At 35.8% G+C, this 131,358-nt stretch overlaps 13 protein-coding genes across 50 annotated transcripts; 9 read left to right on the top strand and 4 right to left on the bottom strand.

The window, feature by feature from the left end:
- The first annotated feature begins 19,446 nt into the window (after positions 1 to 19,446).
- On the top strand, positions 19,447 to 23,830 carry MSL6 (mechanosensitive channel of small conductance-like 6). Its single transcript, XM_088218477.1, has 5 exons — positions 19,447 to 21,481; positions 21,764 to 21,887; positions 22,337 to 22,630; positions 22,735 to 22,937; positions 23,379 to 23,830. The coding sequence occupies exons 1-5, from the start codon at positions 19,755 to 19,757 to the stop codon at positions 23,665 to 23,667; spliced, it is 2,637 nt and encodes an 878-aa protein (XP_088074603.1). The 5' UTR covers positions 19,447 to 19,754; the 3' UTR covers positions 23,668 to 23,830.
- Positions 23,831 to 24,691: 861 nt separating this feature from the next.
- Positions 24,692 to 30,360, bottom strand: LZF1 (light-regulated zinc finger protein 1). The gene is made up of 3 exons (XM_022039341.2): positions 29,788 to 30,360; positions 27,285 to 27,713; positions 24,692 to 25,290 (listed from the first exon to the last, which is right to left on the bottom strand). The coding sequence occupies exons 1-3, from the start codon at positions 29,968 to 29,970 to the stop codon at positions 25,003 to 25,005; spliced, it is 900 nt and encodes a 299-aa protein (XP_021895033.2). The 5' UTR covers positions 29,971 to 30,360; the 3' UTR covers positions 24,692 to 25,002.
- Positions 30,361 to 32,028: 1,668 nt separating this feature from the next.
- On the top strand, positions 32,029 to 35,788 carry HEI10 (RING/U-box superfamily protein). Of its 10 annotated transcripts, none has more exons than XM_088218475.1 (10): positions 32,065 to 32,186; positions 32,302 to 32,372; positions 33,349 to 33,445; positions 33,536 to 33,594; positions 34,004 to 34,049; positions 34,201 to 34,231; positions 34,479 to 34,734; positions 34,825 to 34,988; positions 35,132 to 35,402; positions 35,480 to 35,788. In XM_088218475.1, exons 3-10 carry the CDS (start codon positions 33,386 to 33,388, stop codon positions 35,484 to 35,486), a joined length of 894 nt encoding a protein of 297 aa, XP_088074601.1. In that variant the 5' UTR covers positions 32,065 to 32,186; positions 32,302 to 32,372; positions 33,349 to 33,385; the 3' UTR covers positions 35,487 to 35,788. The 10 variants fall into 10 exon arrangements, with proteins under 10 accessions (XP_088074593.1, XP_088074595.1, XP_088074602.1 ...); XM_088218473.1 differs by having other exon boundaries at positions 33,536 to 33,608; XM_088218474.1 differs by having other exon boundaries at positions 32,302 to 32,473.
- On the bottom strand, positions 35,696 to 38,155 carry NADK3 (NAD(H) kinase 3). Its single transcript, XM_022039264.2, has 5 exons — positions 37,998 to 38,155; positions 37,204 to 37,449; positions 36,988 to 37,068; positions 36,406 to 36,557; positions 35,696 to 36,324 (listed from the first exon to the last, which is right to left on the bottom strand). The coding sequence occupies exons 1-5, from the start codon at positions 38,088 to 38,090 to the stop codon at positions 35,961 to 35,963; spliced, it is 936 nt and encodes a 311-aa protein (XP_021894956.2). The 5' UTR covers positions 38,091 to 38,155; the 3' UTR covers positions 35,696 to 35,960.
- Positions 38,156 to 38,988: 833 nt separating this feature from the next.
- On the top strand, positions 38,989 to 42,655 carry LOC110812536 (zinc finger BED domain-containing protein RICESLEEPER 2-like). 3 transcript variants are annotated; one of them, XM_022039335.2, is made up of 4 exons: positions 38,989 to 39,163; positions 40,025 to 42,019; positions 42,109 to 42,174; positions 42,303 to 42,655. In XM_022039335.2, exons 2-3 carry the CDS (start codon positions 40,051 to 40,053, stop codon positions 42,162 to 42,164), a joined length of 2,025 nt encoding a protein of 674 aa, XP_021895027.2. In that variant the 5' UTR covers positions 38,989 to 39,163; positions 40,025 to 40,050; the 3' UTR covers positions 42,165 to 42,174; positions 42,303 to 42,655. The 3 variants fall into 3 exon arrangements, with proteins under 3 accessions (XP_021895027.2, XP_021895026.2, XP_021895025.2); XM_022039334.2 differs by having other exon boundaries at positions 42,283 to 42,655; XM_022039333.2 differs by having other exon boundaries at positions 42,109 to 42,655.
- Positions 42,656 to 46,689: 4,034 nt separating this feature from the next.
- Positions 46,690 to 63,572, top strand: TPS1 (trehalose-6-phosphate synthase). The gene is made up of 18 exons (XM_088218463.1): positions 46,690 to 47,070; positions 47,448 to 47,896; positions 48,104 to 48,201; positions 48,328 to 48,716; positions 57,084 to 57,198; positions 57,421 to 57,522; positions 57,887 to 58,037; positions 58,235 to 58,323; positions 58,430 to 58,478; positions 59,346 to 59,446; positions 59,658 to 59,845; positions 60,777 to 60,894; positions 61,230 to 61,406; positions 61,486 to 61,608; positions 61,692 to 61,779; positions 61,863 to 61,993; positions 62,093 to 62,191; positions 62,950 to 63,572. Exons 2-18 carry the CDS (start codon positions 47,500 to 47,502, stop codon positions 63,343 to 63,345), a joined length of 2,811 nt encoding a protein of 936 aa, XP_088074589.1. The 5' UTR covers positions 46,690 to 47,070; positions 47,448 to 47,499; the 3' UTR covers positions 63,346 to 63,572.
- A 200-nt stretch (positions 63,573 to 63,772) lies between these two features.
- RHM1 (rhamnose biosynthesis 1) lies at positions 63,773 to 67,239 on the bottom strand. Of its 3 annotated transcripts, none has more exons than XM_088218464.1 (3): positions 67,086 to 67,239; positions 64,636 to 66,211; positions 63,773 to 64,549 (listed from the first exon to the last, which is right to left on the bottom strand). In XM_088218464.1, the coding sequence occupies exons 2-3, from the start codon at positions 66,199 to 66,201 to the stop codon at positions 64,106 to 64,108; spliced, it is 2,010 nt and encodes a 669-aa protein (XP_088074590.1). In that variant the 5' UTR covers positions 66,202 to 66,211; positions 67,086 to 67,239; the 3' UTR covers positions 63,773 to 64,105. The 3 variants fall into 3 exon arrangements, with proteins under 3 accessions (XP_088074590.1, XP_088074591.1, XP_088074592.1); XM_088218465.1 differs by having other exon boundaries at positions 67,076 to 67,225; XM_088218466.1 differs by having other exon boundaries at positions 64,636 to 66,248; positions 67,086 to 67,216.
- An 11,604-nt stretch (positions 67,240 to 78,843) lies between these two features.
- On the top strand, positions 78,844 to 89,421 carry CDKE;1 (cyclin-dependent kinase E;1). Of its 18 annotated transcripts, none has more exons than XR_015818591.1 (5): positions 78,845 to 79,595; positions 79,694 to 79,771; positions 85,305 to 86,873; positions 87,323 to 87,598; positions 88,864 to 89,421. XR_015818591.1 is itself a non-coding variant. In XM_088218450.1 (4 exons), the coding sequence occupies exon 3, from the start codon at positions 85,415 to 85,417 to the stop codon at positions 86,861 to 86,863; it is 1,449 nt and encodes a 482-aa protein (XP_088074576.1). In that variant the 5' UTR covers positions 78,844 to 79,595; positions 79,694 to 79,771; positions 85,305 to 85,414; the 3' UTR covers positions 86,864 to 86,873; positions 87,415 to 89,421. The 18 variants fall into 18 exon arrangements, 16 of the variants coding, with proteins under 16 accessions (XP_088074576.1, XP_088074575.1, XP_088074574.1 ...); XR_015818592.1 differs by having other exon boundaries at positions 87,323 to 89,006; positions 89,133 to 89,421; XM_088218450.1 differs by having other exon boundaries at positions 78,844 to 79,595; positions 87,415 to 89,421.
- A 10,712-nt stretch (positions 89,422 to 100,133) lies between these two features.
- Positions 100,134 to 103,395, top strand: SWEET2 (Nodulin MtN3 family protein). Of its 4 annotated transcripts, none has more exons than XM_088218444.1 (7): positions 100,134 to 100,496; positions 101,661 to 101,799; positions 101,919 to 101,955; positions 102,076 to 102,330; positions 102,402 to 102,555; positions 102,662 to 102,781; positions 102,894 to 103,395. In XM_088218444.1, the coding sequence occupies exons 2-7, from the start codon at positions 101,712 to 101,714 to the stop codon at positions 103,005 to 103,007; spliced, it is 768 nt and encodes a 255-aa protein (XP_088074570.1). In that variant the 5' UTR covers positions 100,134 to 100,496; positions 101,661 to 101,711; the 3' UTR covers positions 103,008 to 103,395. The 4 variants fall into 4 exon arrangements, with proteins under 4 accessions (XP_088074570.1, XP_088074571.1, XP_088074572.1 ...); XM_088218446.1 differs by having other exon boundaries at positions 100,139 to 100,496; positions 102,076 to 102,292; positions 102,397 to 102,555; XM_088218445.1 differs by lacking the exon at positions 101,661 to 101,799 and having other exon boundaries at positions 100,137 to 100,496.
- A 109-nt stretch (positions 103,396 to 103,504) lies between these two features.
- Positions 103,505 to 104,367, bottom strand: LOC110818309 (uncharacterized). Its single transcript, XM_022047130.2, has 2 exons — positions 103,724 to 104,367; positions 103,505 to 103,579 (listed from the first exon to the last, which is right to left on the bottom strand). Exons 1-2 carry the CDS (start codon positions 104,234 to 104,236, stop codon positions 103,505 to 103,507), a joined length of 588 nt encoding a protein of 195 aa, XP_021902822.1. The 5' UTR covers positions 104,237 to 104,367.
- A 1,178-nt stretch (positions 104,368 to 105,545) lies between these two features.
- LOC110818316 (structural maintenance of chromosomes domain protein) lies at positions 105,546 to 117,018 on the top strand. Of its 5 annotated transcripts, none has more exons than XM_088218440.1 (10): positions 105,548 to 105,732; positions 106,588 to 107,225; positions 107,324 to 107,487; positions 110,979 to 111,061; positions 111,173 to 111,330; positions 115,690 to 115,757; positions 115,844 to 115,999; positions 116,151 to 116,284; positions 116,374 to 116,431; positions 116,585 to 117,018. In XM_088218440.1, exons 2-5 carry the CDS (start codon positions 106,624 to 106,626, stop codon positions 111,263 to 111,265), a joined length of 942 nt encoding a protein of 313 aa, XP_088074566.1. In that variant the 5' UTR covers positions 105,548 to 105,732; positions 106,588 to 106,623; the 3' UTR covers positions 111,266 to 111,330; positions 115,690 to 115,757; positions 115,844 to 115,999; positions 116,151 to 116,284; positions 116,374 to 116,431; positions 116,585 to 117,018. The 5 variants fall into 5 exon arrangements, with proteins under 5 accessions (XP_088074568.1, XP_088074567.1, XP_088074569.1 ...); XM_088218439.1 differs by having other exon boundaries at positions 111,173 to 114,249; XM_088218442.1 differs by lacking the exons at positions 110,979 to 111,061; positions 111,173 to 111,330 and having other exon boundaries at positions 105,546 to 105,732; positions 115,933 to 115,999; positions 116,234 to 116,284.
- Positions 117,019 to 117,508: 490 nt separating this feature from the next.
- Positions 117,509 to 121,164, top strand: LOC110818292 (Sodium Bile acid symporter family). The gene is made up of 7 exons (XM_022047111.2): positions 117,509 to 118,134; positions 119,500 to 119,593; positions 119,681 to 119,714; positions 119,810 to 119,864; positions 120,079 to 120,162; positions 120,250 to 120,537; positions 120,792 to 121,164. The coding sequence occupies exons 1-7, from the start codon at positions 117,595 to 117,597 to the stop codon at positions 120,942 to 120,944; spliced, it is 1,248 nt and encodes a 415-aa protein (XP_021902803.2). The 5' UTR covers positions 117,509 to 117,594; the 3' UTR covers positions 120,945 to 121,164.
- A 560-nt stretch (positions 121,165 to 121,724) lies between these two features.
- LOC110812658 (RING/FYVE/PHD zinc finger superfamily protein) lies at positions 121,725 to 123,883 on the top strand. Its single transcript, XM_022039481.2, has 2 exons — positions 121,725 to 123,020; positions 123,550 to 123,883. The coding sequence occupies exons 1-2, from the start codon at positions 121,980 to 121,982 to the stop codon at positions 123,601 to 123,603; spliced, it is 1,095 nt and encodes a 364-aa protein (XP_021895173.2). The 5' UTR covers positions 121,725 to 121,979; the 3' UTR covers positions 123,604 to 123,883.
- Positions 123,884 to 131,358: the final 7,475 nt, after the last annotated feature.

The following is a 131,358-nucleotide window of genomic DNA, read 5'->3' as shown; positions in this document are numbered from 1 at the left end:
TTTTTGGTGATCGACAGTGGCTTTGCTGCTATAGCGGCTGGGGGTTGATCTCCTTCTCCGGCATCTAGTTCTTCTTTTTCGACGAGGGCAGGTGCTGTTAGGGTTAGGTTCTATGAGACTCGATATTTAAATACCCATTTTGTGTTAATGTGGGAAGAGTCGTCCGATCATTGCCTGTTTAGGCCAATTGCGTGGTCCAATTTGGACCGTTCATCGCGATTGATCTTATTCGTCCGATTATGCCTAAAGAGGGAAGGCATCTTAGCCGTCCATGCGCACGGGACGTGATCAAGACCGTCAGATCACCAAGCACGAGGATCGCCTGTGTGGCACCGATGTCAACATGTTTTGCCACGCGGCGTGCTCTGGTTCGTCATGGCTGCTGACTGGACCATCATACGTGGCTAATTTTTTTTTTTTACAATTTAGCCTTTTTATAAAAAAAAATTCTTTCAAAAACACCTCACAGATTCAAAATTCTGCCCCTCAAAATTATTTTCAACTTTGTCCCTAATCCATTTTTTTTATAAAAAAATCAATAAAAACAAATCAAAATAAATTGAATTAATTATTTTTATAATTTCTTTATAATAAAAAAAAATTTCGGATCGATTTTCGATCTCAAGTATTACAACTCTCCATCCCTTAGGAAAAATTGGACTCTCAAATTTGTCGCACTCTCTCTCAGTCGAATAGTTGGAGGTACTGGGCTCTAAAGTCTGATTCCAGTTCCCAAGTAGCCTCTCCCTGCGTATGATTTTGCAATAGGACCTTGATGAAGGGAATTTTTTGGTTGCAAACTGCTCCACTCTTCCAGTCTATAATGCCTATCGGCACCTCCTCATAGGATAAATCCTCATAGAGTGAAAGGGGCTCATGGGACAAGATATGTGAGGGGTCCGACTTGTACTTGCGTAGCATAGACACGTGAAATATATTATGGACTCTGAAAAACTCTGGAGGTAGTGTCAGTCCGTAGGCAGATGTACCAATCATGTCTAAAAATTTAAATGACATAACGAACCGGGAATTTAATTTTCTCCTCTTGGCAAATTTACTGATTTTCTTGAAATGGGTGACCTTAAGAAACACCCAATCGCCTTTCTCAAATTCCAAATTCCTCCTCTGGGTGTCCGTATAACTTTTATCTCTGTTATAAGCTATCTGGATATTCTTCCTGATCTTAACTATCTTGGTAGTAGTATCCTCCACAAGATCCAAGCCAAACAATTTTCTATCACTCACCTATTCCCAACATATCAGCAACCTACAGGGTCGACCATATAATGCCTCATATGGGGTCATGCCAATGCTTACTTGATAGCTGTTATTGTAAGCAAACTCTATCAAAGGTAGGTGGTCATTTTAATGTCCTCCGAAATCTAGAACAGAAGCTTGGAGCATATTCTCTAGTGTGTGAATCGTCTTCTCTGATTGTCCATCAGTTTGAGGGTGGAATGCGGTGTTAAGGGATAGTTTTGTCTCTATGGTTTGCTGAAAAATAGACCAAAATCGAAAAGTGAACTTGGGATCTCTGTCAGATACTACTGTCACTGAAACTCCATATAACCTGACTATCTTCTAGATATATATTCTTGCTAGTTTGTCAAATAGGTTGGTCATCTTGATAGCCAAGAAGTGAGCGGACTTAGTGAGTCGGTCGACAATTACCTAGATAACATAATGTACTGAGTGTGTCTTAGGCAAACATGTCACGAAGTCCTTTATGATATATTTTCATTTCCACTCTGAGATTGGTAATGGCTGAAGTAGCCTACTTGGACATTGATGCTCTATCTTAACATGTTGACATACCAGACACTTGGAGACAAAGTTAGTTATCTCTTTTTTCATCTCGATCCACTAAAGCCGGGATCGCATACTTTGATATATTTTAGTACTTCTGGGATGTATAACAAACTTTGAGTTATGAGCCTCTGTCATGATAACCCTTTCCAGTTTACTATCATCTGGAACACACACTCTGTCATGAAATCTGAGCAACCTATCGACAGACACTCGAAATTCTGGATTTCCTCCTTGTTCTGCATCCTTCTTGAGAGCTGTTAGGGTGAAATTGGTTGATTGAGCTTCTTTTATTCTCTGAATCAATTCGAGTTGGACAGTTAGGTGGACCAAGTATGTAACTCTTTTCAAATCCTAAAGTCGTATCTGTTACATAGTCACTATTACCCTACTTCTAGAAACCATTAAATAAGCCAACATACCTGCATTTTTTCTGCTGAGCGCGTCGGCCACCACATTGCCCTTGCCCATGTGATACAAAATATTGTAATCGTAGCCCTTGAGGAGCTCTATCCAACACTTGTGATGTATTTTGAGATCCCTCTGAGTGAATATATACTTCAAACTCTTATGGTCAATATAAATCTCAAAAGTCTCTCCATACAAGTAGTGGTGCCAAGTCTTCAAGACTTGGATAATGGTGACAAGTTCTAAGTCGTGGGTGGGGTAATTCTTCTCATAACTCTTCAACTATCTGGATCCATAGGCTATGAATTTTTCATGTTGCATCAGAACACAACCTAACTCCAAGTATGAGGCATCACTATATACTGTATATCCACCTATCCCACTCGATAAAGCCAATACGAGTGTAGTAATCAACCACTTCTTGAGTTCTGTAAAACTCCTTTCGCAATCCTCATTCCATTCAAACTTAACATTCTTCTTTGTGAGCAAAGTCAAATGAGCAGATAGAGTAGAAAATCATTTCACAAACCTGCAGTAATAACCTGTTATTCTTATAAAGTTATGAATCTCCTTAATCAATGTTAATTTCTCCCAACCGAGTACTGTTTCAACTTTTTGGGATTCATTGATACTCACTACCTTGATATGATATGCCCTAAGAAGGTAGTATGCTCAAGTCAAAACCCACACTTGCTCAATTTTGCATCCAAATTCTTTTTTCTAAGAATCTGCAAAACCTGAGTAAGGTGATGAGTATGTTCTTTTCTGTTTTTTGAATATATTAGGATATCATCGATAAATACAATGATAAATTGATCTAGAAATTATCTGAAAATCCAGTTCATCAAGTTTATAAAAATGGCTGGTGTATTGGTTAGTTCAAATGCATGATCAGAAACTCATAATGCTCGTACCTAGTTTTGAAAGATGTCTTAGGAATGTCCTCTACCCTAATCTTTATCTGATGGTAACCTGAACACAAATCTATTTTAGAGAAGACCTAGACATCTGGCGATTGATCAAAAAAGTCATCAATTCTGGGGATGGAGTATTTATTCTTGATCGTGACTCTGTTCAATCATTTGTAGTCAATACATAATTTTAACATCTCATTTCTTTTTCTTATAAATGTGACTCCAGCACCCCTAGGAGATGCACTACGTCGGATGAATCCACTATCCTGCAATTCATTGATATGTTTTTTTAGCTCTTCCATCTCAATACGACTCATACGAGAAGGGGCAACCGAGATAGGCTGGGTGTCAGGCTGAAGATCTATGGTGAACTCAACTTCCCTATCCATTGACAGTCCGATTAGTTCATCAGAAAATACATCCAGAAAGTCTCGAACTACCGGAATCTCTTTAATGCAAACTTCTTTCTTAAATTTGCCTATGTGGAGAAGACAACCGAGTTAAAACTCTATGTAATAAGAAAATTTCTATAAGGGAATAATGTTCAAAACTTTTATTAACTTGTAAATAATTCCTCGTTAGGAGGGTTGAATACAAGTTTCTTGTGAAAATAATCTACGGTGGTGTGATACACCGCTAACGAGTTTATTCCCAAAATTATATCAAATTTTTATATCAATATCTATCAGGTCTACACTCATTTTTCTAATTGTTATGTCTATAATATAAGTTTTATATATAACCTCTCCTAGTAGTGTCCTACTTTCAAGAATAGACACAAATAACACAGAATCAAGTCTATCAGGTAATACATTCAAGTTTTGCACAAAAATATATAAAACAAATGAATGAAAAGTACCAGTATCAATCAAAACATATGCAAGGTGATCACATATAGTGTACGTATCATGTATCATGTTCGGGTTGGCTTCAGGATCTTGCTAGGTGAGGTTGTAAGATCTGTACTAGATAGAAGGTTTGGTCTGATTCTGATTTTGCGGACACTCTCTCGCGTAGTGTTGGGTACTCCCATATATGTGGTAGGTATTGTTGAGACGATAGTAGGGTCGGTTCCATAATCTTTACTACAATGATGGCAAGTCCTACAACGCCCTGCTGCTAGAGCCTAAAGAAGAGCCTGAGTCACTGGCATGGGCCTCTTGTTCTGCTGAACTAGTACAGTGGGTACTAGTCTGTAGTGTGAGACCAGGGGTTTGAAATTTTCCACAACTGGAGAGAAGGTACGAAAGTTTCTCTCTACTAGGTGTGCCTTGGCTAGGATGACTGAGTAGGGGTTGAGCTCAAATATGTAAAACTACTGTCTGATCTCAGGACGGAGGCCCCATTCGAACTTTTTTACCTTCCTGCCTTCATTCATCATACTCTCAGGGGAATACCAACCCAACTATAAGAACTTTCTGGCATACTCTGATACAGTCATATCACCCTGCATTAGGTATGCAAACTCCATTTCCTTCAAATGTCAAAAGTGCTCTGAGAGGTACTCTGCATTGAAGGCCATCAGGAACTTGTTTCAAGTGACTAAAACGAGAAGGGTGGCTTGTTTGAGCTCCCACCAATGACATGCCTCTCCTACAAGCATGTAGGTGGCAAGTACAACTTTTTGTTCAGGAACCACCATAAGAGTTGCGAATGTCTTCTTTGTCTCAACTAACTAATACTCTACCTCTTCAAAAGAGGATGTCCCTACAAAGGTAGATGGGTTTAGTCCTTTGTACCTTTCAATGTAGTCTGAGTCCATCATGGGTGGAACTAGGTCCCGAAGAGGGATTGGATTATGCGGTGGAGGGACTGGGTGGTCTTGTAGCGGTGTCGGATGATACAGTGGAGGCATCAAATTGTACTGTGCCAATACCGGATGATACTGTTGAGGTACTAGATTGTACTGTGGTAGTGCTTGATGATACAGTTGAGGAGCAGGGTTGTACCGAGGTGGCTCCGGATCTTTCTGCTGCAAGGGAGGCTCAAATTATGGTAATAAGGGAGGTTCAGGCTGCTTTCTCCTTTCCTCTCGGACCTATTGGGTAGAGATAAGTCTCTCCAGCATCTCAAAGAGTCGGTCAATATCCTCTCGAAGCGAACCATCTCGGGCTGCTCGATTTAGCAGGGGTCTTCCTCTCCTCATATCTTTGTACCTATATTTCATAAGGAAAAGTTGAGCGATAGTTTGTATTTGGTGTTTTTAAATCTTTTTGTAAGGAATGGTTTCGGAGAATGCGGCTTTGATACCAACTATAATAGTTCGATCTTTAAAGGGAATGAATTTATATTTTAAATGCATAAGCGAATAATAATGTTAGGATTTACATTCCTTACACAGTAACTTAAAATGTCCAATAGGGTTACGGAAATGTCCCTTCTATGTTGGTTCATAAAAAGACAAACGATAATTAAAATAAATAAATAAATAGATATCTTAGAGGTAACCTTCACTAGAACTTAAAGGGAGTCCAGGAGGTAAACTACTAATAAATCTCTTGCTAATCGAAATCTAGATTTTGGCATTCTTGATCTGAAATTGTTAATAAAAGGGTAAACTACACTAACTCAGTAAGAATATCACACTAATCACTGATACAAAAAATTGAAAGTTGATAAAAATTAGAAAAAAAACTAATGGAGCCCTTGCGTTAATAAATACATTTAATTTTAAAAATTATATTCGATACTTACCGTTATAGTTTTTTTCCAAAATCAACCTATGAAGACAAATATCCAAATAATATTTCATTTTCATGCATAAGATCAAAAATTCTTCTTTTTTAAGCTACTTACTAGGACCCTTGGGGGTCCATAGGGATATCCCTCTACTCTGGATCCAGTATCAAGATTTGACAATTAACCTGGTCCCATGCCCCGTTCGGTAATGGGCGTCAAAAACACCATCACCTCAATACCCCGTCCGGTATGAGGATGAATATCCTTTCGATATGAGACTTCTCAGCCCTGTCTGACTGAAGTAATGTCCACGGTAGGATTTCCCATATACTGGGTCCGTGTACCTTTTCCCAGGATACCTAACAAGCTTTCATTTATATAGATTATTATCACCCATATAACTACTAATGCATACTAACATCTTATTTCATATTCACATATTAATTCAAACGGCACTCAAGTAAGCGATATAGTTTAGCATAGTCGAATAACCAAATAACCAGAATACTGAATAAATAATGCAGGAGAAACTAAATAACTCAATAATCGAGAAGACCATAAAATTATCAATTTAAATACGTATAATATAATAATAAGCAATTTAGGCAGTAGGAAAAAATAAACAGGGAATCAGGACAAATATGAAATAACCAGTTTTGACAACACTAGTGACTATTTTTAAAACTTTTTTAATTTTTACAAAACACGAAATTATCCATAATTAAGTCTCAACTTATCGTAATAGAGAATATGATGAGAAATCTTTACCTGAATCGATGTTTCGAAATATTGTACTATGCCTCTTAATGGGTCTTAGGTTTCTTGAATTTTTCTTATGGGAATCAAAATACTCACCCATTCTTAAAAATACCCCCAAAATCCAAAATCAGTGTTGTTTTCTGGCAAATTTTAGTGTTCTGGCACGGTAGCGCCACCTGCTCCGGCGCCGGCTCTGCCGCTCACAGAAAAGGATGGTGGGGTTTCTTCTTTGGCTAACCTGCACAGAAAATGATGGTGAACACAATGATCGGAAAAAAGTGTGAAACAGAAAACGGGAAGGGGCTCATCAAAGGGGTTTTATGGTTTTGGCCGTGGCGGCTCCGTCGGGCTTTGCCCGCGATTTTTGGCTCACCCACCATTTGTTTTGCTCCGATATAGGGAGACTTAGAATCGAATTCCAAGTGAGAAGCAAATTTTTTTACCTTTTTTTTATTGTTGGCAATGGCTCCTGTGCGGTGGCGGTCAGGGGTCAGTCTCCTTCTCGGGTGTCTGGTTCTTCTTCTCCGGCGAGGACTGGTGTAACTAGGTTTAGGGTTCCCTAAGATACGATGTTTAAATTCCTATTCCGTGTTGATCTGGGTCGTCCGTTTCGCGTTGACGTAGAGCGATGAGAGTCGTCCGATCGTTGCCTATTTAAGCCGATTGCATGGTCGAATTTGAATCGTTCATCGCGATTGATTTTGTCCTTTCGATTATGCCTGAAGAGAAAATGCATCTGATTCATCCGTGTGCGTGGGATGTGATCGGGACCGTCGGATCACCAGGCACGTGGATCGCCCGCGTGTCACCAATATCAACATGTTTTGCCATACGGTGTGCTCTGGTTCGTCGTGGCTACTTATTAGACTGTCCAACATGGCTGACTTTTTTTTTGCAATTTAACCTCTTGTTTTCAATTTTTCTTTCAAACATACTTCCCTGATTCAAAATTTCGCCTATTTGTTTCAAAATTATTTTTAATTTTAGTCCCTAATCTTTTTTTCTTAAAAACTTTAATAAAAATAAATTGAATTAATTATTTATATAATTTTTTTATAATAAAAAAATTTGGGTCAATTTTCAGTCTCAAGTATTACAATGAAGCTAATAACTAGTCAGTCTATGTTCTTCTCTAGTTATTGTGTTGCCTATATGCTATTTTGCCCCATTTTTTATATGATTTTATTTGCTTATTTACATTTCACTTTAATTGGTTTTAATTGTGCTTCAGTTTCACTTCCTGCTTGTTAAAAAATCTCATCTTGAGTTTAGTGTCTCATTTTATTGTTATGATTATAGCATCGTACGTTTAACGGTCCCGGAAATTTAAATATGAAATATGTGTATTAAAAATGTCAAATGCGGAAGCGTGCGCCTACAGGATATCCCTAATTTTTCCTGAATTTTTTTGGGGAACTGAAACGCACTACTGGTACCTGCACGTGTCCCAAAAATCCCAAATTAGACCTATGGCCCCTTTTCGACCAATATCGCAATTCCGGCATGGCGCCGCCGCCGCCACTTGCGTCGGTGATTCGCCTCGGGTTGGCCGTTTTCGGCCGAATTCGGCCACGCTTGCATCGGTCCCTGTGATAGAACAACCCTAGGGCCCTCGGTGGGCCGAAAAATTACGAAAAACCAAAACTTACTGGCGGCGGTGCTCTCGGGTGCGGCGGCTCCTCCGGCATGAGTCGTGTTTTGATGTTTGGCTCCGATCAACCTGTAGAGAAAAGAACGGTGATCACAGTGCTATAAAATTTGCATCAAACAGAGGCCGGGATGGCCTCATTGGAGACAAAAACTGAGGAGGGGCGCGGCGGTGCCGCTGGGTTTCGGCTGAGTTTTCTGGCCGTTTGGCCGGTGGTTTGGCTCCGGTTTGGCCATAGGCGAACTCAGCGTCGAAAAACGAGCAAGGGGGGAAAAAATTATCTCGATCGGCGGTCGGAAACTTCCCCGGTGTGGCGGCGGGTGGCGACGGTCGGCTCCTCCGGCGTTTGGTTCTTCTTCTCCGATGAGCACTGGCGGCTAGGGTTTCTTTGGTCAGGTGTGGGTGGGGGTATTTATACCCTTTGCCTTTTAATCTCGACCGTCCATCAAGATTGAATCTGGACCGTTCGATCGCGATTTAATTGGGATTAAATTTGGGCCGTTCATCGCGATGTAATCTAGGCCGTCCGTGCCTGATTGAATCTGGGTCGTCCGTGTGCGTGAATATGGGTCGTCCGTGCGCACGTTTGATCTGGGCCGTCTGTGTGCGCGGGAACGGATTTGGGACGTCCGATCGCGCGCGCGCGGATCGCCCACGTGGCCCGTTCCCTGGTCAGCGTTGCCTTGCCACGCGGCACATTCTGGTTGGTCGGGACTGCTGACCGGGCCGCTGACGTGGCTACTGACGTGGTGCTGACGTGGCACAACTTTTTTAAATTATGTTTTGACCCCCAGTTTTCGATTTTTTTTTTTCAAAAACACCCCTAGAATCTAAATTTTCACCCCTTTTTCCTAAAATCAATTTCAATTTAATCCAAATAATATTTTTACCCAATTTTATCATTATTTTTATTTTTATTTTCATTGAATTAAATTAAATTAAATTAAATAAAAAAATCAAATAAATAAATAAAAATAAAGATAAATAAAATTTTTATTTTTTTTATTTTTTTTATTTTTTGTGTTACAACTCTCCTCCCTTAAAGAAATTTGGTCCCCCAAATTTGCCTCTTGCTCTTGGTCGAACAAATGGGGATACTAGGCTCTAAATTCTAATTCTAGCTCCCAAGTAGCCTCCCTGGGCGTGTGGTTTTGCCACGCGACCTTTACAAATGATATTTCTCGGTTGCGGAGTATTCTGCTGTTTCGGTCCGTGATACCGACCGGCACTTCTTCATAAGACAAGTCCTCTTGGAGTGGAAGCGGTTCATGAGCCAAGACATGAGAAGGGTCCGGGTTGTACTTACGTAGCATGGATACGTGGAACACGTTGTGGACTCTGGAGAGCTCTGGAGGCAGTGCTAGTCTGTAGGCAGCAGTACCAATCCTGTTTAAGATTTCGAAGGGTCCAATATACCGAGGGTTTAATTTTCCCCTCCTGTCAAACCTACTAATTCTCTTTAAATGAGTGACCTTAAGAAACACCCGGTCGCCTTTCTCAAACGCTAGGTCTCTCCTCCGGGTATCTGCATAACTCTTCTGCCTACTCTGAGCTGTCTGAATGTTGTTCTTGATTTTAACTATCTTAGACGTGGTCTTCTCTACCAACTCCGGGCCGAACAATCTTCTATCGCCCACCTCCTCCCAGCAAATCGGTGATCTGCACGGGCACCCATATAAAGCCTCATATGGAGCCATGCCGATACTTGCTTGGTAGCTATTGTTGTAGGCAAACTCTATCAGGGGCAGATGGTCATCTCAATGGCCCCCGGAGTCAATGACACAAGCTCGGAGCATATCCTCAAGCGTACGAATTGTCCTTTCTAATTGTCCATCAGTCTGGGGATGGAAAGCAGTACTAAGAGATAGCTTTGTTCCCATAGCTTGCTGGAAGCTACTCCAAAACCAAGAAGTGAACCTGGGATCCCTGTCGGACACTACTGTCACTGGAACCCCATGCAATCTGACTATCTCCCGGATATACATCCTTGCCAACTTGTCCAATGAATTGGTCATCCTGATGGCTAGGAAGTGGGAAGACTTAGTAAGTCGGTCAATGATTACCCATATGGCATCGTGTCCTGAACGCGCCTTGGGTAGCCAAGATACGAAGTCCATGGTGATATGTTCCCACTTCCACTCCGAGATTGGTAAAGGCTGAAGTAACCCACCTGGGCGCTGATGCTCTGCCTTGACCTGCTGACATACCAAATATTTAGATACAAAGTCGGCTATGTCTCTCTTCATCCCATGCCACCAAAACCGGGGTCGCATGCTTTGGTACATTTTGGTGCTTCCTGGATGCATGGCAAACTTCGAGCTATGGGACTCCGTCATGATGTCCCTTTTTAACTCACTGTCATCTGGGACACACACTCTGTCTTGGAAACGAAGTAGTCCATCGGCAGATATTCAGAATTCTGAACTCTCTCCCTCTTCTGCATCCTTCTTGCGGGCTACCAGGGCGGGGTCAACTGTTTGGGCTTCCCTTATTCTCTGAATTAACTCGGGCTGGACTGTCAGGCGGCCCAAACATGTGACTTTCATCAGATCATGAAGTCGAACCTGTTGTGTGGCCCCAATTGGTCTGCATTCTGAAACCATCAAATGGGCTAAGATACCTGCACTTTTCCTGCTGAGGGCATCTGCTACCACGTTGCCCTTACCCGGATGGTATAAGATGTCACAATCATAGTCCTTAAGGAGTTCCATCCACCTTCTCTGACGCATGTTGAGATCCTTCTGAGTGAATATGTGTTTCAAACTCTTGTGATCGGTATAGATCTGAAAGGTCTCTCCATACAAATAATGGCGCCAAGTTTTCAAGGCATGAATGATTGCGGCAAGTTCCAAGTCATGGGTGGGATAGTTCTTCTCATGATTCTTTAACTGTCTGGACCCGTATGCTATAACCTTTCCATGCTGCATCAGGACACAACTCAGGCCCAGATAGGAGGCATCACTATAAACTGTATATCCTCCCGATCCACTCGGTAAGGCTAGCACGGGTGCAGTGGTCAGCCGCTTCTTTAATTCTGAAAAACTTCTTTCGCAGTCTTCATTCCACTCAAACTTGGCATTCTTCTTTGTGAGTCGGGTTAGAGGAGCTGCTAGACTGGAGAATCCTTCAACAAACCTGCGGTAATAACCTGTCATTCCTAGGAAGCTACGGATTTCCTTAACTGATGTCAGCTTTTCCCAACCAAGTACCGCTTCAACCTTTTCAGGATTCACTGATACCCCTTCCTTCGATATGATGTGTCCTAGGAAGGCAGTCTGCTCAAGCCAGAATCCACACTTACTCAACTTCGCATATAGCCTCTTGTTTCTAAGGACCTGCAAAACTTGGGCCAAATGGTGAGCATGTTCTTCTCTGCTTTTTGAGTAGACTAAGATATCATCGATGAACACGATGATAAATTGATCCAAGAACTCTCTGAAGAACCTGTTCATCAGATCCATAAAGATTGCCGGGGCATTGGTTAGCTCGAATGGCATGACCAGGAATTCATAGTGTCCGTACCTGGTCCGTAAGGCCGTCTTGGAGATGTCTTCTACTCTTATCATTACCTGGTGGTAACCTAATCGTAGGTCTATTTTAGAGAAGACTTGTGCACCCTGCAGCTGATCGAAGAGGTCATCAATCTGGGGGAGGGGATACTTGTTTTTTATCGTGACCTTGTTCAATCCTCTGTAATCAATGCACAGTCTCAACGTTCCATCTCCCTTCCTTGCAAAAGTGACTCCGGCACCCCAAGGGGACACACTGTGTCTAATAAAACCACTGTTTTGCAATTCAGTGATCTGTTTCCTCACATCTTCCATCTCAATGCGGCTCATGCGGTAAGGAGCAACCGAAATGGGCTGGGTACCTGGCTGTAGGTCTATAGTGAACTCGACTTCTCTGTCCACTGGCAGACTGGGCAGTTCGTCCAGAAACACATCTGGGAAGTCTCGGACTACAGGAATCTCTTGAATACAAATTTCCTTCTTGGGCTTGCCTAGTCAGAGAAAACAACAAGATTAAGGCACTAGAAGTTAAGAAAACTTGCCATCAAGGAATACGTACTGAATAATTTTATTAATTTGTAAATGGCTTCTCGTTAGGAGGATTAAATACAACTTTCTTGTTAAAGCAATCTATGGTGGCGTAATACGCCGCTAGCCAATCCATTCCTAAGATTACATCAAAATCCCCCGTGTCTAACCCTATCAGGTCTACACTCAGTTTCCTATTTGCTATCTCCACGGCACAAGCCCTATAGATAGCTTCCCCTAGTAGTGTTTCACCCCCAGCAGTAGACACAAATAACAGTGATTCAAGTTTATCAGATGATACATTAATTTTAGAAGCAAAAGCATGTGAAACAAAAGAGTGCGATGCACCAGTGTCAAATAAAACATGAGCAATATGGTCACAGATAGTATACATACCCTGTACCACATCCGGGTCGGCGTCAGCATCCTGCTGGGTAAGGTTGTACGCTCTGCCCTGGATAGGAGGCCTCCTTTGATTCTGGTTCCTCGGGCATTCTCTGGCATAATGCTAGGCACTGCCACAAATGCGACAAGTGTTGTTGAGGCAGTAGCAGGGTTGGTCCCCGTGATCTTTGCCACAGTGTTGACAGATCTTCCCACGTGCTGCCCCTGGAGCCTGAGGAAGGGCCTGGATGGCTGGTCTGGGCCTCTTGTTTGGTTGGGCAGGCACCGTGGGTGCTGGCCTGCAAAACGGAGCTGAGGGTCGGGAACTCCCTCCTGGCTGAGGACGGGTGCTGAAGCTTCTTTCCACGATCTGTGCCTTTGCTAGGACTGCTGAATATGTCTTGAGCTCCAGTACTACCAAGTGTTGCCTGATCTCTGGGCGGAGACCCGACTGAAATCTCCTGGCCTTTCGGCCCTCATCTATCAATGTCTCCGGGGAGTATCAGCCCAGCTCGAGGAATTGACAAGCATACTCTGATACTGTCGTGTTTCCCTGAACCAGTTGAACAAACTCTGTTTCCTTTATGTGTCGGATGTGCTCAGGGAGATATTCCGCATGGAAGGCCGTTAGGAACTGCTCCCAAGTGACTGATGTAGGCAAGGTGGCCTGCTTAAGCTCCCACCAACGTCCTGTTTTCCCTACCAGCATGAAGGAAGCAAGGGCAGCTCTCTGCTCAGGGACTACTCCCAAGATCCTGAAAGCTCTCTCAGTCTCCGCTAGCCAGTACTGGGCTTCTTCAAAAGAGGATCCCCCTGCAAAGGTGGAGGGGTTCAGTCTCCTGTACCTCTCTATGTAGCCCGGGTCGATCAAGGAATGAGCGGAGTCCCGTGGAGGAGGGACTAGACCCGGCTGGGGATAGACTGTGGGGCCCTGTGGTGGCACCTGCTGAAATGGTGGGGGCACCGGATTGTACTGTGGCGGTGCCGGGCAGTACGGTGGCTGGGGCACCGGTTCATACTGCGGCGGTGGTGCCGGGTGGTACTGTGGTAGAGCAGGCTCGTGCCTGGGTGGCTCGGGATCCACTTGCTGTAGCGGTGGCTCAACCCGTGGTAGTGGGGGAGGTTCGGGTAACTCCCTTCTCTCCTCTCGACCTTGCTGGGCGGCCATGATCATTTCCAGTATCTCAAATATTCTGTCCACATCTTCCTGAATGGAATCATCCCGGGCTGCTCGGTTTAGTGGGGGTCTTCCTCTCCTCATTTCTCTGCACCTGTATTTCATAAGGAATGGTTGAGTAACGGTTTATCGGTAAATACTTCTCTAAGCATTATTGTGTAAGGGATGGGTCCGGGAAACGCAGCTCTGATACCAACTTTAACGGCCCCAGAAATTTAAATATGAAATATGTGTATTAAAAATGTCAAATGCGGAAGTGTAATAAAAATTTTGATTAACATCCATTATACAAAATCAAAAACGTGCTCAAAATATAAAAGAACAAACTAACTAAAAGAGATATTCGAAAATAAGAACTATAAATATAACTACGGAGTCTTTAGGCGTCCCCTTCGTCGTCTTCCTGCGGAACGGGCTCGGGAACAATGTCTTCCTGATCTGAAATGGTTAAATAAGGAATGAGCTACACCAGCCCAGTAAAGACATCACACTGTCTCACTGCCACGGAGGTAAAGGTGGGTAGAAAACACAAAAAGACCAATGGAGCATAATTTATAACAAATTCTTTTATCAGTAATAAAATCCTTTACTGTCCACTTACCTCGGTGAGATCCATAAAGCAACATATGAAAGCAATAACATTATCACCATTATGAAATCATATGAACTGTATAACATAATACTTACCACGCCTTTGCATTTCAATCATTAAACAACACATTTTCCTCATTTACCAGCCTACTAGTATCCATGGGGATCCATAGGGGTCCCGCTACCCGTGAACCCTTAACATTTATAACCTGATTCCAGAGCCGTCCCCATACCCCGTCCGGTATGGGCACCAAAACCATGAACCTCAATACCCCGTCCGGTATGAGGGTGAAACGGGCCGTCCCCATACCCCGTCCGGTATGGGCGCCAAAACACAGAAGGTCTCCATACCCCGTCCGGTATGAGAGACCACGTTCCCGGTAGGGTTCCCTACGGACCCGGTCCGTCCACCATCTCCCAGGATATCTAGTCAGGCTGTCCACATTATCCATTTATCAATTCACGTAACCTTTTATTCCTTTTTTCCTCAGTCACCATCATCAAATCACACACAAACATGCAAACTAGTAGTTTATGCCAAACAAGACAACACACAACATCGGGTTCTCAGTCATTCAACCCATAATCAATAAAACAATGATATATGCACACGAAACTATGAAATGAAAATATCAGACATCATACTGCATTTAAAACTATAAAATAGAACAAACAACAACTGATCGACAAATACACCAGACTCGGGCTCCATTAGCGATCTTAAACAATTTCACACATCTATTGATTCATGAAATACCGTTTTATCATTTATTGAACTTTAATACCATGATAGGAAATAGGGTGAGGGGTCCTTACTTGTTTCAGGATCTGAATACGGCTCTACAGTGTGCCTACAGGCTGTCCCTAATTTTTCCTGAATTTTTTCCAGGGAACTGAAACGCACTACTGGTACCTGCACGTGTCCCAAAAATCCCAAATTAGACCTAGGGCCCCTTTTCGGCCAATATCGCAATTCCACCACGGCGGCTCCGCCGTGTTCCGGCGCAAACGGCGGCGATTCACCTCGAGTTGGCCGTTTTCGGCCGAATTCGGCCACGCTTGCATCGGTCCCTGCGATAGAACAACCCTAGGGCCCTCGGTGGGCCGAAAAATTACGAAAAATCGAAACTTACCGGTGGCGGTGCTCTCGGGTGCGGCAGCTCCTCCGGCGTGAGTCGTGTTTTGATGTTTGGCTCCGATTAACCTGTAGAGAAAAGAACGGTGATCACAGTGGTATAAAATTTACATCAAACGGAGGCCGGGAAGGGCCTCATCGGAGGCAAAAATCGAGGAGGGGCGCGGCGGCGTTGCTGGGTTTCAGCTGAGTTTTTCAGCTGTTTGGCCGGTGGTTTGGCTCTGGTTTGGCCATAGGCGGACTCAGCATCGAAAAACGAGCAAGGGGGAGAAAAATTACCTTGATCGGCGGTCGGAAACTTCCCCGGTGCAGCGGCGGGAGGCGGCGGCCGGCTCCTCCGGCGTCTGGTTCTTCTTCTCCGGTGAGCACTGGCGGCTAGGGTTTCTTTGGTCAGGTGTGGGTGGGGGTATTTATACCCTTTGCCTTTTAATCTCGACCGTCCATCAAGATTGAATCTGGGTCGTTCGATCGCGATTTAATTGAGATTAAATCTGGGCCGTTCATCGCGATGTAATCTGGGCCATCCATGCGCGTGAATCTGGGCCGTCCGTGCGCACGTTTGATCTGGGCCGTCCGTGCGCACGTTTGATCTGGGCCGTCCGTGTGCGCGGGAACGGATCTGGGACGTCCGATCGCGCGCACGCGGATCACCCACGTAGCCCGTTCCCTGGTCAGCGTTGTCTTGCCACGCGGCGCGTTCTGGTTGGCCGGGTTGCTGACCGGGCCGCTAACGTGGCTGCTGACGTGGTGCTGACGTGGCACAACTTTTCTAAATTATGTTTTGACCCCCGATTTCCGATTTTCTTTTCAAAAACACCCCCATAATCTAAATTTTCACCCTTTTTTCCCAAAATCAATTTCAATTTAATCCAAATAATATTTTTACCCAATTTTATCATTATTATTATTTTTATTTTCATTGAATTAAATTAAATTAAATTAAATTAAATAAAAAATCAAATAAATAAATAAAAATAAAAATAAATAAAATTTTTATTTATTTATTTATTATTATTATTTTTTTTTTTGGTGTTACAGTATGTGTTTTATCCTCCTGTGACAGTTTAATCCACTCTCATTTAATGCTTTATTTCTTTACCGATTTCTAGCATGAATTTCGCCCTTTTAAATTGTGGGGTATGGGTTGCATAGAAGAAAATGTAGGCATAAATTAATGATGTTAAATGAAATGGCTTCTCAGATGTCATGTAAAAGAGTGTACAAACTTGGTACATAGAGTGAACCCTACTGTTGACGTTACCCTCAGCCGTACGGGACTGGGAACTTCGATACCGGGGAGTTTATAAGTGTTGTTCATACCGGACAGGATATTAATGCGATTTTTAGTTGTGACACACATTACCGGACGGGGTATGGGGACAGTCGATCTGATTATAAAGAAAGTGTATGTATTCACATGTAGTGAGAATCCTTATGGACCCTCTGCGACACCAATAGGGAAAGGTAAAATGATAGAGTAGTGATGGACATAGTAAGAAATTTGACTTGGGAAAGATATGAAAAGTCAAATATTATATGTCTATTGAAATGTATACTATTATATTGTGTAGCGCCCGGACCGAAAAAGAAAAAAAAAAGCCACGTCGGCAGCCACGTCAGCAGTCCCGGCCAACCGGGGCCTGCCACGTGGCAAGACCACGTCGCTCCTGAACGGGCCACGTTGATTTTCATCTTAATATATGACATTTGAAAAGTTACAGGTTATGAAAGAAAATACTAATATTTTTAGTGAAACGAGTAATGAATGCACTAGCATCAGGTTTTATTAAAAGTGTGCTCCATTAGTCGTTTTATATTTTCTACAACCTTTTGATTTTCTATACAAGTGGTAAGGCGTTGATATTTTTGTTGAATTAATGTAGCTCACCCCTTTTCTTATTAATAATTTTATATTATGACGATTAAGATCCAGATCCTGAATAGTAAGAGACTAGTTAAAGAATTACTTCGTCCGCTTTGTCAATTTTGAGTAGAGGTTAATCATATTTATTGTTAATATTTTTTTTCGTTTAAGGTTCAAAGTATTCCCGTAGCTCCTATTCGGGCATTTAAGTAAACGTGTAATGAATGTAATCTTTAAACTCGCTAAATAAAAATTTTCAGTATTAATTATTTTATTATTACTTAATTATACGTTCAAAATATTGAATAGTAGTTTAGACTTTTACATTTCTAAATCAATATTGCCGTAATTTTTTTTAATAAATTCAGTCCTATTTAATTTTTATTAAATTATTAATAAACATAAAAGATTACATTAATATTTTATTATGTGGAATATTTTCTTTACATAATTATTTATACTTTGGTGAAAATTTATGCGTATATTTTGGTAAATGGTAATGATATATTGAGAAAATTGGTTTAACTGAAAAAATAAATAAATAAATGGGAAAAGGGAGAAAAAGAAATAAGAAGTTAAATAATAAGTTCATTCAGGAATAAATTATTATTTACATGTTTTATATTCACCCCCATCATTCCAAGAATAATTTACTTCATTTTTAGATTAACTATTATTTTAGTGTTTAAATTTTGTTATTTATGTTTATTTTATATTTTCATGAATATATACATATATATATATTAATTAAAAAATTAATGAAGATCACAAACCATTTTATGTAAGAAATAAAGTTTTTTTTTTTTCTTGTAGATAAATTTATTTATTATTTAATATTTATACATTAACAATATATATATAACTACCCTTTTTTTTCCGATTTTAATTTTTAGTATAATATAATATTATATTAATTTTTTAAAAAAATTAATATATATTGAGGAAACAAGACATGTATGCATAGAGCACTAAATGAATACGATTCACTTGGAGAGCAAAAGATGCCTTTTTACTTCACGTAAAAGAATCCACAACTAAAATGAATGTGACGTACACCTCTCTGGATTTTCCTAAACAATCAAAATTCAACATCAAATAAATTTCCCATTAACTTTTATATTTTTCTGGGCCATTATTTAAATATTATAAAATACTGGGGGGACCCAGAAAAAAAAATTAAAAAAAAACATTCCATTCCATCTCCATTTCCTTTTCTCTCTTGTCGTTTCCATCTTATCTGCTCTGCGTTTTTGGTTTTCGACATTCTCCTCTATCACCATCATCATGTCGTTTCATGTCGTCGCCTGCATAAGCTTTTCAACTGAACCATGAACGTCAGTATCCTTACCCACCACCAATCTCACCGCCACTCTAATATTGACACGTGTGCAAGATGCCAAAATAAAGTTTGGCAGTGGATTACCTGGATCTCACCCGCAGGTCCCCCTAATTTAGGAAATATAATTAATTATCTTAAATTTTTATTTTATAATTTTTTGACAAAAAAAATGAAATAAACAAATACTAAATTATGGGTATTTTCGTTATTAGTTAGAAATCATTATTGTATATATGTATATACAAAAAAGCACAATTAACATACATATATATATATATATATACTGCTTATCACCTTCCAAAAAAAGCTACTTATTTGTCCTGAATTTAAGCAAGTCAACTGTTAACTTACGAAAGTACAATAAATTGATTAGATTTGTGTGTATATATATATATATATATATATGTACACGTTTATTTTTGTTTATTTATGGCTGATTTGAAAATTAAAAAAAAAAAGAAAGTAAAATCAATATTTTTATTTATGTTTTTTATAAAACTAATATAATTATCTTATTTAAAAATTAATATAATATTTTCAACTGCTTAGTTGATAAAAAATTACTATAATTTTAAAATAAATTGTGCCAACTGAAAGTTTTCCTTTTTTAAAATTTTTGGTCAAAAGTTTCCAATTTAAAATTTAACCATGCAATTACAGGTGAACAGCTGCACTTTCTCTTTCCTTTTCAGCAATCATCACAAAATCCTGCTGTGCGCCACCTTCTCTCTCTGTCACTGCTCTGAATTCAAAACGCTTTAAACTATTCACCCAACAAGACACGCGTCAACAATCTTTCATCTTCTACCTCGAATCTCCACTTAAAAACCCATATAAATCTTTTTTTCCTTTCAATTTTCTGGGATACCAAACGCTACCCATTTGTGGCGTGAACTTCTCTATTCCATTATACGCTTCTTAAAGTTAACAACTTCGTTGATTACTGAAGTTTTTGATACCAAAACGTAAAGACCCCTTTAAGATCAGAGTGGATAGTTTCTTTCTTGAGTATCATGGCCGTCGATTCGGCTGACCGGAGAGAGTTCGTCGTCAAGATCGATGGTGGAAACAGCCCGGCCACCACCGCCACCCCGTCCAACAGCAATGCTAATGCTTCTACGATTTGGAGAGAATCAAGCTATGAATTTTGGAACGACAAGGATAAGAAGCAAGCTACTGGGTTGGGAGGAGGAGGAGCAGAGGAGGACGGTTTTGACTTCGGGCGAGGAGGGCAGGAGATGGAGAGCCCACCCTCGAAGCTGATTGGTCAGTTCCTGCACAAACAGAAAGCTTCCGGGGAGATTGCCCTCGACATGGATCTCGATATGGACGAGCTCAAGCAGCATGGACCACGAGGGTTGCCGCCCGTGTCAGAATCGCCGGCATCTGCTGTATCGGCGGCGAAGCTTGTGTCAGATTCTCCTTCTGCGAATCGGGTATCATTCGACACGGCTAACTCTAATGTCGAGTTGGTGAGGAGGAGGCAACAGAAAGAGTCACCAGCGAAAGATGGGAACAACAGTAGTAATAACAACGAAAATGGCGAGGTTGTGAAGTGTACTTCCAATAAGTCTTTTCATAGGACCACCCAGTCAAGATTGTTGGACCCACCAGCGCCGCTGCGACCAGCGGATATGAAGTCAGGGAAAGTGTCCAAGTCGGCGCAAATTAGATCTGGGTTTTTGGGAAAAGCGGGCGCTGGGGCGGTAGAAGAGGAGGAGGAAGACCCACTTTTGGAAGAGGATTTGCCTGAGGAGTACAAGAAGGACAAGCTTAGCGTATGGGTTTTGCTTGAATGGGTAAGCTTGATTTTGATAATTGCTGCTTTGGTTTGTAGCCTTACAATTCCTTTCTTAAGAGGGAAGAAGTTGTGGAAGCTTGGATTGTGGAAATGGGAAGTGATGATTTTGGTATTGATTTGTGGAAGATTGGTTTCTAGTTGGATAGTTCGAATAGTTGTATTCTTCATAGAGAGGAATTTTCTTTTGCGGAAAAGAGTTCTCTATTTTGTATATGGGGTGAGGAAAGCTGTTATGAATTGTCTATGGTTGGGGCTTGTTTTGATTGCTTGGCATTTCTTGTTTGATAAGAAAGTTGAGAGGGAGACAAGGAGTACTACCCTTAGATATGTGACCAACGTTTTGGTTTGTTTACTTGTGGGTGTTTTGTTGTGGCTTGTGAAAACCCTTCTGGTTAAGGTGCTGGCATCTTCGTTTCATGTGAGTACATACTTCGATAGAATCCAAGAATCGTTGTTTAATCAATATGCTATTGAGACACTTTCTGGACCTCCATTGGTTGAAATTCGGAAGATAGAGGAAGAAGAGCAGAGAATTGCAAATGAAGTGAAAAATATGCAGGATGCAGGGGTTACTATTTCGCCACGTCTTAAGGCCACTGCTTGCCCATCACCACAGAACACAAAGGTGATGGGTAGTGGACTCCTTCAGGGAACTCCTCGATCTGGGAAAAGTCCTAGGCTTTCTCGTGTGCCATCTAACGCAGGAAATGATCAGGGAATAACTATTGATCACCTACACAAATTGAATCCTAAGAATGTGTCAGCATGGAACATGAAGAGATTGATGAATATAATTCGACATGGATCTCTTTCTACTTTGGATGAGCAGATACAAGATTCAGCCCATTATGATGAGTCTGCAACACAAATAAGAAGTGAATACGAGGCAAAACTTGCAGCAAGGAAAATATTCCAGAATGTTGCCAAGCCGGGTTCCAAGTATGTCCTAAATGCACTATTGCAGTATTATTTCATAGGGGAACATTTATGGTCATAACACGATAAATTATTGGTCTCCTTTTATGGTTATCCTAAGTTTCGTGTTAGTTTTTCACAATTTTAAAGTTAAGTTTTTCTTCATGTGCTGATGTCTACATGATTAGTGCATATATATATCCAAATTTATGAAGTTTATCAAATTAGTAGTTGTTGTCTCATGATTCACCTGCCATATAGTCAGATCAAATTTATTTATAACCAATTTGAGTCTTGTTTCTGCAGGTACATCTATTTGGAGGACATTATGCGATTCATGCAAGAAGATGAGGCTCAGAGAACCATGAATCTTTTTGAAGGAGCAACTGACAGTAGGAGGATTAGCAAGTCATCCCTCAAGAATTGGGTGGTAAGACTTCGGTGAAATATTCTTTTGCCCCATTGCTTTGACATTTTTATTTTCTTTATTTTCTTTTTTTTTAAAAAAAATTTCTCAATCTTAGGGAAGTGTGAATTTATGTGGTAATTTGAAACAGAGAATATGCTTGCTTGCATTTCTATTATTCTTTTGCCTTTGTAGATGTAATCAGAGAATGATTGAAATAATTCTAGGTATATTCACGTATTTAACTATACACCCAGAAGATTGGACATTGACCCAAAAGATTGGACATAATTTGCAAGAAAAATCTTGCTAAATGCTTGGTTTATCGAAAAGTTTTTTCCAACAGTAATCAATGGAAGAATGCTGGTCTAATAGATGATTCAGTCTTTATGTTGATGAAATGTTTCATAACCCACTTCAAACACTGTTTTGAGTCCCTGCTAAATGGTAATCGGTACACCTGAATATTGCAGGTTAATGCTTTTCGAGAAAGAAGGGCGCTTGCCTTGACATTGAATGATACTAAAACAGCTGTAAACAAACTTCATCGGATGGTGAATGTTTTGGTTGGCATCATTATAGTGATAATTTGGCTTCTTATACTAGGAATTGCCACCACCAAATTCTTACTTCTAGTGAGCTCCCAACTTCTTTTGGTGGTTTTCGTATTTGGAAACACCTGCAAGACAATATTTGAAGCCATTATCTTCCTGTTTGTAATACATCCATTTGATGTTGGTGATCGATGTGAAATTGATGGAGTTCAGGTACATCATATATATATATACATAGGAATTTCAATCTTATATCTTTGTAATTCACATCTATTTCTTTTTATGTATTGGTGCTAATTTCTTTTAATGGATTTCAGATGGTGGTCGAAGAGATGAACATCTTGACTACTGTTTTCCTAAGATTTGATAACCAGAAGATCATATTCCCAAACAGTGTTCTTGCTACTAAAGCAATCAATAACTACCACCGCAGCCCAGACATGGGAGATGGAATTGAGTTTTGCATTCACATATCTACACCAGCAGAAAAGATTGCTGCCATGAAACAGAGAATAGTGAGGTGAGTGATTCTAACTCTTTATTTGCTTTTGTGTTAAGTATTTGTGGAGCCCGGTTCAAGATTATTCCTTTGTCTCTATCTTGAAACAGACGAGGGTTTACTAGATGGACTGGAAAGATTCACAATATCAGATTTTTGCCACAGTTTAAAACATCTTCCTTTTTTTTCCAATAAAACATTTATCTTCACCTCATCCATTCACAATATCAGATTTTGGCCACAGTTTCAAAAATCTTTTTCCTTTTTTAGATAAAACATTTATCTTCACCTCATGCATCTTGCCTCAATAATGATCACCCTAGTCAGTTTATGATGTGTAAGAAAGTTTATCTTGATATGTTTCTGTCACCATGCACCACATATATTTAACTATTTGATATTTTCTGCTCTCAAATATGTTTTAATGAATTCTTTATTATATGTTTTTTTGTTGTAACACAGTTATGTTGAGAACAAGAAGGAGCACTGGTATCCAGCACCAATGATCATATTCAAAGAAATGGAAGAATTGAACCGAGTGAGGATGGCCCTATGGCTGACTCATAGGATGAACCACCAAGACATGGGAGAGAGGTGGGCAAGGAGAGGTTTGTTGCTAGAAGAGATGGCTAAGATTTTCAGGGAGCTTGATATTCAATATCGCTTATTCCCAATTGATATCAATGTCCGAGCCATGCCTCCGGTGATGTCTGACCGCCTTCCTCCTAATTGGACAGCACCGAGCAGTTGAAGAAACAAGTGGAGATCGGGGAGACCGGTAGTTCTACTAGTGTTAATATTTTACAGACATTTGTACGGTAACATATAAATTAGAGTGAGATAGATATCCAGATAAAGCTTCCATGTCTATAGTGGAATCAGTTTTTACCCTTAATCAATATCTTGTTAGGAGATCCTACTGTTTTATAATCTTGGACACTGAACTAACCCATGGAATATTTCTTTTTTGTTCTAGAGGGAGATGAACTCCCGCACACCCACATAGACTGGTTGTAGCCAGACCAAATGTCTTCAAATGGGATGGAAAATTTTTCAGAGGATCCTTGATGCTTGAGTTGGTGAAAACCCTTGGCCGTTTGGCCAAGACAGGATCCCATTTTTTTCTTTTTTCTGCAATGAAATAGGTTAGGTAGGATATTTACTTGTTTTTTTTTAATAAAAAAGTTTTTTTTAAATGTAAAAGATTAAATTAGATATTAATTTATTGTGATTATTATAATTAAAATAATTTAACTGTTATAAAATATTTTTTTCAGACAGATTGTCTATTTGACAAAATATTTCAGAAAATTATAAATAGATAATAAGATACGAATTAGATTTAATTTCATTTTGACTAAACTCAAGATTAAACTTCAACGAAACCAAATATGAATTTTCAAGAACGTGTTTACTCGCTGTCAAAACAAAACTTAAAATTGTTTTTGCTGTAAAGATAAGAGGGATATGTAGGTGAACACGGTGGTAAAGGCAGCTGATGAAGGTGATAAATAGCAATGGAAACTGTGACTAAAGAGGCCAAAGCAGCCAATTCTGTTGACATTTTGGTTCAATTTAGTTCTACCATAAAAATATATAGATAAATTATAAAATGAACCACAGGCTGTTAAGCTTGAGATAAACTCATTAAACTTATAATTCCAATACCTAAAAAGTCTCTAACACTCTTAACTCAGACTATCAATATCACAAAACATTTTCAAGAGTATAATGACATTACTGAACAAATCCTGAAAATTCAATCGGAGTATGGAGACAGCTCAAATTGTATTTTATAATTTTATTAGTAATAAAATCATTAATATCTATCAAGTTGATTGGATTATTTTTTTTTTTTTCAAGTAAATTTATTGAGTATCACAGAATACAAATGTGTCTTCAAAGACTAGCTTACTAGTTTAGGGTATTACTGATTCCCAGTAAACTTGTACAAATTTATTCTGCTTCCCTCTTACAAACCAAACTAATCTCTAAGAAACACCTCCAAGTCTGGAGCACTAGTTTGCCGCTCTCCAGTTAAGGCCCTGCCTATGCTTCCAATGTAAGAATGAAGTTTCCAGGAAGGCTAGAATTGCCTACTCCGTTTAGAGACTCTCTCATTGAAATGACAACTTTGAGGATTTTGCCCACTGGAGTGGCATATATCAGGTACAGAAACTGAAGCATTGGAGTAATTCCGAAAATTCTTTGGCCAATATAACCCTGATGCTGTAGGAGGGGAAGGAATCTGAGGCACTGCCCAGGAGGTCTCTGGCACTTGGCCCAAGCAGTCATCATCATCATCATCTAATTCTTCTTCAGCAGATCTCAAGATTGGGGAGCTGTCAGAGTCTCCTCGCTTGCTACTATCTGCCTGTCAACATCCACAACCAGAGAATGAAACATCTTAGGAACAGAACGTCACCAATATTTGAATACAATAACAGTGTACTAAGTTTCAAACTGATGAATGTTTTATCGATAAGAGTTGGCAGGTCAACTGATAATCTGGTTGTAACAAAATTCAAACATACATGAAATTTGCCAATAGCAGTCATACACGTCGCATGATCAGTTTTACTGAATTATGTTAGATACATCTGATAAATGCTAGTACAGTTAAACATGTGGAGCACATGTTTGGACAAGGGCTTCATGTCTATGGTAATAGATAAAACAGATATCAGTGCTTCAGCCTTGTTCATGTCCTGCTCATTATTGTTCCTGTCAGCAACATCCATACTACTTTTCAACGGAAGTAGATATTATTCATCACAGAACAAGCTTCCAAATGAAAATGCTGTTTTACTTCTAAATATATGGGCACCAAAAAACATTTCAAAGCAACTTCTGAGAAAATTAATTAATGCAGAACAGGAAAATCCTAACTAAACATATTTATATAATAGGATATATTTATCTAATTTTAATGTTTATATATTATTACGGTATTTAGTCAATTTAGGAATTAGTATCTACACAGAACAAGTTTATTATTTCCTACTTTATTAGGAATCTTATTTAGTTATTTTTTATTATAGATTATTTTAATTAATTAGCTTCTTTTCTTACTTTGTAAAATTAAAATTTTCTATTATGATTATATTTTGGTGCCTATAAATATGATGTACTTACCTTAGTTATTAAATAATCTATTCATGATTATTATACAAACGTGAGTAATTGCTTTGATTCTTGATATCCAAGATTTCCCTTTATCTTTCTTGTTCTTCATGTCTACTTAATATTCTTCTATGCTCCCTCTAAAGACTTCACCTTTATCTCCTATTTCTCTCTGTCTAGTCTTCCATTCTCCTCCATAATTTTCTCTGTTTCTCTACATTGTAGGATAATTTTGGTTTTAGCATTACTTGTATACATCAATAACTTAACGCTATTCGTTAAAAGCTGAGAAAACTTTATATCATCTAAGACAAGAATCCTTAGATCTTAAATGAAGCAGCTAATGATTTGTGTTACTTTTGGCTAAATCTACACCTCATGACAAGGATGACGACCAAAAAAAGGTCCAAGTTTCCATCTGGCTAATTATTTGGGCCAGAGGCCCCTCAGCTACTTCCTAACTGCAATCCAAGTGTAACTAAGAGAAGCTCACAATGCAGCCAGCTGGTAATACAAATGACAGATAAGTTGTTCTCACTATCCATGGAGATCTCTTTCGAGTTAAACATCAAATTTCAGGTAATGCCCTCGAAACTCACCAAAACAAATGGAGGAAACACTGAATAGTACTTACGAGCAGATTTTCAAAATTGTGCTACACAATTAGTGCCATGAACAGGATTTTCAAAGTTGTGCTACAATATTGGTGTCGTGAACAGTCACATTCACCAGTACAAAGTAACCCATGCTACCCAAATCAAGCAAATTGTTACTTACAATGTCCTCATTAGTATATACCTGCATCGGAGCAGTATAAAAGCTGTTGCCTCTAGGCTATATAACCAGGTCAAATATTTCCAAGCACCTATGAAGCTTCTTTTACCATCCTATAGAGTAATAATCATGATAATGACTCACATAATGCTTGTGTATGCAGGAAGGCTGGGGCCCGTGTTTCCTTTGTTTTATGGCAAGTCTTTTTCTTTTTTTCAGATGATAAGTTTCTCCCTATTTTCATTTAAGCACAAGGAGAAGGCAGTGGGAGAAAAGATGGACTGACTTTGACCATATAAAATCAACTACCCGAGGAACTGAACCTTTATGATAGTAGTAGTTATCATTTATGCCCAAAGAAAATGACATTCATGGAACTTTACACATGATCAAGATAAGGACAGTAACATGTAGATAACAGTACTGCTATGCTACATATCGATATCGCCAATGTAAATTTAACTATAATACCTTGGATGACCCATTGTCCAAGTAACCATAAGTCTGACTTAAGTCTGCTAATCCAAGAAATTCCTCCATTTGCCAAGGTGGAATATTTCCTGCTGCATAACCACCAGCAAATGACACTTCTGTAGTTGCGAAGTCGCTAACTCCACCAGCATTTGTGGGTAGAACCGGATTAGATTCACCAGTTAATATGGTCTGGGTGCCCCTTCTGGACAAAGAATATGAAGTTTTTTCCGATGTTCTCTCACTAGAAGGAGACTTCAAAATGGAAGAGGATGCACCGGGGTTAGTTAGCTCAGGACCTACTTTCACTCCAGTTAGCAGAAACCTTTGATGAGCAGAAACATAGGCATTTGCAGAGTGTATAGCCACATCACATTTCCTGCAGAGTAAAGCTCTATCTTGCAGACAAAAGAAAAAGCCAGCCATTTCCTGTGATAAGTGATCAATTTCTGTATCAGGGTAAATCAAGAAGGATTAAAAAAAATCACAGGAGAGGAGTTAAGACACTCCAGTATGACAAATAAAAAATATTACACATTTCATAACCAGCTTACTGAAACTATCAAACATCCTACATCAGTACGCTGTGAGTAATGTTTCAAATAAAACATGCCTTTCTATTCACATCATAAGAGGGAAAAAGAAGCAGGAACTTAACCAGATAAAGAATCCACAGGTTAGTTAATCAACACATAAAGATCCACATTCTATCGAATAAAGCATTTTAGATCCAAACAACGAATCTCCACTGTCAATGACAATAGCAAGGGCTCCATGACCACCCCTTACCTATCATTCTCATCCTAGCCCTGTAGCAACTCAAAGGCCAGAATCCCTTCTACACCACTTCCAAATTCTTTAAACCCAAACAACCTTCAGCAGGAAAAACATAAGCCCTCATTCACCAGCATATCGATCTATTTGCATTTTCTGGTTTGACGGAGTGGAAGAAAGGGAGAGAAACTATGGCAGTCACTGTTAAGTTCCTCAAGCAGTGGCCTTCACTATTTTTTATGATAACCAAGAATTTGAGAGTGATCTGCAAAAGTTCTATTATTTCTAGAGAAACCTGATTAATATTAATGCAAAGCCTCTCTTCATATGAACTTAACACAAAAATGACTAAAAACAGAATAGTCCACTTATCATAAGAAAAATCTATGTAAGACTTCTAAAAACAATAAAACTCCATACAATAAGATACCCAAATTAAATAGGAAAACCTTGAAAAGAAACCTAAACTAATTATAAACTAGAAAGACCCTAATTGCCCAAACTAAATTTCTCATTACTGATTAAGTCATACTCAGCTTAATTGTTTGCCATGATCAAACACATCACCAAATAATCCTCAACACTACTCACCGCTCCATGTAAATCCAAAAATTATCATTGCTCACAAGTAGAAGGCTATTTTATTGTCCATTGTAGAAGCCTAATGCATACCAACATAAGCATTTAACTAGCTTCGCATCCTTATGTGAACTTTTATTTTATTTCCATTTCCATGAAACCTTTTCATACTATACCAAATTTCATGTGTTTTCAGCAACAAAAACTAAATCAGCTTGTCCTGACTTCCACTAAGAATCTTGAAAGGCCTCTTCTTTATTAACTTCTTGACATTCCTCGTAGACACTATAGACTAGTAATACACTCAAATGTACATATACTTCAATTTCCTCAATACATCTTTCTGATAGGTTTGAAGAATCATGTTTGTCCTCTGAATATCTCCATTTTGGAGAGAAAAAAGACAGTAGCGTTTAGAGGCACCAAAGGGTTGCCTCCCACGCAAAAATAACTAGGATCTTAAAATAATTTGTCAACTAGATTAAGAAAAGCAGCCCCATCAAAAAGAGGGTCACCCGTAAACAGCAGAATTTCCTACTCGGCTTCGAAGCTAGAAGAACAACACCGGGCTAATAATTCATTTTTTATTGAGCCACTACCTACCCAACTGAAGTTAACGAGCTGAAAGGCACGATCTCAGACCTCCTCTCTTCAGGGCACAGAGAAGGTGGTGGTATTGGATTTGCTCGAATTACAGCAAAGAGAACATGTATTACAAAATGCACGTTGCTACAACTGAAAGTGCATGGTCCTATCTGATATAAATGCAAAAAATGAGATGAAGTTTTAGATACGACCCCTAAATTAAAATAAGATGAGTCACTCAAGTTGCGGAACAGTACTGTTAACACAAAGTAAAAATCCATGAATCACTAGTTCATAGCAACACCCCCAATGAGGAAGACGCGAAACCAAAACCATCTCTTCCTACAAAGCTTCAAAGGCAAAAGCATCCACGATACCCGCCGTGTACGGCATAATCGAATCCAGCCCCCTACAATCAAAACAGCCTGGTATGTAGTTTCTAGATTTTTTTTATCGACTCTCTCTATACGACAAACAGGGGCCTTCACCATATCTAAACGAAGGTACGAATCATAGACAGACTGCATCAGTATAATAGAAAAGAACAGCAGGTAGAATTACGTACCTGACAAATATCACATCTTGGCATCTGTGAGGAAGAACTGGTGAGAGGAACCCGCTGGTGCTTGCTAGCTAGCTTGTTGGCAGCATGTACTTTCTCATCGCACGCCCAACACAGAGCCGCTTCGTCCGCGCAGCACAGAACGCTCGCCTCCGCCGCCTCGCACACGTTGCACTGAATCTTCATCTCTCTAGATTCCACAAGCTTCTCAATCTAGAACTTTGGGACACTGTAAAATCCTGCGTTTACTTTTCTCTCTCCGTTGTGCAAATTCAAATATCCAGAGCAATCCACTCTCTAAAGTCGTGGAAAAACTAGAAAAATCTCTGCTGCTGTGTACAACCTATAATTCCCTATTCCCTCCAAATCTCGAAACCCTCCCACCTCTCTTTGTGTATGTATATATGTCCACGTGTATCTCCTCTGTTTCTCAATCCTCCATTAATAAATCAAAAAATGTTTTTGTTTTTCTCCTTTTTCGGTAGCGAAAGATCTTATGGAAAGAGGAGAAGGTGGTGGAGCCTCCACTGCCTGGTATGGAGGAGGGTTTATGGTTTGACCAAATGATCAATCTTATTGGAGTAGGGGGAGAGGATATTTGCAGAGGCTGTGAATATCTATTGGACACGTGGCAGTTTACAGTTAAATGTGTTTTAAAACCGGAGACCGCGTTTCCTGTGTCCAATCAAGCTGTGTCTGTACGGAAACGAGAAACAGCCGAGCCGAGCCGAGTCGAGCTGACATCCAATGACGATTCCTTCCCAGCATTAAGTTGTGTGCATGGAAGGCGCGTGATGACGCGCTTCACGTGAGTGGTTTCTGGAAACTCCTTCAATGCTTCAATCAGCACAGCGCGGCTTTCAATTTATTGTCGTGAAACGGTGTCGTCGCGTGTCTGGCTTGGAAAGCGATGAAAACTGTTGACCAACCACGGGTTTCTATTAAACCTTCTTCTTTTCTATGCAAGGACGATATTATCCCACCTATAATAATACTTGATCCCTAAATCTTTAATATAATAATACTTCATATTTTATAATAATTAAATTTTTTAATTAAAATAATTATAATAAATTAAAATTTTGACTTTAATCTTTTTTTATAAAAAATCATAAAATATATCACTCTAAAAAAATATATTTTTCATGTACATAAATTTATCTTTTTAAAATAGTCATTTAACCTTTAAACTTACTTATTTAAGATAGATCTTAAAGCATTTTATATCTTATGGTACATTTATTTCTAAATGTACTTACTTTTTAATACAATCTGATTTTTTAAAATATTTCACTTCTTAAAAAAAAAAATTATTTCTTAAAATAGTATTACATTCTAATATAATTCTAAAAAAATATATAACTTTCTATTTATTTAAAAATTAAAAAACTAAAAGGATCATTTTACTTTGATACAACCAACTTGCGAATAGCTTCGACTTTATTTTATGAATCTTATTACTAACAACTTGCCTACTTGTTTCAAAATATCTAGCTCAACTTGTTCTAATATTCCACATAAATGAGCATTCTAATTTTTGATTATTTATTAAAATCTCTTTTCTATATTTTTTACTTATATTTCATTATTCATTTATTGATTTTAGCTATCAAATAAGGGGGGGACGAAGAATAAGAGAAAGAAAGGTATCGAGGAATTGGTTTTAGAAATTTTAATTAGTTTTTTTTTAATTCATAAATTAAATTAAATTATTTTACATATAATATTTTTAATATTATATTATATTTAACGTGATATTCAACTCATAATCAGATCACTCAGAATACATTACGTATCAAATTTATTAATACATAAAATTTAAATTAATGATGTTGACAGTTAATAATAAGATAAATATAATTTTTAAAAAAAAAATACATAAATTAAATTAAATAATACAGAAAACATGTTTATGTTTCACATATTTTTTTTTATACATAAAAATTACGAGTTTTTAGCTATCAATTTGTAGTTATATCAAAAAAAAAAATTTGTTTTGATTTAGCACTTTAACTTATCACTATTTTTGTTTAGAAATTGAAACAAATATAAATGAATCCTAAAATTGGAAAGCATAAGAAATAATAATAATAATTAAATTTACCCTATAATATAATTACCTCAATAGAACTTTACCCTATAATATAATTAAATTAGATTTATTCGTTCAAAAAAATTAAATTAAAATAATTGATGAGACGAAATTATATGTAATTAATTCATCCTGATTACAAAACGCAGATGTTTCAAACCTCTAATGATAACGGCCGATTTTTTCATTTCTTTCCCGCCATTTCCGATTTAAATTCTTCATTCGAAGTTCAAACCTCCAACGCACATACCCGACGGTTAGCGCCAAAATTTCTGCCTTCGACTCCCGCGTTTGCTCTTGTTCTATTGAGGTAATTACGAAATTGTCGAAGATGATTTCGAGTTTCTTAACGATTTGTTTCGGGTGTTCTTGTGCATATTTTAAGAGTTTAAAGTTGATAGTTACCATTTTTCTATAATTTTAAGGGATTGATTTGAGAACCTGATCGAGGAGGGAGAAACCGACGTTTTGCAACGAATTTATATTGATTCTCGATGTAAAACCCTGCAGTGCAAGCGCACAGATCTGTTTTCGTTTTTTTCTCTTTTTTCGGTCTTTAGGTTGCGGAGATATTGTAAGGAAGGAAAATGGAAATTGGTAAACATGCATTTTGCAATCTTTAGGATCCGGTAATTGTTTTCAAAATCGAGATCCTAGTTAATTCTGACTGTTCAACGATATATACATAGTTCAGCTCTGTTGAATCTTAGGGTTTTTAGATGCCTTTTCTTGCTTACATTTTCACATTTGGTGTTGAAAACGAAATGTTACTTGGATGGCCTCAATGGATACCTATAGGTATTAATTTCCGTCAAGAACTCTGGAGATGGGAGGAATAGATCCAAACGTAGTTTTGGTTCTAGTCTCATGCATTTTATGTAGAACTCCTCCCTAATTTGAGCTTTTTTGGTGCTTTGTATCATTGCGATTTTTAAGATCTGAATCCTTTAAGCTCCGCAGGAACAACCTGTTGGAGCTCTTGGTTGAACCAAATCGAAAAGAAGTTTTAAAATTTCATTATGTCCTTTGTGTTGATATCTATTGAATGAATGGTTCTTTGGCAAGACATTCTCTGGGTAAGGTATCCTGGTTTTCATCCAAAAATTTACGGTGCATTTTTCGTTGAGAATTAATGCTCTGACTTATGAGAAATTCTTCCGAATCAAATCCTGGAGTTACGCCTCTCTTTCATCTATATTTAAGCATCCTGCTTAACAAAAAGACAAATAGAGATGATTCAAGCATGTTTTAGGTTCCATTGACCTGGTCTCCATTTGCAGCAATAAAATCATATATACATAGTGTTTCAGTGCAGACATGAAAGAATTCTATTCTCTTTGTCAGTATTCTCGTTGTACTTGGACCATTTTTATGCACCTTAATTGCCACGGAAACAAGCACGAAGCATGTACCTATTGTTAGAACCTCACTTTAGTTTTCCATTGTTATATATTGGTTCATGCGCTATGCAGATCTGGGAACTTATACCAGGAGTTGAGATGCGATGCAATGCGTGCTGGCGAGAATTGGAAGGACGAGCCATTTCTACGATCTGTGGTCACATCTTGTGTATCCTAATGGGTGCCACCCATTTCACTATTCACATTCTGTATCCCTCTGGTATATGAATGCATATGGTTCCCTTAACAATGTGAGAAGGTACCGAAGATGCGTCCAAGATCCTCAGCAATGATGCTGCATGTCCGATTTGTGATCAGGTACTTTCCAAGAGGTGAGAAATATTTCTTGGTCATACATTGTCCTTGAATGCGTTTTAGGTTGCTCTTCGAGTGCCCAAGGTGCTTAATAATGTACGTGAACAGTCAGTCATCATAGTTGTGCAAAAATTAAAAAAAAAAATCAGAATTTTGATAACTATAGTTTTTATATAAACATAACTAGGTCTTATGACGAGGATTTACAATGTGATGCCCCTGAATGCATTTTCTCTTTAGACTCTGAAGGTTTACAAATACAATCAAATGCTGCTGCATGGAAGTTCTTATTTTTTATTCTAAGTACTAGACTATGGGATACTGTCTTCAGCAGTTTTTTGATATCTCGTTCGGATTTCATGGCATGTTCGAAAGTTCCACTTCTAATTATTATCTTGGTTTCTCTTCTCAGTCTAATGAAACCCATTGATATCAACCCAAATGATGAATGGATAAATGTAAGCAAGTACTTATCTTGGAATAGTATATCTTGCATTCTATACTAGATTGTCTTTGCTCCCGTACGTTTTTTGTGTTCAGAATGTTTTACGTATTTTTTGGTCATAAAAAATTTCTGAGTCACTTACTCTCACTTCTACATCCTTGCAGATGGCCATGGCTGGAATATCTCCGCAAATTTGTATCCTGTTATGTCTTTTTAAGTGTTTTAGCTGATTATTTTTCTACTTGTTACCAGTTATTTGGTTGGACAAAAAATTAAGATTTGGGAACGCATTTTTTGGTGAAATTAATTTGTCATTGCTGTTAATTTGACACAACTTTTTTAGTAGTCATCTGTGATAGTTACTAAATAAGTGGGATGAAGGACTCTCATAACTTCAAAAAGATACTTGTGAAGGACTTGAATGTTCCTTGATCAATCTCAGTAATGAAGAGTGCCTATCGAAGTGTAATGTTTTACATTGGGCAAAAGGAATTAGAAATGCAGTATAAGATGAACAGAATTGTATCTCAATGCCGACAGAAATGTGAGACAATGCAACAGAAGTTCACAGAAAAGCTGGAGCAAGTGCATACTGCATATCAGAAAATGGCCAAGAGGTGTCAGATGATGGAGCAGGAGATGGAAAGTGTGTCCAAGGATAAACAAGAGCTCCAGGAAAAGTTTTCTGAGAAGTCAAGGCTAGTCTATATATGTTCTCTAAAACGTTTTGTTTTCTTTTGGTATTCATTTTTGGATTTATAGCAACTACTGTTAATTACGAATATCAGGCAGAAAAGGAAGCTTGATGAAATGTATGACCAATTGAGGAACGAGTACGAGTCATTGAAAAGATCGGCTATTCAACCTGCAAACAGTTTTTTCCGAAATGAACCAGATATTTTTTCAAACCCAACAACTAACATGATGGAAAACAGAGATCCCATTAGAAAAGGTAGTCCTGCTCTTTTCTTAATCAGAAGTTTCCTTGAGTTACCTTACTGATAACGTTAGCTTCCAAGGTTGTGAAGGAAAGTTTTGCCTAGCCACCTATTTTTGCTTAAGTATCTCCAAATCAAGTTGACTTATTTGTTGCAGATTGGACCATTTTGTCTCCTGCAACTCCAGGACCTAGAGAAGATGTGTGGCCAGCAAGACAAAATAGTAACAACTCTGGTCCTTTTGACTTCTCGACTGGCTCACCAGCACAACAAGCAGCTATTCCTGTTGATGCTGGGAATAGAAGGTCCGGTGGTGGTCATTCAGTTTTTGGAGGCGGTGCTGGCAACCCATCAATGACCCTAAGAAATCTGATCATCTCTCCCATAAAACGACCCCAGCTCTCTCGTAGCCGCCCTCCATTGTTCACGTAATGACAAACTAAACTCCATTCATTCACATAGTTGACTCTTTTTTGGAAATGTTAACAAAATTATGGTTTTCCAGGTTGTAGACTGATGGAAGACTTGCTCTTTTCTGGACTAACCAATTGCAATGTTGGACATTTTATTATGATGATAAGAATCCTTCATTTACTTTTCCGACTGCTCTTAGAGATAAGAGGAGAAGAAAAGAAAACAGATGTGATTTCCGTTCCTATAGTTTTCGTAACTTTAGTTTTGTTTGCCGACTTGGTATATGTTGCTTTAGTGTACTAGCAGCTGACAACAACTGTGACTCACCTCTTGTAATCACCATTTGCCTTTCATATTGAAAATATATACAAGGCTATCAAATCTATTCCTCCTCAGATAATGATAACTGTACATAGCCTGTTATTTGCTATTATTCTAGATTCTCCTGCTTCTGGGATTGATTTTCCTCATCAACAAAGGTGGACTAATCGATGAGGGAAATCCTTATAACAAAAAATTGAACAATACCTAAAATCGGTTCCCCACTGGACTTTTAACGGTCTTCCAGAGTTTCATGATGACAAATGAGCGGGCATGTAAACCTTCAAAACTGGGGCTTTAGAAGAGAGCTCAATTGCATCCCCCTTTTGAACAGAATAGAAGACATGAGAACCATCAACATATATCAAACCCTCTTTTGAACACCATCCAATGTCCATTGACTCATCTGATTTCACTAATCCGTGCATCCGGGCAGAAAAGGCTCCAGGAGAGATAGGCTCTCTCACCATGTACTGGAGATCCTGAGACAATATAGGCATCACAAACCCACCGGCCGAGAGCATTGCAGCTGTAGATCCAGCTGCAGTTGAAACTCTGAGACCACTGGATCGACAGTTAACCAGTGGTGAACACGGCTGACCATTCCTTTGAATTCTGCAATATAATGGTTATGATTAAGAAGTTGAACATAAATTATAGTTGCTTTCTGATTCAAGTACAAGAGAAATGGCATGCCTGAATGAGAATCTAGAAACTGTTGCAGGACATGGATGTGCAACCAAAATGTCATTGAGAGCATACACGGGCAGCTGCTTTGAATTCAAACATATTGACAACCTCGATAGTTTAGAAGGAGTTGTTTGGCCTTCTAAGATGTCATCTAATACCTGTCCCATGACCAAGAATTAAAGCAGGAAATTCCTCACCTAGAGAAGAACTGCTCTTTGCTTTGTCCTAATTAGCATAAATTGAATAGCATTACAGAAACAATAATAAGAATAAGATTTCAAATATTAAAGTACAACGAATATAAAGGTGAGAATGTCGTGATGAATGCAAATAAAAGAAACTTGTGTAATCTAACAACATGCTTGTTCAGAGGATGTTGGGTGGGGAAGGTAAGATACCAAGTTTACGCATATAATAAAAATACCCCGATATAGCCATCATCAAAGGTGGACTAATCGATGAGAGATTATTTCTAGACTCCAAAAAAAGTAAAATTTACTAATTGAGATATTAAGATCATACTTTCACAAACTACGCATTCTTACTGTTCAATGTTTCATTGCTTTTTGGTATCTTATATAGTCTTACTTGTTCGAAGTTTTGAACACTTCCTGCACACAGATAGCCAGTGCTTCTGGTCGCATCAAATTGATCCCGGAATTCCTCCACCTACCCAAACACAAACAAAGAAATAATGAGCTGTTGTCCATGCCCAATACATAACAACAAAATGAGATGATTTGGAGAAGACAGACATTTTGTGAGTCTACAAGAGCACCGAAAGATGGAAAAGTATTAACTAACCTCATCATCTTGGGTGGGGTCAGAATTTACTCCTAGAACTGGAGTTGAGTCATCTACAAAATGGCTGGCCTGCAGAAGTGTGCCATCACCACCAAGAGTAACAACCAAATCCACGTTACAAATTGGTTGTGACAAATTGTTGCGGAGAATTGGTTCCCAATCAACAGACTTTTTCCGCAATACTTCCTGGCAGATGTTTATAGCATCCTTGTGAACCCTGCGCCTGTTTTCTAGATACTGAAAAACCTGTGATATCTCCAATAGAATATTCTTAATTAAGATTAAAACAATTAGTATTATGCGAAGAAAAAATTCATTATAGCACATTTTAACTTATACGTGTTTTTACTCTACTTTCATGATCTAACCACATTGATACCATCAGAATAAACAACAAAAGAGAGCAGGAAGAATTAACGTTCAGAGAAGATACAAAACCAATTCCCGACCTACACTTACACCATTTCTTATTTCCTCAGTTCCCAAGCGTACATTGACGATTAGAGCAGATACCAAGTTAATTGAACATTTTATCAAACACCTTCAATACTTTTTATACGCATATGCGAAAATGTACAAACATAACCAGTTTAAACCACGAAGCATTAAAAAAAACACAAGAGAGGTTAAGAAAACAACATCATTAGGGAAAAACTGTAACGAAGCATAGGGTGAAAACTATGAGGTAATGAATGTACGAGGCCTGTGCATAAAAGGAACAGCGTCGAGGTAGAGAATCAGAAAATGTCGTGGTCTTGCGGTAGAGATATGAAATGAAGAAAAGAAATGAATACCTGTCGGTTGTTGATGCGAGAAAAGCCGTTTGATTGAATGATCGGGTAGACATCGAAGGGTTTTAGCAGTAACAGCAGCTTCTTCCTCGCCATTCTCTCGACTTGGAGTGAAGCAGAGCACTGTAGGCTTCCCTGATTCTGTTTTTGTTTTCCGTTTTCTTTGCGTTTTTCCGGCCCAAAATCCGACCCGACTCGACTCGATGGTGGTTGACGGGCCCACTTATTCGGATCTTAGCAGACAATTTTAGGGGAATAAAAAATATAATAATTTTTTAAATTAAAAAAAAAGAAAATATTTTTCAGAAAATCTAAATACTTATTATTTATTTTTTAAATTTTGTATTATTTTATACTATATTGATTAATTTAATTTATAATACTAATAAAAACTATTTTTTAAAAAATTTAAAATTCATGCCTTAAATATAGGCTACAATTCAATAACTCTTAAAAAAATAAATAGTTGTAGGTTTATATAAAGAATTTATTACAAAATATTTATTATATAAAATAAAAATATATATTCGTTATAAATATTTTATTACTTATATTATTTTTATACAAATTGTAAATTTTAAGAGAATGTAAATAAGTTAATTAAATAAATTAGTTAGATAAAAAAAAAATTGAATGGTTAAAAGATAGAATCCCTAGTTATAGGTATACCATTGTATTATAAGGAGCATTTAGTAGAATTTATTGATTTATAAATAATTTTGTATATAAATTGGTACATCTTTGATGTTTATATTTAGTGATACAATTTATATTTATTATTTAAAAAATAGTTAGATGAAAAATGATGATATATTATTTTTATTATTTTTATTTAAACATCATGTTTTTAATTACTAAATGCAATTAATAAAATGAATTAATAAAATAATCACCTGCCCACGAACAACTACCTAAATAATAAAACTAAAATAAAATTCAAATTGACCGTTGACCGGACCCATCACCCATTAATTCCCAATAAACAGATATGGGTATAGTTTTATTCGGATCTTAACCCAAATTCTCTCTCGATTCCGTTATCGGGTCGTCCCTTTTTGGCTCTCGACGAAACTATCCGAAACCCTAAAGGAGCCGGATCCTCCGATCGGACTCTGAAGATTTGGAGCAGGAAAGGATAACTAAAAAGCTAATCTCGCTCAACAATCTAGGTAAGACCCAAATCAATTATCAGAATCAATTCTATTATGACCTTTTTTTCCCCTTCTTTTGGATTTTTTGTTGGATAGTTCGGTGCGGCATTCTTAGTTGTTCAATTGTGTTTTTGAGATAATCCAGCTGATTAATTTTGCTGTATCATCATGTTTAATCTGGTCTCTTTGATTATTACATGAGTGGCGGATTTGATATTGCTTTTTCAGCGTGTCATACTTTGGCTTTGAGAATTGTTCATGGAATTGTGTTTGATTACTTGATTTTGACAGAACCCTTATGGTGAAGTATAATGTATTGGAGTATTAAGCTTGTAAAATTTTGAATTTTTGTTTTTGACATTTGTTTATTCTAGGCCTTTCCTTTGAGAGTTTGCTACGACCCATTTGTTTTGTTTTTGATGTATGTCAAACTAATAATGATCTTGCATGATTAAGCTTTAATTAGGCCGTCCTGTTGTATATTTGTCATTACTGTGTATTCAGCCCTTATCAAGTGCCTAACACATTTTGTGTGGGTAATGGGTTGGACCCATAGACTAACTTATTACTGTATGGAAGTTGGAGTCACTCCTGGAGCATGAGAGTTCTAGGTGTGTTGACTGGGATCTGATTCTAGTAATTTTACTACTTTGCTTTTAGTGCTGGGCTTGGGTTGGGCATAATTTACATTAGTAAAAAGATGTTGGGTATTTTAGTAGGTTTTAGGTAAATTCTGCAAGAAAAGAATGGTCAAGTTTTTTGTAAATTCTGTTTATTCTGTATTGTTGGTTTATGCTGGTATTTTTGTTTGTCTCTTGTTACCATTTCTCATAAAAGTTGGTAGATCAATGTTATCATCCAATTTTCCATGATATGCAGATTGTGATTCACCACTACTATATGCAATGGAAGTGTCAAATGAGTCAACTATAAAGAAACCTAAGAGGTTGACATCTGTTGTATGGAATCACTTTGAAAGAGTTAGAAAGGCTGACATATGTTATGCTGTTTGTGTTCATTGTAATAAGAAACTCAGTGGATCAAGTAATAGTGGAACAACCCACCTGAGAAATCATTTAATGCGCTGTCTGAAAAGATCTAATTATGATGTATCTCAACTGCTGGCAGCAAAGAGAAGGAAAAAGGAAAGCTCCATTTCCATTTCAAATATCAGTTTTGATGAAAGTCAAAGAAAAGATGAGTATATCAAGCCAACAATTGTTAAATTTGATCAAGATCAGAGAAGAGATGAAGTTATTAGCCATGGAAGTAGTAAGTTCGATCAAGAAAGGAGTAGGCTTGATCTTGCACGGATGATTATATTACACGGTTACCCATTAACCATGGTTGATCATGTTGGATTCAAAGTTTTTGTCAAGAATCTTCAACCACAATTTGAAGTTGTGCCAAATAACGATATCGAGATTTCTTGTGTTGAAATTTATAGTAGAGAGAAACAGAAAGTATTTGAGATGATAAGCAAATTGCATGGGAGAATTAACCTTTCTGTTGAAATGTGGTCTTCGCCAGACAATGCTGATTATTTGTGTTTGACAGCTCATTACATTGATGATGATTGGAAATTACATAGGAAAATTCTGAATTTTGTCACACTTGATTCTTCTCATACTCGAGACATGCTCTCAGAAGTAATTATTAAGTGCTTAATGAGCTGGGAGATTGAATTTAAGTTGTTTGCCATGACATTTGATGATTGTTCTACCGATGATGATATTGTTGTCAGAATTAAAGACCGGATCTCCCAAAGCAGACCTCACTTGAGTAACAGCCAATTGTTTGATGTACGCTCTGCTGCACATGTTCTAAATTTGATTGTTCAAGATGCCATTGAAGCATTTAGAGGGGTAATTCAAAAGATTCGAGGTAGCATTAGATATGTAAAGACTTCACAAGCAAATCAAGGAAAATTCAACGAGATTTGTCAGCATGTTGGAGTCAACAGCCAGAAGAACTTAGTTCTTGATTCTCCAGTTCAATGGAACTCTACATACTTCATGCTTGAAACTGCCTTGGAATACAGGGCTGTATTTTGTCACTTGCGAGACCATGATCATGAGTATGAATCAGCTATAACAGATGAAGAGTGGGATTGGACAAGTTCTATTACCAGCTATCTGAAACTTTTTGTTGAAATCACAAGCATCTTTCCCGGAAATAAATGTCCGACAGCAAATATTTACTTTCCTGATATCTGTGATATTCACATCCAATTGATTGAATGGTGCAAGAGCCCTGATAGTTTTCTTAGTTCCTTGGCATCTAAGATGAAAGCTAAATTTGATAAATATTGGAGTAAGTGCAGCCTGGCTTTGGCAGTAGCCGCTATCTTAGATCCCCGGTTTAAGATGAAGCTGGTGGAGTATTACTATTCCCAAATATATGGTAGTACTGCTCTCGATCGAATCAAAGAAGTTTCTGATAGTATTAAAGAACTTTTCAGTGCATATTCTATCTGCTCAACTTTGGTTGATGAAGGCTCAGCAGCGCCCGGAAGTAGCTTACCTACTACTAGCAATGATAGTAGAGACAGATTGAAGGGATTTGACAAATTTCTGCATGAGACTTCACAAAATCAAAATTCAGTGTCAGACTTGGACAAATATTTGGAGGAACCAGTCTTTCCGCGTAATTGTGATTTCAGTGTATTGAACTGGTGGAAAGTTCACACACCAAGATACCCAATCTTGTCCATGATGGCACGGGATGTTCTGGGAACTCCCATGTCAACTGTTGCACCTGAGTCAGCATTCAGTTGTGGAGGACGAGTGCTTGAGAGTTGTCAAAGTTTGCTTAGTGCAGAAACCCGACAGGCCTTGATCTGTACACGGGATTGGTTGCAAATGGAATCAGATGGTACGAACATTATTTCTTTTCACTTGATACCTATTATTATAATTCATGAGCCAGCACTAACTATAAGTTGCTTTAATCTTGTCTTATAGATATCCAGCCCTCCTCAAGTTATTATGCTCTACCCCTTTGCGTTGAAGCTAGCTGATTTCTCCGAGGTAAACTTGGCGTGCCTTTGTTTTTCTTAATCATTACTGGAACATCTTTCTCATTTTGCTAGTATGCTTTGTAATCTACCTACGATGGATTCGACCCTGTCATGCAAGGTTGATGGATCTCTCATCAGGTCTGACATGGAAGTGTCTGGTTTCTCAAACTTCGACAGTTGGCCTCATTCTCCAATCGGGTGTTCTTTTATTCAAAAAATTCCGATATTACTCTGCAATCTGCATGTCCATATTCCGCAATGTGACAGTTTCTAAATTCACGGAGTTGCACTTCATAGAGAAGCTTAAATGTACATTGTAGGACAGGGACACTTGTGCAAATAGGTTGGAAGGATAACTTTGGTTTTGTTTCAATATCTCATGGAGCCCTCTTTTCGTTCTTCCAACGTCTAAGTCTCTGTTTAGCGTAGCTGTTCTTGTAATTTATTTGGAGGAATAAAAGATTATGCAGGTGTTTCTCGAGTTTTTTAAAGTTGACACCTTTTGCAAATAAGGACTGAAGTATACATCTTGGGGCTGTTAATTTTTCACTCCAACTTCTATACAACGCTTGTTTAATGGAAAATAATTAAGAATTTAATTTAGTATTAGTTGATGAGATTATAAATTGAGGGTTGGAATTTGAATTTTTATTAAAATTAAAATTTGTTGGAATTAGAAACAGAAAGCAAATTAGTTGAAGGGAAAAACAAAAGATTGACGTTGTGATTTGGCGGGTGGGGTAAGGAGTTTTGTTTTTCAACATCACATATATATATATATATATGTATGTATGTATGTATGTATGTATGTATTACATGATGTGATATGATTCTTTGGAATCTCCAAAACATATGAGATGATTCCTTTAATGTTTGTATTGGATAATGCCTACATACTTATCCAAACTCATGTCGTCCGTACGAGGGTTGTGTCAAATGGCAATTCTGATCGACAGTCCATTATGTAGAAAGAATAAGAATTCTTCTTCCACATTTTCAGTCATCAGACATGATGGATATTTAATGGCCTTGGTGGGGACAGTATATCGTAGAACATAGTATGATACTACCCCACATATATGTATATATATATATATTTATATAACATATTAAATATACGTTATAAAACTATAATAACTAAATTAAGTTTAATTTTAACAATTTTATTATATTTATAAATAGAATTTTTTCTTTTTTTTTTTTTATGTTAGATAAATTTTTTTAATTGTAATATCCATGATAAATTGAAACTGACAATCTCTTGAATGAATAAGAGAATTTTTCACTTTATGACAAAAACATTAGACAGTTAAAGAAAATTACAAGAGTATATATAACACTAAAATAACTTGTGAATGTAAATATATAAAATAGTTAGAAAGATTTACAACTAAGCATATGTATATATGTACATGCATGGATGGAAATAATAGCAGGGAGAGTAGTGGTTGTGTTATATATAATTTAAGAAAAAAGAAAAAGTGGATCCCAAGGAGAGTCGGGCAAAAGAAAAAGATGAGTAGTTGTAAGCAAAGTGCATGCGTCTCATCAAATTTTGTCTGGGTCTAAAGAATTTCTTGTCTCCTTTCTTGTCAGTCAACTTGCTGTGCATCGTCTATGTATATATCATTTATAGTGTAATAGAAATAATGGACAAATATTATCTTTTTTTATTATTTATTTATAACATTAAAAACAGTAAATTAATGATTTAATTAGAAAATTATTTGATTTAATGATAATATTTTGAACACACATTACAATTTAATGAAAAAAAAAAAAGAAGCCATTTCCTTTCGTTTTAAGTAAGAAAGTAATGTTGTTGAAGAAAAAGGTGATAGCATTCGAGTAGTGGAGTGAAATAGAAAGAGATTTCCTTTTTCAAAAGTAGAAAGCAACTTTAATTTATAATATACATATATATATATATATATTATATTATATGATATGGGCAAATATGTGGTCACGAAGCATTACCCAAAAAAAGTAAAAGAAAAGATGAGGTAGCCATGCAAATAAAATAAAAGAATCTTTTAGTAGTGGCAGCCAGGGAATCATGCAAAAAGCTGATGCCATCCTACGTGCATGAATTTTGTCTCCCTTTTATTTATTCACTAAACTTAAATGCTCGCATTATGTTGTGAGAATTTATTCACTCTCTCTCTCTCTCTCTCTCTCTCTATATATATATATATATTATAAACAATGTTTTTGACTATATATTCTCAATCTAGTAGTTGTCACAGCTTTTTCTACATATTTAATGTAGAATTTTCAACCTTCATTAAGAAATAATCTTTCTATAATAAACATTAATTATGTATAATTATTTTTTATGGTATAGTCGACGTACGAGGGCACAACCAATAATTGAATGTGAAAAGGATGCATGCGTTGTATTCGTAAGACGTGTGTGTGTGTGTGTGTGTATATATATATATATATGACACAAAATGTGTCTTTCAATATATATAGATATATATTATATGTAAGATGTATTATATACCGACCACCCCATTAACAATATTACAAGAATTATTTAGGAGGTGAGCTTCTGAGGATAAATTAAAAACATATATATATATATATAACACAAAGCTAGTAATAAAATAAAAATTATATACCGTAAGGCTAAAAAAACTAATAAAGTAAAATAATTATTTTAGGGATATAATATCATTTAAATATTTATTATTTGATTTTATTAAACCATATAATTTTTTTTAAAATATTTTATGTTACTGTTTATCTTTATTATAAAATTATATTATTACTAACCGTGCACATATTAAATAAATAATAAAATATATAAATTTTTATTAAATAAATATCATAAAATTGACTATTCCTAATATAAAGTATGCAAATGGTTGATGCTTAAAACTTTATGGATTAGCGAAGTATTTTGTTCCTTAATTAAATTAAGATTATAAATAATCCTAAATACACTTTTGGCTAAACAAAGACAATATTTTTGGTGTACTATACGCATCTTCTATCTATTATCTTGTCTTTTAATATGTTTCCATCAAAATTTAACTTTTTTAGTAACCCATAAATCGGAATATTAATTGTCAAATTCTTTTATGCAAAAATTAAACCCATGAAAAACAAATCATATATATATATATATATATATATAAAGTATGCATATAAATGAAACATGGGTAATTAAACAAGAGATAAATTAAAGGGAACAAAAAAAAAGAAAAGATAAAACAAAAACAGCCCCCACCACATGAACATTGTTGATGTCACATGAGAACCCAACAAAGAGGGATGGGATATAAAAGGCATAAAGGTACATATTCATCACCTTGTTGTGCACTAGCTACCTAGCACCACCATATCTATATATATATATATATATATGTATGAATTATGGTATGTATGTATAGTGCATGAAATTGAACATAATTCTTTACTTTGTTAGTTTCATTAATTTACCCAGGTAAATTTATTATAATCTTTTTCATCATTTTTAACCCAATCAATCATGAATTTCATGGTAAATGTTTAACATAGATAATTATTAGGTTTTTAATAACAGTTATTCATCTTTTTTATAATTATTTGGTCAAAAAAACCCGTTAATTAAAATATTTTTTATATTAATTACGCAATAATTATTTTTATATTACCTAAATTTCCCCTAATTTAGACTAGTTGGTGGACTTCAACTTTAACCAAGTTAGTGAAACGCTTTAATTTCATCTAAATTGTTTTTAAATTAGTATTTATTAATTTTAATTTGATTCTATAAAATATTGGATTTAAAAAATAATAATAATAAATATATATTATTTTATTTTACCTGATCTGGATGCAAGAGAAAAATAAACAAAAATTAATTTAAAATAATTTGGTAAGCAAATTAGATTATTAATTTTACTTCAAAATTAAACTAGTGAAAAAATAAAAAAAACTAAAAGTTTATGGTAAATAGTTAATTAACTCATTGTACTCCGTGGTGCGCAATGAGTACAATATTTTCAAAAGAAGCTTTGTTGGATTTTTTACTGTTTAAGACTATAATAGTGACTTTTTAAAAGGTAAATAATAATAATAACAGTAATAATACAAAATCATTTCCAAAATTTAGATTCAGATTTTCTTTTTACTTTTATTATTAATTACATTATAATTACTATAAAGTTTGAAATTAAACTACAAAATTAATGCTTATATTAATCTAATTCTCATAATTAACTTTAAAAAAAAAACATGTTTAATTACAGTTTAAAAGTAAAATTAATTAATTAATTAATTACTCCTGTGTGTGTCTAATTTTAGCTTCAACGGGAAGAAGCCAAGCAGCCTTTGGGGGGTGGGGGGTGGGACGCACAGACAAAGTTGTGGTACACTACAAAATCTTCTTTCAGGGATTGCGTCAGCAAATTTCAGTAATCTCTATCATTGAATTATTTTAATTAAAAAATATAAATTATTTTACTGAGATTTGAATTTTTTTTTTTGAATTTTTTTTACGGTCTAATATTTTTCTCTGCTTTTTCAACTGGCGATGTCAGCTGCTGCATGGTTGAGACTTGTGAGGCTCTAATTTGTCATCACAAGCTTTCCACGAGGTTCTTGTTGCTCGCCTTTTCTTCTCACTTTCACTCCTCTCTTTCCCGCTGTCTCCTTCTTCCCTCTCGCTCTGGTTTTTCTTCTTCTCAGACTCACAGGGAAAACATAAGAACCTATCTCGACGAATTCAGCTTTTGGATCAAGCGTACAGATACAGAATCCTCGTTTTGGTTTTTGTTTCTTGCGTGCATGTGGAAGTGGGGCCTTGTTGCTTCATTGAGCTATCTCGACCAATTTTGCTTGTTTTTATTGTCACTGTTTGTTGGTGAGCATGTAAAATTGAGCTAGGGTTAATCAAGTTTTCACTGTTTGAATTCAGGTAATGTGTTTGTTTTTTTTTGTGTGTATAATTTGGAAAAGAAAACGGAGACTCCTGCTTCTTTTCATCTCATTGTTAGCTCCGCCAATCCTCACTCTGTTTTTCTTCGACAGAGGAGGGGGAAGATGGAAATGTGGGCTTTTTGATTTCTTGGGCTCTTAACAAACACGTCATATATGTAGTAGACCCCATTTTTTCCTTCCTCAAAAATTCTGTGGATCCCATTCTTTTTGTTGTTGATTATTGACTTATTTCTCTCTGCCTTTCTGTCGTTTTGTTTGTGTATTGTTTCATGGAGTATGACTGTGATTTTTTAATTTTTTTTTAAATTTTTTTATAGCTCTGGGTTGGCTTAATTTACTTCGAACAAAATGTAGGACGCAGCTTTTCTTGGTATTGTGATTGGAGTTTGCCTTGTGGAGGGAGCGTATGCCTGGAAACAAGTATAACACGAATTCAACCCACATACCTCAGACTCGGACAGGAAGGTTATTGAGAGAAAAAGAGCTTAGAGATCGAAGAAAGAGTAGTTGGGCTGCTTCACACTCTAATGAAGTGACTGGTAATAATCGGGGAACTGAATTCTCTGATCATGACTTACGTTTAGGTGAAGGTGAAAACTCCAGGTCCTACATTGAACGATTCTTGGAGGAGGCTGCGGCTGCAAGGGCACAAGCTGAGGGATGTGATAGACAAGATGTAAGGCCTTACAACAGGCAACGACTGCTGGTGGTGGCTAATAGGTTGCCGGTTTCTGCTGTTAGAAGAGGTGAAGACTCTTGGTCCCTTGAGATTAGTGCTGGGGGTCTGGTTAGTGCCCTTCTGGGTAAGTTGCCTCTACATCCTCGTTCTTTTGTAGCAATCTATTTTTTTTTAATTATTTTTTATAATGAAATGTTCTTTCTTTGTTTTATTATGGTCCAGTTAATGATTCAGGTTTTGTTTTCTTGTTGGTTTTTGCGCTTTAGCTTATTTGCTTCTGTTGTTTTACATGTACTAGGAACCTAATGCATTTGCATTAATTTTTTCAAAGGTGTGAAGGAGTTTGAGGCAAGATGGATAGGATGGGCTGGAGTGAATGTGCCAGATGAGGTTGGACAGAAGGCACTCACCAAAGCTTTAGCTGAAAAGGTCTTTTTAAAATTTGAATATTTTTCAACTGTCATGTATGATTCCAGATTTTAATTATTGATACCTTCAATTTGAGATTTCCTTATGATTTATTTTTGAACTGCTATGGGTTGAACAAAATTGCAGAGGTGTATTCCAGTGTTCCTTGATGAAGAGATTGTTCATCAGTACTATAATGGCTATTGCAATAACATTCTTTGGCCTCTTTTTCATTACTTGGGACTTCCACAAGAAGATCGCCTTGCCACCACCAGAAGTTTCCAGTCTCAGTTTGCTGCATATAAGAAGGCAAATCAAATGTTTGCTGATGTTGTCAATAAACATTATGAAGAGGGTGATGTTGTCTGGTGTCATGACTATCATCTTATGTTTCTTCCAAAGTGCCTTAAAGAATATAACAGTAGTATGAAAGTTGGCTGGTTTCTCCACACACCATTCCCTTCATCGGAAATCCATAGAACATTGCCATCACGGACAGAGCTGCTACGTTCAGTTCTTGCTGCCGATTTAGTTGGGTAATATTTCTGCCTTTTCTTATTGATGGTACCACCATATTATGATGTGTTAGCTTTCTTAACTTCTTGGAAAAATAAGCTATTGAAAATGGAATAATCTCTGATGGATATAGCATATTCCAATAAAAGATATAGTTGATGTCGAGGTAGTTTTTTTAACAGAATCTTGATATGGGTTAAAGATATTCCTGTTTATACTGTCAAAATCTGCCAGTTCTCCTGATTCTGTGTTTGTGGAAGTTCTGTTTTGTACTGACTCAATTTGGAGAAAAATGTGCAAGTTATTGTAATGTACTTGAATAGAGTCACATTTATTTTGTTGAGTAGCTTTCATGGCGGTTTTATCCATAAGGTTAGAGTTATATTTATTTGGTTCATATCTGGTGTGATAAGTTAGGAGGGGTTTGGGATTCAGATTAGAGCTAGAAAGTTAATGAGCTGGAGAATCATTATGAGATGGATCAGAGGAGGGAGTTAAATGGCAAGCTGTTAGTGGTAATTTAAATTGAGGGATAATATTTCTGTCTAGTAAATATGAAGGTCCATTCAACAAGGGATTTCAAAAAGCAGATGAAGAAAGCAAGGATAGAGAAACATGTAGCATAAATTTGGATAAGGGAAAATATGTTCTTGAAATAACCAGGTGATAGACTACGATATTCTTTTCTTCCAAATTGAAGTACCATTAACCTTTGTAATCAGAATATCAAACAAAAGAACATGAAGCAAAGAAGGATGATGATTTATTAGTTCTAGTGGCCAATAGATTCGAAAAACACTAGCAGTCGAATTAGTTTTTGTTGATAAAGATTTCATGCTAAGTAGAATATTATATTAGTTAGAGTTGTAATGATATAATTATATCTTATAATTAGAGTTAAATTAAAATAAGGATAACCACTCTATATATATCTTTTAAATGTAAATATAAGAAATAAGTAATAAAATTAGAAGTTTATTTTCTCCAAAAACTTCATAGTATCAGAGTCAAAGGAAGATTATTTTACGGTCAAAATATGTCAAAGTTGGTACTCAACTACCAAAGAAACCAAACCCAACATCAGCTAAACGGAGTCGCCGCTCAACCCCAACCAGAATAGCTACAGTTTCTGAGCACGTTCGCCACATGCGCCGTCGGTAGTAGAGGCGCGTGACCACACGCGCCACCGGCTTCATCCCATTCGGCCCAAAAATGGTGGAATATTGCCAAGTTCCAGTTTTTTTGTCCTTTTTTTGGTTTTTTTATATTCTTTTTTGGCTCATTGGTGCAGATAGGAGGTTCGTTTTTCATTACTAAATATTTTTCCTTCTTTTTTTTAGAATTCTAAAATGATAAAAGAAAAAAATGTGAGTGCTACTAGTTTTAATAACCCTTCACTACAAATCAGTCCCCTAAAACTTGATAGAACTAATTATCTTATTTGGTCGAGATCTTATTTATTGTTCATCAAATATAGATAATTGTAGGGTTACATTACTGGTGAGGTGAAGAAATTAAATGTTGGTAGTTTAGAATATAATAAATGAAACTTTGAGAGCTCATTGGTAATGTCATGACTCATAAATTCCATGCAACCCCATATTGGCAGAACATATTTGTTGCTTAACACTGCCAAAAAAATATGGAATGTAACATCTCTTACATATTCACAGATAGATAATAACGCTTAGATTTATGAACTCCGTAATAAAGTTCATGACACAAAGTAAGAAGAGATGACTATTTCTCAATATTTTTCTGAACTGAATGGATTATGACAGGAGTTAGATTACTATCAAGATTTTCAAGTAGAGTGTTATGCAGATGCAGTTAAATTTCAGAAATTATTAGAAAAAGAGCTAATTTATAATTTTTTAACTGGTATGAACATCGAATATGATCAAATACGGGTCCAAGTGTTTGGTAAGGATTCATTTCCTTTATTAAAACAAATTTATGCTTATGTTCAATAAGAAGAGAGCAGAATAAATGTTATGATTCACATTGCACTAGTTGATAAAACTGGATTAGTGGTTCAGTCTGATCAATTCAGAGATATATGGAAGTGTGACTATTGTGTCAAGTCAAGACACACTAGAGAAACTTGTTGGAAGTTGCATGGAAGACCAATTAGTGGTCGGGGAGGAAGAAGAGGTGGAATCACAAGAGCTTAAACAAATTTTGTTGAAATTAGAGAAACACCTAGTTCACCATCCGTTGAAGACTTTTCCACAGAATAAATTCAAAATCTGAAGCGATTTCTGAGTCAACTTAACTCTCCATCAATTGTTGGCAGATCAAATATAATAAAATCAGGTATTATTCATCCTATTTCCATTCCTGATAATTGAATTATAGATTATGGAGCTAACAAACACATGATAAGTTCTTTTAAAGAATTTTTAACATATTTTTCTTGTACTGAAGGGAATAATGTCCGTATAGCAGATGGGTCATACACCCCCGTATTGGGAACATGTTCTATTAATTATAATTCTACTATTACACTGTCTTCAGATTTATATGTGCTTAGATTTTCTGACAATCTTTTAACTATTAGTGTCATAACTAGAGATTTCAACCTTAAAATTGAATTTTTTCTTAATCATTGCATCTTTCAAGATTTTCAAATCGGAAAGAGAATTGACACTGGTAAATTGTAAAATGACTTACATGTCTTGAATAGACATTTAAATTTAATTGGAAATCAAGTAACCATTGAAAATAAAGAAGTCAATATGGAGATACTATAATGACACCGACGATTAGGACATTTTTTTTTTTAATTTTAGAAAAATTATATTCTAAGTTATTTAAAAGAACTTTCATGAAGTGTTTGTTTTGTAATGCATGCGAACTTGCTAAACATAAGATGAGCTTTTATCATTTAAGTAATAATAGAAGTATTGATCCTTTTATGACTATTCACTTTGATGTGTGGAGACCTACTCAGAATACCTCTTTTTCTGGTCATAGATGGTTTGTTACTTTTATTGACTGTTGTAGTAGATTAACATGGATTTATCTGTTAAAAGCAAAAAGGTAATATATTTTCATGTTTTCAATCTTTTTACAAAATGATATGTATACAGTTTGGTGCTAAAGTTAAGATTTTGTGAACTGATAATGGTACAGAATATATGGATAGTGGGTTCCGTGCCTACCTGGAGTCAAATAGGATTATTTATTAGATAAGTTGTGCCTATACTAGTGAATAAAATGAGGGTTTTGAAAGAAGAAATAGACACATATTGGAGGTAGCTCGATCAATAATGTTCATCATGAATCTACCAAATAGTTACTGGGAAGATGCAATTCTCTCAGTTGTCTATTTTATTAATAGAATGCTTTTGTGGGTCCTGAGTTTTAAAAGTTCTATAAAGGTTTTGTAAGGAAAAAATTCCTACATTGTTCTCCCAAATGTGTTTGGATGTGTGTGCTTTATTCATACTAAAAATGTGGGTGAGTTAGAACCTATAGCTCTTAAATGTGTATTTGTTGGATATTTTTCTAACCAAAAAAGTTATAAGTGTTATCACCCATCATGTAGAAAATACTTTATAACTATAGATGTTACCTTTAGGGAGAATGAATGTTACTTCAACTCAAACCCAACACCTCTTTAGGGGGAGAGAGAGAAGGAAAAAGTGATATTTAATTGGGTAACAACTGAGAGTCATATCCAGGGGGAGAATTCTATTGCAGAAAGTCTTAATCAAGAAGATAATGTTGAACGTTTAGATAAACCAGACTTGAAAATATATTCAATGAGAGAGAAATCTGAAAAAGCCATCGTGCAGTCTGTCGCGGGTCAAGAATCTTCTTTGGTTTCAGAAGATACTGGTGAGTTATTTTTCTTTTGTGATTTATCAGACAAAACTATTACTGTTAGTAAGGGAACGAGAACTTACACTAAGCACCCTATATCTAAGTTTGTTTCCTATGACTCTCTATCTCCCTCCTATAGAGATTTTGTTTTATCTGTTTCCTCTGTGTCTATTCCACAGGATTTGAGAGAAGTTCTAGGAGATCCCAAGTGGAAGAAAGATATGATTGAAGAAATGAGAGTATTGACAAACATGAGAACTTGTTTCACTTCCACAGGGAAAGAAGATAGTTGGTTGCAAATGGATATTCACTGTAAAATACAAAGCAGACGGATCGATCGAAAGGTACAAAGTTAGATTGGTGGCTAAAGGATTTACTCAGATCTATGAGATTGACTATCAGGAAACATTTGCACATATTGCAAAGATGAATACAATCAGAATACTTTTGTCCAACACAGCTAACCTTGATTGGGATCTACAGCAGTTTGATGTAAAAAATGCATTCTTTCATGGACATTTAGAGGAAGAGGTGTACATGAAAATTTAACCTAGATTTGAAGATGAGATGACGCAAGAAAAAGTTTGTCAATTAAAAAATATTTTATACGAATTGAATTAGTCTCCAAAAGCATGATTTGAACAGTGTAGAAGAGTTATGATCTCTTTTGAATATCAACAAAAGATGCGGATCGTACCTTATTTAGCAAACATCATGAGGGTAAGGTCATTCTTCTCATTGTTTATGTAGATGATATTGTTGTGACTGGAGATGACACAAAAGAGATGGCTCGGTTGAAAGAACTTCTTACTCAAGTGTTTGAAATAAAAAATTTAGGAAAATTGTAATACTTCTTGGGAATTGAACTTGACAGATCCAATAAAGGGATATTCATTTTTTAAATGAAGTATATCCTACACTTACTAGAAGAGAGTAGTGTGATGGGTTGCAAGCCAATAGAATCGCCTATTGAGAGCAACCACAAATTGCAAATAGGTAGTGATACATCAGTTAATTTGGGGAGATACTAGAAACTAGTTGAAAGACTCATTTATCTCTCACATACCAGATCTGATATAACATATGCAGTTAGTCTTGTGAGACAGTACATGCATGATTATCGTGAAACTCATTTACATGCTATCTTCCGCATATTACGATATTTGAAGTCTGCACAAGGAAAATGTCTGCTTTTTTTTTTTTAAGAATGGTTACCTTAAAATAGAAGTATTTACAAGTGCCGATTGGGTTAGGTATCTAGATGATAGAAGATCAACTACAGGTTACTACATACTTGTAGGAGGCAACTTACATTGAAAAGTAAGAAACAAAGTGTAGTTGCCCGCTCCAGTGCTGAGGCAGAATATAGAGCAATGGCCCAAGGAATATGTGAATTATTATGGTTGCAAAAGCTAATGAGAGAGTTAAAACTATTTAAACACGAGAAACTATCCTTGTTTTGTGACAATAAAGTAACAATTAACATTACTCATAATCCAGTTCAATATGGTAGAATAAAACACGTTGACATTAATCGACACCTCATAAAAGAGAAGGTGGTTGGTGGCTCTCTATGTTTATATCATGTATCTTCTAACGACCAGGTTGCTGACATTTTTACTGAAGGATTATGCAACAAATCTTTTTAGAACCTGATTTGCAAGTTGGGCATGTATGATATCTTTGCGCCAACTTGAGGGAGAGTGTTAATAAGAATTTCATACTAAGTAGAATACTATATTAGTTAGAGTTCTAATAGTATAATTATATCTTATAATTAGAGTTTAACTAAAATAAGGATAACCACTTTATGTATGTCTTCTAAATGTAAACACAAGAAATAAGAAATAAAATTAGAAATTTATTTTTTTCAAAAACTTAAGTTTTCTATGAGTTGGATGAGAACATTTTGCTTAATTTAAGATGTGTTTATCGTGTTTTCAAGCGGGCCTTAAGATTAATCTTGCCAAATTCGAGTTGGTGAGATTGGGTTACGGGGAAACAACAAGGAGATTGGCTAAAGTTTCGGATTGCAAGGTGGAGAAGCTTATGATCAAGTAGCTGGGCATACCTTGGAGTGAAGTACAAGGATGTGAGGACGTAGGACTCTATTGTGGCCTGGTTTGAGAGGAGTTTGGTAGAATGGAAGAGAAATTTGTTATCCAAAGATGGGTGCCTCGCCCATTAAAAATATGTTGTCAAACTTACCAGTGTATTATACGTCTCTTATAACACTTTCGTCAAGTGTTGCAAAGAAATTAAAAACAATTCAAAGTAGATTTTTATGAGGTGACTTAGGAAAGAAAAGGAGATATTCACTTGGTAGCATGGGATGTTCTAAAAAGACCTTTGCATCAAAGAGGTCTGGGGGCTGAGATCTATAGTTGAAATGAATTAGGCATTCCAGGGTAAATGGATTTGGAGATTTATGAACAAGAAGGGGATTTTGTGGCTTAGGGTTAGAAGCAAATTTTGGGACAATGGAGTGGGGATGATTTTTCAGGGGAGTGCTAGACCGCATGGGACGAAGTGTGGAAAAAAAAATATGTATGAGGAGAGAAAAATTTCAGCATTGTATAAAATGGAGAGTGGGTAATGGGAAGAGAATTAGCTTTTGATTGGACCCATGGCTCGGAGAGGAGACCCCCAATGATAGATTCCCACAGATTTTTGTGATTGCAATGTGCGAGAATATTAAACAAAATGAAGCATTTAAAGAATTTGGGGGTGGGAGGGAATGGCATGTGGAAGTTTTAAGGAATCTTAATGATTGGAAAGTTTGTGATTATGCATCACTGTTGGGATCACTGTCTTATGTTTCTTTGGATGAGAGAGCCGGTCAAACAATTTGGACCCACAACCCAAATAGGTCTTTTTCGATTGAATCATTCTATAAGTATTTGGTGAAGAATGATGCTGTAAAGGACAAGTTCCCATTCAAGCATATATGGGAAGTGAACGCTCCCCTAGAATTGCTTTCTTTGCTTGGGAAGCAATGCGTGAAAGTTTTCTGGCCATTAATAAGTTGATAAGAAGGGGAAAATTTTTGGACAATGGGTGCTACCTTTGTAAGAGGCAGAGGAGACTCACGGCCATATTTTACCTGTGTCCTTTAACGTTTAAGTTATGTAGTATGGCGTATGGGATTTTGGGTGTCAGCTGGGCAAGGGCAGGAAGTGTAAGGGATGAGATATAGGCATGGAAGGGGCTGAGTAGTAGGAAAAAACATTTGGAGCTTATTCATTTCACGATTTTTTGTGGTGTGGAAAGAAAGGAACAAAAGAACTTTTGAGGAGGTGGAAGAGGAGTTGGTAGGGTCAGGGATAGATGGCACCAAATCTTGGGTTGTTTGGTTACTGGTAACTTTTTGTGTTCTATGGAAGATTTTAGTAACCTCATTGAAGTTCCAATGAATGTGTAAATATTTTTTGTACACGAGTTGATACCCACTTGGTGCCTGTAATTAATGAATACACATTATATTTTTTATTTAAAAAAAAACACTAGCAATCAAAAACATGAAGGTGTATCTAAGATGGGTTCTTCTGGCACAACTTGGTCTAAAGACTTTATTAGATATTAGCCAAAGATGCAACTTGTTAACGATGTGAACTACAAGACACTGTCAAATATGTGATTTTGAGCTCCATATAAAAGCTCAAATCACATACTATCAATAACTTTAAGTTTGAGTTTCTAGAAGCAGGTATTTTGAGTCTAAAAAAGTTACTGGACAATAGGGCTTGAGCCTAGGACATCATAAACTGTATCAGAGCACATGTCAGCTTTGTGACTCTAAACTGATACAATCTTAATTTTTGTGGGTCTTTGCATTGTGATGTGTGGTAAAAATTATGATATTCCAATTTCACATCGAAAAATATTTGATTCACATACTACTATTAACTTGACTTGAACTTTTGAAAGATAGTAGTTTGGGTCCAAAAAATTAGATTACTAGTACTTAGGTTCAAGGTGTTACAGCTTCTAACCAAAAAATGGCAAATATAGATGGTTGAATAAACATCTTATAGGCCACGATTATCTTCTAATGGGTTTTTAGTTTCCAAGGGATTGGACTACAGAAGTTTGTTTGATCCCTTGCTTTTGTTTTTGATGCTGTAGGAAGATTTTTTTTTACTACCTTCATAAAGAAGATTTTTTTTAGCTGCTTGAAATTGCTAAAAGAAATGTGTTCGAAGTAAATATTTTAAATTACTTAAAGCACCTAAGTACTGATTTAAAAAGATTAGAAATGAAAGACAGTAAATAACTGGAAGTATTAAGAAAATATAGATCAATACCAAAAAGCAAATGTTAAGAGGAAGGTGCTTGATTATTGCTCAAAGCTGCTTATTAGCATAAAGCACTCTACTTATTACATCACTAAACACATAGATTCAAATTGACTGCTTAAAACTACTTATCAACACCCAATGTAGTGAATCTAACATCCTCTTACTATGTTTATCTTTGTATCATGGTTGTTATGGTGATTGTTTCACTTTATTTATAACAGTGTTCAAAATTATAATTTATTTATTTATTTTAATTTACAGTTTTCACACCTATGACTATGCAAGGCATTTTGTGAGTGCTTGTACTCGTATTCTTGGACTTGAGGGAACACCCGAGGGAGTAGAGGATCAAGGGAGGCTGACTCGTGTGGCTGCAGTATGTTTGGATTGAATTATATATATATGTATATATATATATAAAGAAGTGTTATTTGAGAGAGAAAAAAGGAAAATACATCAGCAGTTGGACTGAGAACTTTTTTCAGTTTCCCCTGCCTTCATAAACTCTAGATAACTTCTTACTCCTGGACTGCATCGGGCGTGTTAAGTATCATGATCTAACCGCATATTTTTGTTATTTTTTTTATTTGAATTTCAGTTTCCCATTGGCATAGACTCAGATCGGTTCATACGAGCACTTGAAGTTCGTGAGGTCCAGGAACACATCAAAGATTTAAAAGAAAGATTTTCTGGCCGAAAGGTATGAAGTATATTTTGTTTATGGATTTTATTATGTTTGTTACAATAAATCACCTTTCCTCAAGCAAAAGAGATAAATAAATAAAAGAGCTTCTTGCTTGCAAGAAGGATACCCTTAACCTGAAACCTAAGATAATGGTTATTACTTTTATTTTGCTCTCTCTTATGTGCTTACTAGAGTTGTTTGGTCTTAGGTCATGACATTAATGGGGTTGATGATTTTGGAAATGTCATCGACCATTTGATTGACATGTAAATTATTTTTGTATACGGGTGGTACTTTCTTGGTACCGATGTTAATATTAATACTACACCACTTTTATTTATAAAAAAAAAGAGGTTTATTAGAGTTGTTTGCTTGACAGGTAATGTTAGGTGTTGATCGCCTTGATATGATTAAAGGGATTCCCCAAAAGCTTCTGGCATTTGAAAAATTTCTTGAAGAAAATCCACAATGGCGCGACAAAGTTGTTTTGTTGCAAATTGCAGTTCCTACAAGAACAGATGTCCCTGAATGTATGCTTTTCCCACAGCTGTCTTTCCTGAGTTATCTTTTGGCTTAACATATTTGTCAGGTGTAGTCTATGATGATTTGTGGAGCTTGTTTTCTTTGCATGAGATGGAAGATCCTAATTATCTAAGTTGCTATTTCTCTTTGATAATAAAAATTTTGGATTCTGTATGTTCACATATTTTTTTATACCTACGCACAGATCAAAAACTTACAAGCCAGGTTCATGAAATTGTTGGACGCATTAATGGCCGATTTGGAACATTGACTGCTGTTCCAATACATCATCTGGTCTGTCTTTAACCTAAGGCATTAATCATTAATCCTTCTAATTCTTGATTGTCTTAAATTTCAAGCTCTATTAATAATGCTGCAATTTCTCTTTCATTATCTGCAGGATCGTTCATTGGACTTTCATGCATTGTGTGCATTATATGCTGTTACTGGTATGTATTTGAAGGGTCTAAGTTTTGCTGTTATGATTTTTTTTTTCTTCAGTTACTAATGATTTCCTTTATGCCGCATTGATTAATTTGTCCATGCAAACTATGATATTTATCTTACTAATTGATTTGTCGGTATAGTTGGGAACTTGGGATATCCAATTTTCTACTACCTAGGGTGTGCAGACACCTAATTCCTAGTCCTAGGCAGTAGTCTAAGACCAATACACATGGCACTTGTGCACAAGAAAATGTCTGTAATCTTACTTAATGCTACCATTTAGCATGGCTATTCAAGATTTTGGTTCCCAGTGCTATTAATTTTCTATATTATGGGTCTTTTTGAAAAAAAAAAATCTCTGTTATGGGAAATTTTCAAAATAAACTCCCAAATACTAAAGAAATGTTACAAATTTGGCAAGGAAACAAATTATCAATGAGATTCCTTAAATCTTCATCATGCAAAAGTATTATGGTACTTTCCAGATCATTAACCACAAAGATCTGTCTAGATCATTCATTGGAGTTCCAATCCATTGTGTGGGAAGTTAAATTCTATAGTTCTATTAAGACTTGTCCTATCAACAATTTCTAGTGTGGATGTTTGAGCATTTGAACTACTTTTATTTGTCATTGAAGATGCTAAAGTTCAGATTCCTGACTTTAGTTTATCCTTTTAGGAGCTGCAATTGATTGTTGAGAATCTCAGCAGCTTTCATACTATTTATTAGCCCATGTTACAACATGATCACATGCATAGATCTAGTATTCTCTTAAAATCTAAACTTCATTTGTGAAACATTACTGTTTATATTTATTCTCGTATTAGAAAATGGATCTGATGCAATTCCTTTTCCTTTATCTTTTCAGATATAGCACTTGTGACATCTTTGAGGGATGGGATGAATCTTGTCAGTTATGAGTTTGTTGCATGCCAAGGTGCAAAAAAAGGAGTTCTGATTCTCAGTGAAGTAATTACTGAACACCAAAAGCTCTGGTTGTGCGTGATTTTGTTTTCCTCCATGGCAATAGAAGGGGGTTTTATCTTTTGTCTTTGTCGATTAAATTGATGGATTGATGGTTATCTTATTGGAATACGTTTGTTCTTCCAAGTCAATTTAGTAGGATTGTTCATATTCCTAAGTTTCCACTTGTCGCATCATAAATCGATATATTCTATAGTTTGCAGGTGCAGCACAGTCACTGGGTGCTGGGGCCATCCTGGTAAATCCTTGGAACATCACAGAAGTGGCTGCTTCAATTGGTCAGGCACTGACCATGTCGGCTCAAGAAAGAGAGAAGCGGCATGAGCATAATTTTTTACATGTCACAACTCACACTGCTCAAGAATGGGCAGAAACTTTTGTAAGGTAGACATTAAATTTTGTCCTGATCCACCTTTATGGTGGAAACAAGAGATCTTTTACAGTTCCATGCATTTTTATTATGTATTCTACAGTATGTTCATTTTGATATTTACTTGAAAAATATGCTCCAGAACTCCCTAGAGCACTTAGATATTTAATGTAACCATGAAACACATTGTTATGCGAGCATATTCAATCAATACTTATAGTTTTTAGTTGATAGAAAGCTTAATAGTTCCCAAGCAGAGAATTTGACTATCCTTATTAAAATTTCAAGAAAAATGAGGGACCACGGGGTTTAAATTTCTTTTGTTTGTCAAATCCTTGAAGAAGCAGGTATAAATGATTCAAGTTTTAAAACATTTTATAGTTATTTTCTTTTGACTTAAACTTTGGGAATAGTTAGGTAATCAAATTATTTGACACAGTATTAGAGCTTTAGGTCCGATACTCAAACTTCGGAGTCTCTCTTATCATTCTCCTTTTTGTTGCCGATAATTGGTTCCTGTGCAGTGTGTCTGTTGATCTATGACTTGATGTGTTCATAGCTTAATGTCGACTTAAATGTTTGTAATTAATTGATCATCCAACCAAATTATTTAGCAAAATTAAAAATCTGATATTTTTAACAAACTGATGATTAAAAAGATTGATAGTCTGATGAAAATAAAGGACCAACAGCATCTGTTTAACTCGTTGCATTGGCCTTTTCAAAGTTTATTTTGGTTCCATAATGGATAGTTTGTTGCTAATGATCAGTTGTGTGTCCTTACGGATTCAAATATTGTTTTCAATGAAACAAGAACAACTGTGATGTGAAATATGATTAGTTCTTCGATTCTAAATTTGCTTCTCCAGTGCTGGTTAAAACTTTATTATTTAAGAAAAGTTACTACTTATCTTTGAAATTTGTCCTTCCTTTATCTTTTTGTAGTGAATTAAATGATACTGTGGTCGAGGCACAGCAAAGGTCGAGCAAAGTCCCACCTGAGCTTCCACAACTGGATGCAATTGAACGATATTTGCAGTCTAACAATCGCCTGCTGATATTGGTATTGCCCATGGGACCTAAAATCATGTTTTTCTGGTTGAATTCAATAAACATATAATTATCCCTTGTTTATAAAGCAATAATTGTTTTCTCTATCTTTTTGCTGGAGTTGTATGGTTACACCATTGACATTGTTTAGCTCAAATTTTTTCTCCTATTTTGGTTGAGGGCCTTTCAAAATTTGAGCTTGAAATGCAATAAACATTATGATTATGCTGAATTAATAGGTTTCAATATGTACAACTTCGGTTGCCTTCTAAGTTTCATGTTTGTTCAGCTTATTTTGTGGGTCCTCCAAAACTCATCAGCTTATTTTTTGGCTCCTCCAAAACTCAGGGGTTCAATGCAACATTAACTGAACCAGTAGATACACCTGGGAGAAGAGGTGATCAAATTAAAGAGATGGACCTCAAATTGCATCCGGAGTTAAAAGGACCCTTAACAGCACTCTGCAGTGATCCAAAGACAACCATAGTTGTCCTCAGTGGCAGCCACAGACATGTCTTAGATGATGTATTCCCCGGCTCTCTTTCTCCCTTTTTTCCCTTTTCTTGCATTGGTATAACCAAATTCAAACTAATTATTTCTGCAGAATTTTTGGGAGTATGACATGTGGCTGGCAGCTGAAAATGGGATGTTTTTACGACTTACAAAGGGAGACTGGATGACAACAATGCCGGAGCACTTGAACATGGAGTGGGTTGACAGTGTAAAGGTGCAAATTGGAATTGAACTTTATTCCTTCTGTGTTTCAGTCTCTAGGACAATTATTTTGATGGTTTGATTTTATGTTTGAAGCATGTTTTTGAGTACTTCAAAGAGAGGACACCTCGATCCCACTTTGATGTACGCGAAACATCACTTGTATGGAACTACAAATATGCAGGTGAACTTTTTTTGTGCTTGCTTCTCCAATCCTTTTTTGTCTGCCCTTTCTGCATATTCATGCTCATCTTTTTATGGTCATAGATGTTGAATTTGGACGGCTTCAAGCACGAGATATGTTGCAGCATCTCTGGACTGGACCAATCTCTAATGCATCGGTTGATGTTGTTCAAGGAAGCAGATCTGTTGAGGTGCGAGCAGTGGGTGTTACAAAGGTAATGACTTTCTCTTCAATTTTCTATTGTTTGAATATTATTAGTTTAGTGATATTGGAGATGCTTGCTTGCCAATTAGACGATTTTATATTTATTCAGGGTGCAGCAATTGATCGAATATTAGGAGAGATAGTTCACAGCAAATCAATGACAACACCAATTGATTATGTCCTCTGTATTGGGCATTTTCTGGGGAAGGTAACCTTTCAATCAGTCTTAAGCATATTCTTTCAATCTTATGAGATGATGTGCTCCAGAGAATTATATCAGTATATTGTTAAGCAGCATGTTTAGTGTAGAGGCATCAAAAAAGTTTAGAATATCATATGAATTAATTTCACCAGAATTTGATGGGAGATTTACTTGTTTAACTATGACATTAGATTTTGCAAGTCTGGTATGAATCCCTGGACCAATCGAAGGGCAAAATGAGGGAATGGGAAAAATGGTTGGAGAGAAGGAAGATGATGCACTGAGGATTCTGCACTTAGATACTTTTAGGGCTATTGTTAAATATTACCTCTTCTAAATGTACCTGGGGATCCTACGCATTAGGATTGAGTCCACAGTAGGGATCTCTTCTGCCCACATGTGGCCGGGGAGAAGTGATCATTGAGGCAAAACTTCATTATTCTTAATTTTGTGATCATTCATGTGTCATAATTTATTTCGCATAGGCCAAAGAAGTTAACATAGTATCATCTTTCCATGTATACCCTATGAATTGATTAGCTTCTTTCTTCGTCTTCTAAATCATTAGAAGGAGATGTCTTTGTCAGCGAAGACCTGTTACACCAAATAAGTTGTCAAATGTTTTTCAAACTGTTTTAGAAGTGCATATTATTTATCGAGATTCTTTGTCACAAATAGGATCGCTAAGTACTAGAAAAGATAGCATTTGGAATCAGCATTCTTGTGCTTTTAATTAATGGAAGGGTTAATTTTCATTGCATCAGGATGAAGATGTGTACACTTTTTTCGAGCCAGAGCTCCCTAGCGATACAGCAGGTGTTCCGAGAATCAAGCCTATTGAAGGAAATAAGTTACCAACAGAGAGAAGAGCATCTTTGAAGCTACCAGCAAGTAGAGGTGGATCAAAGTCATCATCTCAAAGCAAGACACAGCGACCTGAGAAAAAACCTGCCCATCACAACAATTGTGGTAATGCACGGAGACCATCACCCGAAAAGATTTCATGGAACGTACTTGATCTGAAGGGAGAGAATTATTTCTCATGTGCTGTTGGACGGACCCGGACAAGTGCCCGTTATCTACTTGGATCATCAGATGATGTTATCTCATTTCTGAAGAAACTGGCAGATGCATTCTTGTTGACAGAGCCCAAAGTTTAAGATTGTTAGAGTTCTTGTTTTGTTTTAACTGACCTGAAGCCATCTTAAACTAGAGCAATGTTTGTAGGTAACTCTAGAAAGAAAACAGCTATAGCTCCATGGGTTGTATTTTTATTTATTTATTTTTCTCTAAAGTCTGTATGGCTAGAGTTATTTTGTTACTAATTAAACCAAGAATGATGCTTCCGGTCTTTTCCTTTGGAGGCAGATTAGTACTTTTCTCTAAATGGCTTGCTCTGTCTATGCTATATGCTCTGTCAACCAACGGACTGCATTAATTCTGATCGGTATCGACAGCCCACCCTTTATCTCGATGGATTTAGAATGCTCGAAAAATTTGGCAGGTGATATCATGTCAACTTCAGGCATTGAAAATGAGAGTAGAAGATTAAAAACATCATTGGATATATAAAAAGACCGGCTCATATATACAAAAAAAAATCTTGGTAGTATTGAGATAATAATATAATCATCTGATCAGGAGCTAAAGTTTCTCCAGCAAGACATCATGTTCCTCTGAATCAAGGTGAAAAAAATACAATGAACCAATTAGAAGTTCTTGTGGATCGCTAATTAAGCTAGAATACAATCTCTCAAAAATAAAAATAAAATAACAAAAGAAGCACGTCTAGTACTTCCTAATAAAATGCAAATGCCACGATGAAGTCAAAAGCTATCAGTGAACTTGATGAGAACATTATGACAGTAATAATTGGCGCCATGTATAAAAATGAAGTGCACAAAACTGCTCTCAATGTGCTTACGTTCTCTTGTTGGGTTCAAACACGTACTTGATCAGCGACTCCTTGATGGATAGCAACTCAGGAAACTCTTTCTTCAATTTGGATGCATCCAACTCATTGTTGCTTCGTGGTGCAACAATGACCTTGGCCTGCTCTTCCAGTGTGAAATTCACCCATTTGAAGTCGGGATCAATGTAACTCTTGTACATCTCCAGGATCTCGTTATGGCTTACAACTCCAGGATTAGTGAAGTTCCAAATACCCCTCAAGTTCCTCTTTGCCATCTCAATTGAAATAGGTAGAAGTTCATCCAACACGGTCATGCTGTTTGGAATATTGACCACTTTGTTATAGCGAGATATCTTGGTTATGAAGTTTCGTGGGTTTTTCAGATCAGATGATATCGGCATCCGTACTCTGAGAGTACACACATTATCATACTCTTTCAAGAGCTCCTCAACCTGGTTACAGGAAAAAAAAAATCATCAACACTTTTTTTCTTAAAAAAAAGGAGAAGAAAACAGAGCTGAAGTAAGGCCAAGCTTACCATAGCTTTGGTTTTTGAATAGAAAGAACCAGTAAAGTTTGGCTTGTCTTCCTCTTTGAAACCAATGCCTGAACCCTCAGGATGTGCAGCATCATACTCAAATATACAGCCGGTAGCAAAATTCAAGACTAGGAGTCCATGCTCCCTGCAGACATCTGCCAGAGTCAATGTCCCAGCAACATTAGTACGAACAGTCTCGGTTTTGTGAGATTCACACCAGTCAACATTTGGTCTTCCAGTCACACCAGCAGCATTAAGAACTTGGGTGGGCTTAATGTTCTGAATATCTGCCATGATTGATGACCGATCCTCCAAACGTCCTTTTCCATATTCAAAGGGAATCCCCTGCTTCTCACACAACTGTCCGAGTAGACCCCCAATCCACCCAGTCCTTCCATATATCAGGAACTTGTAAGATGGTTTTCGAGGGGAGCCACTGGTTTTAGAGGTTGGAACCACCATCCGGGTTTGATTAGGATTATTGGAGACATAAGATTCTGCTTTGTTATCTTCAGAACCATCAAAATGCCTCCCACCAGGCATCATTAACATTCTTGGATGAGGAAGCAGAGCCCCAGAGACATCACCCCACCAATCAGGATTTTGGGTATACCATTCCATAGTCTTTTTCAATCCCTCATCCCAGGTGGTTCGTTCTGACCAACCCAAATTCTTTAGCTTCTGATCATCTAGGAAGTACCTCTGATCATTAAATGGTCTGTTCTCTACAAACTTAATGCTATCCTCAGGGTCCATACCAAAAAGTTTGCATATATCTTTAGCCACATCAATCACTCTCCTCTCCTTCTTTGTCCCAATATTGTATACATGACCAACTTCACCCTTGTGAAGAATGACTTCAAATGCCTCAGCAACATCCTCACAATACAGATAACTCCGCACATTTGATCCATCTCCATGAATTGGAAGAGACTTCCCCCTCATGGCCAAGAGGATGAACTTTGGAATCAATTTTTCTGGAAATTGATTAGGCCCATAAACATTATTTCCACGGGTCGTTATTACAGGCAACCCATACGATCTACCATAAGCCATAACAAGCATTTCCGCCCCAGCTTTCGTTGCAGAGTAAGGATTTGTTGGCAGAAGTTGGGAAGCCTCGTGGTTTCCTACTACCGCATCCTCATCTGTCTCCCCATAGACCTCATCTGTGCTGACATGAATGAACCTCCGAATCTGGCCAGTGACTTTACAGGCTTCAAGAAGGACATGGGTCCCATAGATATTGTTTTTGGTAAACTCAAAACTATTACCAAAGGAGTTGTCAACATGAGTTTGGGCTGCAAAATGCATGATCGTGTCAATGCACTCAGTGATGAGGAGATAGTTCACAAGGTCAGCACTGCCAATATCCCCCTTAACAAACTTAAAGTTAGGAGAAGATTTGGAGGGCAGAAGATTTTTCAGATTTGAGCAGTAATCAAGCTTGTCGAGAACAACAATTTTGTACTCAGGATAGTTACGGATGAGCCTGTTTGCAACATGGGATGCAATGAACCCAGCAGCACCCGTAATAAGGATGTTCTTGGGTGTATAGGTCGCCATGTCAAACCAACTTTAGGGCAATAAGAAACATATAGAACATGTCAGATCTACAAGTTAGACAAAACATAGAAAAGTAAAAATCCAAAGGCAACCACACGAAGAAAAAAAAAATCTTTAAAGAAATGAAAAGAAATTTCCCAGCTTGATTGAAAATTCAACCTTAGTAGAAAAGAAAAAACTATTTAACAAAGCATCCCATCATTAAAGGCATGGTATTCCCTAACAATGACCTTAAGTTACAGATCTGAGAGCATTGTCCTTCCAAGGTAATGAAATTAATTAGTACGTCATAGCTTCAAATTGTTTCCAGAAACTTGGGGAGGAGGAAAGAAAAACGAATCCTCATTTCAACAAAAAAACTTATGACATAGCGAATGAAAATTAACAAAACAAATAACCAACAACATCAATTTTAAGATGCTGAGTAATTGCATATAGCTGCCACAAGGTTTCCCAAAGTCCTAAAAGGGTCCCGATCAACATGGAATACAATAGAAGAATTATCCTCAAAATTCAACAAAATAGCATCAAGAAACAACCTAAATTACCAGATCCCATAAGAACTATAAGAAACCAATACACAATAAACAGATCTTCAATAAGAACCAAAATATTATTAACGCCACCGACAAGTATTTGACAATAAAAACAGTCAAATCCGGTGTCAAATAAGGAACAGCCATTTCAGTTATCATAGCACAGGGATCCAGATCCAAGTAAGCAAGAAAATGCAGTGAATTGAATCTAAGCTAGCGATCCAATTAGTAAAATTCTCACATTTATCAACAGATCCAATAAAACACAGAAACAACCAGATCACGAAACACTCAGAGAAATGAATAGCAGATCAATACACTCCTACAAAATATAGCACCTTGACTTACAAGTTCGATTCAGATCAAGATCAACCAGCGCAGATTGAGAAAAACTAATCCGAGAGAAAGAGAGAGCTTAAAGAGAGAAAATGTAAAGAAGCAAAGGGACTGTACCACGAATTGGAGAGGGAAGTATGGAGTCTCCCCATATATATATATATATATATATACACGGCTCTCTGTAGAATTTAGACAGTTAGCAGGATCAGAAGATTACGCGAAATGACAGAAATATCCTTATCTGTTTTAGAAAATAACGGATTCACATTTCCTGTGCAGCATCTTCAAGTCTTCATCTCCGTTAGATCCAGGGGTCGGTTTAGGTATAAATTATAAAATTAATTATCTGAATAATCAAATAATTTTAAATAAAAAAAAATCTAAAAAGTGTAGACAGTACTAATTTTAAATTATGACGTGGCGATATTTTATTGGCTAGTAGGTGTCTAGCCAATGAAAACTTTTTGTTTTATATATATTTTTTTCATTCGATATCCTGTGATTTTATTTTCCCCCGGATAAACGGCTGTGATTTTCAGATCAGATTTAGTAAATATCATAATTTAATTAATTATAGATTTTTTATCGTTGCAAATTACTGAAATAATAATAATAATAATATATATATATATATAAAAATTTGCGTGATGGGATTGTAGTCACAATTAAGGCTAAATTAAAGGTGGGTGGGTCCCACAGCTATTAAGAAACCTGGCCACTATTTCTTTTTCTCCAAAGTATTTGCGGTTCTGGTTACAAGTTTGCACGGATTACCATTAAATTGCATAAACGCAACAACCCTTTGAAACTGATATTTCACTTTTTATTATACAAATTAATATATTTTTAACCTCAAAATTATTATTATTTATATATGATGTTACCAACAAATATAAAATTAAAATAATTAACGGTAATTTTTATGACGTATTAATGAATTTTGAGGTTTATTTGAAAGCATTAATCTAATTATTGCTCAGACCATAAATTGTACAGCTCACTCCAGACTTAGTTGAAACAACATTATTGGATATGTATGTAAAGGTGACGTTTGTTTCTTTAAGGCATCTCTCAATATATATATATACATTCTTATTATTTTTATAGATTTATGTTTTTTTTAACTTATCACAAATAAATTACTTATGAATATTTACACATTATTTCTAACACTATATATACGTATGCAATGTAGTGCAGTGCAGTGCAGTGAATTGGTATGACTAAATCTGAAGTTATCAATAGTGCTTTTCTACCTTATAATTTATACTTATTTATATATTTTTTATAGTTATTTATATGTTTTACGCCTCATAATTTTTTAAAAATTGCTCTTTTAATTATGAATTTTAATACAACTTATAAATTTTTCATAATTAATTTGAGTATTAATTTTTTTAAAAAAAATAAAAAAAAAACCATATTATTTCTAAATTTATTTTAAACATAATTTAAGTGTCCCATTTTGTGACCCCAATTGATAGTATAATTTGAAAAGTAGTCTGTACTGTCACCATTTAATAAATATCTTTTCAATATTTTAAAAAACGCGCTTCCGTGTATATACATATATATGTATATATGGTCAAAAAGTAAATAATTCTTCTACGACGCCGTGTTGAATTCGTTGTAGTAAGTTGTCACTTTTTTAGCTTGATGGTCTTTGGAAAGTGCAAATCGCAGCTCATACGGTGCTCCAGTAATATAATATTATATAATTATTTGACAATATTATGCAAATGACTCGTGGTGCTTATTTTTTAGTCTTCACCGATTTTTGGTGCTTATTTTTAATTGTTTAAAACTTGTTTTTCATATACACTTTTATTCTACAAGTTTATGCACGAAATTACATAATTTTTCTATCGTAATACATGTTAATTTTATTTTAAGCAATTAAATTAAAGTTCTTAAATAAGATATAAAAGTAAAATGAAGTCAGCCAACACTCTATGTACTGTGGCCAATAAGCCAAAGCATACATTGAACGCGACGGCCTTGGTGGTGCTGCGCCGGAGTGACCAGCTCGTGCTCGCTAGTTTGCTTCGAAGATGAGTGACTGAGGGGGGTAGTATGAAAAAAGAGGCATCTAGAGCGAATGGTGGGGTTGTATAGAATTTATATTTGTTTCCTTTTTAAAAAATTTTGGTTCGATTTGAATTATTTCATATATAATCTTTTTTTATATGATGTTAAATGTTATGTATATTTAATTAACGTTTGAATCAAACAAATTTTATTATAAATAAATTATTTTAACATATAACTTCCATATTAAGAGATTAAATAAAAAAATATATATATTTAAGATAAAACTTTAAATTGATACGAAAATCAAATCTATATTTTAACATATACATATATATATATGTATGTACGTATTATACTCTCAAAAGTCTCTACCTTATAATTTATCTCCATCAACTAATACATATGTAACGATTCCATAAATTTTAAAAAAAATACATATAATAATCTGAGTGCGGAAGCGAAATAAAAGATTAAGTTTAATATTTCTTACACAATAACTTAAAAATACTAAACAATATCACGGAATAAATTTTCTAAAAAAAATACGAAGAATGAGAAAAATAAAGAAAACTATAAAATATTTAATATCTACTCGCAATCTTCTTGCGGATCAAGCTCGGGAACCAGGTCCTCCTGATTTGAAATAGTTAAATAAAGAATGAGCTACATTAACCTAATAAGGACATCACATTATATTACCGTCATAGAAGTAAATATTGGTAGAAAATCGAAAACAACCAATTGAGCACAAATTTTAAACCAATACAGTTATTTAAAATAAAACCACTTACCTTTTTTCTTACCCTTGGAGAACCTATAAAGACAACCTATAAAGACAATAACATCATACAAATCAAAATTTCATGCATAATCAGTAACATAAAACACATCATAAACTCGTATTTATTAACAATAGCTGACTATTACTGTTTCTCATTTTTCACCAGCCTACTAGTATTCATGAGAATCCATAGGGGTTCCCGCTATATGTGAACTATTCCCTTTAAACAATCTTAATCCCAGGGTCGTCTCCATACCCCGTCCGGTATGAGGGTAAAGCTGGCCGTCCCTCATACCTCGTCCAGTATGAGCGCCAAATGACCAAGTCTCCATACCCCATCCGGTATGAGACAACGTTCACGATAGGGTTCCCTATGAACCCGATCCGTCCACCATCTCCTAATATATCTAGTGAGACTCTCATCTTATCCATTTATTAAATCACATCTCATTCCTATTTGTCCTTAGTCTCCGTTACCAACTCAAACATAAATACATAAACAAGTAACGTGCATCCAACAAAGCAAACATATTTTAGATTCCCAAAATCAAACAGTAGTGAAGTAAGCAGTGATTCATGCATTTAAAATCATATAATAGATAAACCAGATACCATAATGTATTTAAACTGTAAAATAAATCAAGCAGGAATCAATAGGGAATAATGTCCGATTCGGGCTCCATTAACAACCTTAATTAATTATGCATATATATTTAATTTGTACAAAATAAAGTATTATCATTTATTCAAACTTCAATTCCATGATAGAAAATAGGGTGATGGGTCCTTACCTGATTTGACGCCGAAAACTAGATTTTCACTATGTAGCGCCCGGAAAATTGAAGAAGAAGAGAGAAGAGAAAAAAAAAAGGCGTGCGCCACGTCAGCAGCCACGTCAGCAGACCCAGTCAGCAGTCCTGGCCAACCAGGACCTGCCACATGGCAAAATCACGTCGACCGGAGATGGGCCACATTGGCGATCCGCGTGTGCGCGATCGGACGGCCCAGATCAATCGCGTGCACGGACGACCAAGATTTAATCAAAAACGGACGGCCCAGATTAAATCAAAATGGACGGCTAAGATCAAAAGGCAAAAGGGTATAAATAGAATCCCCACACCAGACCACAAAACCCTAGCCGCTTGCCCTCGCCGGAGAAGACGAACCAGAGCCGGCCGCCGCCACCCGCCGCCGCACTGGGGAGATTTCCGATCGCCGATCGAGGTAAATTTCATACCCCCGACTCGTTTTTCCACGCTGATTTCCCCAGTGGCCAAATCAGAGCCAAAATCCCGGCCAAACGGCCGAAAAACACAGCCGAAAGCCAGCGGCGCCGCCGGGCCCCTCCTCGATTTTTGCCTCCGATGAGGCCCTTCCCGGCCTCCGTTTAATGCAATTTTTATATCACCGTGATCACCATTCTTTTCTCTACAGGTTGATCGGAGCCAAATCACCAAAATACGAACTTCACCGGAGAGCCGCCGCACCCGAGAGCACCGCCGCCGGTAAGCTTCGATTTTCCGTAAATTTTCGGCCCCCCGAGGGCCGTAGGGTTGTTTTATCGCAGGAACCAATGTGAGTGTGGCCGAATTCGGCCAGAAACGGCCGAAAACAGCCAACCCGAGGCGAACCGCCGCCGTGTCGGAAATGCGATATTGGCCTAAAGGGGCCCTGGGCCTAATTTGGGATTTTTCGGAACACGTGCAGGTACCAGTAGTGCGTTTCAGTTCCCCTGAAAAAATTCAGAGAAAATTAGGAACAGCCTGTAGGCGCACTGTGAAGCCGTGTTCGGACCCCGAAACGTGTAAGGACCCCTCACCCTATCTCCTATCACGGTATTAAAGTTCAATAAATGATAAAACGGTATTCCATGAATCAACGAATGTGTGAAATTGCTTAAGGTCGCTAATGGAGCCCGAGTCTAGTGTGTTTGTCGGTTAACTGTTATTTGGCCTGTTTTACAGTTTTAAATGCAGTATGAGGTTTGATGTTTTCATTTTATAGTTTCGTGTCCATATTTTACTGTTTTATTGATTATGAATTGAGTGACTGGGATATTGATGCTGTATATTTGTCTGTTTGGCATAAATTACTATTTTGCTTGTTTGTATGTGGATTGATGATGTTGACTGAGGGAAAAGAGAATGATAGATTATGTAAATGGATGATTGTATAATGTGGTCAGCCTGACTAGATATCCTGGGAGATGGTGGACGGACCAGGTCCGTAGGAAACCCTACCAGGATTGTGGTCTCCCATACCGGACGGGGTATGGAGATCTTATGTGTTTTGGCACCCATACTGGACGGGGTATGGGGATGGCCCGTTTCACCCTCATACCGGACGGGGTATGGGGACGACCCTGGAATATGTTTTCAAGTGTTAAGGGTTAACGGGTAGCGGGACCCCTATGGATCCCCATGGATACTAGTGGGCTGGTAAATAAGGAAAATATGTTGTGTAACGATTGAATTACGAAAGGCTTGATAAGTATTATGTTATACAGTTTATATATGATTTCATGATGATGATGATGTTATTGCTTTCGTATATTGTTTTTATGAATTTCACCGAGGTAAGTGAATGGTAAAGGTTTTATTATTGATAAAAGGATTTGTTGTAAATTATGCTCCATTGGTCTTTTTGTGTTTTCTACCCACCTTTACCTCCGTAACGGTGAGATATCGTGATGTCTTTACTGGGCTAGTGTAGCTCATTCCTTATTTAATCATTTCAGATCAGGAAGACATTGTTCCAGAGCCGGTTTCCCAGGAGGACGACGAAGGGGACGCCTAAAGACTCCATAGTCATATTCGTAGCTTTTACTTTCAAGTTTCTCCTTTAGGTAGTTTGATCTTTTATATTGTGAGCACGTTTTTGGTTTTAGTGTAAGGGATGTTAATCGAATTTTTGACTTCGCTTCCGCATTTGATATTTTTAATATACATTTCATTTTAAATTTTCGGGGTCGTTACACACTACGTCTATGGGCGGTCCATGGGTTCCCTGAATTTTTTTCAGGAACTGAAACGCGCTTACGTTACCTACACATGTCCCAAATACTCGGCCAATTTCGGAATTCCGGCACAGCAGCTCCGCCGTGCTCCGGCCTCGCGGCGGTGATCCGCCTCGAGTTGGCTGTTTTCGGCCGTTTCCTGCCAAACTTACATCAGTTCCTGTGAGAAAACACACTTAGGGTCCTTGGTGGGTCGAAAAAACATAGAAAATCGAAACTTATTGGCGATGGGGCTATCCGGTGCGGCGACTCCTCCGGCTCACATTGCAGTTGGGTGTTTTGCTCCGGTCAACCTGTAGAGGAGGAAACGGTTATCACAACGGTGAAAAAATCACATCGAACAGGAATCGGGAAGGGCCTCATCGGAGGCAAAAATTGAGACACCCCACGGCAGCACCGCTAAGCTTCGACGGCGTTTTTCAGCCAATTGGTCGGTGCTTTCGCTCCGATTTGGCCATAGGTGGGTTTATAATCAAATTCTATGCAAAGGGTATAATTTTTACCTCGTTTGGCGGCTGAAAATTGCTCCGGTACGGCGGCGGGTGGCGGCGGTCGGCTCTCCAACGACTTGGCTGTCTTTTCCAGCGAGGGGCTCTGGTGGCTAGAGTTAGAGTTTGGGTGCGGATAAGGTTATTTATACCCATTCGCTTTTGATCTGAGCCGTCCATCGCTTTTAATCTGAACCGTCTGATCGTGATTAAATAGGGAATGAATCTGGACCGTTCATAGCGATTCAATCGAAGTCGTTCGTACGCGATTCAATCTTAGCCGTCCGTATGCGATACAATCTGGACCGTCCGTGCGCGATGTAATCTAGGTCGTCCGTGCGCGTTTTTGATCTAGGTTGTCCGTGCACGCGGGAACGGATCTCAACCGTTCAATCACGCGCACGCGGATCGCCCACGTGGCTCCCTCCCGCGAGGCCTCCTGCATCAGCGTCTCTGCCACCTGCCGCGTCCTGGTTGGCCGAGGCTGCTGACCGGGCAGCTGACGTGGCACAATTTTTCTAAATTACGTTTTGATCTCCAGTTTCCAATTTTTCTTTTAAAAATACTCTCATAACCCAAATTTTCACCCATTTTTCCCAAAATTGTTTTCAATTAAATCCCTAAATAATTTTTTACCCCTTTTTATTATTATTATTATTATTTTCATTAAAATAAAATAAATTAAAATAAATTCTATTAATATTTATTTATATTTATATATAATAACTCAAAATAAAATAAATTAATAATAATAATAATAAATAAATAAATAAATTTTTGGGTGTTACAACATGTCTCAAGAATAAGACAAAATCATTTATTAATTGGAATCATGAAACAAAAAAGGGGTATAAACAAACATGCATTTTTCAATTAGTAAATACATGTCTCTCTTTAAATGTCATTCTGTCGTTATACAACCATAAATATATGCAACTAAAAAGTCATATAATAAATATTTCTACCTACCTTATTAATTAATTCCCTATTTTGTAAGTTAATGACCTATTCATTCTTTAAAATAGTGTTAAATTTCATTTTTAATTATATGTCTTTACAATTATTTAAATTGTTAATAGTTAATTATAAAACAATTTACATAAAATTATGTCGGGTTTAGTAGTTTGAAATATTTGAACGCTAATGTTAAATTTAGTTGATTTTCTTGATGGATAATTAATATATGGTTTGATAATTACATTGGATGATAATTATCAAATTATATTGTGTTTGGAAATATTGTATATTATTATATGGTAATGACAGCTGTTTTGTTTAGATTGATATAATAATATGGTTGTACATTCAATAAAATTACTAATTTGATTCTTTCTTATTGTATATAATATTAAATGAAAATGTATAAAAAAAATTCACATAACTAGTAATTAAGTCATTTAACTTGTAAAATTATTTAAATTATAATTTTTTACGAATTTTTTTAAAAAATTAAATTAAATTTATTATGAAAAATAAAAATTTAATTTTTTAATATTTAATATAACAAATTAATTTAATACTGTAATTTTTTAATATTTATAAAAGCATAAGGAGATGAGAAGATGAGAAGCAAGCTACGTTAAAGAAAAAAATGACAAGTTTAAGTATAAGAAAAACAAAATTTGAGTAAAGGTAAAATAAAAATTAATAAATAATTGTGAGAATAAAATAGGAAAAAAAAATTTAACTGTTAAAAATTACTAAATTAATAATTTAAAAAAATATATATAAAAAAATAAAGTATTATTATAAATCATTAAACTAACTATATCATATATTTTGAAGTTATCAAAACACGATAAATTCAATAAATTATCATACTGCACATTAATGATTTTTCAATTAAATATACTGTAAAAATTATGATAATTGAAATTCTAGTAACTTTATTTTATATACCAGTGAAATTTTATATAATATTTTTATAATGTATAATTTAAATTATAATATAAAACATAATTTATAAACAAAATAACCCCTTATAAAATTTTTAAAACTATAACAAAATTTTGTTTTATAATATACTATAGTTGTACCATTTATTACATGTATCATATACATACTATATGGTGAACCATGATTGGTTATTTGTCTAACTCCATATTTCAAAATTTAAGGTGATTATTAAACTATTACACATTACACGCAAAATATAATTTTTAGTATTAGATAAAGAGTATGCATTCAATATATAATATTTATAAATAAATCAATTTATACATAAAATTTTTAAAATTTTTGTTAAAATATAGCAGATGATTCTTTAACAAAAAGTTTATTATATTAAATAAATTATTCTTAAATTTATTAAAAATATATTCAATTATCTTTAAAGTATTTCTATTCATTTTTTCAAATTACTCAAAAAAATAACAAACGAAATGAAATTCATTCTCTTATTCATGTGGTTGCTCTAAACATATAATTATTTTTTTTTACTAAACCGATAATATTTAAATCTAATCCTATAAAATTATAAGTCAGTCTCTATAATCTTTTAACAAACGAACATTATAAGAAAATATGATTGTTGGACTCAACTTTTTTTTTTTTTTACATAAGTAGCATCTATTTATTATCAATTTTTTTTTTTAATAAAGTTGTCCAACTTTAGAATGCACATTTGGACACTTCCCACACAAAGAAGACTTTTACACATATAAAATATAATATTATTTTAAAATGTAACGGCCTCGGAAATTTAAAATGAAATGTGTATTAAAAATATCAAATGCGGAAGTGAAGTCAAAATTTCGATTAACATCCCTTACATTAAAACCAAGAACGTGCTCAAGATATAAAAGATCAAACTAACTAAATGATAAACTCGAAAGTAAAAGCTATGAATATGACTATGGAGTCTTTAGGCGTCCCCTTCGTCGTCTTCCTGCGGAACGGGCTCGGGAACAATGTCTTCCTGATCTGAAATGATTAAATAAGGAGTGAGCTACACTAGTCCAGTAAAGACATCACGATATCTCACCGTCACGGAGGTAAAGGTGAGTAAAAAACACGAAAAGACCAATGGAGTATAATTTACAACAAATCCTTTTATCAATAATAAAACCTTTACCATCCACTTACCTCGGTGAAATTCATAAAACAGTATACGAAAGCAATAACATTATCATTATCATGAAATCATGTAAACTGTATAACATAATACTTATCACACCTTTTGTAATTCAATCATTACACAACATATTTTTCATCTTTTACCAGCCTACTAGTATCCATGGGGATCCATAGGGGTCCTGCTACCCGTGAACCCTTAACGCTTGTAATCAGATTTCCAGGGCCGTCCCCATACTCCGTCCGGTATGGGCGCCAAACTATAAACCTCAATACCCCGTCCGGTATGAGGGTGAAACGGGCCGTCCCCATACCCCGTCCGGTATGAGCGCCAAAACACATAGGGTCTCCATACCCCGTCCGGTATGAGAGACCACAATCCCGGTAGGGTTTCATACGGACCCGGTCCGTCCACCATCTCCTAAGATATCTAGTCAGGCTGATCACATTATACAATTATCAATTTACATAACCTTTCATTCCCCTTTTCCTCAGTCAGCATCATCAATTCACACACAAACAAGCAAAATAGTAATTTATGCCAAACAAGACAACATACAACATCGATTTCTCAGTCATTCAACCCATAATCAATAAAACAGTAAAATATGCACACGAAACTATGAAATGAAAACATCAGACCTCATACTGCATTTAAAACTGTAAAATAGGCCAAATAACAGTTAACCGACAAACACACCAGACTCGGGCTCCATTAGCGACCTTAAGCAATTTCATACATTTGTTGATTCAAGAAATACCGTTTTATCATTATTGAACTTTAATACCGTGATAGAAAATAGGGTGAGGGGTCCTTACTCGTTTCAGGGTCCGAACACGGCTTCACAGTGCGCCTACAGGCTGTTCCTAATTTTCCCTGAATTTTTTTCAGGGAACTGAAACGCACTACTGGTACCTGCACGTGTTCCAAAAAATCCCAAATTAGGCCCAGGGCCCCTTTTTGGCCAATATCGCAATTCCGGCACGGCGGCTCCGCCGTGCTCCGGCGACGGCGGCGCCGCTTGCGGCGGCGATTCGCCTCGGGTTGGCTGTTTTCGGTCGAATTCGGCCACACTTGCATCGGTCCTTGCGATAAAACAACCCTAGGGCCCTCGGGGGGCCAAAAAATTACAGAAAACCGAAGCTTACCGGCGGCGGTGCTCTCGGGTGCGGCGGCTCTCCGGTGAGGTTCGTGTTTTGGTAATTCGGCTCCGATCAACCTGTAGAGAAAAGAATGGTGATCACGGTGATATAAAAATTGCATCAAACGGAGGCCGGGAAGGGCCTCATCGAAGGCAAAAACCGAGGAGGGGCGCGGCGGCGCCGCTGGGTTTCGGCAGTGTTTTTCGGCCGTTTGACCGGGATTTTGCTCCGATTTGGCCACAGGGGAAATCAGCGTGGAAAAACGAGTCGGGGGTATGAAATTTACCTCGATCAGCGGTCGGAAATCTCCCCGGTGCGGCGGTAGGTGGCGGCGGCCGGCTTCTCCGGCGTCTGGTTCGTCTTCTCCGGCGAGGGCAGGCGGCTAGGGTTTTTGTGGTAAGGTGTGGGGGTTCTATTTATACTCTTTTGCCTTTTAATCTCAGCCGTCCATTTTGATTTAATCTGGGCCGTCCGTGCGCACGCTTGATCTAGGCCGTCCGATCGCGCGTACGCGGATCGCCAACGTGGCCCGTCCGCGGTCGATGTGGTCTTGCCTCGTGGCAGGTCCTGGTTGGCCAGGACTGCTGACTGGGTCTGCTGACGTGACGTTTTTTTTTTAACTTAATAAAAATATTTAATAATAAAATAACGAATTTTCCAAATTTTCCGGGCGTTACATAAAATTTATATAAAATCGTTACTCTTATTCTCTCATTTCATAACTCCTTCTTTCTTTAAGATGCTTTTTTTAGTTTATTTGTCACAAGTTCATCCATCATCATATGTTTAACAAATTTTACTAATTCATATTTTTTCCCTCATATTTTATTGATCTTATACGTGCTAAATAGTCATGATTCTAATATATAATTTTATATTTATTAATAAATTAAATACAATTCACTATTTTTATTTTATTTATACTTTTCTTCAATAAATAAAAAAGTTAATTTAGTTATTATTAGCATGTTTTTACTTTCTCAACTAAAAAAATAATAATTTTTAAGCAATATTCAATTTACTAAATTTGTAATAACTCGTTGGAATGAAACCACATTTTATCAATAAATCTCCACCAACATATTAATAAATAACACTCTTAAGCTTATTATTGAATTAAATATTTTAAATCAACTGATTCTATAGCATTACTTAAATTTTCGGTTGATTTGCTAATAATGTTAAAAAAATGGATACTGTTATAATGGATACTTCCATTATTGTTAGAGGTTTATGATTCACCATTCAAATCTCCATTAATAATTATTTGACTGTTATAAGTAAATCACAATCTATCATCTGAATCTCTGCGGTGCTTAGCTTTCTTCTTTGAAAAATCTGTGGTCTTAATTACACTTCTACTTTCTAGTTTCTACAGCGAAACCACAGTCGGATCGAACAGTCTTCTTAGCAACGCCGATGACGATGCCTTTCCATTCATCTTCTTCGAGAAAGACCAGCAACAGGTAACGCCGTTATATTCATCTTCTTCGAGCAGTGATTTCGAACAACCAGATTCATGCATATATAACGCTTGATTCTTGCTGGCATCACTGGCTTTGATGCCCTAAACAACTGTTTCAATGACCGGCCGCGAAATTTCGACGGCGATATTATAAATTCCGGCTCGGGCTATGTCCTCGAACGATCCGGTAACATCGGCGGGTTGCGAAATTTGACCAGATGGACTTCAGTCAAACCAGATTGGGCCTAAAATGCGATTGTGTTTAAATAATCAGGCCGTAGGAGTGTGTGACATTTTTGGGTTCTAACGTTGGGCCTGAAATACGTCAGATATCGCTGACTTGTCTGGTTTGTGCGATGACTCATGTTTTTTCCTCTATTTCATTTTCTTTTTCATGTTAAAATGTTCAGATGTTCATTGTCGATTCGCCTCATGTCCGCTCACCAGCAAAATCTTTGATCTCTTTCGCTCTTTACTTCGAACTCTACCGCTTACTGATTCATTGGTTCAGTATCTCTCAGCTGTAAGTTTTGTCCCCAAATTCTTATGCATTAATTGCTTCTTGTTGTTGGCTCAGCATTTTTTTTTTTTTTGAAATTTTGGTTTCCTCTTGGGTGTTAGTTCGGTTTCGGATGCGTTGCAGATTGTTTAGAAGGCGCAAAATTGGTGGAATTTATTGAAGCCTACTTCCTGATCAAGGTTCGGTGAGATTACTTCTTCCGATGTCTTTTTATGCAGCGGTACTTAAATTTAATTATTTTTTCACTTCTAGATCTGATTCATGATGTGTGTGATTATTCACCGGTTCTCATCAGTGAAAGTACTAGCAGAATTATTCATTCTGCTGCTATTTAGATTTTTGTTGGAACGGTTTCCCGGAGAAATGTATAATATTGTAGCGTTTTACCAACCCTAAGACCTCCTCTATTTTTCTTCTCAGGATATGTATTCATTTTCTTCTTTCATTCTGAAGCCCTTGATTAATCGGATTGTTATCTCTGCTCTTTTTGCATTTTTAAGACTAAGAACTCAATTTTCCTATCAAATTGATACTTTCTGTCTTTTTTAGGCTATTCTTCCTTTTTTTTCCCTGATGTTGGTCATTGATTAAACCATCAGATTTGCTTTCTCTCTATTACAATATTCTTTAGGATGCTATTAGTTTTTGTCAAATATCTCAACCTTTAAATGAGGGGATTCTAAAACAATTTAGTTAATGAGGTATTGAATGTCTTTTTATAGTAGACATTTTTTGCCTTTTTTGCTATTCTTTCAAGTCTCCTTAGTACTTATATCAAAATTTCAGATGAGGGAATGCTGAACCAAGTTAGTCACTGAAGTATTAGTTTTTATTTAGAACTAATTGGAGATCTCGGATCTCAACAATCAAAATAATATCTCAATATTTGAATAACTATTGTCAATAATCTATCTAATAACTAAGTTAGAGTGCTAGGTAGCAAATACAATTAAAATAGGAAATCTTGTAAATAGGAAAATAAACTAAATAGAAAATATTCAGAGAATACTTAAGAAAAGAAAATTAAATTTCTTTTTTTTTTAAAGTATAAAACTTCTCAAAATATTTGTTTTCTTTTATTGGTTCTGCATCATATCTCCTATTATTGAAATATGTCCATTTTAAGATTTTTCTATTAAAAAAAAGTCAACTTTAGGTTTTCCTTATCTACATCGTTATTCCAATATTCTTCAATGTCCCATCAGTAGTTTACTCAACCTTCTATCTAAATGATCTTTATAACAATTGAGCTACAAGGTATTTGATCTATGTTATTGGCATTGTAGTTCTCAATCAACTGAAACAACAGCTGTGTCGTTTCCTAGAAGATTTCTGTGATTGCATTCTTTCAATGTAACATCTCTTGATGCTACAAAATTCTTACTTTTTTAATAAGCTTTTTTATGTGTAAGTTTTGTTGGATTTTTTCTGTTCTGTTTGGATTTTTTAAGCTAAGAGCTCATATTTCCTTCAAATTGATGTGAATCCTTCCCCCTTTCCACCTCATGATAACTTATTATTCATTAGTCTGTTTATCAAGCTCACTCAAGTGCAAGATTCAGGCATTCTTTAAGGTACCATTAGTGCTTATCTTTGCCTTCTTTCTAGGTGATTTCTGAACAATTTAGTTAATGAGATATTTAACACTAACTTAGATATTTGCCATCTTCCATGAAACTGAAGAAGCCTGGTATTGCTCTTCTGAAAGGTTTTTTCATTTTAATAACCTCTGACCTTAGGATTTTTACTTTGTGAATTAATTTTTGCTCGTGGATAAGTTAGGAGTTCATAGTTCCTATCAAGTCGATAGAAATCTTTTCGCCTTTCCTTTTTTTTGGCTGATTATTTTTTATTTTTCACACACTCTAGATGATATTGGAGCAATTGTAGATATGCTCATTGACATGTGAAGCCGTTTTGTATATTGGTGGCACCCCCTTGATGCCATTTTTTAAATGCATTTTCTCTCTTTTATTTAAAAAAAAAGATCTGACAATTAGATTAGCTTGCATGTACTGTTGCAGCTACTGTTTAAGGTGCTATTATCTCATATCTCAACCTTCTAAATAAGTGAATTATAAAACAATATAGTCACTCAGGTATTATATTCTGTTTATGGTAAATTTTTTATGCACTTTTCAACTGTTATTTAAGGTCCATTTAATACTCATCTCAATTTCCTGTTAAGTGAATTCTTAACAATCTATTTAGCGAGATCATATTTTAAGACTACCATAGGCACTGTAATGTTCCATCAACTGAAATAACCCATGTATTGTTCTCTCAAAAGATTTCCATGATTATCTTCTTTCACGGTAACAGCATTTGACCTTATTATGTTAAGCTTGCTCACATTCACTGTTTAGGTATTCCTCAATGTGCCATTAGTACTTGCCTCAAAACTATGCTATTTATTTGTAAAACAATTTGGTTACTTGGGTATTTTTGTGTCTGTTCACGGTAGATTTTGCATGATCTGATGTTCTATTCTTCAAAATGCCAGCTTTTAGGGTAGGCATTGATTCCCACTGTCAAGGAATTTAAGGTCGCGTGGTGATCTCCTCCAAAAGAAAAAAAAAGTCAGATGGTGTCAATTCAAGTACAAAAAATTATATTCTTTCAAGAGAAAGTACAATAAATTATATTCTGATTATTTATGTGTACACATTAGTAAAAATTAGAGCAAGAAATTGAATAAGAAATGAACTAAATACAACCTTAAATCAGCCTCTTAACCAAGTGGTTCTATGACAATTTTTTTTATGTCCGCTGATGGTACATTTTCCTTGCCTATTATCCTGTTCTGTAAGGTGCAATTAGTACTCATCTCAATCTTTTATCAAATTATAAAAATAGTAAATTAATCAGGTGTTTGATATCTTCTGATGCTAGATTAATGGATCTATGTGCTAATTATTTTACTGTGGGATAAAAGTGTTTGCACACCACATGGATATTACTTATATGTCATTTCTTGAGAACTTAAACTTTCACAAAGAAATGGAGTACAGAATCTGTAATTTTTGTGTTTATTGTAGTTCTTGATGAGGATGTGATAGGTTAATCATGAAAGTTTAAGGATAGTTAGTAGATTGACCCCTCTTCCTTAGTAGATTGACCCCTCAAAAAGCTGGGAGAAAGTGATGCAGAAGGATAAGATCTTAATTCGGAATAACTTTTTTTATTAAGGTAATCTTTTGCAATTATTGCTATAATTTTTTATTTTTAAGATACTTAGATTATTTAATTAATATTTTAGTTTCTTTTTGGTTATATTTTAAAATTATAGGAAATAAAAATATTTTAGATTTTCTCTTTTATAATTTTCTTTACTAATCGAAATTCATTGTAACATTTAGTTTCCTTTGGGGTAGATTTTAAATATTATAGGAATTAAAATCTTTTATATATTTTTTTATTCCTTATTTACTGTAACTGATGCCTATTAAAGGTTACTAGCCATCAATCCAAAAAAAAAAAAAGAAGATGATGAATTAAGAATTCTTTTGTTGTGATTTTATTTCCTACTATCTCTCTCTTGTGTTTGCTTTCTAGTTGTTATTCTCTCTAATTTTGCTCGTTCATTCTACTTCTTCCTATATTTCTTCAAATTTAGCCCTAATTTCTTCTAGTCTATCTTTACTATTCTATTCTCTTCCCCATATTTTCATCTATTTATATACTTTCTAAGATAATTTTGGTTTTATAATTACTTGTCCTACATCAGTTGGTGTCAGAGTTAAGTTTTATCCCTACCTCTTGTACTTCTTATACTACAAGAAAAAACCTTTAAGTTCTCCCTCCACAAGACCTTATAGTCATTTTCAGAGTAAATTAGCTTCAACTCGACATGGAATCCAATAAACTTTTCTTTACAATCTATCATATGATCTACCCGATTACATGTGATGTACTTTACCAAGTTTTTGGCTCATATGGATGCATAGAGAGTATTGAGGTGCATTCACGATTACTGCATATCTAATATCAATGTATTGAATATGTTGTCTGTGCTAAAAGCTCTCTCAATATTTGTTGCATATATTGATAGCTGTTGTCAGTTAAATGTTTGAGTGTGAATATTCTTATACTCAGAAGACAAGAAAGCATAGGATTTTCTGTAATAACTAAAGCCTGAGATTAAGAGTAGAACTGATATTTTCATATATTTGAAGATGGAAAATTTGAAGTTCCTTGTGAACCATCAGTGGTAGCTCGAGAGATATTCACACCAGTTGAAGTTGTTTTAATTCATGATGATGATGTTGAGGAACTTCCTTCTTTCAACAATCTTATTCTACCTCCTGCTGTTGAAGTAGTTCCCATCCATAACAAATGCATTTCTGGGATTGTTTTATTTCACTTTGTTTGTTTTGTGATTCCAAAGAACATACATTTCAACTTCTCTATGAAAATATCAAAACTCTCAACTTTTTGAAGATTATGAAGATTGTGTTTGAGCTTTTCCTATGTTGATGCTTCATCACTTTAAAACTTCAGGTCAAGATGGAATAGAATGATGTAGAACAAGAATTTCTTAATTTCTATTAAAGAAATCTTTTATAATTATTACTATGATTTTGTATTTTAAGTTATTATCATTATTTTGTATTTTTAAGTTATTACTATAATTTTGTATTTTTAAGTTGTTTGGATTATTTTGGCACTATAGTATTTTAGTTTCTTTTTAATTAGATTTTAGACGTTATAGGAAGTAGAATCTTTTAAATTTTCTCTTTTATAAGTTTCTTTATAGTTGAGATTTATTGTAATATTTATTCTTTTGTGTATATTTTAAATACCCGAGGAATTAGGATCTTTTAGATTTCTTCTCTTATAAATTTTCTTATTTATTTTAACTATTACCTATATAGAGGACAATAACTACCAATAAAAACAAAGAAAATATGATGACGAATTAAGAATTCTTTTGTTCGGATTTTAGTCCCTATTATCTCTCTCTTGTGTTTGTTCTTCTAGTTGTTGTTCCCTCTGATTTATTCCATTCATTCTATTTATCCTTATATTTCTTCACCTTTATTCCTAATTTCCTCTTGCCCATCTTTATTCTTCTATTCTCTCCCTCATATTTTCCTCAATTTCTCTACTTTGTAGGATAACTTTTGTTCTCCCATTACTTGTCCTACATGAGAAAGTTTGTGATATTTAAAGATTGAATGCACAAGCTTTTTATGTCTTGCAATGTACCAAAGTAATCATTATTAGGTCTCTAGGAGGATATACCGAATAAATGGATGCATGGATTCGTTGCTGTTATTAAGAATGTATTCATTGTTAGCTATTTATTTTTCTTGGTTGACGAGCCATCCTTTCTGCAGGTATTACTTTGTGCATTTGTTTTTTCGTATTTAAATATCCTGTTCGGTTCCTAATAGACATCTGTCTGTTACTCAGTGGATTCAGTGTTTATGATGGCACAAATAATTGTATATTTGAAAGGGATGTATTAGCCTAGATGTTACTTGCTAGAACCCCTCCCTTATCTTTTTTGTCTTTCCTGATAAATTATTTACTTAGGCTCTGTATGATCTGACCAAATAGATCTTATCTATTATTTGCAGAGGAATCTTTTTAACCTAGCCACATGAAAACCAAAAAAATTTCGTTACTAATTTCTGCATGTTCAGTTGACCTATATGCATTCTGTAAAACATTCTCTTTGATAGCTTTTCCTGATTTGTTGAACTTCAGGAGGCTTGGACCTACATACTGAATTAGTGGAGAGTGCATTAATTTACTATTTAATCCCAGTGTGGCAAAGTACATTTTTATGCATAGCTGGGCAATGCGATAGAGAAACCATGGGTGATGGCACTAGCAATAGTAGAGGTATCACAAACAGTGGGACTGCCTCTGCCAACAATAGCAATGAGAAACCGGAGTGGCTTCAACAGTATAATCTTATTGGCAAGATCGGTGAAGGCACCTACGGTCTTGTGTTCCTGGCAAGAACCAAATCTCCAACTAATCGTGGAAGACCCATTGCCATTAAGAAGTTTAAGCAATCAAAGGATGGTGATGGTGTTTCCCCCACTGCCATCCGAGAAATTATGTTACTTCGGGAGATTTCACATGAAAATGTTGTGAAGCTTGTGAATGTGCACATCAATCATGCCGACATGTCTCTCTATCTAGCTTTTGATTATGCTGAATATGATCTTTACGAGATTATTAGGCATCATAGAGATAAAGTTAACCATTTAATTAATCAGTACACTGTTAAATCATTGCTCTGGCAGTTGCTTAATGGACTAAATTATCTCCACAGTAATTGGATCATACATCGAGATCTAAAGCCATCTAATATCTTGGTTATGGGCGAAGGGGATGAACAAGGAATTGTCAAAATTGCTGATTTTGGACTTGCAAGAATATATCAAGCTCCATTGAAGCCATTAGCTGAGAACGGAGTTGTGGTAACTATCTGGTATCGTGCACCTGAGCTGCTGCTTGGGGCAAAGCATTATACTAGTGCTGTTGATATGTGGGCTGTGGGATGCATTTTTGCTGAACTTTTGACTTTGAAGCCCCTATTTCAAGGAGCAGAAGCCAAATCCACACAAAATCCTTTTCAGCTAGATCAACTTGATAAGATATTCAAGATCTTGGGTCATCCTACAATAGAGAAGTGGCCAACCCTTGCAAATCTTCCACATTGGCAATCTGACACACAACATATCCAAGGGCGCAAGTATGACAATGCTGGACTTAATAGTGTGGTTCCTCTCTCTCCAAAAAGTCCTGCATATGACCTTCTATCAAAGATGCTGGAATATGATCCACGAAAGCGTATTACTGCAGCGCAGGCTCTAGAGCATGAGTACTTTCGTATTGAGCCTCTTCCAGGGCGCAACGCACTGGTACCCAACCAACCTGGAGAAAAAATCGTGAATTATCCTACTCGTCCTGTGGACACAAATACAGATTTTGAGGGGACGACTAGTATCCAATCTTCACAACAGGTATCAGGAAATGCAGTCTCAGGAAACATGGCAGGTGCCCATGCAGTGGCAAACAGATCTGTTCCTCGTCCTCTGGCTGCTTCCAACATGCAAAGGATGCAACCTCAAGGCATAATGGCTTATAATTTTCCTTCACAAGCCGGAGGAGTTGGTGGAATGAATCCAGCTGGCATACCATTGCAGCGAGGTATTGCTCCGCAAGCCCATCAGCAGCAACAGCTGAGAAGAAAAGATCCAGGAATGGGGATGTCTGGATATGCTCCACAGCAGAAATCAAGACGTTTGTGAGCAAACAAATGTAATTGGATTTTATCACCTAAAATTTGTGGGTCATAATGTTATCAATCATCTAACCTAATTGTTCCTAATGCCTCTCAAAAGGGTTTGAAATTTGCAATCTTCAATGCCTTTTCTTTACTTTGCATAGTTTATGAGATTTGCTGCTAATTTTTCTGTTACTAATGAAGATAGCTTTTTAGAAATAGCATAAATTCTTAGCTAAATTTTAATGTTTACGCATTAAATATAGAAAATTAGCTGATATCGTTATTTTTCTAGCTGATTATAAGGAAATAAACTAATTACTGTCTTAAGTGTGTTGCATCTGAATAAACTTTGTGTAAGTTGTGACTGGCCTTCTAATATGTTATCCTTTAAGAGCTGATGGCATATTTGGTTGAGTCGTGAAGGGATTGCATTCTGCATGCAATGTGATTTTGTCTCTTTATATGGCTCTTTCTGGTGAAGGATTCTGTTGCATAGGTGCCCGCAAAGTTGGAAGAGGGACCACCTCTTCCCCGTCTTCACTTATATCCCATTGAAGATTTTGGTTGTCTCAGGCATTTTGAAGCATGGTTGAATTTCAGCTATTCAAATCCCTACCTCAAGTTGTTATTGTCGATCTTTATTTCCTTAATCGAAGAGACTAAACAACAAGTTCATCAGCAAAAGTGGACTTCCTGTGCAGTCAGCTGTGACAGAAACTATCAAGCACCATAAGCAAAACATTCCAAGGGTTTCCAGGCAAGTATATTCTCTTTAGTTATTTCCTCTTTTTTTCTTTCCTTCCCCTATTAGCCTTTTTAGATTGCTCCAATTTAAGTGAGCTTGACTCATTGTTGTCATTAAGAAAATATGTTTAATTAAACCTGGTTCCTCACATTTTCTGCTCTGTTGAGTGATTCACAATTTATTGGCTAAGCCACATCAGAAGATTAGTTAGATCTATTTTATCAAAATAGTTAAGGAAAAAAAAGCCTTGTCAGAAGATAGGCTGATAGGAACTTTGAAATTCATTATGTGCTTCACTGTATAAAGCAGGAATATGTCAGCAACGCAATACCTATTACTTAAAAGGACTTATTACCCTATTTTGTTGGTGAACTAGAATTAATTTGTTTTATGAATACTGGGAAGTTGTAATCTTGATTCATGGCTGAACATCATGAATCAAGATTCCCGTCTTACTTGTAATTGCTAATTTTATTTTCAAAATTATTGTCCGGTTAGGCACCAAGGTGGGTATTAATTGATTGATCATTTAACGAAATGAATATATCTTTCAAAATCTACAGTTATGATATGGTTTGATATTTGAAATTTTTTTATTAAATGAAGATTTTTTTTATTTAGTAAAATTACAAATAAAGATTGTAAAATAATTTGACCAATTAAGAGGTTTTTATAACAGTTTTATGGAAATTTAGGATTTCGTGAGATTAAAATATAATGTGTAATTTTATTCATGAAAATAATCGAATGACATTTTATCAATTCATCATGTAATGATATATATTTAACTAATATATGCATGTACCATATATATTTTTAATAATCTTTAATACTGTCAAACTAAAACATTGTACTAAAATTATAATGAGTTATTATTTATTATGAACAAATATTTTAATGTATTCGCAATTCCATGACAACATTATTCTATTCCTGTTTAATTACCTATTTCAGCAAACAAAATTACTGTTAATGTTACTTCTATTTTCTTCTAGTTTGTTCTGCAACTGGTACTTGAAGTGGTTTTGAGCAAAACTCTGGATTCCCTACCTCTTTTACTTAAACAGTGACATTTTAAGCACAGAAAGTTTATCTTCTTATACCTGCTTTAGACCCTAAGTTATTAGATGCGGGTTTCGCATTTAATCATATCTAGTTATAAACTTAATGAGGAAACCTGATGACGAGCGAAAATAAAGTTTTGTGAAGTTGCTCAAACAACAAATTGTTGATTCTTCAATAATTTAGTATCTCTTGTTATTACATTATTATTGCAGATAATTGTTGCTCCTTATCATGAAAAAGAAAATTACCACCCCTAGCCACAGAAGCATCATGCTCAATGAGAACTTCTGATGCAAAAGAGTATTTTCTAAATGATATCTCTGTGGTCTTATTTGAGGAACCTTTTTGTCCACAGGTACTTCCCCAAGTAAATTTCCTGTTTATATGAATGATTTTATGCTTATATGAGTGACTTATTGTGGTAAGTTAAGTATGCATGCGGTTGCTGTAATTTACTGATACATTTCAAAATCGTAATTAGAAATGATAGACAGACGATGCTTTTGGCATCAATTAAACGAAGCAACGCACTGCTCCTGTCTTGTTCTGCATTACCTTTAAAGAGTTCAGACTTCACAAAAGCCATGTAGTACTATGATTGCAACAGGCAGGTAGCCACTGTAAAATAGATATTTTGAAGGATAGTCTTGTATTATCACAATTATGATTAAATGTAACATACAGCTCAAATCAAGCAATTGTTAGATCATGCTTACTGTTATACATGACATTATATTCCAGTTATGGACAGTTTTCTCCAATTTTACTCCTCTTATCTCAGAGATAGGTTCCTCAATTTTTTCTGAGAGAAGAATACCATACAGCTTTTCTTTACTCCTTCATGTACAAGTCTAGATGGCAGGGCATCCCATACAAATTCTGGGATGCTAGCTGAAGGAAAATGTTAAAGACTAGAGATCTCCGGTACACAGTTTCTTCTTGCAGTTAATTTTTGGTCTTTGTTTTAGCACTTGTTGATACTGCCCAAGTCTTATCATTTATGGCAGAGGTTATGATGCATAGCAGGATGGTCTTTTTATCATAATCTTTGGACTTCTTCTGATCATGATCTTTGTACTCTGAGACAGCCAGTATTTCTTTCTTTCAAGTTTGGAAAATCAATATGTGAGTGTCTTTTAACAATATTCTCGTCCATTGATATATCTCATTATATTTACCCAAAAAATAAATATATACACGCACAGACAGACACATATATCTCTCTTTTTTTCTCTTTTCCCCCCTCAATTAGGTATTTGCTCCCGTGGATTCTACCACCACTAACAGAATCCCAGAAGAGGCTTTAATGGGCTTCTGTTCTTGCTGCCTAAAAGGTGACCATACTACTTTATCATGATTTTTTATGAACATATTGTGGAATCTGGAGATACATACGTTATATAGTTATAAATTTCTGTATAATGTGTTCAAATTACATCAATAGTTTTTTGTGAATTGGCTAATTTTTTGGAAAAAAATGGAAAATGTCAATGTATCTGGAAATAAACGATTAATCTCGGTCAATATACCTGCTAAAGAACCGAACATTAGGGTACTTAGAACAATGTTATGGAAAGATATGTTTTTAGATGGCACATTTGAAATTCTCCTTTCTTCCTTTTTTGTATTACATTATGATAATACATATATAAGCAGATGTATGTATAGTAAATGACTAGTATATTTGTATTTGTACACAGAATGCTCAATTACTTATTCAAAATTCAAATTGAAATGTATTGATAGATATATATATATTTTTTCTCTTAAAGCCGAAATGTAAGTCCCTTTCCACCTTGCAGTGAAAAATATTCATTTACTATTTAACGTTAGAATTTTTTTTTCTTCTTCTTCCATAATCCATAATTTGCCATTTGCTGATACATAAAGTCGTTGAATAAATTGTCATTCAGTTTATCATACTGCTTTAAAATAGAAACATTTTCAATTGAAAAATAGAATTCAGAAGTAAATATTTATGAAATATTAAATTTATTCGAACTGAATGCGGTGGAATTGCTCATTTAGTTCATTAATTCATCAACATCTAATAATTTTATTCTTCAGTAATCCATTTTATTAAAGTAATTTATTATTGATAATACTTATCATAAACTATTTGCATATACATATATTCTCTGAAGGGGGATTTTATTACGATTCTAACTATAATCAAAGTGCAAAAACAGCTTGATACTATTTCTGTAAGTGGGAAATTGGAAACTGTGAAGATTACATAATCAATTACATGAAGGAAACTTTCTGACTGTAATCCCAATTCAATGAACATCATCAACTTTATTTTGGTTTGGTTGGTTGAGTTATTATAGTTCCTTACCTAAAAACTTGAGGTTATATTTGTGGCTATCTCCAATTTGGACAAACTTATTTTGAAGATAATGAATGGGCATTCGGTATATGCCTTGTATATAAAATATTTTTATTTTTAATTTAAATAATCTTTCTTCTTTACATGTGGTCCACTCATTTTACTCTCTTGTAGGTCATCCATTGATCTAAAGGTCAACATCCCAAAACTGTACAGCATAGAAATAAAGATCTTTTCTGGACGAGAAAATTGTAGCTTGAGCACGTCTTCTTAATTGGTAAAATTATGGACCCCTGACTCATTCCTATCTTAATTTTTTAAAATTAAAAACTTAGTAGCCATCTCGACTTAAAGAATTTATTCATAATAGAATATTTTTTGTTTAAAAAATATAATATGCTTATTAAAACTTAATTCGGTTACTAATACATTAATAAATTAATTTATTAATTTTATTAAATTAAATATTATAGATTAATTACTAAATAAATATAATATTAATAAAATTTTTTTCCTATCCAAAAACTTAATATATTTATCAAGAATTAAACTATTTAATCGTAACAATCTCATTAATATATTGGTGATTTAATTATAAAATGATATTATTTTATATTTTTAATAAAATTTAAATTTATAATTTACATATTACTGTATTATTGAAGCCCAATCATACCTTATAATAATCAAGGGGTCTTTCGTTTATTCAAAATCACAGTTCTCTTTTTTTAGAAGAAACTACTAACATAGAAACCCATTACTAATAATAGTTTAAAAGACGTATTTAAAACCAATTGAGTTTTATTTGAATTCACTAATCTGCTGCAACGTCTTAGAAAATCTATTCATTAATAACATTACTTATTGACCAGAGTGCATAAAGAATTTGATTGTCAAGTCAAATTTGTTTTAGATAATTGCAGGGGAAACCTGATTCTGGTTCATTCAAAATTTTGATTGACGTGTCCAAGTTGTACACACTCAAAGATTTATGGAACCAATTCAAGCAGCCAAAAAAGTGCTGACTGTATAAATCTTCGAACTTTATCGGATTGTAGGAACTAAAATAACCCATTGCCACCTTCCCTCCACCTTATGCGTGTGTGTGTATATATATATATATATACGTACATGTATATGTATGTATACGTACACGCTTTCCTGACAAAATAACTTATCAGTTATATTGTCACTGTTTTGATAAGTGATAGTTACGAGTTCAATTTTAATATTTCTAAAAGCTACTATTTTGATGGGTTCTTTTAAAAAATTATTATTTGTTTTAAACATAGCTTTTACTTTTTTTTTTAAGGAAAATTTTATCACTTTATTATTAATATTATAATTATATGTAAATTATTTTATTGTATATTAAATATATAAATTATGATTAACTTATTTTTTTGTTTAAAAGAAAAGATAAGACCAGATATGATCAGCTACATTTTTAAATTGAAAATTTTAATATTTTATGGGGCTGAATTGTAGATTAAGAAAATTGACCTTATCACCCATCTATAATTTTTTTTAATCCATTTTGCAGTCGACCATAATATTATATATAAACCTTGCTTCTAATACAGGCAAATTGTATTATTTGCATAAACAATTTAATTCTAAAGTTTAATATTTTTTATTATAATTTATTTTTTGTTGTTTTTTAATATCTTATATTTTATTTTATAATAAAAAATTAAAATAATTTAAGTTATATTTTTTATTTTTTAAAAAAATTAATCTAGTTTAGAAATAGTTATCCTCTCTTTTCAACGTCTTGATAGTTTAGTGTCTATACGGCCTCTGCTTAATGATATAATTTTTTATGTAATTCAAAAATAAAAATGCAAAAATTATATTTTATGTTTTAATGAGTAAAATTGTTGGAAAAGATTTATTTAAAAATCCATAATCAGTTTAACTGAAAAGAGAAGGAAAAAAAATATTCAAAATAGTAAAGTTGAACCAAATGTCTCCTTAGCATTTTATCTACTAATTTTTAATAAATTGCATTGAAAAATTATATATTGAATAAATATATATTTTTTATTAATGTGACATGTATGTAACATGAGAATTACAAAATCATTAATGAACAATTTTGAACACTCTCGTGGTCAAATTGGAGCAAAAGGAACAGCGGATGAGCTAAAAACCGCGGGTAAAGCCTAGCGGTGCCGCCGCGGGAAAAATTAAAAATCACATCCGATGAGCCCCTTATAGTTTCTCGTTTCGTGCGATTTTTTTACCACTGTGTTCACCATTCTGTTTTCTATAGGTTGACCGAAGAAAAATGTTCAGCCGCGAAGGTGAGCCAGCGAAGCCACCGCACCAGAAAATCCCACTGGCGGTAAGTTTTTATTTTTTGACTTTTTTCGGCCAACCAAAGTCCCCTAATATGTTTTCTAGCAGGGATAGGTATAAAATCGGCAAAAACTATACGAAAATGGCCAGTCCGAGGCAAAACATCACTGCAGACGGCGGTGCTGTCACCGGAGCACGGCGGTGCCGTCGTGCTAGAATTTTGAAATTAGCCGGAAAAGATTTTTAATATCGATTTTGAATTTTTTTTGGGTACTTTTAAGTACGTGAAGCGTGCTTTTACCTCCATAGGAAAATTCAAGAAACGCAGGGACCACCAGTATGCGCAGTAAAAAGTTTAGTATTTCGAACATCGATTCGGGTAAGAATCTCTCACTTTATTCCCTATTATAGAATTGAAGTCTAATTACCAATAATAAAGTATTTTGCATAACTTAAAGATTTTCGATAATTAATTACAGGTTATTAATAGAGACAGAACTAATTATTTATTATTGTTGTCCTATTTAACCGATTGTTTGATTTTACAGTTTTAAATGCATGATAAAATACTAGAATTGGTAAAGTAATTCAGTTGTATTTTCTTGATGCATTTATTGTTTGTCTTGCATTGATTTACGTTTAAATTGTTAAACTGAAAATTAAAAGTAAACAGAAAATTAATTAGTTAAGTGAGTGAATAAATGGTAGCCTTACTGGATATCTTGGGAGATGGTGGACGGACCAGGTGCATAGAGAACCCTACCGTGAACGTCGCCTCATACCGGACAGAGTATCGAAATTGGTATTTTTGGCAATCATATCGGATAGGGTATGAGAACGACCCGTTTCACCCTCATACTGAATAGGGTATCGAAAATTGGCATTTTGGAGCTCATATTGGATGAGGTATGGGGACGGCCTGTTTCACTCTCATACCGGACAGGGTATTGAGGGATAGTATTTTGACACTCATACCAGACGGGGTATGAGGACGGTCAATTAGTTGACAAGATTGGATGTTAGTTTACGCGTAGTGGGACATCCTTATAGACCCCTATGGATACTAATAGACAAATAAAAAGGGAAAGTTATTATTGTTACTTACTTGAATATAAGATTATGATGTTGTTGAACTACTGTATCTATAGGTCGGTTTTGAAAATTTCGCTAATGGTAAGAATGCAATAAATGTTATTACTTATGATAAATGAATTTACTTAAATTAAGAGATCAATTGATTGTTTTTACGATTTTTACCAACCTTCATTTTCTGTATCGATGAATAGTGTGATATTCTTACTGAGATAGTGTAATTCACTCTTTCATTAACTATTTCATATCAAAAGGAATAAGACCCAGATCTCGATCAACAAGAGGGTCGTGAATAGTTCACCATCCGGACTCCTTCAAAAGATAGTAAAGGTCGTTTTAGGATATTCAGTTGTCTATTTTTCGTTTATTTCTTTGATTTTCGTTTGTTTTTTTTATAAGAGATATTCTCGTAAACCTATTGAATATTTAAAATTATTGTGTAAAAAATGTAAACTTTAATTCTATTATATTATTTTCATATTTAATTTATATATATATATTTTTAAATTATAGGCTGTTACATATATAACATGAGAATTACAAAATTATTAACGAACATACCACAAAAAAAAAAAAAACAAAGACAGTTCACGAAAAATAAATATACGGAGTGGGTGCATTTTATTTTATGTTATAATGGAGTTATATACATTAATGAATGATTACCGAATGGATTAGATTAAAAGTGAATCAATTAGTGCTTGTCTACTCCGTTAATCCCTTGTCCTTCTATCATTCTCTGTGGGCCCTGCCACCTCAGCCTCACGCCTAATCAATCACACATCATCTGCTTATCAACATCTTAATTAATAGATTAGTTTCTAAAATTTACTATTACTTCTTAATATTTTTTATTAAATTCTATTTAACTTTTTAAAAAATAATTTCAAAAAATAATATTAATTAATTATACTTTCATTAGTTATATCTTTAATAATAAGTGAAATAAACGTTTTACATTACATAACTATGTATGTGTATATATATATATATATGTGCTTGTAATTTAACATTTATTTATTTTTTTTAAAAAAAATGTTAATATTTTTAGGTTCTTATATCTATAGTAACTACAAAAATTTAATTTAATATATTCTATTTATTCATTTACAAAATCTGATTTAATTATTATAATTATATTAATATATTAATAAATTAAATTATTTATTATACTGAATCAAATACGATGATTAATTAAAAAACATTGTTAAAGTTAAAATTAAAAAGTAAATAATTAACTTTTGAAGAAGTTTGACTTTTTCCCCATTTCACAAATATTATTTTTCTATAAGTTTACTAAACAATTATTAAAAATAATGCTACCAAGATTAGGTTAAGTTAAACTCTGTCTTGTATATTTAACACAATATAACGTGTTGAAAGCTATTATCCATGTTAATCTCCATTAATTTATTTTAAATCTTATTTTATAAATTAAACCTTGCTTATCGAACACATTTTCCAACCAAAATGCATGATACACGCCTCTATATATATACACACACATATATATATAAGTCAATTTCAATTAATACTTAATTAAGAAAATTAAATGTTAAAAAATAAAAAAATAAAAAGAGTCGATTAAATATTTTTTATTTTAAAAATTGCAATTGAGTAATCAATCAAATTGTCAATATCAAAAATTAAATTGGGATATTGTACATTTTGAACAATAGTTGCCGCAATATAATACATAGTAATAATATTCATACATGAAATTTTTTATTGGGATAAAAAAGTGTTGGGTGATTAAGTTTGATGTTTTGCATACACTTATACGGTACGAAGTGTGTCGTTAGGATGTAAATGTCACCCACTTATGCGGTATGAAGTGTATCATTGAGATGTAAATATCACCCAAATGTTAACAAGTATATATATATATATATATTATTGTCTTCATATATTCTTTGAATGTGATTTTACTTTAGTATTTGCTTAAAAAATTCACATTAGCAATTTATTCATTTTTATAAAGTAATAATTACGATTCAAATTGAATATGTAACACCCAAAATTTTTTATTTTATTATTATTGGAATTTTGTTTGATTTTGTTTTATTTTAATAATTAATTTATAAGGTTTTAATTTAATTTAATAGAAATAAAAATATTAATAGTGATAAAATGGGATAAAATTATTTTTGAGATTTAATTGAAATTGATTTTGGAGAAAAGAGGTGAAAATTTAGATTCTGGAGGTATTTTTGGAAATAAAATCAGAAATCGGGGGGTCAAAATGCGATTTAAAAAAATTACGCAACGTCAGCAGCCCGGCCAACCAGGACACGCCGCGTGGCAAGGACGCTGACGCGGGAAGCCACGCGGGACGGGAACACATGGGCGATCCGCATGCGCGCGATCGGATGGCCCAGATCCGTTCATTCGCGCACGGACGACCCAGATCAAAAGCGCGCATGGACGGCCCAGATCTCACGCGTGCTGACGGCTCAGATTGAATCACGCACGGACGTCCCAAATTGCATTGCGATGGATAACCAGATTTATTTTCAATTTAATCGCGATCGGACGACTCAGATTAAATTATGATAGACGGCTCAGATTAAAAGGAGAAGGTTATAAATAATTGCATCCACACCCAACCCCAAACCCTAGCCGCCAGAACCCTTGCTGGAGAAGACGACCCAGCCACCGGAGGAACCGGCCGCCGCCGCCGCCTGCCGCCGCACCAGAGGATTTTTCGGCCACCAAACAAGGTAAATTTTTTTTCCTTGGCTCGTTTTTCGATGCTGAACCTCCCTGTGGTTAAATCAGAGCCAAACCACCGGCCAATTGGCCAAAAAACGCCGCCGAAGTTCAGCGGCGTCGCCGCAGGTTTCTTCGATTTTTGCCTCCGATGAGGCCCTTCTCGATTCCCGTACGATGTAATTTTTATACCACCGTGACCACCGTCCTTTTTCTCTACAGGTTGACCGGAGTAAAACACCAAACCACAACTCGCGCCGGAGGAGCTGTCGCACCCGAGAGCCCTGCCGCTGGTAAGCCTCGGTTTTCTGTAATTTTTTGGCCCACCGAGGGCCCTAGGGGTGTTTTATCACAGGAACTAATGCAAGTTTGGCCGAATTCGGCTAAAAACGGCCAAAAATGACCAACCCGAGGCGGATCGCCACCGCGGGCTGCGTCGTCGTCGCCGGAGCACAACAGAGTCACCGTGCCGGAATTCCAAAATTGGCCGAAAGGGCCATGGGTCTGATTTGGAATTTTTTTAGGGACATGTGCAGGTACCGGAAGTGTGTTTCAGTTTCCGAAAAAAAATTCAGGGAATCTAGGGACTGCTTGTAGGCGTAGTGAGAACCCGATTTCAGATTCCGAAACAAAGAAGGATCTTTCACCCTATTTCTTATCACGACATTAAAGTTTAATAAATGATTAAGCGATATTTATGAATTAATAGATATGTATAATTAGTTAAGATTGCTAATGGGGCTCGAACTTGATATATTTGTCGATCTGTTTCTGTTTAATGTATTTTACAGTCTCAATGTAGTATAGTATCTGTATGTATGAATAACTATTTAATCTATTATGGTTTGTATTATTGTAGACCCGATGTTGTGATTGCCTTATTTGGTGTGCGTTGCTGGTTTACATATTTATGTTGATTGGATAATTGAGATTAAGAAAATAATAGAAAAATGTATGTGAATTGATAAATGAATAATTTCGGCAGCCTGACTAGATATCCTGAAAAATGGTGGATAGACCGGGTCCATAGGAAAACCCTACCGGGAACGTGGTCTCTCATATCAGACGGAGTATGGAGACTTTATGTGTTTTGGCACCCTTACTGGACAGGGTATGGGGATAGTCCGTTTCACCTTCATATCGGACGGGGTATTGAGGTTTATGGTTTTGGCGTCCATACCGGACGGGGTATGGGGACGACCCTGAAATTAAGTTATTAATATGAATGGTTCACGTGTAGCGAGGACCCCTTATGGATCCCCATAGATATTGGTAGGTTGATAAAAGAGGAAATTTGTTGCCTGATGATTGAAATACAAAAGTATGACATGTACTATGATACAGATTATGTATGAATTTATAATATTTATGATGTTATTGTTTCTTATAAGTTGTTTTCATGAATCTCACGGAGGTAAGTTGACAGTAAAGGTTTTTATTATTGATAAATGAGTTTGTTATAAATTATGCTCAATTGGTCGTTTTTGTTTTCTATTAATCTTTACTTATGTGATAGTGAGATAGTGTGATGTCTTTACAGGGCTACTGTAGTTCATTCCTTACTTAACCATTTCAGATCAGGATGACTTGGTTCCCGAGCCCGTTCTGCAGGAAGACGACGAGTAGAAGCATAAGAATTTATTAGTTTTTCTTATAGTATTCATTCATAGTATTTCTTTTAGTTAGTTTATTCTTTCATACGTTTAATTCGTTTTGATTATTGTGTAAGGGATGTTAATCATAATGTATTTTATTTCGCTTCCGCATTTAGAATAAATTTATACATTTCTTTTTAATTTCTGGAACCGTTATAGAACATCACTAAATAAATAAATAATAAGATGGTACAAAAATAATCTTACTAATATTTCATGTTCAATTTTTTATTTTTTATAAAAAGTATAAAATTTAGTCTTTAATGATTTTTTTGCACAAAAATAAACTAATAGTAATAAAAAAAAAACATACCAAGTGAATATTAAATGAACTTTCCATATTCTCCTTAAAATGTCTCATCCCTATAATTCTTAATGTTGGAACCCATTTTAGTAAAGGTCAGTGACTTGCTTATTTATTTATTTTCTTTATGATTAAACCAAAAATTGAAAACTTAATAATTCTCTATGTTTGCTAGTAATTTCTACAGTCTGATTATTAGTGATGAAATTGATAACACTTTTTAAAATTCGTTTAATTTATAATATGTTTTTTTTTTTTACTTTATTTATAATTTTTTTTTAAAAAAAATTTGAACATTCTAGTTTGTACTGTAATAATTGACCCAAAAAAAAAAAAAAAATATATATATATATATATATATATATATATATATATTGTAGACAAAATATTCTATTTGTTTATCACGACAGTGTTGAGACGTTTATTTACACCTTTGTTTTTAGAGATTATTTTGCAATTAATCCCCATAATTTTTGACGTAAACAAATTATATTGGGTTCCCAGCATGCATATTGTGCCACATTTTAGTCTTATCGCACTTCACGAGCACCACATTTAATAATTCCAATGTCAAATCTTTTTTTGTGGAAATTTTTTTTATATGATAGTAAAGAAATAAAAACATTAATCTTTTAAAATCAACTGTAATTAATCAAACAAATAACTTTGTTATTTAATATATTATATACATAATCATAATCAAAAAACTTTATTAATTATCTTTCGTTATATTAATTTTTATATTTTAATATTTAAATATCATCTATATTCGGAAATAATTTAAATTTATACCATACGAATTCTAAAATTAATTAGAATAAATAATACCCACTAGAATAATACAAATATATTACTTTTTATACTGTAATATTTTTTCTACATAAATAGTTTTTATAATAATTCTTTTTTTTTTTTACCAATAAGAATTATTTTTGAAGCTATAATTGATTATATTATTTTATTTATTTTATCAAAATTCAAACAGACCCAGTGCCCAAAGATATGGTAGAAGTATTTTTATGCTATATTCTAATATAAAAACTGCGAACTTTCATATATAATATTAAAATATATATTCAAATGTGCCTACCAATAATCTAAAGTGCACAACATATCCTTTGTCTGGTAGTCTTATCCAGCAGACTTGATCTATATCGGGACTTTCTGTCAGGAGAGATTTTAGTTTAAGTGGAGAGATTCCATTATACATATATATATATATATATATATATATATATACATACACAGATTTATATAGAGAGGAGAAGAGGATTCTGCAGAGCAAGGGACGAAAGGTGCTTTGTACAAGCACGACAAAGTGGGGTTTTTGTTGGTTGCGCATTCCGTTTTTCCGCCGTGTGGAGCTCGGATTAGTGTTTAAATCTAAACTATTGATGATTTCTTTTGTTCTTAACGATACTTTCTCGGTTTGCAAGGATGCAGCTGGAATCGCCGGTAATCTCTTTTTTCCTCCTCGGGCCAAAACCTTTCCTCTCTTCCTCTATGTATTCCGTGCTTCAAATTTTTTTATGGAATACTTCATTGCATTTTCAATTCAGCCGCAAGGATGCAGCTGAAATCGCCGATTATCCCATACTTTTATGGAATTTATCGGACCAGGTTTCTGTTTTAGATATCTATTGGTTCATCGTTTCTTTTGCCTTCCTTTGTTATTTTAGTGGAAAATAGAGCAAAATGCATTATTACGTTTTCAGGAAAAAAAAAAAAAAAAAAAAAAAAGGATTAATTACGCATGAATATGTTTGTTAGGGAGTCTCTTTGATAAGTCGGTTTTGCTGAAAGATGGAAATGAACGCCAAATGGTATCTTGTGTTGAATTAATCCATATTAAATAATTTTGTAAAATGAGCACTCTGTTTCCTTTTCTAAGCATTCAATTAAATTTTTCTTCTGGTTTTTGGTGGGTGTTCAAATGGGAAAGAAGTGTATGTGGTCCTAATCCTTTCCATCATGAGGTAATTTCAGGCTGAGGCTGAGAAGAAGAATCTTTATGGTCACATGACTTGCCATATTGAATTGCTAACTTGTCTTTGAAGAATACAAGTGTAATATCTTTACCTCTAAGAATTATGTTTCGCTTCTCTCTCTCAAAAAAAAGAAAAAAAGTAATGCTTTGGGTTGAAAAATTGGCCACTCTGTTTCAAGTGCCAATGATGATATATGATCGATGTGTTCTTCTGATTGCTGACCTGGATTCAGAAAATAGTCTTTGAGTACTAAGAGCATAATCTTTTCTTGGTTAAAACTCAGATTCACAAGTATCCTCGATTGGTAAAAGATTAGTTGTGTTGAATTTAGCAGCAGCATAAAAGGCATTATGTTACTGGATATGGAAAAGTATATTGATTTGGTACCAGCCTAAAAATATATTCGTACTTTCTAGCTTCTGATTTAGCTCCTACACACTAAGTTCAACAGTTAGTAATATCCTTCTAGAAATGGGATCAAAGGAAATCATTTATGGTCAGGTGCTTAATTCAGTGCAAGTTCCTTAGGTTTTGCGCCTTCTGGTCGTTTACTTTCTGTATCTGGAATATTCATCTGTTCATGCAAAACAAAGTGTGCTTAAAGATTAAACTTACTATTCTGAATTTTCAGTTTATTTAGAGTGTCACGGAAACATGCCAGTTATTATTATCCACCTAAAGCATGAGACAAAATGCATTAGAAGAAGGTTCAGTAGTAGAAGAAGCTGCCTTTCTATATGACATTGGAGTGAAATATTGTTTGGTGAATGGTACTTGCACTTTTTTTTATAAATTGAAACCTATTGAACGAATAGATTCAAATGTCGTTTATTTTATGCAAAAATTTTATTTGAAATGTTTTCCTAATGCATGTGCTCGTTTGCTGCAGGGAATATCTTTGCCTTTGGGCTGTTCGTGTCACCTGTGTAATTTACTCTCCCAAACGATTTTTATCTTTTCGTAAAATTCCTTACGATAAATAAATGAAATAGGTGCTATGGTTAATCGCTAACTAGTTTTAGCTTTGTCTTCCCTCAAAATTTCAGACCCACATTTAGGAGAATTATCAGAAATCAGTCAACAGAACAGTTCTCAGGATTGCCATATATATATGCTCTGTTGAACTGCTTGATCTGCTTGTGGTACGGCACACCCCTCGTGTCTTCTGATAATGTAATGGTTGTGACAGTCAACTCTATAGGTGCTGCTTTTCAATTAGTCTACATTGTTATCTTCATTACGTGTGCTGAGAAGCAAAAAAAGGTTACTATCTCCTTCAGTTTGGTTGCACCTGTTCCATGGTCAGTTATTTATAACCTTTTTACTTTCATGTTGTCAATTATGTTTTCCTTATGAATCACTGGCAGATCAGGATGTTTGGACTATTGCTGGGGGTTTTTGCCATGTTTGCAATTATTGTATCTGCAAGCCTGCAAATATCTGATCAGTTCACAAGGTGGCTCTTCGTTGGATTGTTGAGTTGTGTTTCTCTGATATCAATGTTTGCCTCACCATTATTTATAATTGTAAGTCACTCAGATACCTTAATGGTATTCTTTATGCATGGATTATTTAGTCTAGTTGCTTAGATCTTTATGGCTTGTTTTCTCTTGATCTTAAATCTATTTCCAGAACTTGGTCATTCGAACAAAGAGTGTTGAATTCATGCCATTTTATCTCTCTCTTTCAACTTTCTTGTTGAGCACATCCTTTCTCCTGTACGGAATGTTCAATCACGATGCCTTCATCTATGTAAGCATCCTTGAGCTATCTGATTTCCTTTTATATATCTCTTATCTGATGTATAATTATATAATTCCTGTTTAATCATGTGACAACATTGCTTTTCTGTTTAAAATTTCAGGTCCCCAATGGTATAGGAACTGTTTTGGGCATTGTACAATTGGCATTATATTTCTACTACAGCACAAAATGCAGGGAAGACGAGAAAGAACCCTTAATAGAATCTGTTGCATAAATTGGTGGACAGGTCAAAACAAGAAAAATGAAGGTCCTTTATATGTGATTTTTTTCCCAAGTGCAGTTTGTTCAGATAATTTCTGACTAAAAGCTGGGAGATCTTCATCAGATCATGGTTGATTTCTTCTAATTTCTTGCTATGCAACGCAAGAAGGCTGTGAATGGCTTCTGGTTTCTCTGCCACTCTGCCAATTCGAGCGGTGTTGAATGTTAATATACAAAATTTGGTGAAGCATCTGTATTCTTTATTATGTAAAACTAATTATATCATGATTGCATTCTCAGTTTCTTTTGCAAATAAACAATGAAATTGCGAATTACTTTGCGGGTGTTCCGCTTTACTTGTTTCTCTACAGTTGTTATATAGTTGGCAAGGCATTGATGGAGATGCTAGTGGTGAATTGTCTATACAGTAGAATTCTTATTTCAGAAGGAAGCAAGTTTCTTTATACATGAAGATTCTTATTGCAGAAGGAAATTGATGAATCACATTATCTATTGAAGCCCAGACTGAAAAGGAAATTGTAGCAAATCTCTGAGAGTTGTTCTCGATACAGTAGCTGGTTTTGCCTACACAGAACATAGGAATATCTGTTAGCTGCAGAATAATCACCATTATTTCATCTTATCATCTCTTTCAGCTAACAATTTTGATCAATGCAGGAAAAAAAAGCAAAGGGATTTATATAAATTATCAACCCATGGGCTACTCACTTGGTGAGTATTGTTGTTTTTGAGACGTGTTCTTTTAGCGGAATGATCAAGCAACCGGCCTTTGTCATCATACAAAATCAGCCCACTGAACCTCGGCAGCTGACATCTCTCCCCCATAAGTATGGGCCGCTGCCACACCGGGGACACCGGGTTGTAACTCAGCCTGCCAATGCCATCCTCGCGGCTGTTTTCCAAGCCAAGAAGTGGCGTTTTTTTCTCCCTCCACCCACCACCAAAGTTACCTTCCTCCCACCTTTTTGCGCAACTCCACCTCACCGAGCCCACTAATGCCCTTCTTATCGGTACACAATTGGCCCAATTACAACTGGGCTCGAACCATTTTTCATCCTTGGAGCTAACTTCGATTGTGCCATGGTCCATCACTTGTTTTCTTCGAGTCTTAATCTTGAAAACCATGGCCGTGCAAAGTACAAAAATGGCGAAACATGTGCACAGGGGGAGGAGAATTGGTTGATGTGTTGTTCGCTTCCATTTCTGCTCTAAAGCTTCCATGGATGTAGTTTGTTTTTTCACCAAATTAGAGGTGAAGGAGAACTTAGTGGGTTTATATGTTGGTTGGTAGGGACGCTTAAGATTTGCATGGGAGTACAGAACTAGACGTGGTGTTAAAACGGTGAATTTCACGTGAGAGATCCACCGCTTGTTGGGCTTAGACCATGGCGTAGTGGTGATATGTGGAATTAGCTAGCCGTTAGTCTCACCGTTTTCGATTCTTCTAAAAGGCAAGTCACGGGATACATAAGGTTCTTATTTAAGCACTTAAATAAATTTACGTATATTATATAATTATTTGATCATTTTTTTTTAAAAAAAATTTCTAAATCTGAATGTGTTGGAGAAATTTATAATTATCACATGACTTGATATTTAAAGTTTACTTACTTAATTGAATATATATATATATTTACTTTTTTAAATTGACGATGAAGATAAATTACAAAATAAATGTAGGAGACATTTACTATAATGGTTATAGTGAGTTTTAAGTTTATATAATTCTATATTTTTTAATTTCCTCTTAAGGTAAAAAAATATTGACACCATATTTACATGTGAATGTCATTATAACACTCAACATAATAAGATTAATAAGAATAAAATATATATGTATTGCAACAAATTGTAAGATACCTCATATTACAATGTAAACTATGTATGTGACACTTAATGACTGTCAATTTAAATAATTTGTAAAAATATAATATTCATAAAATTAAATAATGAATATAATTGAAGCTATGAGTAAAGTAATGATATGATGAAAGATGGATTTATGGTAGCTTAATATATAAAATGTCATTATCGTTATGTTGTGTAAGTTCATTAGTTGTCCAATGTATATTTTGTAAACTATTAGATACATTAATAATAAAAAAATAATAGCAAATAAACATAATATATTATATAATTACACGATTATAGTTAAAAATATTATAAAAAATCATATTTACTAACAATAAAAAAATAAAAGTGTATTATTCTATATTGTCGTGAAAAAATATTATTTTAATATTATGATATAGTTACTTAATATTCGAATATTAATTTTAATTCAGTCAAAAATTATATTAAAAATAAACTAAAAAATTAAGTTGTTAAGTTTAAGATTAAAAGATTAAGAATTCAAATATAAAATAAATAAAATTTAGAAATAAAAAAAGATAAAAATTACAAAAATACTAAAAAATAATTTGTACCTCATTTTGGGCCATTCCATAGAGTTTTCATGGGCCATTTTCCGAAACCTAAAAACCAAAAATATATAAAAAAAAAAAAAGAACTGCAATTGGCTCCAAAAATTTTCCCCCTTTTTGTAGCTTCACGCTTTCTAATTCCGACGGGAATTTCAATTCTCCAATTTGTTTATATTTCGGATGATATTTTTCTTCTAGGGTTTCGAAGGAACGTTTTCTTCTTTCCCGCCGATTCATCTCTCGTGAATTCTCTCTCCCATTGAATTCAGTCAATTCTTGACTTCTCGAACCTTAGTATGTAGTCCACACAGCCATTTCTTTCTGTTTTTTGTTTTAATGAATTCTTAATTTGGATTATTTGCCGGGACCCGTTTGATTGCTTTTAAACATGAAGAATATTAGGAGATTAGTTCTCTTTCGATGATTTCTTGTGCCTTGTTTGTCGCTGGTTATCTGCAATTCCGAATTGTGATTTTTCTCGTATTTTCATGGCGGTCAACCCGAGGTTTAGGGGTTTGGTAGGTTATCTTTGGAGTCACCTCTACTTTACTTATGTAGTATGAATATGTTCTTCGGGCGCTGTTTTCCGTTGAACCTTTGTAGGTAAGTCTTAGGCTTCGTTGGTTTCTCATTAAAGGTTAGTTCAAGGTAAAAATTCCCTTTAGATCGTTAAGTGGTTCATGACCACAATCTCTGTTATCTTTTTCATACATTTGGAAACTGATTGGATTCTTTCTTTCCTGAATTGTAATAGTATGAAGAGGACAAGAGAATCTAGCCAATGTGCATCTGGTCTCTTTGTGATATAGATCCAGCTTCTAGATGTTTTATATCTCTACCAAAAGGTCTTAATAACATGGAGACAGTATAATCCCGGTTTTAGGGATGTATTATGACGAGGATCTTGTGACCAAATAGACATTTTGCTTGAGATATAATTACATTTGCACACGGATTACACCCTCTCGGTGCTTTTTGAGTATATTGCATATTTTCTTCTTTTAAAAAAATTGATTTTTAGGGATGCCATACTTGATTGGTATTGTTCTTTGGTTTCATTTGTTTTAAGTTAAAGATTGCAGCTTATATCGTTGTTGTATTTCATGTTATTCAGGTCATCAGCTACTAATTTTTCTTCTTGATTTTTAGAACTAAATCTCTAATTCTGAACCTCCGAGAAATAAAATGTCTGGAAGAAATCGAGGGCCTCCTCTTCCATCGAAAGGTGCTCATACTGGATTGCCCCCTTCTGTCCATGAGCCAGCTTTTGGCAGAGGCCTTGGACCAATGGCACCTCATCCTGGCTTACTTGAGGAGATGAGAGAAAACCAGTATGGAATGGGTCACAGAGGCCTCCCCCTTCACCCTGCTGTTATAGAGGAGCGTCTTGCAGCTCAACATCAAGAACTTCAAGGCCTTCTTGCTGATAACCAGAGACTAGCTGCTACTCATGTTGCATTAAAACAGGAATTGGAAGCTGCCCAGCATGAACTACAGCGAATGGCACACTTTGCAGAATCAATGCGGATGGAGAAGGATGCTCAGATGAGTGAAATATTTGAGAAGTCTGTTCGTTTGGAAGTGGACCTTCGTGGAGTAGAGGCTATGCGAACTGAGCTTCTTAAGGTTCATAATGATATTAAGGAGCTTACTGCTGTTAGGCAGGAACTTACAGGGCAGGTTCAATTGATGAACCAAGATTTGGCTCGACTTACAGCAGATTTACAGCAAGGACCAGCTCTGAAGGCAGAAATTGAGAATATGAAGCAGGAATTACAGCGTGCCAGGTACATATTAGCATGATTCTGTTGAGTATATGTGAAAAAACCAGGTACATATCACCATGACTTATGGTGATCATATTTGCTTTTTTCTTGACATGCAGAGCTGCCATTGAGTATGAGAAGAAAGGATACGCTGAGAATTATGAGCATGGTCAGGTAATGGAGAAAAAATTGATCTCAATGGCTAGGGAGTTGGAGAAACTCCGGGCAGAGATCGCTAATGCTGAGAAGAGGGCCCGTGCTGCTGCTGCGGTTGGAAATCCTGGTATGCTGTTCATTTAACATCAAATAAATTGCTGATTGGTTTAAATTTGAGTGACTTAGTTTGACGAAAAATGTATCTAATGATGTCCGCAACCAGAATTGTATAAGAAAGAATGGAGAGAGGCTGACAAATACATTATCTGGAAATCATACTAAGATAGCATAGACCTTTGGTGAAACTGTATTAGCACATTTTTTATATCTAAAATATATTTAGTTACTTCAATTAGATTTTGATGAAAAATGTAGTTGATGATGTTAGCAGCCAGGATTGATAAAGGAAGGATGAAGAGCAGGTGGCAAATATAATGCAGCACTATTTAGAAATCATACTTGGGAAGCTTAGACCTTTTCAGTGAAACTATATTAGCTTATTTTTCTTAATCTGAAATTTGAAAAGGTCTTGACTTTGTCTAGTAACTCCCATTAGATTTTTTCCCCCAAATTATCAGGCATATGCATTTCATGATGGTTTTCTTCTGTGACTATGAAGGAAATGATCCTTCAGATACAATGAGTGGGTATTTTATCACCATTAAACAAATTTGAGGAAAGATTTAAAATACACTGGGTAACCTCGTTATCATCGTTTATGGGATCTGTTATCTCAATCCTATATTCTGGTGTGTTTAGGGTGACTTCAGTTGTCGAAGAGACCCATATGAGAAGTTGGGGGAAACAAGGTTACTTCTAGTACGATGTGGTTTAATAACTTTATCCAGGATTTTAAGCCTAGAGACCTTCCTCTCTCTAATATTAGTTACTTTGTCAGTTAACAAAGGTAGGAATTACTTCTCTTTGATTGTTTCTCAATTATTGGGTGGATAACTTTCCTAATTTGTTGGAAGAGGTCCTCCCACTCCTATTATCTGGTCACTTTTCTATTCTCGTGGAGTCCAGATCACTTGGGGTGCAATCTTACTCCATTAGTTTTGAGAATATGTGGCTGACTCATGCAAATTTCAGTGAGAACATTAGGACTTCATGGGTGACAAATACTTCTGTTACCTGCAAGGGCTTTAAGTTTGAGAAGAAGCTTTGATTTCTCAAGAATAAATTGAAAACTGTTACAAGATTACAACATACTTTCCTTGTATAATAGCATAATTATAGGTAGTTGACTTTCCTTTTATATTAGCGTAATCATAGGCAGAAAATTAATAGGCTAATTGGTGCTAATTCCTATTGGAATGAAATCATCAGAAAATACTTCTATACTTTTCTGGTCAATTACAAAAACGTTGGATAATGAGGTTTTCAGTGATATTAGAAGTAGAAATAATATTCTTGGTGAGGTTTCCGTTCTTGATAATGTTCATAATGATGATCAACTAGTGAGACTATCCTCGCTTAAGGAATAGGAAATCAGTTGGAGGCATAAGTTGAGGTTGAATATTTTGAAATGGGTTAAGGAGGGGGGTTCATTACTGGTCTCTTACATATGGTGCTTAATGGTAGTAAGAGGAAGAGTTGTATTAAGGAGTAAGAGACTAAGGATGGAAGATTTGAGAGAGATATATGAGGTGATTTGTTGTGATCACAGACTTTTACAAGCAGTTGTGTGAGGATGAGATCATTAACCACTCTTTTATTGAGGGTCTTGATTGGTGTTTGATTGACGAGGAGAGACCTAGTTGGCTTGAGAGACCATTTGATTAGGCTGAAATCAAGAGGCTGAAATCTTGGACGGGATGGATTATTATGACCTTCTTCCAAAATGGTTGGGATGTTATTTAGGGAGATCTGGTTAAAGTGTTTGACGAGCTTCACCTTAATGGAAAGGTTGGTCGTATGAACTCTCCTTTTATTATTTTGATCCTTAAAAAAAGATTGCTTCATCAAGGTTTCCAGTTATCGGCCTATTAGCCCATGTCACTGGCATTTTTAAAATCATTACTAAGATGCTCTCATTGAGATTGTGTTAGGTGTTTGAGGAGATTATTTCTGTGAACCAGAGTGCTTTTGTTGGGGGAAGGTAGATTTTTTATGTTTCTTTTATTGCAAATGAAGTGGTGGAGGAAGCGGGAAGGTGTGTTGAAGCAAGCTTGAATGGCAGCAAAGCTTTTTCAAATTTATGTGTCTATGATCTAACTCTCTTCTCTCTCTAGGTCTAATTTCAGAACCAGAAGTGGCAAGGGTCTTCCTCTCTCTAGTCTAAAATCCCACCTCCTGAGTTTTTCTTTCCCTTCCCCGAACAGAACTTCCATTTAAATAATCCTGACTCCAAACATCCATTTGAAACTAAAAAGTTGTGTTTAAACTTTATAAGTGGACATTTGTCTCTTGTTGGAAGATGGACTCCCTCTGCCCTTCTCACATTAATATCTGCACATTTTCTCATCGTCACAAATTAATAAGTTCTCATTTTTCCCCAAACGAATCATCTTGTCCTCTTCTCTCTGTTTTGTTGGAATTTGAGCAGTAGTCAAGTAAGTTCCAGGTCCAGAATGAGAACCAACAGGAATTTTTCTAAATTTTTATGCTGGTAATTGAAGTCTCTTCTTTTTACTCTCCAGCTTTAGTTTGAGACTAAGAGGCAGCAAAAGTCTTCTCTTTACTGTAAATCCTGAGTTCCTAATTCTTTTTCTCAACCGAACAGCCAGTTTGTGCATGCCAAAAGTCAAAATTTTGAACCCAGGCAAATCAGCACTATCTCAAATTGCAAGGCTCTTTCTGCTTAGTTGTTGGTGTTATGATTGGAGAGGAATACCAGGAACTTTAGGGATCACTTCTCTTTGTTTCTGCATCTTTGAGATAGGTTGTCATTCTTGGCATCTCTTTGGCTAAGGATCATGGGCATTTTTAAATATTAATTTTTGTTTTTCATTTATAGATATTAGTCGGCTATTTTTTATTAATGGATGGTTCTTTTTCTATCTTTAATCTTTTTGTTTATAATTTGGGGATGATGATTAGTACTCTGATAATGTATTTTATGTAGGACAAATTAGGGTATTGATTAGATCACGAAACTAAAAAACTGAGGAAACCCTCAAAGTATTTGTTGCATAACTGAAGTCTGTCTCCAATATGAGATTACAAAAGTATTTGTAACTCTCATAGTATTTTATATTTAAGAGAATCATAATTTCTAATCTATTTAGGCAATATCAGCATAACTTATTCTGCTTCAATTTTCCCTTTTTTATTTTTTCTCATAATATTTCTTAATATTTCTTTTTCTCACCAATACAATATGTGATGTAAACTTTAGAAGAAATGCAATTGCACATTTTATTTTTTGACTGAATTTTTCACTCAATTAGTGTGCTGCTTGCTTGTTTAACTTTTGAAGTAGTCATGGTGTCCCAGTCGAGTTTAGAATCTAGGTATTATTTCTGATGAGTAGGCAAGCTGATGATAATGTCATGCTAGCATCAGGCACACCAGGAGAAAAAGTTTGATCGGTCTTTTACTGTTGTTTCTTTCCAAAATAGAGCTTGAAGGATCCTTGTAGGAAAAATGTCATTAATGTATTAATTACCTTATCAGGTGCTGGTTATAGTGCTAATTATGGAAATCCAGAAGCTGGATATCCTGGAAATCCTTACCCTGCTAGCTATGCTATGAATCCTGTAAGTTTTCTTCTTAACATCTGCTTTAGGTTTTAGAATCTATATTGGCAGGTTACTTATCTTCTACTGTGTTTTAGCAAGCATTGGTTAGTCTTTTAATTTAAATTTCAGGGTCAGGTGGGTGCAGAAGGTTATCCTCAGTATGGACCTGTGCCTGGTTCTTGGAATGGCTATGAAATGCAGCGAGCACAAGGACACCGATAGATGCCCTCAGATTGTTCTAAGATATTTTACCTGGTAGCTAGGGCTGCAGCTTCTTAGATCTATAGGTCTGGGTTTGAACTATTATCTTAAGTCAGAATTTTGAGAGATTTTCTTGATGATCTGAGTATGAAAGTTGTATTATAAAATATTTGACGGTTCATGTTAACTTGATGATGAAGTATGCTATTATTAGTTCCATATCTTGTTACTGCAAACATTTGCATAATCGAGTGAAGCCTACAGTTTAGAAACTGCAATTCAATAGAAGTTTTCTAGTTACGTCTGTGAATGATGTTCTGCATTTGGCTGTATGACTAGTGCCGGGTATTGCTTCTGTAAATTTGTGTTTTCAATTTGAGATTTTTTCTTTGTGAGATTGGCCACTACCCTGATGTCATATTTCAAAGGCGTATGTTATGGTGGTTCTATTTAACTCTTCTTCTTCTGGGGCAGGTTATCTGTTGGTGATCATAATCCTTGGTCACTTTTAAGTTTTGCAGTTCAAAATGAGCCTATCCCTTCATCTTGTCATTTACCAAGACCGATTCTTCACTATGTTTCTTGCGTTTAAAACTATTGTGTCCAATGCCAGTGTGCTTAATCTCTCGCTTTTGCCCCTCGCACCAATAAGTTTTCAAGGCTTGGTCAAATCTTGATGGAGTTGCTCCTAGTAACACTTTCTTAGAGTTGAAGATATTATATGGAGATTTTGGTTGCTATCAAACTGCTGAGGAAGGCTTCTTTTCTTTTTGTACTAAAATTTTCTTCATTATTATTGTTTACTCTTAAGAATGTTTGAGCTCCCTCCAGATATGGCTGATAAATGGTTTATCTCAAGTGTTTTCTTAAGCATCGAACTTATAGAAGGGTTCTGGGAAGGCAAGGGAGGTTTTTTAAGTTGTGCAGTGAAGACTACTTATTTGTTTTCTGTTTTTCAGTTGGACTGATAGGAGACTTGTTTCTTTCAGCTTCTATAGTTTCAATTTTGGATTACACTTGGTTTTTGTTGGGCTCCGGACCCTTAGTAATCCATATATTATCAATATTTTATATTTTCGTCTTATGCTTGCCCCCATGTAGAACCTGTGGCTGTTTATGACAAGTCAAGATTCTTGTATTTCTTGACTAGCTTAATGCCATGTCAAGATTGCTTGGTTTCAAGCTCAACCATACTTGGGGGAAAAAAGGTGAGGCTTTCAAGCTTCACTTATGATTAGGGTAGGAACTCTAAGTTGCATAAGAGCTTAACATCCTAAAAATTAAGAGAACTGAGCTAAAGTCGTATTTACTTGCTACAACCACAGGAAAGATTTTGTAAGCTGGACTTGAGCTTTTCCTTCAGTATTTTATTGATCTTAACTGATGTGGATCGGACTGCTAAATAGCTTATAGATCACGAGATTGCATGACATACTGATGCTAAATGCAGTAAACAATTTTTATGTTTTACATCCGAAAGTTATGGAACTTGACTCTGATTATGCTATTAAGGTTGGTTCTAACATTTTTAGTATAACTTTTAAACACTTAGGTTTGAAATTTCGGAAAATTTTAGATTATTGATGAAAATTAGGGACCTAATATTTGAAATTATGTAGGCTTCCATCAGAATAAAATGCCACATAATTGTTTTACATAGTCAATAGTAGTTTTTCTTTCCTTCTGATTTTGTGCCTTTGGAACCTTCACCTAATGCTATAATTATATTGAAGATCCTTTTACCACTTGTTGAAACTCAGATTCTCATTATAGGACTTGCTTTAGATGTTTCCTTTGTCGACAAAGGATTTGCAAATCTGTGGTAGTTTCCCATTCTAAGTGAGCCTCAATAAGGCCTGATAATGTCATTTTCGTTTAATTACCATTCAAGTTTTATAACTTGTTACAAATTAGTCGTGAAATCTCTTTTTTCTTCCTGTTATAATATGTTCTCCAACTATTAGAAAAGTTTTCAAATTGGTTATTTTTAGCATTGTCAAGACCTAATTGTAACGAAGAGGATCAAAATTTTCCTCTCTTGAATTACAACAGAGCCAAATTTGTGGCTAATTTGCAACACAACCCATAATTATGGCACTAAACTGGTAATTAATCTCTTATCTACTTTTTTTTTTGCTTTTCTGAGGTTTGAAGGTTAATTAATGAAGTTAAAAGGTGTTATTTAGTTGAATCATGTTGCTTCTTTGAAGATGTGCTTAGATTTAGATGCTCAAAATTATCAGTCTCCAACATGACCTGAAACTGGATTTATGACAAACTGTTTCTTTTGCATGGTTTTGACAACCATCCAATTTTGTTGGGCGTAGAATTTCAATGTTTTTAAGAGATCAGTTTTCATTGTATGAAAAGGATCACTTAAATCAAGTTGCACTTAGTGGGAGAATTAGTTAAATATCACAGTTGTAAGATTTACTATATAGTATATGACTCCTCTATCTCTGTCGTTGGGTGTGTGTGTGTGTGTGGTTTGTCAGATAAAGGGGAAACCTCTTCAGTTCCTTGCTGTGCCAGTTAATTAACTCCAAAAAAGAGCGCCACAGCTGTGTTTCCTTCCACTTTTTCTCTCTCTATCTCTCTATTTATCTATCTACCTATCCCTGTGACTCTCTCTCTCGTGCATGCTTTATCAGTAAAGGGAAACCTACTTGGGCCCTTACCGGTTTTGTTCCAGTCAGTTAGTATAAAAAATAGTACTGCATCCGTCTTTCCTCTTGCAACTTGGGTAGTGGGAGTTCTGGCAAGTAGTGCGTGATGATGAGGCACTAAGAGTAATCATCATTGATTGAGCTTCTTCTCCTTGGGGCTTTTTCTTATTGAAGTGGGGTTCAGGAGAAACTTCATACCTTAAAAAGGTTCCATCCATGTATTCTCCCGTCATTTAAAAAACAGCACTGAAGAATGAGAAGCCTATTTATCGCATGAGGTAGCTGGTCTTTGGCAAGACATGTTCAACAATGAAGCAGTGGTATGAATGTTCTAGTCAAGTAAGTATGTATTGTATTTCCTTATCTTTTCGTGTTTTCCCTAGTTGCCACTGCCAATTTTTTCCTGCCTTTTTTGGGGGGCATTTATCGGTAGCTAGGATTCTTTTTTAGACTTGACTGTGTTTTTATTACTTGATATCTTCAAGACTTTTGCATTTTTCAAGTCTTGATTGTTGTTTATTGGTTTTGTTAAGAATATGGATATCACAAAATATCGTGTATGACTTACATTAATTATACTCGTTTGTGGCTATTTGATTTTGTCTTAAGCCATGTAGTTGTTCTTCCTCATGTTCTCTGAGTGAACTTCGATGCAGCTAGCAACACTTCAGTTGATTTTAATATCTTTTCCTGCATATGCAATTTGAGAATTTTTTCCTCTGTCATCAAATGTTTGTGGGCATTCTATCAATCGACTGGAAGGATCTGCTTGGAGAATAACTGGGGAAGCAATCGAGATGGAGATATCTAATGAAAACTTGATATTGTGGCTTTTGGAAAGTAATTTATTGTCAGTTTTAGAAATTCTAGGCATAAGCAAAAAGCTAGGGATGCTTGAAGAAGATGTATGATCGTAAAGAATGGGATATGGATGTTCCTTGAAACTAAACTGAAAATATATCCAGCCATATTGCACATGTCATCTGTAGATGTGGCCTGTCAAATTAAGTTTACATGCAGTTAACCAGCTTGACCCAGTAGCCATTGCCAAGACCTCTCCGCCTCATGGTGGAGATCCTGAGTTCATCCTTTGCAGGCAAATCCTATTTTAAAAAGTAACTCATACAAAAAAGTTACATGTACCTATAGTCTAAAGCTGTGTATGCTATCACTTATTTTTCCATCGATATGTGTAATTATTACCTTCTTCCCCCCCTGCTTTTCCTAATGTGTTTCCTTGTGTTATCCTGATCCAGAAGTAACTACTATGATGTCTGCTTGTTAATTATATTTAATAGGTATTTTCCGTGCAATTCTTAGAAATTTAGATTTACCCAGTAGTAAAGAGGCTTATAGGTGATTACGTGGTATTACATGGTGTAGATTTTTTTGTCATTTTACACAGGCTTGAAGAGGACTGGTTTACCCGGGCATAAGTATGTTATGATGTTATTCGCATAATTATCATGTGATTGCTATTCTTTCTTTGAGGAAAATGTGATTGGCCATTAGTTGCCAGAAAGAATGTGAAGATGTGTAAATTTCAGTATCACTCAGAAGAAATTAGATAGGTGAACTTAATCAAATGTCATGCTATATCTATGTTCTTTCTTGTTTGATTGGGTATGGTTTTTTCTCTCTTTCGCATATGGCTGTCCATTTGTGTTTGCTATTATATTTCACTTATTTTTTCACATAGCATCGTGGGTGAGTGATCTTACTGGTGGTAAATTCTTTATCATGTATGTTTGACGTATTATGTTTTGTTCTTGTTTGTAGGTTTACAACCTTGTGCCTTTCAAAAATGCTGCTTTTCCCATTCTATGGTCATTCATGAAGTCCATGAGGTATTTGTAGTTTTGCTACTCTTGTTACTATTTTATGTATGCTTTTGGGAGCACGAATTTATTGATTTTAAGTGTTTGAATTTTAGGTCTTAGATCGATGACAAAGAGATGAGGAAACTAGTATCTCAAGGTCATAAGAATTGAAATTTAACACTAGACAAGTTTGTGATTTCAGAATGAAGGTTTGTCTTCTTGGTGAAGGTCTAACTGGATAGTTGGTCATGGGCAGTTGCTTGATGCAGGTAATTTCAAAATCAGTTTGAGGAGTTCTTTACGAGAGATGATCTTAGAACAGTCAGTAGTTAATTTTTTTTAAAAGGTTCCTAGATTCACATGATTTCTTTTTCAGGTTCTGTCCTTTTCTTTTACTTCTTCTTTGTTTGATTTTATCAGCAAGGTGGATTTTGTTCTAAGGTGATACTTTCTTCAAAGTGGCGGAAGCTAGCCTAAATTGTCTCAATCATGCTCTTTTGTAGGGAACCTCCAGGTCTTGAGGAGTATTCTTCCTTATTGAATACATCAGTTTGGTGAGGGTTTCAAAGTGTTAGTAAGGCTCATTTGACAAAACATTGTTGTTGAGAGCAACCATATTAATGTTCCAATTTTTGTCATGCAGCATCCAGAAAAGGAATCTCACGTATCCTGGCAAATTTTGTTTGCACTAGGAGGGGAAGGTAAATTATTTATGAGTTTCATGATTTTTGTGTTATTCTTCGTATCAATATGTTCAGGTTCACACCAGACCCAATAAGAAACATGCATGGTAAAATGTGGATAATTTTTCTTGTGATTTGACATTTGAACAAAGAATAACTTGGCATTGGCAGATATTTCCATTTTCTAATCTGTGGTTCCGGGGGAAGCTAGGAGGACCTGGAGATGAAAGGGTGAGGAGGAAGAAAGGATCTCAACAAAAAAGGAAGTGGTATGATATGATTAGAATATGATAACATTATTATATCTCATCTGTTACAAGAGGAAAATCAACGGGAGAAGGGGAGGGACTGGAGATCTATGTTACATTTATAAAGTGTTATATGTATATACATATTTGAGAGTTAGCCCTTGTCCGCGGCATGGGTTTAAGGTTAGCTCTGTTTGGAGAGTGATTAGAAGTTTACATCTTCCATTCAGCAAAACGTGGAAAAGAAAGATATACCGGGTATTATCATCATGATGAATTTGTAAAAGTTTGTTGTTTATTTCTTCATTGACTACAGTTCTTCTCTTAAAAGAGTTCAGGCAACATTTTCAACTTCCATCGAACATCCTCTAAACTGCATGCCTATACAGCTTTTCTGATATCTCTATATTTGCTTTTCCTAAATCATCACTCCATGTCAGAGGAAACTCTGAGCTTATGTTTTGAAATAAATGAATGTTTGTAAAATCTATTTGAAAGTGGTGAAGTGGTTGTTTTGGATATATTTTACAAAATGTTAAAAAAATTATTATTTTTTTGGAGTTTGTTTAAAATTTGAAATTATTAGAATAGTCTTATAAATAAAATGTATTCATTCTAACAATAACAGAAAATTATAAAAATTTCAAAAATATACTTTTGATAGTAAAATATTTAATAAATTATATGATTTATAATTTCTAGAGTATCAGCTTTCTGACCCTAAGAAAGGGTGTTGGTGTAGTTTTAATATTTCATATTTTTATATTTTTAAAATTGAAATTAATATTTAATTTTATTTCATAAAAAGATATTAATATTTAATTTGTTAATGAAAAAGAAATTAATACAGTATTTATACGCTTAACAGACAGCTTCGTTGATTTTAAGCCATTCCAGTTTAAGCTACACCTCTTTTGAGCAAGGTACTGCAAAATGGTGTCTTCACTTCTCCACTCCTATGGAACCATAGTAACTTTCAAATTCCATGATTCCACAAAACCACTACTGAAACCGGATGCTTCAACAATCAACTCTCAACTCTTTCTTCCCGCTCTCAAATCCTTATCCTTCTCCTCATCTCATCCATTCACTCTCAATTATCAACTCCGATCTAAAGAGAGACGATCCTACGTCCCCAACATAACATCAAATAGCAGGAGGTCTCAGCTTCTTGCTCCTCTTCAGTCTGGCATTTCGTCGAACAGTTTCGATACTGACAATGCCAGGAGCTTCCGCGATTGGATCGAGTGGATTAGCGAGTTGATATCTACTGCATTTCCCTTGTGGGTGACTTTGGGATGTCTCCTCGGATTAGTCAAGCCCCATTCATTCAGTTGGGTCACTCCTCGATGGACCATTGTCGGCCTTACCATTACCATGCTTGGTATGGGCATGACTCTCACTCTCGACGATCTTCGTGGGGCTTTTGCTATGCCCAAGCAGTTGATTGCTGGATTTGTGCTCCAGTACTCTGTATGTTTTCTTCTTCTGTATATTTATATGCTTTTACTGCGAAACCATCTGCGTGATTATACGTTAATGGGTGTTAAATTATTCTTCATTCTATGAAAAGTTCATACTTAATCCTGCTGCTGGTACTTTTAATTATTCATTTTAGGATTGGGAATCAAATCCTTCATTCATGTGGATGAATAATTACCCGATTGCCTAGCATTTTAACTGGGTGAACGAGGGACTTCATTTAATTGCATTTGTTATGGCGTCCATTCTGAGGTTTTCAGGTTGATAATTCTGTTTCACTCAATAATATTGAAATGCTCATATCTACTGCTTCACTTTGTAGCTTCGGTTTCCTTATTGCCCTAGAACTCTTTTTTTCCTGCTTGCCACAATAATTAGATATAGTTTTCCTTTAGCTATATTTTTCATATCTTGTAAGATATATCTTTTTGAAACTTTTTCATGGTTAGACACGACAGCCTTTTTAATTTTTTCTATCAGTTGAAATTCTCATGATTTTCTGTATTAATTTTCCAATCCATTTAACTTATTATCATGTACATGAAGGTCATTGATACTACATTTTTAACAAAGCTGATCAGAAGCTTTAATATAACTAGAGCGTTTTTTATAATTAATATCTTATGCATGGAACAAAGTATTATTCTTTATATCGGTAAACATATCATGTCATGGATATTGATGATGCAAAATGCTTTGTACATATGATGTTATGAAAGTGGACTTGAATGATATAATATTAACATTGCCAACTGTTAAGACTAATGGGTAGAATCTTTGCAACCAATCAAATTAGTATAAATTGGATGTGCGACTTAAACTTGGAGAAGTCAATTTTCAAGCATCTTACATCTTCCATTCCCACTCCTCTCCTTCAAGTTTAAGTATTTGGAACTCATCTTTTGACAAAGTTGCTTTCACACACGCCCATTCTTTCACTGAGCTTAGATTCATGGAGTAGGAGACTCAACAATTTCTCTTACCTCTTTTCAAGAGCTTCTACATTTATATCCGCTGCATTTCTCTGTTTATACCTTGAGAACAAAAGAAAGTAGTAACTTGTGGAATATTTAATTTACCAATGTTAACAATCAATTGAATATTTTATATTTCTAGACACACTGGTCTCTAAATCTGATTGGTTTGTCAAAAGTACTAGAAGATTCACTGCTCTGCTTACATAGTTTCCTCTAGTGCCAGTTGCATTAATAATATTCTGAAGCCATTCTTTGCTTTGTTTATATCTTGAAATCCTACTATATTTTCTGGAGCAAAAAGCTTACTAGGTTGGAAAAATCTGTTTTTATGTGCTCTGTACTGAAGTGTTATTTAGGAAAATTTTTTGGTTGGTTCCAGGTGATGCCAATATCAGGGTTTTTGGTAAGCAAGCTTTTAAATCTGCCATCTTACTATGCAGCTGGTCTAATACTAGTTGGTTGCTGCCCTGGTGGTTAGTAGGTCCTCTATTCTGTGTACTTGTGCTTTAATTACCCGTCCATGTTTGCTTTCATAATGTTTTATTAATTTAATTTTTCAGGTACTGCAAGTAATATTGTAACTTACATTGCACGGTATGTTTATATAAACAGTATCATCAAATTGTTCATGTTTCTCTGGTAGTTTTGTCTGCACAATTTGAGGATCTAACAGTCTTTGTATCTTCCAGTGGAAATGTGGCGCTTTCGGTATTGATGACAGCAGCAAGCACTCTTTCAGCTGTGGTTGGTACCGACATTGCTTACTTGTTTTTATCTACCCCTTTAAGCTGGTGTTTGCACTGGGCAATCTGAATATTCTTGCATGCCATTGATTAGCTAGGAATTATAGAATTATTGATTCCAAGAGGATTTTAAATACTACATACATGATAATCTCCTATAGAGTACACCACCATTTTATGAAATAAATCTTCTTTTCCTTTGTTCCATGTTTTAGATCATGACTCCATTCCTCACAGCAAAACTTGCTGGGCAATATGTTGCAGTCGATGCAGCTGGACTACTAATGTCAACACTGCAGGTAAGCTTTCATCTGGCATGGTTTTCTTAAATTTTGTTGATCTTGAATTCTGGTTCCCTCATGTACCACCCCATGCCACGGCTGCAGGTTGTGCTTCTTCCTGTATTGGCTGGAGCACTTCTAAATCAATATTTCGAAAGAATGGTTAAATTTGTTTCTCCCTTAATGGCCCCTATTGCTGTTGGAACTGTGGCTATTTTATGTGGAAATGCAATTGCCCAGAGTGCATCTGCAATACTCATGTCTGGTCGGCAAGTAGTGCTAGCTGCTTCTTTTCTTCATGCATCTGGATTTTTCTTCGGGTATATACTTGCAAGGACGCTTGGGCTTGACGAAGCATCATCACGAACAATCTCTATTGAGGTTGGCATGCAGGTAAATAATGAATTTGAAAAGCTGATCTGTTAGTAGCTTCTCTTTTGGTTCGACTTCACAGCATTCCACATCAATGTAGTCTAGGAGGACCCAGGGCTCTGTGGCATTACTCGTATGTTATTCGTTGGTATGTTGTGAAGGCGAACCATTGGTGGGCGAACTAGATGAGCTCTTCCATAATGGAGCTTCTCTATTTTACGTTCTTTTTCAATGGGATGAATTTTATTGCTATAACAAAATTATTTGTTTTCCAGAACTCGATTCTCGGAGTCGTTCTTGCTACCCAGCACTTCGGGAATCCCTTAACTGCAGCACCATGTGCAGTTTCGAGTGTTTGTCACTCTATTTTTGGGAGTGTCTTGGGAGGAATCTGGAGACAATCTGCACCCAAGCAAAAACATAATTGATTGATTGAATTGGGTTTGGTTTGGAGCTGCTGTCATGTTTATTACAAGATGAACATTTAGTTTTTGTGTATATTTGGTCTCTTTTCTCTCAGTAGTGTCTGCAACACAGCTACTTCCTCTAGATTCAATCTGGTATTTGATCACAAGGCTTTTAATTTTTGTAACCAAGTAAATATAATTTGAACCTAAAAATTAATTTGATACGTTTTTCATTTTTAAATATTTTTACAAGAATTCTAGATGGCAATAGTTTAATAAATAATAAAAATTAACCAATATTTTGAAAAATAATTAACTAGTTGATTTTACGTACTATATTATTAACTTAGATTAATTGTATGCTAATCTATTAGTTATTGATATTTACAAATTGCAAAAAATTAATAATTTATTTTGGTTAATTAATTTTCAAAATAATGAAAAATGACGTGGAATTCTAAAAAGTTTCTATTGATCCAAACAATCGAATCAAAACTTGAAATTTTAATTAATTCAATTTGAGAATTAAATTAACTCGATAACGAATATTCCTGTTTTATTATATTATTATAAGTAATCCGGTGTTAAAACAGAGGGATTTTTGTTTTTTTCTCCGTTGCCAGATTGTACGAGCCAGATTCTGCCACGTCGTCTTCTTTGTCCATCGTACGGCAGGGATTATTAAATCATGGCGTTGGCGCGAGAAGAGGAGAGAAATCCAAAATTTTGGCGCGCCCTCCATGAATCTGATCTGAACAAATTGAATTATTTAAGAGTATATAAGATCCGGTGAATTTTAGAATCAAATCCAAAATTTCATGTTGATTCAAAAGAATTTCATTATCCGAATCCTTCCCGCCAAATTTAAAGAACCCAAACAAAATACTCCCGGGTTCTCCCCTCTGTTTCCCTCTAATCCAATTTCTTTTAAAAAATTTGGAGTGGAAACAGAAAACTCTCCAAATTGGAGATCTGGGCAGCCTGCTTCCTTCTCAACCTTTTCAACCCAGAAGCCAAAAGCAACGTCAATCCCACACACAAACAAGAAACAAAGTAATGGAGGCCCAGTTTCATGCGCTGCCTCCTCTCAAACGATTCAGACTCCTCCAGCAACAGCAAAATCAGCAAGAGGAACACCAAAAATCCGATCAAGCTGCGGTAGTTTCGTCCCAGCTCCCGTCCAAGAAGCGAAAGGAATCGAGGGCGGCTGACTCCCTTCCTTTCAGAATGTCCAGCACTAACTGCTGTTTGCCTGCTAAGAAAAGGGTGTGGGCATTACAGCCCGATTCAATCTCCGGTAAGCCCCTTTTCCCTATCGATCTCAATGTTGAGTATCAACCATTTTTCAAGGAAGAAAATGAGGAAAAAAGAGAGAAAATCCCAGTCGTGGAAAACGCTGATTTTGGGATTGAATCTAGTGAAGTGGAAGATAAAGAAAACAAAGATCCAGTAGTTGAACAAATCAAGGAATCTAACAAGAACACTGAATGCTTAGAGGATGCAGAAAAAGTTGGAAGAAAAGAAGAGGAAGGACTAGAAGAAGATGATGGGATTGTATGTGCTATATGTCAAAGTACAGATGGTGATCCATCAGATCCCATTGTGTTCTGTGATGGTTGTGATTTAATGGTGCATGCAACTTGCTATGGTAATCCCCTGATAAAGGGTATACCAGAAGGTGACTGGTTTTGCACCCAGTGTTCAGTTTCTCAATCTTCAGAAACTGAAAACAATAATACTTCTACCTTCTCTTGTTGCTTGTGTCCATTGAAAGGTGGTGCTTTGAAGCCAACCAAGAATGGCCGATGGGCTCATATAGTGTGTGCTTTGTTTGTCCCTGAAGTGTTCTTCGAGGACCCAGAAGGGAGGGAGAGGATTGATTGCTCTGAGATCCCAAAGAGAAGGTGGAATCAGAGGTGTTATGTTTGTAAGAGTAAGCGTGGATGTGCCATTGAGTGCTCTGAGCCAAGGTGTCCCTTGGGATTTCATGTTACATGTGGATTGAAGGAGGATCTTTATATTGAGTATAGAGAAGGGAAGAAGAAAGGAGCTATTGTGGCTGGTTTCTGCAAACATCATACTCAAATCTGGGAAAAGGTACTTAATTATACTTGAATTGCTCTTATTTTTATTTTGAATTGCAATTGTTTTGAATTTATTTTTGTTGAGAAAATACATTCTCAATATGCACACAATTACACAAAATAAATAGTAAAATAAAAAAAATAGATACAAGATTTAACATGGTTAAGTAAATATATTTATATTTACCGATAAGACAAAAAAAAAAATTTTGTAATTATAAAAAAACAAGAGTACATCATTAGTAAAATTGTAAATCTTTAGATAAACAAAGTTTCAAATTATTTTTACAGATATTTTAAAAATATTTTTCACAATATACACAAAATAAAACTACATCAACAGTTTCAACTTCAGTCATCTTCAGTTCTATTAGCATGTTTACTTGTTAATTGAATAATTACAAAAGTTCCTGAAGATATGAATTAGTTTAAAAGTAAAATCATGTTCTATGAAGTTAAAGATCCGAACAAAATGAAATATTTGATTTTTGTCTTGTTTGGTAAATGATGGGTTGGTGTTACTGGGTTTGAATTTTTTGCAGCAACAACAAACAGGGAAGTTCAAGATTGTGGCCAGAGATGAAGAGAACAAGTAATTGGATTTGAAGTCTAATAATAGGTTGACAGTTGGTAGTGGTAGTGTCCATGATGATTTTGAATTAGATAATGGTTCTTGTAACAGTGATTATACTGTTAGGAATCAACATTATGCATTTAGGATTTCATTGATTGGATGAACATGGGTTTGACTTTTTGGGCTGCTTAGTGGAGAATCTGCCTCTGCTTTCTTTTATTGGTGTTGGAGGTAATGGTTTCTGTCATTTCTTATTTGAGTACAAGAATGCAAGTCAATAAAATGTAGTTAGATTATAACTACTTCAAAAATCTAAAAGAAAATATATATTAATTTAAGTGTGAAAATAAAATAAAAAGTTAAGATTTATATCTCTTATATAATAATTTAAAAATATTAAACAAACATCACAGAATAAATTATTTGAAGGAAATACGAGAAATAAAAAAAATAAAAAAAATATAAAGTATCTAGCATCTACTTGTAGTTTTCTTGCGGATCGGACTCGAAAATCAGGTTTTCTTGATTTGAAATAGTTAAATAAGGAATGAGTTACACTAATCCAGTAAGGATATTACATTATATTACTGTTACAGAAGTAAAAGTTGATAGAAAATTAAAATAACTAATAGAGCAATAAATTTAAACTAATATATTTATTTAAAATAAAATTATTTATCCATTTACTTACTATTGAGGAATTCATGAAAACAAATTATAAAATTAATAATATTATACATATTATAATTTTATGCATAATCAACCATCACGGTACATATTATAAATCTATATCCATTAACAATAGACGAATTCGTAACCGTTTCTCGTTTCACCAGTTTACTAGTATTCATAGAGATCTATAGGGGTGTCCTTGCTACACGCGAACTTTTTTTCTTAACAGTCTTAATTATATAACCGTATCCGTACCCCGTCCGATATGAGCACCAAGACATTAAACCTCAATATCCCGGTCGGTATGAGGATGAAGCGGACCGTCTTCATACCCCGTTCGATATGAGCGCCAAATTACCAAGTCTCCATACCCCGACCGGTATGAGACAATATTCACGGTAGAGTTCCCTATGAACCTGGTCTGTCTGCCATCTTCCAAGATATCTAGTGAGACTGTCATCTTATCTGTTTATTAGATCACACCCCTTTCCTGTTTTTCCTTAGTCTCCGTTACCAAATTAAACGCAATCACATAAACAATGAATATGCACCCGGTAATGCAATCATATCTTAAATTCCAAAATCACACAGTAATCAAGTAAGCAGTGATACATGCATTTAAAACCATAGAATAGATAAACCATATACCATAATATATTTAAACTGTAAAATAAATCAAACAGGAATCAACAAAGAATAATGTCTGGTTCGGGCTTCATTAGCAATCCGTAATTAATTATGCATATCTATTTAATTTGTACAAAATACAGTATTATCATTTATTCAAACTTCAATTTCATGATAGGAAATAGGGTGAGGGGTCCTTACTTGATTCGACGCCGAAAGCTAAGTGGTTACTGCACCTACGGGCGGTCCTTGGGTTCCATAAATTTTTCTTCGGGAACTGAAACGCCCTTATAGTACTTACAACTGTCCCAAAAAAACCCAAAAATTAGTCCCAGGGCATACTCGACCAATTTCAAAAATATGGCACGGCGGCTCCGCCGCGCTCCGGCGACGATCCGCCGTGCTCCGGCGACGATCCGCCTCGGGTTGGCTATTTTCGGCCGAATTCAGCTAATTTGCATCGGTTCCTGCGAGAAAACACACTTAGGGCCCTCGGTGGATCGAAAAAATGTAGAAAACTGAAACTCATCGGCGCTGGGGCTCTCCAGTGCGGTGGCTCCTCCTGCTCACGTTACAGTTGGGTGTTTTGCTCTGATCAACCTGTAGAGAAGGAAACGGTGATCACAACGATAGAAAAATCACATCGAACGGGAACCGAAAAAGGCCTCATCGGAGGTATTTTTTGAAACACCCCGCGGCGGCACCGCCGAGCTTCGGCGGCATTTTTCGGCCAATTAGCCAGTTTTTTTACTCTGATTTGGCTATGGGTGGGTTTAAAATTGAATTTCGTGCAAGAGGGAAAATTTTTACCTTATTTGGCGGTCGGCTCCCTGACAGCTGGGTTGTCTTCTTCGACGAGGGGCTTTGGTGGCTAGGGTTAGGGTTTTGGTGTTGATGGGGTTATTTATACCCATCCGCTTTTGATCTGGACCGTCCATCACTTTTGATCTGAACCGTCCGATCGCGATTAAATAGGGAGTGAATCTGGACTGTTCATCGCAATTCAATCTGAGCCGTCCGTGTGCGATTCAATCTGGGCAGTCCGTGCACGATTCAATCTGGGCCATCCGTGTGCATTTTCAATCTATGCCGTCCGTGCGTGCTGGAATGGATCTCAGCCGTTTGATCGTGCGCACGCGGATCGCCTACGTGGTTTCCCTCGTGTGGCCTCTCGCGTCAACGCCTTTGCCACCTAGCGTGTCCTGGTTGGTCGGGGCTGCTGACCGGACATCTGACGTGACGCAATTTTTTTAAATTACGTTTTGATCATTGTTTTTGATTTTTCTTTCAAAAATACCCTCAAAACCCAAATTTTCACCAATTTTTTCTAAAATTATTTTCAATTAAATTCTCAACTAATTTTTACCATTATTATTATTATTATTATTTTTATTAAATTAAATTAAAATAAAATAAACCAAATTAAATTCAATTAACAAATAATTATATATATATATAAAATAAATGTTGAGTGTTACAACTCCCCGATCCTTAAAAGAAATTTGGTCTCTCAAATTTGTCTCTTACTCTCGATCGAACAACTGGGAATAATGGGCTCTAAAGTCTAATTCTAGCTCCCATGTAGCCTCCCTTGGTGTGTAGTTCTGCCATATGACCTTTACAAATAATATTTCCTAGTTACGGAGTAATCTGCTCTTTCGATCCACAATGCCGACGGGTACTTCCTCGTAGGATAAATCCTCCTGCAATGGAAGAGGCTCGTGGGTCAGGACATGATAGGGATCCGGATCGTACTTGCGTAGCATGTACACATGAAACACATTGTGGACCTTAGAAAGTTCCGGAGGCAGTGCTAGTATGCAGGCAGCGATACCAATCATGTCAAAGACTTCAAATGGTCCAATAAATCGGGAGTTCAGTTTCCTCATCCTGCTGAACCTACTGATTCCTTTGAAAGGAGTGATCTTGAGGAACACCCGGTCGCCTTCCTCAAATTCTAAATCGTCCGGGTGTCCACATAACTCTTCTACCTGCTCTGAGCTGTCTGAATGTTCTTCTTGATCTTAACTATTTTGGATGTAGTTTCCTCTACCAGCTCTGGGCTGAACAGTTTTCTATCGCCTACTTCTTCCCAATAAATCGGAAATTTACATGGGCACCTATATAACGCCTCATACGGAGCCATGCCAATACTCACTTGGTAGCTGTTGTTGTAGGCGAACTCTATCAGGGATAGATGGTCGTCCCAATGGCCGCCGGAGTCAAGGACGCAAGCTCGGAGCATATCCTCAAGTGTACGGATTGTCCTTTCTGACTGTCCATTAGTTTGAGGGTGGAATGCAGTACTGAGGGACAGCTTCGTTCCCATGGCTTGCTGAAAGCTACTCCAAAACCAAGAAATGAACCTGGGGTCCCTGTCGGACACCACTGTCACTGAGATTCTATTTAATCTGACTACTTCTCGGATATACATTCTTGCTAACTTGTCCAAGGGATCAGTCACTCTGATGGCCAAGAAGTGGGAAGACTTGGTAAGCCGGTCGACAATTACCCAGATGACATCATGTCCTGAGCGTGCCTTAAGTAATCCTGTGACGAAGTCCATGGTGATATATTCTCACTTCCATTCTGAAATCGGTAATGACTGAAGTAGCTCGCTTGGGCGCTGATGCTCTGCCTTGACTTACTAACATACCAAACACTTAGAAACAAAATATGCTTTATCTCTTTTTATTCCGTTCCACCAAAATCGGGGTCGCATACTTTGATACATTTTAGTACTTCCGGGATGCATGACAAACTTTGAGCTATGGGCCTTTGTCATAATGTCTTTTTTTAACTCACTGTCACCTGAAACACACACCCTATTCTGGAATCGGAGCAATCCATCGGTGGAGACTCAGAATTCTAAGCTAACTCCCTGCTCTGCATCTTTCTTGATGGCTACTAGGGGGGATCGCCTGACTAAGTTTCCCTTATTCTTTGGATTAACTTAGGCTGAACGGTCAGATGACCCAAACATATGACTCTCCTCAAGTCCTGAAACCGAACCTGTTGTGTGGCCTTAATCTGCTTGCATTTTGAAACCATTAAATTAGTTAATATACCTGCACTTTTTCTGCTAAGTGCATCGGCTATCACTTTACCTTTACTCGGATGAAACAAGATGTCACAATCATAGTCCTTAAGAAATCCTATCCACTTTCTCTGACGCATGTTGAGATCTTTTCGAGTGAATATGTGTTTTAAACTCTTGTGATCGTTATAGATGTAACACCCAAGTAAAATAAAATTTTATTTTATTATTTTTAATTTAATTTAATTTAATTTAATTTAATTTAATGAAAATAAAAATAATAATACTGATAAAATTGGATAAAAATATTATTTGGATTTAATTGAAATTGATTTTGGGAAAAAGGAGTGAAAATTTGGATTATGGGGGTATTTTTGAAAAGAAAATCGAAAACTAGAGGTCAAAACGTAATTTAAAAAAATTGTGCCACGTCAGCACCCACTTCAGCAGCCACGTCAGCGGCTCGTTTAGCAGCCCCGGCCAGCCAGGACCCGCCGCGTGGCAAGACAATGCTGACCAGGGAACGGGCCACGTGGGCGATCCGCGTGCGCGCAATCGGACGGCCCAGATCCATTCTCGCGCGCACAGACGGCCCAGATCAAACGTGTGCACGGACGGCCTAGATTCATGCGTACGGACGGTCCAGATTCAATCAGGCACGGACGGCCCAGATTGCATAGCGATGGACGGCCCAGATTTAATCCCAATTAAATCGCGATCGAACAGCCCAGATTTAATCTTGATGGACGGTTGAGATTAAAAGGCAAATGGTATAAATAACCCCACCCACACCTGACCACAAAATTCCTAGCCGTCAGTGCCTCGCCGGAGAAGAAGAACCTGACGCCGGAGGAGCTGGTCGCTGCCGCACTGGGGAAGTTTTCGACCGTCGATCGAGGTAAATTTTCTCCCCCTTGCTTGTTTTTCGATGCTGAGTTCGCCTATGGCCAAACTGGAGCCAAACCACCAGCCAAACTGCCGGAAAACCCAGCCGAAGCCCAGCGGCGCCGCCGCACCCCTCCTCAGTTTTTGCCTCCGATGAGGCCCTTCCCGGCCTCCGTTCGATGCATATTTTATACCACTGTGATCACCATTTTTTTCTCTACAGGTTGATCGGAGCCAAACATCAAAACGCGACTCACGCCGGAGGAGCTGTCGCACCCGAGAGCACTGCCGCCGGTAAGTTTCAGTTTTTCGTAATTTTTTGGCCCACCGAGGGCCTTAGGGTTGTTTTATCACAGGGACTGATGCAAGTGTGGCCGAATTCGACAGAAAACGGCCAAAAATGGCCAACCTGAGGTGAATCGCCGCTGCAACCGGTGACGCCGTCGCCTCGATATTGGCCGAAAGGGGCTCTAGGTCTGATTTGGGATTTTTTGGGTCACGTGCAGGTACCGGTAGTGCTTTTTAGTTTTTCAGAAAAAATTCAGGAAAATTAGGGACAGCCCGTAGGCGTACTGTAGAGTCAATTTCAGACCCCGAAATAAGTAAAGACCCCTCACCCTATTTTCTATCACGGTATTAAAGCTAAATAAATAATTAAATTATACTTTGTGACTTTATAGATGTATAATTGATTGAGGTTGCTAATGGAGCCCGAGTCTGATATAGTGTTGGTCTGTTATTGTTTGATTTAATTTTCAGTATTAAATGCAGCATGATGTTTAATGTAATTATGTTATGGTCTCGTATGCATGAACTATGGTTCATTTTATTATGGTTTGTATTATGGTGAATCCGGTATTGTATTATCTTTTTTGGTGTCAATTACTGGTTTATATATTTTGTATGATTGGATGATTGAGATTAAGGAAAAAGGCAAAAAGGTTATGTGAATTGATAAGTGGATAATGTGGACAGCCCGACTAGATATCATGGGAGATGGTGGACAGACCGGGTCTGTAGGGAACCATACCGGGAATGTGGTCTCTCATACCGGACGGGGTATGGAGACCTTATGTGTTTTGGTGCCCATACCAGACGGGGTATGGGGACGACCCATTTCACCCTCATACCGGACGGGGTATTGAGGTTCATGATTTTGGCGCCCATATCGGAGGGGGTATGGGGACAGCCCTGGAATCAGGTTGTAAATGTTAATGGTTCACGTGTAGAGGGGACCCCCTATGGATCTCCAGGGATACTAGTAGGCTAGTAAAAGAGGAAATCTGTTTCCTGATGATTGAAATGTAAAGGTGTGATATATGTTATGTTATAAAGTGTGTATAATTTCATGATATTATAAGGTTATTATTTTCATATGTTGCTTTCATGGATCTCGCCGAGATAAGTGGACAGTAAATGTTTTTATGTTAATAAACGAGTTCGTTATAAATTATGCTCCATTGGTCATATTTTGTTTTCTACCCACATTTACTTCCGTGGCGGTGAGATAATGTGATGTCTTTACTGGGCTGGTATAGCTCATTCCTTATTTAACCATTTCAGATCAGGAATACATTGTTCCCGAGCCCGTTCTGCAGGAAGACAACGAAGGGGACGCCTAAAGACTCCATAGATATATTTATAGTTCTTATCTCGAGTATCTCTTTTAGTTAGTTTGTTCTTTCATGTTTTGAGTACGTTTTGGTTATTGTGTAAGGGATGTTAATCAAAGTTTTTATTACGCTTTCGCATTTGACATTTTTAATACATATATTTCATTTAAATTTCCGGGGCCGTTACAATAGATTTGAAAGGTCTCTCTATATAAATAATGGCGCTAAGTCTTCAAAGCGTGTATGATTGCGGCAAGCTCTAAGTCATGGGTGGGATAGTTTTTCTCATGACTCTTTTAACTTTCTGGACCCATAGGCTATGACCTTCCCATGCTGCATTAAAATACAACCCAGGCCTAGATATGAGGCATTACTGTAAACTGTATATCCCCCGATCCACTCGGTAAGGCCAGCACAGGTGTAGTAGTTAGCTACTTTTTTAGTTCTGAAAAACTTCTTTCACAGTCCTCATTCCACTCAAACTTGATATTCTTCTTTGTGAGCCGGGTCAGGGGAGCAGTTAGACTAGAAAATCCTTCAACAAACCTGCGGTAATAGCCCGCCATTCTTAGAAAACTATGGATCTCTTTAACTGATGTCAATTTCTCCCAGCCGAGCACCACTTCAACCTTTTCGGGGTTCGCTGATACTCCATCCTTATATATGATGTGTCCTAGGAAGGTGGTCTGCTCAAGCCAAAATCCACACTTACTCAACTTTGCATACAACTTCTTTCTTCTGAGAACCTATAAAACCTGAGCTAGATTGTGAACATGTTCCTCTATACTTTTTGAATAAATCAGGATGTTATCGATGAATACGATAATAAATTGACATAAGAATTATCTGAAGACCTTGTTCATCAGATCCATGAAGATGGCTGGGGCGTTGGTTAACCCAAATGGCATGATCAGGAACTCATAGTGTTCGTACTTGGTTCGAA

Source organism: Carica papaya, chromosome 4 (genome assembly GCF_054855325.1).
Source record: "Carica papaya isolate Zhongbai chromosome 4, ASM5485532v1, whole genome shotgun sequence".
Taxonomy (NCBI): domain Eukaryota; kingdom Viridiplantae; phylum Streptophyta; class Magnoliopsida; order Brassicales; family Caricaceae; genus Carica; species Carica papaya.
This window is presented reverse-complemented; position numbering and strand designations above follow the sequence as displayed.

Bases quoted from the DNA above. Each gene is read 5' to 3' on its own strand.
- MSL6 (XM_088218477.1), top strand. From the start codon at position 19,755: ATGGCCGTCGATTCGGCTGACCGGAGAGAGTTCGTCGTCAAGATCGAT. The intron at 21,888-22,336 runs GTAAGACTTCGG...TGAATATTGCAG, and splicing joins CATCCCTCAAGAATTGGGTG to GTTAATGCTTTTCGAGAAAG. The intron at 22,631-22,734 runs GTACATCATATA...AATGGATTTCAG, and splicing joins GTGAAATTGATGGAGTTCAG to ATGGTGGTCGAAGAGATGAA.
- LZF1 (XM_022039341.2), bottom strand. From the start codon at position 29,970: ATGAAGATTCAGTGCAACGTGTGCGAGGCGGCGGAGGCGAGCGTTCTG. The intron at 27,714-29,787 runs GTACGTAATTCT...CACTTATCACAG, and splicing joins CAAGATGTGATATTTGTCAG to GAAATGGCTGGCTTTTTCTT. The intron at 25,291-27,284 runs GTATTATAGTTA...GGATGTTGACAG, and splicing joins TGGACAATGGGTCATCCAAG to GCAGATAGTAGCAAGCGAGG.
- HEI10 (XM_088218468.1), top strand. From the start codon at position 32,480: ATGCATTTTGCAATCTTTAGGATCCG. The intron at 33,446-33,535 runs GTATCCTAATGG...CAATGTGAGAAG, and splicing joins GATCTGTGGTCACATCTTGT to GTACCGAAGATGCGTCCAAG. The intron at 34,735-34,824 runs GCTAGTCTATAT...TACGAATATCAG, and splicing joins AAGTTTTCTGAGAAGTCAAG to GCAGAAAAGGAAGCTTGATG.
- NADK3 (XM_022039264.2), bottom strand. From the start codon at position 38,090: ATGGCGAGGAAGAAGCTGCTGTTACTGCTAAAACCCTTCGATGTCTAC. The intron at 37,069-37,203 runs GTTAGTTAATAC...GTGTTTGGGTAG, and splicing joins ACCCCACCCAAGATGATGAG to GTGGAGGAATTCCGGGATCA. The intron at 36,325-36,405 runs GCATGCCATTTC...ATTATATTGCAG, and splicing joins GTTTCTAGATTCTCATTCAG to AATTCAAAGGAATGGTCAGC.
- LOC110812536 (XM_022039335.2), top strand. From the start codon at position 40,051: ATGGAAGTGTCAAATGAGTCAACTATAAAGAAACCTAAGAGGTTGACA. The intron at 42,020-42,108 runs GTACGAACATTA...CTTGTCTTATAG, and splicing joins GTTGCAAATGGAATCAGATG to ATATCCAGCCCTCCTCAAGT.
- TPS1 (XM_088218463.1), top strand. From the start codon at position 47,500: ATGCCTGGAAACAAGTATAACACGAATTCAACCCACATACCTCAGACT. The intron at 57,523-57,886 runs GTATGAAGTATA...TTTGCTTGACAG, and splicing joins AAAGATTTTCTGGCCGAAAG to GTAATGTTAGGTGTTGATCG. The intron at 61,609-61,691 runs GTGCAAATTGGA...TTATGTTTGAAG, and splicing joins AGTGGGTTGACAGTGTAAAG to CATGTTTTTGAGTACTTCAA.
- RHM1 (XM_088218464.1), bottom strand. From the start codon at position 66,201: ATGGCGACCTATACACCCAAGAACATCCTTATTACGGGTGCTGCTGGG. The intron at 64,550-64,635 runs GTAAGCTTGGCC...TCCTGTAACCAG, and splicing joins ATTCAAAAACCAAAGCTATG to GTTGAGGAGCTCTTGAAAGA.
- SWEET2 (XM_088218444.1), top strand. From the start codon at position 101,712: ATGAGACAAAATGCATTAGAAGAAGGTTCAGTAGTAGAAGAAGCTGCC. The intron at 102,556-102,661 runs GTAAGTCACTCA...ATCTATTTCCAG, and splicing joins CCTCACCATTATTTATAATT to AACTTGGTCATTCGAACAAA. The intron at 102,782-102,893 runs GTAAGCATCCTT...TTAAAATTTCAG, and splicing joins ATCACGATGCCTTCATCTAT to GTCCCCAATGGTATAGGAAC.
- LOC110818309 (XM_022047130.2), bottom strand. From the start codon at position 104,236: ATGGAAGCTTTAGAGCAGAAATGGAAGCGAACAACACATCAACCAATT. The intron at 103,580-103,723 runs GTGAGTAGCCCA...TGTTCTGTGTAG, and splicing joins AAAACAACAATACTCACCAA to GCAAAACCAGCTACTGTATC.
- LOC110818316 (XM_088218440.1), top strand. From the start codon at position 106,624: ATGTCTGGAAGAAATCGAGGGCCTCCTCTTCCATCGAAAGGTGCTCAT. The intron at 107,488-110,978 runs GTATGCTGTTCA...TTACCTTATCAG, and splicing joins TGCTGCGGTTGGAAATCCTG to GTGCTGGTTATAGTGCTAAT. The intron at 111,062-111,172 runs GTAAGTTTTCTT...TTTAAATTTCAG, and splicing joins CTAGCTATGCTATGAATCCT to GGTCAGGTGGGTGCAGAAGG.
- LOC110818292 (XM_022047111.2), top strand. From the start codon at position 117,595: ATGGTGTCTTCACTTCTCCACTCCTATGGAACCATAGTAACTTTCAAA. The intron at 118,135-119,499 runs GTATGTTTTCTT...GGTTGGTTCCAG, and splicing joins GATTTGTGCTCCAGTACTCT to GTGATGCCAATATCAGGGTT. The intron at 119,865-120,078 runs GTTGGTACCGAC...TCCATGTTTTAG, and splicing joins CAAGCACTCTTTCAGCTGTG to ATCATGACTCCATTCCTCAC.
- LOC110812658 (XM_022039481.2), top strand. From the start codon at position 121,980: ATGGAGGCCCAGTTTCATGCGCTGCCTCCTCTCAAACGATTCAGACTC. The intron at 123,021-123,549 runs GTACTTAATTAT...AATTTTTTGCAG, and splicing joins ATACTCAAATCTGGGAAAAG to CAACAACAAACAGGGAAGTT.